The sequence below is a fragment of the Notolabrus celidotus genome, chromosome 3 (genome assembly GCF_009762535.1).
Source record: "Notolabrus celidotus isolate fNotCel1 chromosome 3, fNotCel1.pri, whole genome shotgun sequence".
Taxonomy (NCBI): Eukaryota; Metazoa; Chordata; class Actinopteri; order Labriformes; family Labridae; genus Notolabrus; species Notolabrus celidotus.
The window spans coordinates 18,515,856-18,647,560 of NC_048274.1; the positions used below are offsets into that span (position 1 = coordinate 18,515,856).

A 131,705-nucleotide genomic window follows, 5' to 3' on the forward strand; every position below is an offset into this window, starting at 1 on the left:
AACACTGATTAACATCCAATGGAGGATGCGTCTTTATGAAACACTTTCAGGACATACAAAGACCTTGTATTGTCTGTTAGCAGTTACAGCATGTTCTGCCTCTTAGAGCAATGTAGCTCTGAGATCAGGACTAACAACACTACAGGTTCTCTAATCTGCCAGGTTGATAATTGTGCTCTCCCTGGTGTTAATTAGTCACTGATCAGTCTGCTAGAAGGCAAACACACAAGAGTCTGTATAATGAACACAAGAGGTCCTGATTTATGCAAGATCCATGCCTGGGTGTATTCGGTTTCCTGACACATAAGGGGGATTCTGGGGAAAATCAGAAAGTGGTAAGACCTTGTTGACAAGTATATTATAATGGCCCTGTTTGGGTTACTGACTGTGCCTTGTTTTCCAGGCTTGTTCTGAACCAGAATACTAAGTGGAACATTTTTGTGACACAGGACTAGCACTTCTGGGATCAGCACAAATAAATGACTTAAAGGTACAGCATGTAGAAATGGGAATATTTGGCAGTATCTAGTGGTCTGATGTACATTGAAACACTCCCATACTCATCCCTCCTGTTGGTGAAGCAACGGTGGCTTAGAGGATAAGAAGCTCCTGTGATGCATGATAAGCATGATCCCCCATTTGTCGAGTGTATTCTATGTTAACAAAAACAGACAGATTTTTATATTCAGGTGATTATACACTTATCTAAACATACTTATAAACATGAATTTCCATTCCTGCCAAGTCTGCTAAACGTCCTTAATTACAACACCGTACCTTTGATGGTATTGTAGGTCAAGCTCTAAGTTGTTGTGAACAATGGTGTTTGCTGTGTTGAAGAAAAATCCTTGAGTCCAGTTCAAGATTGTCTGTGTTGGTGGAGATTTTTATTAAAGAATGCCAACAAACTAGGTCAAGTCTAGTTCTGTGAGCTGACCTTGAGCAAATGAAACTCAAGGTTTATATGTGATGAGCAGGTAATGCTAAACAAAAGAGAGACTTGGAAACAAAGGCAGGAGGGGGAGGGGGGGTCATTTGCAATGATGGGACATTTGCACTTAGGGGTAACAGTATCAGGGGGTTAAATAGGAAGGGCCATAGCGGGCAGGAACCAACAATTGGTCATCTCAAGACTAAAGAGGTCATTTGAATTGACAATTGCAAAGTCAAAAGTTCATGGTTCACTGCCTTTTTTCGACGCTGTGCAACTTTTTAAAAACGAGACATTTTGAAGAGGAGAAAAAAGGAGAAATACATTTTTGTACATCACATCCAAGCCATTTCAAATGGGCATATGCTAAAACATAACTGTTTATAAATACAAATGCTGCCAAAGTGAGGCCCCAAGATACGGAAGAGTGTGTCAGGACTAGGGATGAGAAATAATAATGAGAGGTGGAATTTATGTTTTTATCATGCACCTCAAGAAAGCTGAAAGCTGAAATACTGGGGAGAAATTCCAAATACAACTTTGTGAATAAAGTCAGTTTTCCCAGTCTCTGGTCCATTAAATCCAGTTAGGGGAGCGACTGACAGCTAAGTGAGCCTCCAGAGCCTGGACTCATTACCAAGGTAGCTCACTTAAGCTTATGTGTTTTTTTTGTTGTTTTTTTTCAATGGACAGTTTTCTGAACAATATCTTAAAAAGTCTTGATAGTAACAACCACACTGTTAATGAGCTCATAGAGAAAACATTTAATTTGTTGCTGAAGCCAAAACGGAAGTACAGTTTCACTTCTTCATTTTTTTCCTCTATGCATAAAAATTGTATTTCAATTGTACTCAAAAAACTTGGACTTTATCCTCTGCATTTTAATCGTGTTCCTCAAATAATTTAAACAAAAAAAACCTTCTAACTTATTCTTTACACGCCTGGCCCTCATACTTTTCTGTACCAAGACTCCCATGTAAATTAACATAAATTTTAACTATTAGTTCCCATTTTCTCCATGTGTAATAATCCCCAGAAAACAAACAAAAAAATGTCTCATTATTTATAGATAATCCCATGATAAATGCCGTCAATTGATTTACATTTATCATAAGCTGGAGGCACAGAAGGATAACATTTTTCAAATATTACTTTAGAAAAACCAAAACAGTGAATTAATCTTTGTCTTCTGTTTATTGAACAACTAAAAATACAGGAAAGCACACTCCTCCATAGTTTATCAAGCAGCACAACATTGATTTCCTTTTCCAAGCTTTCTGTATATGTAATTTGAATGTTTAAACTAAATAAATTTGACACAAAATTTAAGGAAATTTATTTTTCAGTAATTGGGAAACAAGTAAGAACAGAATTTCAAGGAAGTGAGTTCTGAAATAGCATGTCACAATTGCCCTGGTATTCAAAACAAATAGTAAGTAACAAAAACATCTGGGAACATTTAGCATGGCCTCAGCATTGTCCTGCACCTCTGAGGTACTAAAAACCACACGCACTGAGTTCAGGTGAAAAAAAGGTGAGTCAGGTAAACCCAGGTGCATGTCCAGTGGGGTGATGTGCAGTTGCATGTCCAGAGGGGTGGCCAAGGGTGGCACTGGCACCCCTTGAAATCCAATTGGCCACCTCAGGGGGCTCCCCAAAATCCTAAACTGTGATTGGTTGTTTTGGGATGAGTTAAAAGGCTGAAAGTAGATTTGTTTATTAGTGCCCTCAAATGTGACTTTGAAAAAACATATTTAGTAAGTCGTCAAAGAATTTAGCCTAGAAGATTTATGCCACTTTGTCATGTTTTTTTTTAAGTCAAAAGGAATATAACAACTGTTTAATACTTTAATTAAAGTAGGTTGTGAAGGGACACTGGTGGCCTAGCGGTCTAAGCACCCCACATACAGAGGCTACAGTCCTCGTCGCAGGGGTCGCTGGTTCGATTCCCGGCTGGTCAACCATTTCCTGCTTCCCCCACTCTCTCCCTGGATTTCCCGTCTCTCTTCAGCTGTTCTATCAAATAAAGGCAAAAGCGCCAAAAATATAACTTAAAAAAAAAAAAAAGTATGTTGTGAAGACAGAAAGTGTAATCAGGGTTCCCACTCTTTTCCAGAGTTTATTTTCCAGGACATTTCAAGGACATTTTCAGTGATGATCAAGCTGGTATGACAGTCTAAATTTAGTTCCTAATTTAGTTCCTAAATTGTCTAATATGTTCCTCTCAGTGGAAGTCTACATTGAAAGTATATAGCTATCCATGAAATCATCTCTTACATGCTTAAAAATGATAGCAAATTGATTATAGAATAATGCAACCACAGATGTACAGCACCTTATTAGTGCAACCAAGTAACAATGATGGCCAACTCTCATCTCAGCTTTCTCTTTTCTCAAAAAATATTAAATTAGCTCAGTAAAAAACAAAAGAGCCTGCAGAGGAATCTGGAAGCTGCCTTACTTAAATAAATAAATAATAATAATAAGAGGATCAGTGCATACATTGACCAAAATAGAACTAAATGACAAAAATGGCCACAAATGTTGAATGGGATGTGTTTTTTTAACCTTGTTAGATTGCACACAGTCATATTGGAATAATTTTCCAGGACAATCTGTGATTTTCCAGGACATTTTACTGTTTCTCCCATTTTACAGGTGTTTTCCAGTACTGGAAAACTGCTCAACTATTTTCCAGGTTTTCCAGGACACGTGGGGACCCTGGTAATGTTATTTATTTGTAAATGCACTGGCCACCCCTGCCTATGTGAGAGCCTCAGTTGGGCCACCCCGGCCAAAAAGTTCTGGACACGCCCCTGGTGGTGTGGGCCCCTCAAAGCTCTGTGCGCCTCAAATCCTAAAATTTTGCCACAACAAAGGCGCTAATTATGTGAAAAAAAATACTATTTGGGCTGTGTTTTGCTTTGAATTAACTAAGGACAGTTGTTGTACAGTCCATGGTTTTATTTTTAAGTCCTAAAGAAATAAGCTTGGGTGATCATATGTTGCCACTCTGTTGTTTTTTTATTTTAATGTTTGAAAAATAAAATGAGAATGACAGAGGAATATAATATCTATGAAACTTAGATGTTATTAGTAAAGTATATATGATCACATCAAAAGTCATAAAAGCTCTTCATGTGAGTGTGCACATCGACTACTTCTGCATAAATCAGTGCCCCCGCAGAACCACCCAGGTCACAAAAGTCTGGACACGCCCCTGCATGCACCTTTTCGAAGTGGCACCCATTTACTGAATCCTGGCATTTCTTTAAGTACAGTAAGTTCTGTAAACTGCGTCTCCCGTCGTTCCTTGCGTCATTGTGTCAACATGGCGCCTGTCTGCCGGACAAAAGGCGAATCTGTCTGACGGAGGATAGAAACCCAATTAGAAACAGAGAAGACATTTTGGGAAAACTGTCAGTGTCCGTGTGTCCCGGTGGTCCAAGGCTGAAGATATATGGTCAAATAAACATCAGCGGAGGCTCGTAGACTGGAATAATAAGGTAATTTAAGTCCTGCAGCTGCAACTACTGCTGCCTTGGAAGGGTCCTCCTAGCCCGATCCGTTTCCTTTTCTCTGCGTGGTGATCACTGAAAACTCCTTAAAAATTTCGGCAATGCTGCGACGATGTGCCCGGCGGTGAAGGTTTACAGTAGCTTAACTATTCTAGACGGTCTATTTAGGAAAATACAAAGTCTGCCTACAATTCGGCACACATATCGTCTACTTAGAAACACTTAATCAAAGACAGCATCAACTTTTCTCGGTGTACTATGGTTTGAACCGCGAGGAGCAATGTTTTCACTAGAATGTGGTCATTAGGGTGAACGACAGGAGAAGCACTTGGATATGTTCTGTTTGTTGTTCTCACATGGGTTAGTATTAACAGAAACATATGCGGAATTGACATTTATTTTTACATTATGCAGAAAAACTCATCAAACACTCTCTGCCGTGCGTGTCAGTCTTCAGAGAATCAAAGCAATATTAAAGTCAACTTTTTCCCAATGAGATTTGGTGTGACAGACGATCCCCTGAAGTGCACACTCTTTGGCGGGGTATCTTTACATTTTGGATTGCAACAGTGTAGAGACTTATTTTTTGTGAAGTTTCAGCTTCCGATGGTAGTTACAAAGTCGCCAGCTGTAATTAAAGGACTTTGTCTGTATGCACTCACTGCTGGCTCATGTATGCAGCAGGCAGGCGTCAGTTCATGTGCCACGACGTCTGGTTAGGATCATAGGCAGGTCACTGGGTTCAGGGATGTGAGCACAGTTTATATTTAAACTTTTATTAGAACTGGGCCATCAAGCACAGAAAACAGGAAAGACATATGGTAATAGATAAAGTGACATCAAGGTCCAGTGGTGGGTCGGTGAGGTTTAAGGAGCAAACCTGGAGAGAGATCCAGAGCCTCAGCCAGCCTGCAGATACTTCTTGATGTTTTACTGAGCAATCCTCAGGGGGAGAGGTCAGAGGTCAAGTTCAGATTCACAGCAGCACCTGAAGTATTTATGTGATCAATGTCTGGCTCAATGACTCAAGGATTGTGTGAACTGGAGGGACATATTACTTCAGAGGCAGACAGTATCATCCTGTTTGGGACTGTGTGCAGTCTCGTGTGTACATACTTTGTCTTGCTGCTCTGCAGAGATCCCTTCAGGAGCTGAGCTGTGCCAGTCAGCACTATTTGATTACTAGTTCCTCTATCACTGCTTGCACACATGCTGCATTCCTGCACTGTCACATAATCATACACACTGTAACACACAGAACACACACACCCATCTCATGCTGTTCAAATCCATAACTATCAGAGCTGCTCACATCAGTTAAAAGTGCATGATGTTTTTGTCATAAAATCAAGGCTGTGCATTTGGAGTGCTTCATAAACATTGTCTGCACAGATGATATCGTACGTACAAAGTGTGTGTCTGCTGGAAAGAGAAGTTGAAGGAAAGATGCATTTCATCCTCTCAGATATGGCAATAAAACATCTGATTATTACCTAAGAGCAGAAAATAGAAGTCTATTTCTCTTCCTTTTGAAATGGTGTGATCTCAAAGCGGCAGTGTCTTCTTACAATGATTTTACCTTTCAAATGTTAGTCATCTCCCTGTTTTCCTCCTTATGACTGGTTTTGTCATTTGTTAGAAACTAGTATAAGTGTTTGGTGTTAAGTGACCCTTGCATCTTCTTTGTGCCCTCATAATCCTTCACTCCTTAACCTTAGTTTATAAACTATCTTTATTCAGAGTCAGCAGACTATACCTGCTCCCTTTTGCTTCTCTATTTAAGGCATGTTTTACTCTTCACATGTTGCTGCTAGAGATGTTTGAGATGCTGCAGTTCCAATGTAGTCAACACTTTTTCTGTTTCTCCTCACTTAACTTAAATCAGGCATGGCTCCAGTATATTACCTTGCAAGGCTGCCACTGTGTATCAGTCCAGTTGCAAAAAAAATGAATAGTGCATTGATGTCATCAGAAAAAAAGGTAAAAAAAATCATGCAAAAACATGAGCAGCACTCATTGATCAAATGTCTCCAAAAACCATAAACTGTATAAAATATAGATGTAGTATCCGTGACGTCACCCATCTGTACCTTAGCGCTGTTTTAAAGCCAATAGACAGAGGCAGCCATATTGGAAATGCGGAACTCAACCAGGCAGAGTGTGACATAAAGAGGCGGAGTTTGAGCCTCCTAGCCAACAGCTATGTGTTCCTGTCCAGGAGTTAAGTCAGTCATGTCCTTATTTGGGCAAAAACTCGTAATCTTAATATCATCTGAACCGTGGCATTAGAAAACAATTCACCCCTCGTACAGTGTGTGCCGATAGAGAGATTAGCTACGTAGAGCCAAGCCTATTTTTGAATCAGGCAGTAAACATGTTTATTAATGCTGCAAAGATCATCTTTTTTGAATTGGTGTGTATGTGGTTTCTGGTGTTTCTGCAGCCAGCCTCAAACGAATTTTCGATGTATTGCAGTTTATAACACTTCCGCATGGGCTTCATATTTTGAGACCGGAGGTTGCCCCTTGCCAAAAACCCAGGGACAAGACATTGGGACACTCCTGTGAAAGGTTTCATTTTTGCCCGACCGTGGTATGAGTCACATGAAATGAAATGTGGTGTCAAGGAAGACAGGTTTGATCAAACAAATTTGTTTGGTCGCCCCAGTAATCTTTGGTCAAAGAGGTCAACCATGAATGATCCACAGTTTGTATTTAAATAAGGACCATTGTTGCATGTTGCAAATTAAAACTCTGCATTTGATTGTTATCATTCAGATCAAAAAGGACAGTGTGTGTTTGAACTGCAAACTCATTCCAGTTTGGTCAGCAGCTTCTTGTGTTGTTAAATGAAGCCAATTTGAAGATGCAAAAAACAGCATGGCCACTTGTAGCTGGCTCCAAAAGTCCAGGGATTCCCTTCAGGGCCTCTGTTCCCAGCAGAAATAAACATGTTTACAGCCAGGTACCATAAATTTAGTATGTATCACATATTTGCATAATTAGGGGCACAATGAGTTGACAGACAGGTGGGTCTGCTGTCTCTTGTGTAGTTACAGCATTTACCTTTGTATTGCATCTCTGATGGAATAACAGGAATCATTTTGGGGTATTAGTTTTTATAAACGTGGCGGCTGTGGCTCAGTGGGTAGAGTCGGTCATCTACCAATCGGAAGGTTGGCGGTTCGATCCCAGCTGGCGAAGTGTCCTTGAGCAAGACACTGAGCCCCAAATTGCTCCCGCTGTTCAGAGGTGTGTGAATGTGTACAAATGAGATTAGCTAATACTGATGGTCCCTACTATATAGCAGCCTCTACCATCAGTGAGTGAATGGGTGAATGTGACAAGTAGTGTAATAGAGCTTTGAGTCATCAGGAAGACTAAAAAAGTGCTATATAAGAACAAATCTGTTTACCATTTATAAAGATTGCAATTAAACATCATAAATATGAGTATTTGCAATAAACATGATGCAAAAATCTGAAATCACAACATAAAACGTAAGAAATATTGTTTATTTTCTCACTCAATAGTTTGAATGGAGAACAGACTGTAACAGTCACACTTTTTTTATGCAGTCAGGTGAAGCTCAAACTAACTATCAGCTGTTCTCAGTTGAATTGGTGCCAATCAAATAGTGGAAAAAGTGCTTTTCATATTGTTAAAGGTGCAGTGTACAGAAATGGGAATATTGAGCATTATTTAGTGGGTCAGATTCAAGACTTAAATGCTCCCTTGCTCATCCCTCTCGTCAGTGCAGCTACGGTGGCCTTCAAGGACAAGAGGATCTGTGCTGCATGTTAAGTATGATCCCCATTTGTCAAATTCTTACCTTACACAAAAACAACAACAACCGCTCTCTTCTTCGTTTTCTAATTGTGGATCTTTGTGCAGCCACTCACTAAATATAACAACCGGTATGTTACAAGTGTGTCTGTTCTGTGCTACTGAAGAAACATGGGAATGCAAGATGGCAGCCTCCATGGAAGGGTGCCTGCTCCTTATGTAGATATAAAGGCTAACTGATTCTGATATTCAGGTCATTGTGCACTAATTTAAACACACTTTTGAATATTATATTCCATTTCTACCACGTTTGTTCTGCTAAATGCTGCTAAATACTACACACTGTACCTTTAAGAGAAATCAGTTGAACACTGCAGCTACTGACACGGTTTGTTGTAATCAACATTTAACAAATGATAAGCAGACGGACCTGATCATAAAACAGTTTATTTATTAATGCCTCAGTGCAGCATTTACTGTAAGTCCATAACTGTGATTTAAGAAAAAACACAGGAGTCTCCACCTTGCAGTGACAACAGCTCACATGCTTTAGCGGTCAAAGCCCATTGTCCTGCCAGGATCACACACCTGACTCAGACAGTGAACTTCCTTCTATTTATACCTCAGCCTCAGCAGCACAGCGATCCACTGGGTTGCATAAGAAACTCCACATTTGGCTCTGTCATGTATTCATTTAGGATTCAGGACGGACACGTTGCAAAAACAGTTACTGTGTTGTTGTTTATTGGTTGCATTTGTGTCCTCAAAACTTGACGATGTAAATGCACGCCACATTTCTAAGACTGTGCAGGTTTAGTTTTTTTGTCTTTACAAAAGTTATGTGAAGAAAAAAGCAGCTCTGCAGGGAAACTACACAATACACATACCTTAGAGCTGTTAACTTGTCATCAGCCAGAAACTTTAATCTTGTTAAACAGTATAAAACATTTGATATCTGTATCGATGTCATGTATCCGTCTAACTTTGTACTGCGTGACTCATCCTCTGCAGCAGAAAGTATAGAGCTCGGCTGCTTGTGATGTAAATTTTTCTTGGCATTTTTCCCAAGACGCTTGCACAGACACACTCTTACACTTACACACTTACACTTACACACACACACACACACACACACACACAGTCACCCTCACCCTCCCTCCCTGTTGAAGTGTTGACATGTCTGCTGACTTTGAGTCTCAGCTGTGGCCTGTTTTTCTTCTCGGCATCAGACAGTAAAGCTTCGAGACAGATGTGTTATCTCAATTCTCCGTTTATCTACCTCCCTTGATCCCTCTCTCTCTCTCTCTCTCTCTCTCTCTCTCTCTCTCTCTCTCTCACACACACACACTCTCTTCAATGCAGTGACTATTTTTGTGACTGTATTTTTTTGAAATGGCACACAATCAAGCAAAAGCAAAATACAGGGCCCGTCAAAGGGAAAGAGTCGCGCTGCAGTGAGCGTGTTTCTGGATTGAAAACACACCATACATTACATGTGAATGTATACGCAGTAATACAAGGGTTATTTAATCTGGAGGAATGCACTTCATGTCTGGAGAGCAGCTGCTGAGCTCTGATGTCTTACTGTGTGTGTGTGTGTGTGTGTGTGTGTGTGTGTGTGTGTGTGTGTGTGTGTGTGTGTGTGTGTGTGTGTGTGTGTGTGTGTGTGTGTGTGTGTGTGTGTGTGTGTGTGTGTGTGTGTGCGCGTGCTGTAAATCTGCAGGCAGGAAGCTTACACATGTGGCTGTTCTTCCATTTTGTTCTGTGATTGTCTCATTGTTGTTTTTTTTCTGGGAATGTGAGGCTCAGTATGAAGACAAAGGTCACTAATGAGCTCAAACCGTATCACTTATTCTCCAGAAGATAAAGTAGATCCATATCAGACACCATTTATGACCGTCTCCGCTTTGTTTAATACCCGCTCAATGTATTTGCATTCCATAATTGCCTTTCTCCTGTATGTTTTCTTGAACACTGGCAGTCATATTGCCCATTTATGCTTGAGGGAGTTACAGAAAACACTGCATGCGCATAGTGGACGTGATATGGAAGATAAAAATCAAGTGAATGCCTGCTTTTCATGCAATGCAGAAGAGCACTGTGGAGTGTAAGGGAAGTGTTACTGTGTTGTACGAGAGCTTTTTCAGTCTCCTCTCTGACATTGCCTTTTTGTTATGATAAATATTTTCAGCTTTGTTTCTACCCCAAGTGGTTGATTGATTTTGTGTTTAAAACAGAACTGTAGAACATGTATTTATAAGTGACTTCAAATCAGTCAGGAATGTAAACAGAAGGTGGATGTTGCTGTTGTGATGCCATCAAATGTTTGTTGATGTAGTTTTAGAGCCTTTAAGTTTAGAACTTTGGGGTCACCTTGTTTCTTTTGGAGCCACAGGTGAACAGTAGGGATGTAAGGATACAATCAACCCACGATTTGATTGAAATCCCGATTTTTGGTTCACGATAAGATTCACTCACGATTCTCTAACAATTTTCAAGAAAACTGGATTGAACTCAAAATTTAAATAACTATTATTTCATTTAAATTCTCAGATATGGGATATATATTTTTTCTCTTATATTTATTTGTAAACAAAGAAATCCTTTTTAATTTTTAAGGTGTTGTAACTCAAATAAAACCACTGCACACTTTTTTTCTGCAACTTGCAAAAAAACCGTACAAAAATACCTTGTTGGAATATTTCAGAAAAATTATAGAGAAATGGAAAGTGAAAAAATTCCCAAATGAAAGTATTAAATATTAAATCAAATAAGGTAAATTTCTTTAAATTAAGGATGTAAATTTCAAGTGTTCTACGATCAATTATCGTTTAATCATTAAAAAACGTAAACGTTTTCCATGTCAAAAATAATGCCAAATGCGTTATTTAATGCCAAATGCGTGAATATCAACGTGAGGAGCAGGCTTATAAATAATCTCCGTGGACGCATAGTCATATGTGAAGACTCAGACTACAACATGTGGATTTACTGCAACAGGACAACTGGACAGAATCATATTTTGGACTCAGTGTCCAGTTTTCTCGTTCTTATTGAGAAAAATAAGCATTTAAACGTGGTCAGGTGTCAGTCGGGAGCGCAACCGGGTCATAATCAGTCCGGCGTCGGAGCCCCAGCTGAGCATCTCAGTCAGCTGATTCTGAAACAAGCTTTAAACTTAAAACACCTCCACTCAGCGAGTGACGAGACAGCAGCGCAAGAGACTTAGTAATGTTGAACAAGCGGAGCATAATGCAGATAGCGCCTTCTAGTGTTTAAAAATAATATCAGGATATAAATTTTGTTGAATTGATTTTAATCCACCCTTATTTGTATCGATTTTTTTACCGTCTTGCGATATATCCTTACATCCCTAATGATCAGAGTTGACCTCAAAGGTGGACTTTATCTCACCTGGTCCACAGGTCAACAATATAGCAACTTGTAAATCATATTTAGCCACGTCTGCACAAGCCGCAACATCCAATGTTAAAAAGTGAAGAATGCAGAAGTGCAAAATAAAAAGGAGTTCCTTAAATGTGCTCTTGAGGCTGGCCACAAAAGCCCCACCCATTTTAAAATGCCTATTTTAACAGCAGGAAAAAACATCTTTACATCCTGGTACAAAGAACACTCAGTAGTTTTCAAGATATTAATGCTTCAAGTTTTGCATAATAATAAGAAGCATGGCTGATTTGAACAGGAGGATGCCTCTTCTTCACTTCTGCATCTTGCTAGTATGACCAAAAGTTAGTTTGAGTTAGCATTTTCAATATGGCGGTCGCCATCATGGGGCTTCAAACTCTGCTTCAGAAACCAATGAGTGACATCACTGCAACTACATACATGTTTTATACAGTCTATGTGTCTGCCCTGCCCTGCTTTATCATCTATTTTACTTAGTAATTAACTGATTAATTAGATCAATTTACAAGACTAGCAACCTGCCAATCTATGTCGTCAAACTTGCATTTGAAGCCAAAGAATAAAGCTCCTGTGAGGAACTTTCAGTTTGTGTGGATTTGGATGAGATGATGGCTCTGATCTCTTTGCTGAAACTGTCGTGTGCATTTGTAAGTTGTGTTTTCTGATAAAAAGAAAACAACTGTTGTTAAACATGTCAAATGTTTTCTAACGTAAGTAGCTTGCACCACTAGCTGTCAGTCCCCTTGTGTCAAAGTCCTCATGCCTGTGTTATGTTACAACATTATGTTTTGACTTGAAATACTGGGCAAAATTGTGTAATGATGTGTTGCATCAATTAATTTAAAGGTGACATATTATGCTCTTTTTCATCAAAATATATTGGTCTAAGAGGTCCCCAAAACATGTCTTTAAAGTTTATTGCTCAAAAAAACACTTTGAAATCAGATTTTGGTTTGCCTGTAAACCCCTCTTTTTCAGCCCTGCTCAGAACAGGCTGTTTTCTGTGTCTGTGCCTTTAAAGGCCCTGTGAGGAGTTTTGAACTGGCTGAGAAACAGACTGAAAATTATACTGATGCCTCTTTATGACGTTCAATAGCAAACAAGACCATCAGCAGCAACACTGACACCTTCTCTGTTGTCATTTTTAATGCCTGAAACCGTCATGAGGGGGTAGGTGTCAGACCAGATGATGGACATCTTGCTTCAGAAACACCCTTCATTTGACCGTTTTCATGGAACATAATCACAGTGCCTGATAAAGTTGACTGTTAAAAGACAACAGGATGAGGCTTTTGTTGAAAACACTACTTTTGCATGTTTAGGACAAGAGATAAGAGGCATCACTTTGTCCACAAGGGGGCGCCAGAATCGATACAAAACAAAAGTTCCTCACAGCAGCTTTAAATGAGAATGAGCTCTCTGACCACGCCCCCTCAGGAAGTGGATGTGGCCTTGGCTGTCCAGCACGTTGATCTAATGTTTACATGTTGGCTGAATATACACGGCTGCTCACAGACCTGCGTTACTTCAACCCTCTGAATTTGATCCAGAATCTGATCCTGATAGAGAGGCACCTGCAGCAGGACCTTTCTGAGTGATTGGTCACAGATTTTATGTTCCTTGTTGTTTTATTTGTCAGTATGTCGACTTGTGTCTTGGTACACAGCTACTAACATGTAGCTATGTGGCTATGCTAACTAGCGTTAGCACTTTTCCATGAAAAATAAAAATCATCCACTAGATCTTCAAATCTGCAGACGTGGGGAGTAAAACCGACCTTAACACAGCCTACAACTAGCATGCCTCCCTCCTAAGCTCCTTGTTAGCACACATGTGTGCAGGTAATGAAAAACGGAGGAGGAGTTGAGTTTTATTTTATAGAGTCTATGGGCTGAACAAGCTCCGAGCTCTGACTTCCGTTACAGAACGGATGTCGTTGTGACGTATGAAAAACACTGAAAACTGAAACGGCTCGTTTCAGCAAACATTTACAGAAAGGTGGAGAAATCAGAACAGGATTTTTTTCATTTTTGGGGGGTTTGTAGACATGCCAGGGACACATATTTCAGGTAGAGAACCATTAAAAAGTCAATTTTGCATATGTCACCTTAAGTATTTTTGCATTTCATAAACGGACATTTTATTCACTGACACAAAAAGAACACAATATACGGTGGTAAAATAAGTGTAAAGGGTAAAAAATGGAATTCTTAAAAATTTAAACTGAAAAAACTGAATTTTGAAAAAAATAAAACGGATTTCATAGGGCCCTAGCATTGGTAGGGCAGAGGTTACTAGGTTATGGTAGGTTCAGTGGCTGGAGGTCTTTAGAGTAGAGAAATATAGCATAAGGGCAGTAGCCTTTAACCAGAGCTACAGCCCTTTTTAGTCACAGTTTACTTTGCCACAACCTAGCTACAACATATGACAGCAAATATATACTTTATTTAACCAGCTTGTAAATCTTGAGCCAACGAGTGAGGGTGATGACAGGTAATGTGCACATCCCTAATATTCATAATGCACCTCTTTTTAAGATAAGGAGTAGCTCAGGAGAACATTACTTCAAACACTTCTAGTGGTCAGTGACTCTCGAATATCTTACGCTCAAAAGACTTCTGGTTAGATAAATGTCTTTTACAGAGGAGGCCTATGGTCCATTTCCTTCAGTCTATTTTAATATGAACTGTCTGTGAAGTTGATGATATTGAGAATCATTACAATCTGCATCCATCACCCAGAATAGCCAAAAGGATCGTTCTATTTTCCTCCTGTGTCTGCTGAGTCTGGAAGAAATGTTTTCTATTACTGAACAAACAAGAAAAGCCTACCATGATATTTTTTAAGTATGTGCCAAGATTTTCTTCAAGAAACGGAGTTAGCTTCAGTGTTTAAAAGACAAAAAGTTAAAACCTTTGGCTGTGATGCTGTTTGGATCTCTATGAGAGTTACTGTTATCAACAACATCAGTATGTCAAAAGAAAACAAACCCTGGATTTTTTTTCTCTCTGAAACACATCGGCTTCTCTGAATGAGAGAAAATCAGGTCATATGTGATCATGGTCATGATAAGTATTTAATCAGGTTTGATCAGGTTCACCTGATCCAACTCTGTTTAGTCTACAATAGGCATCATCTGCAATGTGCTGTGTTTTCATGTTCAATCCTTTCTGCACTCGTTGAAAATGAAAACATTTCCCTGTAAAACTTGAAGACTTAAAAGCTAGGAATACTTTAATAAAATGTCTTGTAACTTTTCTCTGTTCTTGTTCTGATCTCCTGCAGGATGTTCCAGCAGAGTGAGGAGCCTCGTTTCACCATCGAGCAGATTGACCTCCTCCAGAGGCTGAGGAGGACTGGGATCACACAGGTGGAGGTCCTCCACGCCCTGGACACGCTGGACCACTTGGACCGGAAACATGGACACAAGTTGACCCACAAATCCTCCTACATGCCTCCCTCGTCTTCCCTATCTTCTTCGAGCGCCGTCGCCGCCTCTTCCTCCATGACGTCCACTGCAACACAGACAAGTTTCCCTGACAACCGACTCTCGCTGTCCCCCAGCAACAACTTTGACAACAGCTCTCCACTTCTTCCCATTCCAGTAGCCTCAACTGTGGCCATGGCAGCGGTAGCTCAGAACGGGTTGGTCGCAGTGACAAACGGGAAGCTGTCACCGCCCCGGTTTCCTCTGGGTGTGGTTAGTGGTGGTGTGACGACGCCGGGCTACGGGTTTGAGACCAGTGAGGAGGACATGGACGTTGATGACAAGGTGGAGGACCTGATGAGGTGAGACCAGGGGGGGTTAAACATCTCAGTATGCTGGCTCCACAAAGTTTAAAGCTCTAGTTAGAAATATCTGGCATCATGAAACTGGTTGTGAACTTTCTCTATTAACTCAACAGTTACTCACATGATTTCAGCAGCAGGCTATAGTCAGTCACAGGGAGGGTAAGTGTACCTCTTTGAGGTATTTGGCCAAACAGAAGTGAGATTAGTTTATGGATTTTTAGGGATGCACCGAAATGAAAATTCTTGGCCGAAACCGAAAACCGAAAATGAGGAAACCAAGGCCGAAAACCGAAACACCGAAAGAAATGATAAAGCCAATTATTAGTACCATTGCATTATGGCTATGACTGTGTTCTAGGGATGTCTACAATTAATCAACTATCGATTAATTGATTGTTAAGAACTTACTCGAACACATTTTTTTGTTTTGATTTTATATCACGTGGAACATGTTGTCTTACATTTAGTTCCTATCAGGGAGGTGTTTTACGTTTAAAGCATGTTTCGATGTAAATCAGGTGACTACAGGTGTTGCGCACAGAAGGGAGACACTCAACTGGGGTCTCCGGCTGAGTGACAGGTCTCCACGAACGCTTTTTTTTCCCTGCCGCCGGACTGATTATGACCCAGTTGCGCTCCCCGCTGACACTTGACATCCTACACATACTTATTTTTCTCAATAAGAACAAGTAGACAGAAATCTGGACACTGTGAGTCTAAAATGTGTTTCTGTCCAGTTCCCTTGTTGCAGTAAATCCACATGTTGAAGTCTGAGCCTTCACTTCACTTTTTATATACACTGTATCGTGAAGGAAAATCTGATTCAGGTAAAAAAAAAACCGAATTTTTCTTTGTTTTTGATATGGAAAACATTTACCTTTTTAAAAATGATTAATCGATGATTGATCATTTCCAAAGATCGATCACGGAAAATACTTGAAATTTACATCCCTAGTCCGAGGTGAAGTGGTTAGCACAAACAAACAAGTTAACATCAACTGTAGCCGACACATTGTTCTGGAAGATACAAGCAACCATTTTGTGAATCAGCTGGAGGTGTTGCGCACAGCGGAGACGCTCAGCTGGAGGCTGCGGCTGAATGACAGGTCTCCATGTGCACTTTTTTTCTCTGCCTGCTGACTGATTATGACCCGGTTGCGCTAAACCAGTCAGCTATCTTCAAACAGGCTGTCCAGGAAGTTTGGAGCAAGCACACAAATGTAATCCAGTTGTCATTTAATGTGTGGGTGATCTGCTGAAATAGTGCTGAATCAAGTAGAATGAGAGGCAGAGTGGAGGGGGGTCAGATCTCCATCATAAACTGAGTGCTTCCCTGTTGTGTTGCATTTGAGTTACTGTAACTGCACAATTTTATTCTGTGGATTTATTCATCTTACTGTTCCAAACCTTTCTGTCTTCACATTACCTCAGTTCAGGATCTATAACATCCATCAGCAGGCATTGATTGATGAAATTACAGCACTTTACACCCGATTTAAAGCTCAATCTCTGAACATAACCTGGTCCAGACAAGCTTAAGAGTGAAGTGTAAGGGCGCACTCACAATAGGTAATCCGTACCGAGCACAACCCTAAGTCCAGTGTGTTTGATACGTGTGTTGTCTGTACCGTGCTCACTCACAGTCCACTTACTTGACCCTGGCATGGTTGGAAGAGATGTGGTACAGTGATGACGTATATACAAGAGGTCACTGGGGTTCAAGCCTGGTTAGGACTAGAGCCATGTGAGTGCAGGCCAGTGAGGGACTGGGAAGTAGGACAATCATGCTTCAGCAAAGGGTAGCTGGCCTTAATGTGAGTGCGCTTTAAGTTACCATGATAGTCCAGCCAGGTTCATGACATGGAAAACGCAGGTTTAGACTCAACAGACCTGGTTGGAGAGGGTGGAGCTGCTGATGAGTTAGGGGTTGGCAAAAAGTTTCACTATTCACCACCATGTAACTATAGGGAGTTTGAATTTTCTCACCTGCTGTCCTGTTCTCACAGCAGCAGCCTGGAGAGTTGTGTGTGTGTTGTTAATGACAGCATTTTAAAGGTGGCTCTTTTTGGGTAATTTTGCCTTTATTTGAGAGGACAGCTCGAGAGAGACAGGAAATGTGGGGAGTGGAGAGGAGGGGTTGACATGCAGTACAGGGCTGAGATTGGGAATTGAATCAGCCACTGTGTTGAGTACTGTAGCGTTGGTATATGGGTTATGCTCTTTAACCACTGTCCGTTTTACAAACCAATCCAAACGCAATGTGTTACCAAGCGGTAACCTCCGGTCTAAAAATATGAGTCCAATGCGGAAGTGCTAAAACTTGTAGTTCATTGAGGATCCGCTTGAGGCTGACTCCGGAATTACCAGAAACCACATACACACCAATTCAAAAAAGACGATCTTAACAGCAGAAATAAACATGTTTACAGCCTGGTACAGAAGACGAGTGTAGTCTGGATAGCTCATTTTTCGATCGGCACACACTGTACTGGGGGTGAATTTTTTTCTAACAAGGCAATTTCTAAGATATTGAGATTATGAGTCTTCCAATGAGAGGCACAGCTGTCTGTTTTCATAACTATCTATTTGATCACTTTTTAATAGTTTATCGTTTATAGTCATGATGGATAATAATGAAAATTGTTATCATCTGACTTCAAACTCTAAAATCTAGATTCTGCTCTCAAAGATGCTGCGTTCATCTGACTCAAGTGTTTACTGTGGTTACCATGAACACTCTTTGAACAAAAAAATTATCAGCCTGGGCTTTTTGGGCACATCTACCACAATAAGTAGTGCTCCTAATTATTATTCTGATCATGAGTTTGTTTTTAGAGTACTGATATATGTAACAGAGACTGTTTAAATACAGACAGACCGATAGCCAACAACTCTACCTCACGCTGAATCTGAACATGATACAAAGGTTAATTTCTTTACACAACCACACAGATTGTTCATGACTATATACACACACACACACACACACACACACACACACACACACACACACACACACACACACACACACACACACACACACACACACACACACACACACACACACACACACACACACACACACTGCAGTCAGATGGCAGCAATCAGAGTGGTATTGATTGGAGGGTTTGTGAAAATGAAATCAAACCAGAAGTAGAGCAGAGAATATTACAGCTCGATCTCTCTTCTGATTCCTGCACATTTTAAACTCCAATCAACAGCTGCTGCTTGGAATATGAATCATTCTCTTTTTCTGCACCGAGTGGTGACAGAAGTTACCTCAGGACAACAAAAAAGCAGGCCTGGACTGTAGTCTTATGACAGAGGTTATATAATTATTCGATTGTTTGATCATTTTCATTACAACATGCTTTAAAACAACACAATCTCCTTTTTGGTTAAATCTAAAAGCTTCAAAGCTTAGGAAAAAAAGTTATATATATATAATGTTTTTTTTCTGGAAGCTGTTGAAGGCAAAAGAAGAAGAGAGCAAGTGAGCAGTGGCGGTCTACATAGAAAGAAAAGGTGTTTTTCGACCAGAGGAACTAGGGACTTTACCCCTGAACTACATGTTTTGACCAGTGGACCCAGGAACTAAATTTAGTTCAGGAGTAGTTAATCTCCCCCCTAAAAAGCCCCTGCTAGGGGGGTAGAACTTTTCAAAGGTCCCAAGGCTTTTGGGGGGCAGGGCCTGCAATGCTAAACGGTCTGATTGGTAGATTAACCGCAGTGTTTTTATTCCGCCCACTGTCCACAATAACATCACACAACCCCGTGAACACTTGATTTCTCTTTCTTTCATTTTTTAAATTTGTTCTATCTTTTTTGTATGTTTGTATACTTTTCAAAAAAAGAAGAAGTGATTCACTTGATTTAGCAGATTGTAACAGTAGTCTTCTCTCAGCCCACCGCTAATGCTTTGCTACCGGTGTTACGGTTTTAAAGTGTAACTGGAGACCTTCAGCTGAACGTAACAGTGTTTGTGGATTTTACACAGCTGTTGAAACACAGAGGGAGTTCCTTGGAATGCAAACTAGTTTTTTTTATTAAGATTTCAAAATATCCTCATCAGATATTTAATGATCGTCTAAAGACGTTTCTGAGGGATGCATCCAGCCGAAAGTCGGCAGTTAACACTGGCCGATCTCTGCCATGGTTTTTCGAGTTAAAACCATTTTAAAGCGGCGTGGAAACGTCAGAGAGTAAAGTAAAAATAAAGAGAGAGAGCACTGGTAAAAAAGTCAAAATGGTGAAACTTAAAAGTAAGATTTTATTTTCTGATGTTTGTCACAGCGGTTAGACTCTTCTGAACTTATAAACACGTCAACAACTCCACACAAAGGCACAGAAAGGTGCCGAATTACCTTTTTTTTCCTCTCCGTCCTCTGTCACAGCCTCTATATATCGCAAACTATCTTCATTCACAGGGCAGCAAATGCTGAGGTTTGTCAGGTCCTTTAGCATCTCAAAAAAAACACTTGCAGTTTAATTCTGTTGCAGACAGACTTTGAGTAGAGTAGAGAGACAGTGATATCACCTGGTCCCTGCATGTTTATCAGTCGAGTGTGTTGGCTGTTGAAAGAGAGCTTAACAGCACTGCACAATGACTGACGGCCATAAAATACAGAAACCCAGATACACGCACCTCCTCTAGATTGTTAACGATAATCCAGAGGAGATGTTTTAGATACTTGCACATTATTTTTAAGAAATATCTTATTTACTACTAACAGTATGTTTAAAGGTTGTGTTCTGTGAGTTTTTCTGTGCCACCGCTGTGTTCAGGTTGGAAATCGGAAATAGAAATGACCATTTGATCATGGGTGCCCAGGAGTGAAATATTTATTGCCACGGTATCAAAATAGACACCTATATCTTGTATTGTCACAAAACTCAGGCTTCTGGTATAAAGGGGCGAGAGGGTTGTACTGTTGGGTCAGAGACCCAGCATCAATCCACTGTGAACTGTTACTTGTCAATATTTGGCAATAGTTGCAAGGAAATACTTTTCTTTAACAGGCAGAAACTTTGAGCAAAACCAGACTCATTGGAGAACAACCATGTGTCACAACTGGATGGGCTGAAGACAATGTGGATTTTTAGTTATCTTTGGTGTTAACTGCAGACTCTTCTATCTGCTTGCAGGAGGGACAGTGCTGTTATCAAAGAGGAGATTAAGTCCTTCCTAGCCAACAGGCGGATCTCCCAGGCTGTGGTCGCTCAGGTAACAGGTGAGTACTAACATCAGTTGACTTCCTGCAGGCCTGAGAAATCCTCACAAGTGCTGACCTGCAGGCAAACTGATCTCACTCTGTTCTCCTCCTCCTCCTTCTCCTTGTCTTCCTCCAGGGATCAGTCAGAGCCGGATCTCACACTGGCTCCTGCAGCAGGGATCCGACCTCAGCGAGCAGAAGAAACGAGCCTTCTTCCGCTGGTATCAGCTGGAGAAAACAAACCCTGGTAACGTCACCCTCCGCTATCAGGCCTACATCTCTTCCAGCACTTCCTGTTCATAACCTACAGTTTTTCTGTCTGCAGTTCTAGTACTTTGTCTCTCTTTTTTCTGCACTGTAAGAGGACTGAATTCAAATGTGCCAGACCTCCTCCTGTGGATTAATATGAAAATAGTTGATCCTCTAGAGCCTGTTGTCAGAGCTGCGTCCTGAGCAATGATCTGTTCATGGTCTGTAATAGACAGATAGCAGACCTCAGGATATTTCTTTCATTAACCAATCGGAATCAGGTATTCAACACAGCTGTTTAAACAGAAGACTGCTATTACTCTTGATGTACTTTATGTGACCTAGAATTCAAAATAACACATTTCACAACACCACCCGCAACTGTTTAATTTCATCTTCATTTTTCTCTATTGTGATGTTGGTTTGAGACTTTATATGACTAAAACAAAGCCATGGTCATGTGGCCATGCATCTTAAAATTTACCTTGGAAAGTCCCTGATTACAGAAAGACTCTGAGCTGTAGCTCTGTAACTTGATCAACTACATTATCCTTAGTTGAGACCTTAATGGTCGAGTGTAAAGAATGACTATCAGTACAGTACAGAAACCAGAGAGACCCTTTGATCGGTCTTCTAACTTTTGATTTGATTTATTGGCTCCATATTCTTAAAAAAATTGAAATCAGTTTGTAAAGGTTCAATTTGTCCCTGCAGTCAGATGATAATCTGTCCACTGACCAAAGGAACAGGATAAATGTCCCACACACTGTGATTCTAGATCATAATGAGACAGGAAACAGTCTTCAACATCAAACCCTTTAAAAAGATTAACTTTTGGGCGTCTGTGACTTCAGGTGCCACGCTGGCCATGCGAGCCGCTCCACTGGCTCTAGATGACATGATAGACTGGCACCAAGCTCCGCCCACATTTGGTCCCGCTCCTGGCGGCTTCCGTCTGCGGCGAGGAAGCCGATTCACCTGGAGGAAGGAGTGTCTGGCTGTGATGGAGAGGTGAGGAGTGTGGAAGCTATCAGGGGAGAAGGTGGGGATTACTGAAAGGTACAGTTCCAAGAAGAAGTATATGTGAACCCTTAGGAATTACCTGGATTTCTGCATAAATTGTTCATAAAATGTGTTCTGATCTTCATCTAAGTCCCAACAATAGACACAGTCTGCTTAAACTAATACTACAGAAAAATATGTGTTCTTATGTTTTTATTGACCACACCATGTAAACACTCACAGTGCAGGGTGAAAAAAGTATGTGAACCCCTAAGCTAAGGACTTCTCTAACAGCTAATTTGAGTCTGAAGTCTGCCTGCCTGGTGTCCAATCAATAAGAAGGGATTGGAGGTATTGGTTAAAGCTGACCTGCACTATAAAAAACACATACCAGTTTGAGTTTGCTATTCTCAAGTAGTATTACCTGATGTGATGTGAACCATGCATCGCACAAAAGAGCTCTCAGAAGACCTACAATTAAGAATTGTTGACTTGCATAAAGCTGGAAAGGGTTACTAAAGTATTTCTAAAAGCCTGGATGTTCATCATCCATGGTAAGACAAGTGATCTATAAATGGAGACAGTTCAGCACTTTTACTACGTTCCCTAGGAGTGGCCGTCCTGTTAAGATGACTGCAAGAGCACAGTGCAGAATGCTCAATGGATATGAAGAAGAATCCTAGAGTATTAGCTAAAGACTTACACAAATCTCTGGCACATGCTAACATCTCTGTTGATGAATCTACATATGTTAAACACTGAACAAGAATGGAATTCATGGGAGGACACCACAGATGAAGTCCAAAAACATGTCCAAAAACATTACTGCTGCATGTTTGAAGTTTTCAAAAGAGCACCTGGATGTTCCACAGCACTACTGGCAAAATATTCTGTGGACAGATGAAACCAAAGTTGAGTTGTTTGGAAGGAACATGCACGTTTTGCGTGGAGAAAAAATGCATAGCGCACCAACATCAAAACCCCCAGCCCAACTGTGAAGGATGGTGGAGAGGGCATCATGGTTTGGGGCTGCTTTGCTGCCTCAGGGCCTGGACAGATCGCTATCATCGACGGAAAAATGAATTCCCAATCAAGACATTTTGCAGGAGAACTTAAGGCCATCAATCCATCAATTGATTTTCAACAGAAGATGGGGGATGCAACAGGACCACAACCCAAAGCAGTGAAGTAAACCAACATCAGAATGGCTTCAACAGATGAAAATACACCTTCTGGAGTGGCTCTGTCAGAGTCTTCACCTCAACCTGGCTGAGATGCTGTGGCATGACCTCAAGAGAGTAATTCACACCAGAAATCCCAAAAATATTCCTTAACTGAAATGGTTTTGTAAAGAGTATGGTCCAAAACTCCTCCTGACCGTTGTGCAGGTCTGATCTGCTTCTACAAGAAATGTTTGGTTGAGGTTTTTGCTGCCAAAGAAGGGTCTACCAGTTATTAAGCCCAAGGGTTGACATACTTTCCCCACCCCGCACTGTGAGTGTTTACATGATGTGGTCTATAAAAACCTGAAAACATCTCTTTTTTTGTGGTATTAGTTTAAGCAGACTGTGTTTGTCTATTGTTGGGACTTAGATGAAGATCAGAACACATTGTATGACCAATTTATACAAAAATCCAGGTAATTGCAAAGGTTTCACATACTTTTTCTTGCAACTGTATCATGTTTAATCTTTGCGTGTGTGTGCGTGTGCAGCTTCTTTAGTGATAACCAGTACCCGGATGAAGCCAAGAGGGAGGAGATTGCCACCGCCTGCAACGCTGTGATTCAAAAACCAGGTAGGTCTGAACAGAAGTAGTTTGATCCATAGCACATACTGTATGTTTAAGCCTTGAATATTGTGGTCTTCATTAGTTGTGTTTGACTTGGCTCACAAAAACGTTTTACTATATCCACGATGACAGAGAAGGCCTTTAGCTCTTACATCAGAAGATGTAAGAGTTTGCTCAAAGGCACAAACAGCAAGGACATCATACAGTTCAACTATAACGACATGGAAATGTCTAAAATTGTCAATGACTTTGAATTCAATTTAGGAGTTACTGCAATAGGGAAAACACTGTGTTGCATTCACATTGAATCTGTTACACACAACCTCAGTGACTAAGACTACTCTGTGTAATGTCTGTGTGTATGGAGCATATTCACATGACACAAGACAAGTCTGTATTTCACTGAAGTTATGAACATTATCCATAGTATACGATTCCAGCTCTGTGTGAAATTTGCATCCAGTGTTATTTGTGAACATCTATCACATCATGATTGTTGAGTCAAAATATTCAAAAGTACCTCTCCACGCCACTTGTGTCGTCTCGCCACCCACCACTAGTCAGGGCTATATCTGGTAGATTTAAGCTTCTTCTTTGTTTAATCTGTCTCCGTGTTGTATAGCAAGATTTTCCAAAGCTTGATCTGTAAGGCAACTGGACTGGTAGAAATTCTTGAAGACGTTTCACCTCTACTCCGAAAGGCTTCTTCAGTTCTGACCAGACCGGGGAAGAGCTCGAAGATATAAGCCACTCACAGTCATGGGTGTGTCCAGGAGTCACAAAGGGTCCTAAGTGGGGTCGTTAGTCTAGTCCATGGCAGTTGTTCAGTACCTCCTGACAATCGTTAACCTAGTTCCTGACAGTCGTTAGGGTGATGGATCAGCTATGAGTCATTAGAGTCACATGGTCTCTGGTTCCCCAGTCTGGTCATAACTGAAGAAGCCTTTCAGAGTAGAGGTGAAACGTCTTCTAGAATTTCTACCAGTCCAGTTGCCTTACGTAGAAGAAATGTTTTCAAGGAATAATCCCATAGCCTGATATCAGGCTGATGAGAATGATATAAGATTGAAGTAAGGACACATATCTATCCTTGCTTACAAAAAAAACATTTATTCAATGATTTTAATGCAAATGAGACTCTAAATTCAGCAACTCTGTTTTTGTAACATCCACTTAGCATTACTTCGAACTGTCACATATGAAGTGGCAAAAACCTTAAGAATCTGGTTCAAAGTTGCTTGAGGTTTTTTTATTGCAAAAATAAAACAATAAATAAATAAAATGAAAACAATCTTTTCTTGTTCAAGTTAATCTTGGGGAATGTCAGTATTTTCTACTCCTGCGGTCAGTGAAGCCGTGATCCGTCCTCTTTCTTCTGTGCCATGCGCGCAAACTTAAATACTAGCACCCTCAGCACCTGTGGAGAGCGCAGAAAGTAGAAAGTAGCAGAAAGTAAAAAGGCAAAATAAAAATGCAGAAAATGAACAAATTATGCAAATAAGAAATAAACTAGAATATGGCACCTACAACATATATTTCTGGGAATGTTTTTGATAACATTACGAGATTTCAGGTTGTATCCTGTGTTTGAATGTGTTACAGGAAAGAAGCTATCAGATCTGGAGAGGGTAACATCTCTCAAGGTCTACAACTGGTTTGCCAACCGCCGCAAGACATCAAGAGGCGCGCCAACATTGGTAATGTCTTCCTCTGTCTGTGATATTATTTGTATTTATGTTAGAACAAGTGAATGTTGTCAGAGTTTGTACACAGTACGTCCAGGTGTGACCACGGAGCTCAACATGGAGCAAATATTTAAAAACTCAGGGGGGAATTCACTAAAATGGATCGCAGACGCTAAAAGCATCGGTTGGTCACGCTATCTGCACTGTCACAAAGCATTGCGCTGATATTTAACCCCAACATGCCCAAAAGATTTTCATCTCATCTCTGCAGTTTGCTCTTGTTTTGTATCTGATTGTGTAGATGAGCTGTAGCATCTCCATTCTCTGCTGTATGGAGCAAGGCTGTGCACTGTGTGCTCTCATCTAGACAAAGATTGTATCTGTCCAAACATAGATGATGAGCTCAATGGGGAGGGGACTCTTTTTAACAGTTAATTAATTGTGAAGTTGATCAATGACAGATGTGATACAGATTTCACCATTTATAACAAAGCTTCCTCCTTGGAGTGAGCCAGCAAGAGCAGAACATCCTGGTGAGAAAAAAACATGTTGACATTTGCATAACACATTCAGACCATCTCCACACAATACATTGGATGGTTGTCATAATCATTATAAAGTTTTAGTGTGATAACACTCATGAATGATGTTGCACAGTTGCCACCATCTATCAGCAGACTGTAAAAAAGGCACTCTGACTGCTCTTGGCTGTTAGCGCTAGTTTTGGTTACTCAGCTGATGTTTACTCAGATGGTTCATTTGTGTATAATAGGGCTAATTTTGTGTAATGGCTAATTGCGATATTTGAAAACCACACTGGTGCACAGAGATGATGGGGGGCAATGAACTGTGACGTGTGCTTTGTGAATTAGCCGGTCTCTTTTTCTGTCATCTGCAGCTTTTACAGGAGCAAAGGCAGAGTGATCCTTTTGTGAATCACGCCCTCAGTGTAGTTCCCCTTCAGACCATCATATCCACTTAACCTCTGCTGTGTTCTCTATATGTCTGAGTTAATGAGTGCACAGTAATCTGCTTTTACTGTTGAGCACACATCTTTATTGTCCAACTGTGTGCCCCCTGTTCTCTGTAGCACCCATTCAACACATAGGTGTCATCATGCTCAGCACAAACACCACTGTAGAATTTCCCACACTTGAGTCTCAGTGAAGAACACATACAGTACCTGTCTGTACTTGTGTGGCTTTCAGTAACAACAGGATGTGGGCCTGTTGTAAATAGTAGCTCTATTCAGCTCCATAATTCTTACTTTGCATGACTGTTTTTTTGCATTGTTGTTGTTGTTGTTGTTGTTGTTGTATGTGGCCGATATGCTATGATAAGGTTTGTGTTTTTGAAGAAGCAGCCATCTTGGAGAGTCATGGCATCGAGGTTCAGAGTCCAGGTGGTCAGTCCAACAGCGATGAGGTGGACGGCAACGACTTCCCTGACCAGGTAAACCAGGTGATGACAGTAACTCTCCTCTACACACAGCGTCTTCATAGGGCTGGACAGAGAAGACAAACTCATACTTTATTTACCTGAGTGAAATGGTATACAAGCATACAAAGATTGAAAAATTACAATCTGCTTTGTTTTGATTTCCTTTCGTGCAACTGGTCAAAGATTTAATTTAGTTCCAGGTCTTAATAAGGATCATGTGGAAATAAGACAAACAGAGCATGAACAAATCAGCTTTCGCAAACTCCTGCCCCTGTTTTTCTTTTTTTTAAAAGCGGTTACAGGCATTATTAATAACTGTATATAAATAATTTGTCTTCTCTCTGATGGTCTTTGAAATAAAAACGGATGCCTCTTTATGAAATACAAAAGTATAAATCTGTTTGATTAACCAGTTAAGTCCTTATGAGAGGGGAAGATAATGAAGTTCACAGAGAAGTCTTCAGATTTTATTTTGGAAAACTGTAGAATTAATTGAAATGTTTGAAAATGTGTAAAATGAACTGCAAAGCAGTCAGTCAGACGATTGTAACACTCCTCCAAATACTGTGATGGTATAAATACTGGATTATTGTGTAACCTACACACTTACTCTTTCCCAGGGCTGTGAGGTGTCTTTATTTGACAAGAGAGCTTCAGCCAGACAATTTGGTTTCAGCCGAGCCGACCTGTCCTCTCCAACCCAGGTACAGCCAAACCACACACACCCTGACTCGTTTCTATCTCTGCATTAACCAAAAAGCGTTGGAATGACTTAAAGGGGTATTTTGTTGTTTTTTGTGTGTTTTAAGAGGCACCTGTCAATAGGAAATGTATTACTCACAGATGATCCTGGATAGGATCCTAAAGATCTTAACGGAAGCACTCACTGACCTGTCACCACCTTATAAAATCATTGTCTGTCCACCTTCTCCTGAGGATATTCCAGACTATATGCGCCTCAATAAGGCCCCAAAAATAACAGAGGACCACACTCATCCAGGATTTAATTTGTTTTATTGTGTAAAATGACAATAAAGGCATTCTTTATGTGAGCTGCCAGTATCCTCTGATTCAGAGGTCCTGAAATACCAAGTCAGACATGTGACTGGGCATGAGCTCACAGCTTACACACCTGTACCACCAGAGGGGTATACAACGAAGCCGGATTTGCAGTTATTGAGGTAACTTCAGGGTTAACTCTGGATTTTCAGTTCTACGAAGGTGGTTCCCGTTTTACCTGGGTAGATCATCATGGTTACTCATGCTGAATTCCTAACCTGCTCCGGGTAGGTTATGATCAGGATCAGAGATCAGTTTGGAGAAAACTCCGCCCACTGACCAATCAGCTCGCTCGATCACAAAGCTCTGTGAGCTGACCTTGAGGGGGGAGAGACGGGCAGGACACTTTGTCTACCTGTATGATTTTACATATAAAATACTGATGACAATTATTTATTTTCTTTCCTGACATCATATTTAAACAGAGTCTAAAATAAGATGGTCAGATGAAGTTGTTGTAGGACTACTGTATTAAATATAAACTGCTGGTTATCACTTTGAATCATGTTCTCATTTTTATTTCCCCACAGTGCTCAGTTTGATACCGTCAGGGCTGCAGCTGAAATATTAGGTCTAACACTGTCACACGCATGACACAAGACTAAATCAGAGAGAGAGATCACTGTCAGGGAATAAACAGAGTTGTTATAGTCAGATCTATCTGCACTAAATGATGAGAAATAAGACGTAATTTGCGCATTCAAACTGTGTTTTTGTCTTATCTCTAAGTTCTTCCTTCATGTTTCAAACTCATCTGTGCTGATCTTCGTCTGGATTATGTGTTTAACTTCTTCATATTTTTCTAATATCAGTGCAGTGTTTGAAATTCATGTTGATGTGCTGACGGCAGACTGTCTGTGTCTGTGATTGGTCACATGTTGCCTTCTCCGCCCGTTCATGTGAACGCGCTCAGGGTAATTCTGGATTGACTCAACATGTTGATAGCCAGCTTTGTGTGACAGTTTAGCGCGATCTCCTTTGTTCGGTTCAGTGAAGCCGGATCAAGAAAATATATCAGGGATATGTTGAACTTGCTTCATAGTATACCCCTCAGGTAACTTGGGATATCTCCTGCTCTCTACCAAGCACAGAAGTTTCTCCTCTCTCTCCTTTGGTCCGCTGAGTCTCTTTCTTCCTCTATAAAATCTGGTTCATGAAGGTGTAAACAGCATGTCATCAACAGCTGATCATTGCAGACAGATGGACACGTATGTAGAAATAGTGCTGGAACAAATGGACTTTCTTATGACAAAGTGCAGCACTGAAAACAATCTAAATATAGTTTACATTTACAATAACCTGGTGTTTTGGTCAGACCTTCTCAAAATGAGTTTAATTACATGCTGGAGTTGGCCCCATCTGCAGTAGTTGATAACTTAGTTTCTGTGCTGCTTCACTGTCTGGTTTCTCAATAAAGAGTCGAGTTGAAGGGTTATACACTTCATACTGATAGGAACCTTATACAACTCAACCCCCTCCCCAAAAAAAACCTGAACTATCCCTTAAAAGAGAATAAAATAAAATCTTAAATAAGAGAAATTCTGCTGAAAATCCTTTTATTTCTCACACAGGTTCCCACTCTGCTCCCCAGCTGGTTCTCTGCTCTTAGTAGAGGAACCTTGTCTGGGCAGAGAGGTGCTTCTCTGATTGGTCGTTCCCTTGTTTCCGGGGCGGGCCCCCAGGCGGAAGGTTCCAGATTGACAGGTGTGTCCTGGTCTCCTCCCTCACCTGCCCTTCAGGAGGAACCCACCATCCACAGCGTGCTGTCCGAGTCCCAGGACCCAATCAGTGTGGAGAAGGCTGCTGTCAATCAGGTGGAAGGAGCAAGGTGCAGTATGGGAAACGACATCAAGACGGAGACGCTGGAGGACGACTAAAAGGCACGGCGGATGTTGTAAATGTTGGGGTAATGAATGGAACAGGATCAGAGGTGTGTTTATATGCAAACAGATTTTATAGGAATGTAATAAGTGAAAAAAAATGACCAAAAGTTGTGTAAACTCCAACCCTGAGATACCTCCCAACCCTACCTCCAACCACCAACCTGCTCTGCTACACTCTTTTAGGCATTACTAGTATATTAAAATAATGCTAATACTGATGATAAACGCTCATTTGTTAAAGTTGTCCTCAGACTGGAAGATTTAAAATGCTCAAGTATCAACAAATCAAAGAAAGAGAACTAAATTATGAATGATTTAATCATGACAATGTGAATGAACACACAAAAGTATAAACACATGTAGCAATGTGTTTTATTTTGACCCTACATCTTTGTTGATGAGTATTTTTTTAGCCTTTTAAATCTTCCATACAGCACTGTCTAACCGGACACGATGCATTGTACAGATTTCTTTGGAAACCTCGTTTTCACAGCAGGACAAAACTGTATATGAGACGGGGTTTAAATAGTTTCAGGGTCTTGCACTGTGATCACAACACAACTGAACAGCCTCAAAAGAGAAATATATGAATTTCAGAGTTAAGTTCATGTTAACTGATGTAGCGCATATCATCACAGTTGATTACATTTTTTAATGTTCGCTGTTAATTCCTTCCAGTGAGAAGAACAGCAGAATAAGCTTGGATTCATTGAGGTCATAGCTCTTTGGTCAAATTTCTTTGGGCCTGAGATGATTTTAAAAAATGTATAACACAAAAAACCTCCTCCATACGCTACGCTGGTGAACTAAGCTCTCGATATGGAAGCAAAAGAAAGACCATAAACCATTTTGTATTTTGTGAACAACTGAATACCTAATTGTGAAATTTAAAAACTGAATTGTGCTGATCTTGAAACACTGCTAGCGTCAGAGAGTTAGATTTGGAAACCATTGTTTGTTCTGTGTCTGGTGTTGTTGAACTCAAAGTTTTGGGAGGATTGTTGTTAAACTGTGCAGGGGCTTAAGTTCCTCTGATTATCATCACAGAACATTTCCTGACAGTCCTGAAGTCTGATCGTGGGGTAATCCCTCACATTTGTATTTTAAATCTTGAATCCTTAAGTTTCCAATTCTGTGGGACACTTGATTTTTATATTTATCAGCATTATTTGACTTATCTGGCCTGGAAATCCAGGCTGTAACCTGATGAATCTAAAAAAGTTGAGAAAGACACATCACTAATAGTTGGATCAGCTGGGGCCATCGCAGCTCCTGATGTTAAAAAAAAGGAATGTATTGTCTAAGTTTTAGTTCCAAAAATGAATGAAAACTTGAAGATTCGATCATCCTTTTGACTGGACAGAGTACTTCACTGCTATTATTCCAAGGTCATTTAAATATAGTTCAATGGCAGGAAGCATGTGACACTGAAGGCACTGAGCAGTAGCATCAGTGTTCATCCTGAATGCTGGGAAGACTAAAAAGTATTTTAAATATAGAGCTGAGAGGTGTACTTCAAAGCAAGATGAAAGGGACAGACTGGGTCTCTTGATCTATAAGTCAGAGTTTTCAGTGTTACAGGCTGGCTCCTTTGGAACATGGAGGGGATCCTCATGCTAACTTACTGGACAAAGGTAATCTGGTCTGGACCAGTACTCATTACATTTGGATCATCAGCTGTTCTGTAGAGAGTTGGGAGTGACATGTAGCACAGGCTGGGAGTCGAACCAGCTACAGCTGTGACAGGGACTGTAGCCTTGGTACATGGAAGGCATGCATACACTGCCTTTCATCCTTTTTGTCGGTATGCTTCGGCTAAATGTAACAGTAAATGAATCACAGCACCTGAGGACATTGAATTAGGGTTACTTTTTATCCTTTATTAATAGCATATCTGAGAAGAGAAAGGAAATGTGGGAAGTAGAGAATGGAGTAAGACATGCAGCAAAGGGTCATGGTGTTTAGAGATATAACAATTATCAAATGTTAAGTCTTGTTGGCTAAATATTGAAGTTCTGTCCGTGTATTTTCCACAGTGAAAGTATCAGGCCTGACCGCTGTTCCTCCCTGCACTGCTGAAATCATGCGTATCATTGTTTTAGTTTAAGAGTTGTGCAGTGAGTAGTTGTCAAATTAGAAATAAACAGGAGCCGACAGCCGTTTATCAGATGGTGAAATCAATATATTAATTATCAAAAAATATACATATATCCTGCAGGATTTACTTTGTTGACCTCCTTGGTTTATAAGATAAATGTAATTCTGAAGAAACCAGACTAGTGTCCACATGTGGATGTCCATGGATCACTGTATGGAGTCTGACTACTGTTAATTCAAGCAGATACTCATCTGTTTTACTCTCATCCAGTGTTCATTGTTTCTGCTACTCAGGGCAGCCATGCTTGCAATGTTTTGTCCCCCAGCTCGATTGAAAGGAAAGTGACATTAGTGCGTACCCTCTGCAGTAGTTAAATGTCAAAATTAGGCATTCAGTTGTGCACCATGAAAATCAAAACAGCGTCTTTTGGCTTCCAATAAAATAAAATAAAATTACTCTCACATTTTAAAGGAATCTGAAAGTGTCAACATATTTGTAAAAGACTTGAAACCTGATATCCAGGTGAATGAGTCTTAATCATTCGTGCCCATTCACCCACTGGGTGATGAGTGGGTCAGAATGGATGATCACTGTGAGATGATCTATAATCAATACAGATCAGTCATGTAGGAGGAGTTCTAACAGTAAACAGCACTGTTATTAGATACTACAGGTGTAAGAGTAAAGTGAATATATACTTAGACCACACATGTATGTATGCATATACACACATACATATACAGTATATTATATAAACTGTGTGGGTATATGTATGTACCCTGATCCATTTCTATCTACAGTATATAGACATATTAGCTTCAGAGGAGAGATACTATGAGTGTTTCTTGTCGGTGTAAGGTGAGTGAAGCATTAGCCAAAGTATTAAGTTTGAATTTGTTGTATTTTCTGAGTGTATGATAGTCATTGTTGGACTCATGTTTTTAGAGATAATATGCTAATCAGAGACACATCAGATGTGTCACATCATTGCAAGCAAAATGCATTTCCTTTTGAGGTATATCAGTTTGTGCTCGATATACCATGTGTTCTAAACACACTGTCCATATTTGAAATGATATTTGAAATGACACTTTATTGGGTCAGTATCGTGGTGCTTTTAGTCCAAACTGTTCAAATATGTAATTGTTCAGGATTAAAACAGAACAGAGAGGCAGGATAAAGATAATTAAAATATATGGGAAGCGTATAGTTCAATATTTAGTGAAAAGCATTGTAAGCTTAAACGTAAATATTTGATTGCACTAGTCCAATCAAAAACATTTGAGTACAGCCCCTTGTAGAAGTCCTTTTCTGCACGTACGTCCATCTCCACCTTCACCATAGTTATGAAAAGTTTTAATCTTTTAAACCTTTTACACAAGGAGTACCTCGCTATAATCTGAAAACGGTTGGGTTAAGACTTGTATTTGACAAATCTTCTTAACCTTTAAAAAAAAACAACATGTTATTAAATTATATTTACAGTGTTTTGTGTAAAATCTCAATGGTATGATGTCTCTAAATATCTTCCAAAGCACTTTGTTGTTTGGAAGAAGTTGAAGTTGTTGAAATTTTAAAGCCACACCTGTACTTTTTTTTTCTGTGATAAGCCATACACACAGCAGGGACATGCTGTAAACTTATAAAGGTTATTACAGCTAACATGTAAACTTATTTACATTAGGCAAAATGTGCCACTTTAGTGAGTTTTATCAGTTATTTTTCTGAAGAAAAAAAAAACTGCTAGCCAAAACTGGAAACAATCTTATACTTTGAGCCTCTTTTAGCTGATTGTTTTTGGTTAAGCATTAAGTACTGCTGCGATGGCCTCTGGTGGATTTATTTGTTATCCCAAAAAAATATTGTGCAGCTTTAATGGATCATTTTGCAATAACAACTTAAAGTTAATACTTTAGATTTTGTAGCTGATCCCTGCTTTTACCCTGAAACATTCAGGCAGTACTGTTAGATACAGATACTGCCCTTTTATGTTTTGTATATTCAGTCATCTTACACTTGATAGTGTGGTGGGACCTTTTTGTCTCAAATTCAGGACTCTAAAGAAACATGGGGTTTCAACTATCTAAAATAATGACATTAAATGAAATGAAATGAAATGTACTGCATGCTTTAAGTTAAAGTGCTCTTTTTTTGTGGACTTCTACAATGGCTGTACACACATCACTGTATAAAACCTAATCCAATAAGCTAAACACATGACAGCCAGCTGTAATGTGGCTTCATTCAGATGGTTTATCGTTTGTCTTCACCAGGTGCTTTACAGGCTAAGCTACTAGTTCAGAGTTTAAACTCAACACAAATACCTCACTTTACTCCCCCCACCCCCAGACATAAGCTACAGCCGCAGAGTCCTCCACAGCTGCTTCAATGTGAATCAAAATTCAGATGTGCTATAGTAAAAAGAACTGTACATTCATTCAGAGGAGACGCAGAGCACACTGTGATGAGGCTGTAAAGATGCTTCACTAGCTCATCTGGCACAAGAGAAACGCCAGTGTTGTTTATCAAAAGGGAAATTCCTTCTCAAAGTCGATAAAAGCCAATAAAGATTAAGATTGAAAGTAAAGGGAAATTCCACTCCGAAAAAGAGTTTATATTCATCCATATGCTCCCGCCTCCACCAGAGTCCGTTAAAGAATTCACTTGTTTTTGTTCTGCCCATCCTGCTCATCTAAAAAACGAACACAACTGCTCAGTGTAGTTTCAGACTGAATGTGTGAGGTTTGAGGGTTTTTGGTGGAATGTCTCTTTAATTGTATGGCAGCAGAGCTGTCTTAAGTGTCTTTGCTTTAAGCATTTATGAAACTCTGAGGTATTATTAGTCCATTATGTTGCTTTTTGTTATCAGTGTGAATTATTTACACCAAAATATCAAAGTATTCTTTCCCACTGAGGGTTAGAAAATGCTTTTTATTATTTGTATTTTTGATGGTTTGAATCTGCCAAGCAGAAGCCTTTCTGAAGTGAATCTCTGGATTCATTAAAGACGATGTGCTGTTTTGAGATTATTTCAGGGTTTTCATTCATTTCAGTCGCTGCCTTCATAGTTCTCTGATAAAATTGTTCTGAAGCAGCAAATTGATTTGAGGTGAAATAAATTAGCTTACAAGTGTGATTTATGTCATTTTAGAGCCAAAACACCTGAAAGAAAAGGGATAAAATGCGTAACCACGAAAGAATGAAAATAAACAAACGAAAACAAAAGTGTATATGGTAAAAACAAGGTTGCTGTTTCAGTTTAATGTGTGAAATGCAAATTTTTAACTGTGTTTGGCCCTGTTGAAACATGAAGCTGACTTACTTCACTAATGAAGGGATGCTTATCATCAAGTCGAGTTGTTAAACTGCAATAATAAGCTTCACTTTCGTGAATTTGTTCATTATTAAAGATTTCTGAATGACCACAAACACCAGAGTTAAAAAAAGGGCAAAAATGCTCTGATGTGAGGGATTGTCAATACAAGAATTAATTCAAAATATTACCATCACATAATGTAACCAGTACAACAGCAATTTTGTGATGTTTCATGTTGTATTTTAAACCAAATATTGTTTTCCAGTTGACTTTGTCTGCCTTTCCTGATTATATTTCATTTTTCTTTCACTTTTGACCTTAATTTGACTCGAGTGCCAGAAAGTGAGAGTTTAATAATCAACTTGAAATGCATATTCAGACTTTGTTCAATAAAATGGCAACATATCAAACAAGTTTCTCTCCCCAACAAAACCTTTGCTCTTCCAGTTCTATTTTGCAGAAGCTCAAAGCAGACATGCATTCATACATTTTATTTACTCTATTTTCCAGTGATGATGAGTCATTTCTGTCGCTGTTCTTCCCATTATAACAGATGGATTTATCAAATAATCTTGTTATAAAAAAGCTTGTTCTCTCATGATAACAGGATCATTTTTATATTAAAAACAAGCATAAGGCTGGTCACTATGATAGGCCAGACCACAACATGCCAGGCTGCCACTGCCGTCATCAATAAGTTGAGTGAAGTCTATTTCTGTTTGTTTTATGCTTTTGTAACTCTGGGTATTGAAGTTTTGACTATCTGATAACTGAATTGAACTCGTAATCACATAAAAGCAGTAAACACAATGTATGGATACATGTCTGCTCAGGTCTTGCGTAGTAACATTCAGACTCCTCATGTAAACAGTGTTTCGGGCAGCATGTTAATGTTTTATTGTTTATAAAGCAGTTTTACCATCTGCCTTCATTCCTCTGTTGCCTTGTTCTGTTTTATTTTGAAAGGATCCTCTGCTGGTCCATCCCAGGAACAAAGCAGACCATTTTTCAGATCAGATTCAATTCTACACTCCTGTAGAGCAAGTGCACCTTTAACTATGACTTAAATCTTTATTATAATTTAATCCCCTGCCATTTCAAACGGACCCTGCGTCTGGTAAACCTCCCATACCTTGTATTTGCTGTTATTATGACAGCATCAGGGTGCACGTTGAGGACTATGTTAACAGGTTTGTAGAGGATTTGATCTGATCTGAGGTCTGCTGTTTGAACAAAGAGAGTACAGGTGAACTGGTGTTAGTGTGGAAATGATGCAGTATGATATTTTAGGAGTTTTATTCCAAAGTTTTGTTTGTATGTACATGAAATTAATCGCCATCCAGTATAAAATGTAAATGCCCCATTCTCCATAATCAGACAATGACTGTAAATACTTCCTAGTTCCAACATTATATCAGTCATGTACCAAACATTTTACTTTTAAAACTTCTATGTGGTTAACATTTCTTTTGGCACCAAGCTCTTTGATAGTTCTTCACAGGACATTTGTTGTATCAGTCTGACATAATTTCTATCCCCCTTGGTCTTCTCTATTTCAAGATTTAGTGCCTTTTTTGGACGGTAGACTGTTCTGTAATTGCTGTGTAGAAACTCTACATATGCCTTTTGTTACTTTTTCATCTGTTGGATAAACCTTATTTGTTATTTTTAAGGTGTGTTTTTATTGATATTCTATTTACAAGGGAATAAAAACTGATCCATGCACTGTGTGTCTAATGTCATTTTGTCTGCATGTCAACCGGACGCGGTGCCAGGATCATAGGTTTCTAAGATGTCATTGTATGGCTGGTAAATGTAAAGGTCCAGTGTTAGGAAAATGTGTCAGTCAGGCAATCTATTAAATATGGATAAGCAAACATACATTTCTACTCTCTGTACGCAGCAAAACAGACGACCATCTCTGATGTGACGGCCTTTTGTACACTGACTGCTATGAGCTTGGAAACACTACGATTAATTGCATTTACAGATTTTATATTATATTATTATATTAAACACGCCAGAAGGCCTTTGTTCCCAAAGATGTTGTGCATGATCACATTGCACTGACAGTGAATGTAGTGGACAATGCTGTTGTAAGTAGCAACATTGAACAAAAAAATCTGAGTGAGACGGGCTCAGCATTAGATCACTCTTATATCGGGCCCACACAGCGGCCTAGCTTTTCCCACAGTGATCATTGCTATGTTGATTTTGAGTCTCCAAGAGCTGGAGCAGGAAGGCATCTGACTTTGTGTTGCTCGAGAAAAGCTGAGGTTGAGAAGCCTGCTGACAAGAAGACTGAGGGCAAAAGTTTCTTCTTTGAAAGACGGGGTTGAAGGGCTTCAGAAGAAACTTCTCATTTTTATTGAATGTGCCTTTTTTCTGAAAACTTTTGCCACTACACTGCACTTCTACTCCCAAGGACCTGTGACTACGTGAGGGAGAAGTTTTTCTTGGCTTTGCCTTATCGACAAACCATCAGGAAGTGGTACAGTAGCATCTCTGCAGATCCTGGATTTACAGTTGCTTCTTTCACAGCTTTGAAAAGTCATGTTGGACAGAAGGGAGGGGACCGGATGCACGGCTATGTTGACATCGGAGCTGGTGAGATTGAAAATGCAGTGGAGTCTTGGAAGATTGACATTGACAGCACAATTGACATCTCCTATCAGAAAGAGTGTCTCAGAGCCTAAAGCAGAAGGACCAGGGGTCTCATTTATAAACATTGCTTACGCACAAAACGAGGCCTGAAATTGGCGTACAGAAGTTTTCACGCTAAGTTTGTGATTTATAAAAAACAAACTTGACGTGAAAATGTGACTACCGGTAAGCAAACTCTGACCCAGGCGTACGTACATTTTAGAGGCAGGGGGAAATTCATTCATTAATTGAATAACAACATTAACAGACCTGCGTCACCATCATCACGAAAATCTGGATACTCTGTGTATGTCTGTCTGATGTGAGTCATTTCCAATAAGCTGTCATCAAAAGATAAAAGCGTGTCTTAAAGTTCATCAAATATTTAATCAGCTTTGTCTCAGCATCACATTCCTCCAAAGTGAAGAGGAAACACACGGGCCGTATCAACGGAGAGGCACCCTACTGCAGGCAAGATGGCGCCGCCACAACATCCACACCGGAAGTCCATACCGGAAGTCCATACCGGAAGTGATTCTTTAACCCCCTCTCTACCCAATGCCGGATGCTTCGAACTGGAAGTTTCTTCTTCGTGTAGCGTATTGATTGCATTAGTCTGTCGCTGCTAAATCAATTAGCAGAAAGCTAATTGTGATAGAGAGAGTGAGTGAGAGAGATCCCGCTGTGTATGAAGAACAGAATAATGTAGAGTGTTAGTGTGTGTGGGGGGAGGGGATGAGAAGGAAAAGACTGTAAGTAAGAGGGAAAATACACTCAAGCTGTACACAGAGATCTATATTCACCACAAAAACAACAGAGGCTCCCCAGAAATGTGTACTGTACATCTATCATCAGTGGCTGACAGTGGTGCCTCAAGTTGAAATATTTTAGTCCTAATATTCTATGTTGATTTGGAGTTTGTAATAGTAAAAGTTCATTGTTCTTTTTCAAGTACAACATTATCAATACAAAAGGGTTAAGACATCATACATATAACATTAAAAGAACATAAAATAAAGTATAATTCTACATTTCAAGTAGGGGTTGGATGGAAAGAAACAGTAGCTATGTATACATTTGCAGTTTTTCTAGTCATTCTAATTGAAGGTTCCAACTTCAATGTTTTCATGGACGCCAAATAAAGTGATCTTGTTAAGACATTGGTGTACATGCATCAAGCATTCAATCTGAATAAAACTGTTTGACAAGCTCAGAGTGTTTACGCCCATCTAATGTCTCAAAATAGAAGGAGAAACCATTCCCTCCGTTTGTTCTTGTGGTTAATGAACACCCCTGTCACTGTGTCATTGTAACGTGTTACAAATTATGTTAAAAAAGAAACAGTCACCACACACCTCTACATTTTCCTCCTCCACTCGCCCCTGCACCATAGATAACATTCTGCTCTTCTCTCGTGACTGTGGATCTACTCTGGATCTGTATTTCATTCATTCATTAATCTATACATGTGATCACATAGGCAGACAGCATGCAAGGTAATTTGGAACAAACACTACAGCAAACTTAGATAATGTGACAAGTCCCCATGGAAAGAGACTCCTGCACGCTGCACAGTTATCATATTGAACCTGTGGGGAACAGCTGTGCAGGAAGGAAGAGGGGTCACTGGGGGAATCAGTCAAAGGCAAGCAGGTGTGCAGGGGCAGGACACACACCACAGGTGAGGTACAGTCAGGCTAACACAACATAAAATAACATATGACCCAGACAAAACAAGAGAGGCATATGCAGATGTCATCATGGCAGCATCATAATCAGCTTTAAGTATTTCAACACACACTCGGAACAAAAGGCTGTGCATGGCTGAGACGTTAACACTATAACTTAGTGATTCGTGCAGGCTTCTAAGTAACTTGAATTCTCAACAGCCTATACACTTTTGGAGTCAATCAACTAGTCAATAATACTGATACGATTAAAATGTAAGTGCAAAAAAGTTCATAGAATTACGCGTAAACCTACGTGTTTTTGAAGGCTTTTATTTTGCGTTCACGTTCCTGTTTTTTGAAGGCTTTTATTTTTGTAACTTCTGGTATGGACTTCCGGTGTGGGTGTTATTGCAACGTTTTTAGCTTTGTAACTTCCGGTATGGACTTCCGGTATGGACTTCCGGTGTGGATGTTGTGGCGGCGCCATCTTGCCTGCAGTAGGGTACCCTTGTATCAACGTGTACATCTGGAGGTAAAACCAAAGTCAAGACGTATATCAGCCGCCGAGCAAAGTGACAGTCATTTTTTCAATGTTTCTGACGCTGTGCAGAGTCAGAGTGTCATTATACTTTCAATAAAGACTGCTGTACACACTGCCCGGCTGCCTAATACACTGATCACATCTTCCTCACCTGCATGTGTTTACTGTGTTATTGAGAAAAGTGTGGAAGTAAAGCCATGCCCGGTTCTCAGTTATTATCTTACATATCAATCATAATCAGTCAAAGCGCAGGCCAAGCTGCCCGTGATGAAACCAGCACATTAAAACTCACATTCACGGATCAAACTTCTGTCAGACAATATCAGAGAGGAGATCTTTGAAGGACGTGAGCTCTCTGTAATTTGAAATAAAAGTGTGTGTCCTGTAAAAATAAAAAAACACTGCAGTCAGACCGTGCGTAATGATGAATGATGGATGCTTGGATACTCACTGCAGCGACGTGGAGTAACTTGACATTTTTCTATTTGTATTTGTATTTCTTTTGTGGCCCACCTGCTGTAAGAAACAAACAATAAGTGCTCTCTGACCTCCGCTTCATTCACGAGGACCACGGTTTGTGTGTCAGTAACTTTATTCTCTCCGTCTTCCTCTCTGTTGTTGCCGTGATTCACTGTGAGAACCTGTGATCCTCCGGCTCATTTGTTTGCATGCTCATTCATAAAGTGCTTTGCATTGACCGTATATGGTTGAATGTGGGAGTGGAAAAAATGAGATCATCATGTGGGTCTGAGAAGTTGGTGTTGGTCTCAGTTTCCTGAGGTGGGTAAGAGGTAACAGTGAGAGCGCCCTCGTCACCTGGCATCACTACATCAGCCTCATGCTGAGGCAGTAAAATGATGTCAGGGAAAAAACAGTGTGTTCAGCACTCTGTGTCTTTAAAGGCTCAGTCTAATGTATATTAAAAAACACTGAGGAGTGAGTCTGCTGCTCTGTGCTCCTGTGTGTAAAAAGCCAAATGTGTGTTGTGAATTTGCCTGTGTATGAACATCTTTTGTATTCACCCTCTAAATAGCAAGAACTTTCTGGGGATACTGGACATGGATCTGAGACTTTGCACCAGGTTTTGATTGGTTTGTAGCACAGTCACTTTCTGCATCCTCAAGACGGCAGCAGGTCGTCTTACCAAAGCTCAAGACACTTTGCACTGAGTATACGATAGGGCCAAGAATGTCCCTCTGTTGCATGTAATACATATGCAAAAGGTAGTGTCTACTTTCTTCCTGACTAATAGTTGGTTAGTTAAGCCAAAAACAACTGCATGCTTACTGTCAGAACAACATCATGGAGTGATACAACAATAATGCAATATTTTAATTGTGGATTAAATGAAACTTGACCTCTGAGTGCCACACTTAGTCTCAGTCTTTCTTAAAACTTGGTGCAGTCTCTCATTCCCCTTTTAATTTGGGTTTACAATAGCATCATAAAAAAGCTCCACTGTCATCACACCTCTATACTTTTATATTGGTCTTGCACAATATTGATGTCGCAATGTGTGATGGGGTAAAACCTTTGGATATGTTATGTTAACAAAAAGGAGCCTGCTGCTGAATTTTTCTCTGACCTATAGCAAGCCAGTTTATTACCTGTACCGGACGATTTGTTGACCTGTATTTCTGAACCTGTGCTTAATCTCTCTTTGTGACTTCCAATTCTGAGTTATGTTTGTGGTTTGGTAGTCTGATAATAACCTTTTAAGTTATATAAGTAGCCCTTTTGTTTGATATAAGGTGGTCGTTAGCATAAAGCGGTATAGCATTAGTGATCATCATGTTAGCTGTAGAAAGTAGCTGTTTGGAATGGAACTGATGTTATGATGGACTCATTATGACAAAACAACTGTAGAATTCCGAGGGGTATAAATAAGACCACCGGTCAGTTAAACATTCACTGCAATACTATTCACTGACCCAGTTAGTTGAAGATCTCCTTGTGGTATATTTGTTTGGAAAACCTTTTAGTTATGTCTCAGAGTTCAGACTCATCCTGCCGTCTGTCGGCAGATACAGACTGTGAGGTGAACGACATCATCATCAACAGCACCAGTTCTTACCTCGTCCAGGACTTCATTGGCAAAGGATGCTTCGGCAAAGTTGCCAAGTCCGTGAATTTATTCACAGGAAAGGACGTAGCTCTTAAGATTGTAACATCTGAGGACAGCAGAGCCTCAAAAAGAGAGGTATAGATCGGTATAGTCTTTTTGAGTGGTCAGACAGGCTAGAAAAGCGCTATATAGGTCAATTTTACAGAATGATGTTTTGAACTTTGTGATATATTTTAAACAGTGTAGTTAACATAGAGTCATTTTATTTTCTGTAACAGCTCAAAATGCTGGAGGCTGTCCGTTGTCTTGACCCAGTCAAGACAAATATCGTTCACTTCTTTGAGACGTTTGAGCACAGAGGTCTGACCTGTCTGGCTTTTGAGAAGCTGGACAGAGACCTGTTCCAGCTTTTGAAGGACAGACATGAGAATCCTCTGTCGCTCAATGAGATAAGACCAATTGCACATCAGGTAAATATTTTGTGGCTAAAGATGAATAAAATAATAAAGTGAAACAGATTTGTACTTCATAAAGAGAACATGCACTTTGCTCCTGTAAAACTCTGCATACTTGTCAGTCGTGTCTGTAAGCCTCTTCATGTCCTCTTTCATCCTGCAGCTGCTGACAGCTTTTGATGCACTCAAAGGAATTGGTGTCATTCATGCTGACCTGAAGTTGGATAACATCATGCTGGTGAACCATCAGAACCAGCCTTTCAGAGTCAAGCTCATTGATTTTGGTCTTTCACTTCACACCAGTGAAGTGAGGCCGGGTCTGATGGCACAGGGTATCGGGTACAGGTAGGGGCATTCTGCAAACTTCATGTTTGTGCAGATGTTTGTTCCAGCTGTGGATGATCAGGCAGAGGTTATTTCAAGCTTTCTGACACATGTATGTGATGATGTACTTTCAAACAGAGCACCTGAAGTCATCCTGGGCCTCCCCTTCACAGAGGCCATTGACATGTGGAGTCTGGGTTGTGTCCTCACAGTCCTGTACCTCTCCTGTCACCTGTTTGGGGTACTCTGTGAGTACCAGCAGGTAAGTGACTCATTACATTGTCAATTGATTGCACAGATGGTGAAATAGTGTTCCATATAAGTCAAAACCCAACCACAGACGTGATGTATCATGGTTATTTATGGTTTATTATCTGTTTTAGATGAGGAACATCGTTGATGTCCTCGGTCAACCAGCTGACCACCTCCTTGATGCCGGCAGCTTCACGAATAAGTTCTTCAAGCTGAACCGGCATTACGACTACCCAAAGTGGTGGCTTAAGGTATTCTGCTTGTCCCTACGCTGTTGCATTATTTCAGCTGTAACTGAACAAGATCTTTTTCTTCAGAATGAGCTTGAAGGACAAAGTATCTGACATGTACTGTATGTTTTGCTCCTGTAGACTCCGATGGAGTACAAGCTGACCACTGGGATTGAGCCAAAAGAATGTGAGAGGGCTCTCAATCATCTGGATGAGATTGTTACAGTAAGTGAGACATTTTAATGAGTGAAGAAAGAGTTAATAATCATTTACTCTGCATAAACTAAGTTTCTGATTTGGTTTCAAATGTAGATCTTTCCAGACATAGAGGAGTTCATAGAGCTAGAGGATAAGAGAGCTTTCCTGAGCCTCTTAAAGTGTCTCCTTCAAACTGACAACGAGCAGAGGATCAGTCCCGACAAGGCCCTGAAGCACCCGTTCATCTCAATGGTGCACCTACAGGAGGAGCTGGACACCAGCGTATAGTAAGTGACTATTGTGCCAGCCAGGTTGCATAGACACTTGCCTTGATGAACACTGACACCCTGAATACTAATCATTACCTGATTTTCATGTTTTTCTCAGTGTTGACGATTCATATGATAAAATGGATCTCAGCCAGAGTAACGACTCTGATGAGGAGCTGAAATTTGACTCTGAACCAGAAGAGCTGAAAGCTGGAGAAACTCCAGCCTGTCTTCCTGCAGATGCTGCAGGATCAGCCTCCCCTGGCACCTGTGACGACACCTCTGATGGTTTTTCAGGAGCTACAGATGCCCCAGCTGAGGACCAATCAGCTGTGAGCTGCTGTGCAGCACAGGTGGACAGTGAGGAGGATAAGGAGGAGCGGAGGTCGGCCACTGATGGGTCAACAGTCAAAGTAGAGACTGCTGAGGTGAAGAGAAGCTCTCTGAGGAGAATCAGGAAGTTCTTCAGCCGGGCCATAAGGACTGTGTTTAGGATCAAAAAGAAAACTTAAACACAACACCTCTGACAGCCTCTGCTTCTGCTACTATTAAAATTGTTGAAATACAGCTTTAACATGTTAAGCTGAAGTCAATAAACAAAAAAATGACATGAATTGTTTGTGACATTTGACTAACTGATGAATTAAAAAACAGATGTTTAAAGTTAAGTGTCACGTGATGAAGAGACATGAAGTGATATTTGTGCTCATTAGTGATGTTCGATATACCGATTTCCTTTCCAATCCGATACTGAGTAAAATTCAGGCTGGTATCAGCGATACCGATCCGATACCGATACTTTGTGCAAATACACCCATTGTGTCTGGTTAATCTAAAAAAAGTAGTGTATTTTGGAGTTATTTATTTATTTATTTATTTATTTATTTATTTAAAACTTGTAAGTATATCGAGGTAGTAGCCTCATTTACAATATAGCCGAGCTAATACAACAACAGAAAAACCAAACAGAGGACACAATCATACAAAATATGTGAAAATGGTGTTTTAATCACAAACAAAAAAGAAAATAAGTAAGACAATAAAACAATTACCATAAATTATTGTTTCATTATGAAGAACTAGTTGTTCCCACCAACCGCGTATCATTTAGACAAGATCTCAATGGTTTAGTCACTTTCACTGTGTTCCTGTTAATTATATACATTGCCTCAAATGATTGAAGTATCAAAAGTATCGATATTTTTTATTTGAGAATCATTTTTAGAGCATAAAGATCTGGTATCGGAAGTATCTAAATTTCAGTATCGATCCGCACATCACTAATGCGCAGTTGTATTGATAAAGAGGAGAGCAGGCACGGCACCTGCAGTTCCGTTACTATGAAAGCGTTTTATGATAAAACCTTTTGGCCTCAATACATATGCCAATGGCTAAAGAACAAGACAGAGTCAAGCGTTGCTTATGCTCTACATGCCACAAGACTGCTGCGTTCTATGATGCTCAACGCAGAGCATCCACCATTCATAATTACGCACAGGTCGCACTGCAGTGTTTCATGTTTGCAGGAACACACTTTTATTTCACATTACAGAGAGCTCACGTCCTTCAAAGATCTCCTCTCTGATATTATCTGACAGAAGTTTGATCCGTGAATATGAGTTTTAATGTGCTGGTTTCATCACGGGCAGCGCCTGCGCTTTGACTGATTATGATGATATGTAAGATAATAACTGAGAACCGGGCATGGCTTTACTCCAAACTTTTCTCATTAACACAGTAAACACATGCAGGTGAGGAAGATGTGATCAGTGTATGAGGCAGCCGGGCAGTGTGTACAGCAGTCTTTATTGAAAGTATAACTACACTCAGTGACTCTGCATAGCGTCAGAAACATTGAAAACGTGACTGTGCTTTACGTCTTCTGGTGTGACTTTGGTTTTACCTCCCTACGAACACGTTGATACGATCCGTTGTGTTTCCTCTACACTTTGGAGAAATGTGACGCTGAGACAAAGCGGATTAAATATTTGATGAACTTTAAATCACGCTTTTATCTTTTAATGACAGCTTATTGGAAACAACTCACCACAGACACACATTCAAATAGAATATGCAGATTTTCGTGATAATGGTGACGTGGGTCTGTTAATGTTATTCAATGAATGAAATGTGTGAAAGACATTCAAATATAATCTGACTTCAGTTCTCCCTCTCACCAACTGCGTCGCCAATTTCCCCCTGCCACTAAAATGTACGCACGCCTGGGTCGGAGTTTGCTTACCGGTAGTTACATTTTCACGTCAAGTTTGTTTTTTGTAAATCACAAACTTGGCTTGAAAACTGGCGTACGCCAATTTCAGGCCCCGTTTTGTGCGTAAGCAACGTTTATAAACGAGACCCCAGGTTTGGCTTGGATGCGACATAAGAGCTGACAGCTCGTGGCACTCAGGTGTGGGTCATACTCAGTGATGGACCTTGACATCCAAACAGCTGATCGGCGTGTATCCGCGCTCATACAGCGGAAGAACACCGGTCTGCGAGGTCCGTCCGAAAATAGTGCCAAAACGAAGGGGGTTTCTGACAGCAAACTGAATAGCTCAATTTAAAAAAAAAAAAAGAAAAAGTCAGTGATGAGTGAAGAAATAAAAGCACATTTAAAAGTGTGTTTTTAAAAGAGATTTAATAAAGGACAAGGATGTGGTTTGCCTGATCTTCTCTGGCAGGTCATTCCAGAGTGATGGGGCCCTGACTGCAAAGGCCTGGTCGCCTCTGGTTTTTAACTTCGCCCATGGGAGTTCCAAGAGGGACCTGCTGAAGGATCTCAGGCAGCAGTTGGGGACATACAGTTTAAGGCATTCACTTAAGTACTCAGGGGCCTGTCCATTTATTGCTTTAAAAGTGAGAGTTAAAATCTTAAAATCAATTCTAAAACCCACAGGCAACCAGTGAAGGGAGGCTAAAATCAGTGTGATGTGTTCCCTTTTATTGGTGTGTGTGTGAGGAGTCTGGCAGCGGCGTTTTGGATTAACTTGGGGTTTTGAGAGGTTGTGTTTGCTTAGGCAGGTGTAGAGTGAGTTGCAATAATCTGATCGGGAAGTGATGACTGTATGGATGACAATTTCTAGGTTATGATGTGAAAGGAAGAGCCTTATCTGAGAGATATTGCGTAGCGGATAGAAACAAGACTGAACTGTGGTTTTGATATGTTGGTTGAAGTGAAGGTCTTTATCAAAGGTGATGCCAAGATTCTTGCAGTGGGGGGAGACAGGGGAACAAAGCTGAAGTGAGGAGAGAATCTGTGAAGAGTGTGGACCTATGAGCTTAATTTCAGATTTGTCTGTGTTGAGTTGGAGGAAATTGTGCGACAGCCATACTTTGACTTCATTCAGACAGGAGTGGAGTGAGGACAGTTGTGAATAGACGGATCAAAGGAGAAGTAGAGCAGAGAGTAAAGAATGGAAATTGATATTGTGACTACAGATTAAATGACCTAGGGCAGTGGTTCTCAAAGTGGGGTCCTGGGACCCCTGAGGGTCCGTGTACCATAGCGCGGGGGTCCGTGAAATAATTAAAATACATTTCTGATAAATTATAAAATTGTGCTGTGTCATTAAAAACAGCATATATACCATTGTTAGGATACCATTTAGTGGCTTGAAGGCTGTTTAATTACTTGAACAGTATAAATGCTGTCATGTTGAATCCATAAGGAATGAAATGACCCTCTGTTTTAAAGTTCACTTATACAAGTGGTATTTACTTGAATTTAAGTCTTTTCTGTGTATCACTATGGAACAGGTCTGAAGTATTTATATTGATAAGTTTTACAATACAAATAGTTCCAAGGGCATCTAAGAGTGCAAATGGTGTAAGCATGTGCTTAATCTATGTTACAATTATGAGGGGGTCCTTGGAAAATGTTCTCACCTGTAAGGGGTCCCTGGCTCCAAAAAGTTTGAGAACAGTAAAAAGCAAAGAACCAAGGATTGACCCCTGAGGAACCCCGTAAAACAATGATTCTGTGGACGATTTGCAATCACTGATACCAACACTAAAAGTCCGATTGTGGAATAAGAATAAAACCAGTCTAAAACAGTGCCAGAGATATAGTCAGCTATCTCTTACCTTACGATCCCCTGAGACACTACATGCTGCATCAGTCTCCAACAACTCTGGTACATCCGTCAGGTATGAACAAAGAACAAATACTCTTTAAATATTCCTCTTTTTTTATTGTTTTCTTACCAGATTACTGTTCAGATGATAAAAAATGAAAATCATAAATGTATCATAATACATGTTTATTCTTTGGATTGCAGCATAGAATTACATAAAATAATTAAATTAATCAAAACCCAAACTTGTGCTCAGATTTGTCTTTTATAAGTCTTAATATGCGCGTATATACACATACATACAAAGAACAACCACTCCAATGGTGCACTCACACGTACAAACAACACATCAAGACAGACCCGCTCCACTCAACAGTAGCAAAAAAGGATGATAATGATTAGTCAGGATGATATAATACTGGTGACCACATTAAACCTTCAGTTCAGTTATTACAAGTTCTTTTCAGCTCAATGTGAGAAAGGTTACAGGGCAGAGGGGGCTTTTATTTTGCAGGAGTAACTTAGCTTATGCCTTAGCAAGCACCAAACCCTCTCCTTTAGCTGCTATTAGCCTTTCATTATTACACAGCCCAGCTCAAATGGCTGCAGGTACCTGTAAAGCAATATTGTATCGACACCAACTGCCCTTAAAATGCACAAAGAAGAGAAACTGTATCTGAATTTTCCCTGGAAAACAGACCCAGAAATGAGCAGTCATCACCTAAAGTTTCAGAAAAAACGTCTGCATTGCTCAACCCAACGGCCTTGTATTGCTAGTGCGTGTGTTTGATTCTGATATTTGAGAACACACAGTTGTGAAGCGGGTTACAGCTCTCTGTCAGCGAAAAGGCCTCAGGGTAGAAGTTGGCAGAACACTCTGGACACACGAGATAGAGAGAGAGGTAGTAAAAGAGGTGAACACTCACTACTGTGGCTGGAAATGTGTAGCCATGCCTTGCAAATGCCAACATTGAGTCAACTGCTTTTCTGAGGGTTACATGTTTCACCCACAAAGATCTGCATGTGGCAGTTTAGTGATCTCACATGTCTTCAGGCATGCTGCTGTAGGTTAACAGAGGGCTGAATTTCCGGTAGTATAAAAGTTCCTGTGTGGATGTTGGACTGACAGCAGCCACCAGGGGGCAACCTTGTCTCCTATTAGTGATGTTCTCATTTAAATTAGATCCCTGTGATGCCTTTCACACCTGATAGCATCTACATCAGATGACCTATTGCTGAGTGGTGTTGATGGAATCAGAGGCAACACTTACCCTGTTATAAAAAGGATCTTTAAGCGGTAAACCTGAACAGATCGTACAGATTTAAAAGCCTCTGCTAAAACCTGTCCTACTCCAGGTTGAAGGCCACGTAAAGGCAGGGGGACATGTTGCTCCAGATTCACATAGGAAATGAAACAGGAGGCAAATGCAACAACGATATGGGAAAATTTCAGAGCAAAATAGAAGCACTTAATGAAAAGAAAGTAAGAGTAATCCTTGGGGGCTAAAGACTAATACAGATAAATATGCAGTCTGAATATGTTTGGACACACATCACACCAATAAACATCAAACTTAGTGTGGTTCTTCTGGTTGATACAGTCACATTAATAACACTGCTGGCTTTGATGAAATGAAGTTACAACACTAAATCCATTCTTAGCACAACAGTAATCACTGACGCTAGTTTTCTATTTGTACACTTTCTTCTTGAAATGGCTCTGAGGATCATGTGCCTCACTCGGCCCATTAGCTACATTTTCTTTTTTTTCTGTCTTATATCACACTTGATATATTAAATACATGTATTTGCTGAGTTTTATAACGGGGCTGTATTAAGAAAGTCCCCAACACACACTGTGTTTGAGCTTTGCTCTGCTGTCTGACAGGGTAACAGCGCCATGTTTAGTAAATGTTCATCTTTTTACCCAAAAGCTAGTTGAGCAATGAGTGAAGGAACATATAGTTCATGAATATTGATCCAAATAATTTTACATAAAAGCAGAAAAAAAAAAACTGTACAGTTTAAACAACAGCAGAGAGCAATGATATAAAGATATATATTAAAAACCGTGTACTTTCTTCCTAAATATACAAGCTATCCAGAATGAAGTCGTCCATTCCCTCTGGAGGCTTTTGTGCAAATGAACTGAAGCGTTGATATGAAAACAGTGTGTGAGGAGGATACATGATCACATGGTTTCTGAGGCACAACAACATAAAGGGACATCCAGAAGCCTGAAGTGATCTCAACCCCCTTTAAACCGTGTCCCGAGCCCAGACTAGGATGGGAAAGTACAGCAGCCACAGACACTGAGAGCTACAAAACATCAGGACAAGGTTTTATTTCCCAGTTTAGAGAATGATAAGGACAGTGGCAGCTGGGGATCGTTTCCCATCTTAGTAGGGACTCACAGACACAACTGAATCAAAATCCACCCAACATTCACACACACACACTAACACACACAAACTCTGTACACTAACACACAGACGAGAAAACATAACTCCCTTCCTTCATTACCACATAACTGTTTTGAAACCTGCAAATCACCTCACAACCTGCCAACCAATCACATAACAGACAGCCACCATAGTAACCAGCTGAACCAACCAGAGGACTCCAGTGTCCCAGCTCGAGTCCAAATAATAAATAAACAGATAAAAACTAGACTATGCTGATGTATTGTTCACCTTATAACTCTCTGTCTTAAAAAAGGAATGCAGGAGGAATTTTCACACAGAAAATAATCCAGTCTTTCCTTCTACATCTTCAAGGCTCCCATAACAAAGTGCCTCTCGTATACGAATTGTACTGCTTCATATTGAAATATATTGGCCACTTAACCAAAGCGCTTACACAACAGATCAATCTGGGATTAAAAAAAAGTCCAATCATTTAGAGAAAAAGAGATAAATCAATCAAGTTATTTTACAGGTTAATTTACAATGCTTATAGCAGCAATTTTCATTGAATCATTTGTGCAATACTTATCAAAATAAAAAGGCTTTTTCAATTTTCATGCGATAAATGCATGTGTACAAGCATTTAAATATAAATAGTTAATTCACGCCTCTGCAATTAAGGTGACGCAAGATGTAAAGAAATAAAGAACATATGATCCATTAGATAAAGGTATTTGGACATACTGAGTGCATCTACATGCACAGTTTTTCACGTTTTAATACGCATACATTTTTAAATCATCTCATCTGAAATCTGGAAAGACTCCTCCTATCTAAGGATACAATGGATACAGAAACAGGCATCAATAACATGTCAACTCAAATAGTCAGGGCTGTCCTCACAAGGATATGAAGATAGCTCAGCTTGTAGATGAGACACTCATGATAACATCCCCAATCAGATCACACCTAAAGCTCACACGATGGGACAACATTAGGACCACACAGACACTTTACACCGACCTCTGTCTGATGAGTTCACACACAAGTTATTGGTCCTAAAAAGCCACCAAATCAGCAAAGAGCCTTTCCCACACAAGTCAGATTTGAATCAGCAGTAGATGAGATGTCATGATTTTTAGCACGCATCATTCTGGGTCAGGCTCCAGAAACACTAAAGCCTTCATCTCCCATAATGCAACTGTTGTTGTTACACCTTTTTAGTGCGATATATTCCCAAGTTTATTATTACTATGGCAAGCTCTTGTAACATCCAATCAGAACACGCTTTTATCAAGTATCATGTTGCCTCTGATTAACGATTCTTACTAGTCAGAATGTTAAGAAATCCACAGCATCATTCTTGTTATCAATAAGAAGGCAGTGGGTCCATCCTTACCACACAACTACCAACGTCACTGAGCTTCAGCTACTGGATACTGTATCTGAAGCTACATACTACTGGAGCTTCACCGCTGCACAGAAACTGCACGTTGTGGGTTTTGCTGAAAGGAACAGAAATCTTCACACAGAAAGAAAGGTTAGAACATTTTCCTTCTGGAGCATCCCCAGAAATCAACTGCTTCTTACATACTGGTGCCACTTTTAAATGACGTATATTCTGGATTTGACAAAGAAGGCCAGTGTAAAGTGTCCCAGCCTCTCTGAAATGATGGAGTTATGTTCAATTAAAACCCCATTTAAAAACAGTCTACCAGATCATCTAGTGTTTTTTCTTCAACATTTATGCCAGGAATCAATTTGATCAATACTTTCAGTGAAATGTTCTCTTCTGTTTGCAGTCATTAAAAAAAAATCTAGAAACTCTTAAAACAGAACAAATGCACAGAAGCATATCAGTTCTTCCCTGAAGCCTGAAATGACCATGGTAACTTCTGCATGTCCTTTTCACTTTCTATTCCTCAACACATACTCATAGCAACCCACCAACACAACTCTGAAGTTCTACTCTAACAGCGCCTCCTGGTGTCTACACGTCCATCAATCAGACATCACAGATATCCCACTTAGCTGGAGGACATACTTTAACCTCACATTACTAGTTAGTCTGTCTTTCTTTCTGTCTTCGTGCACCATGACCACAGACTCATTCTGCTGACATACAGAACCTTCTCCATTGTCCCCTGTGCAAAATCAACTTTTAAAGCCTCCAAATTAAAAAATAAACTTGCTCCCATAGTGGCTTTGTCCAACAAGGGCACAACCTTTCCTGTGTTACACATTTACAATCTTTAACAACAACACGACTACGACAATATGAACTTTTCTGTGCACAAAAGGCATCTCTGTACAACATTTACAAACACACACAGACACAGATACAAACACCAACACACACAACCTCCTTCCTTCCCGCTCTGCAGTCCCTGAGATCACCTCAAACTTTGCACAAGGCTTTCTCTTAAACACAACACAACTCAGAAATTAAATATAAAGAAACACAAATGCAAACCTAGCCATGGCGAAGGCACATTCTGGGAGGAACTCTTCAAGAGAAAGAAAAGAAGTCAGAGAGGAGGGGACGAGTCTTACACAGCGAGTCCAAGTATCAGTCTGTAGATGAGACCAGGAGAGTTGCAGCCAGAGCAGAGGATTCTGGGATGTTGAGTCTCACAGATACAAGGTTAAGAGGTATATCCAGGGATGCAAAGACATCGCAGGTGAAAATCTCTGTATGACCATCATACTTTCAGCTTAAAATGTGTCAAAAAAACCAAACATTATCTTTCTCTTACTTATAAAGAACAGGAAGCACATGTTGATAGCGGTGCTTAACTGGAGGATATAAAAGTAACAAAAAAAAAAAAGACAGTACTGTAATTTTGCTTATTAATCTTGCTGAAAAGTACTAGTCTTTTTTTCTAAGATTAAAAATAAGAAATAATTTATCTTTCCAAAAAAAGGAAAAGACAGAAGTATCAAATAAATCTGTCAGCCAGCAAACTATAGAGAATTATTTTGGCTTTTCACCTTAAAAAATGTCATTCATGAAATGATCACTTCTTGCCTTGGTACGTTTATATGCAGAAAAGGTACAAAAAGCAACTCGTGCTTAAATGTGCCTTTGTTTGCATCCCTGTATATTACCCAAGAAGCACCTCATCTAGTCTTTAGCATCCATCCCAAACCCTCTCAAGAGCTCCGACTCACCATTCATTGGCTTCTGTTCACTCACAGCAGTGTTTCATTGACCGCCATTCATTATCATAATTTTCCCATGATTGAAGTCCTTCCATGGACTCCTAGAAACTGTGCATAGTCCGTCATCCACCAACTTGCATTCTCTCTGAATGGTCTCCTCACTGTCTTTATTTGTATCCATTAACTGTGAATGGATGTAGTGAGTAGTGTAGTTTAGTCTAAAAGAGGGCAGGCAGGCAGGCAGTCTGTCAGTTCGGATGTGTGAGCCTGTTGCATAGCTGGGAGGAAAAGATGAGAGGACAAGAACAAGAACTGTGGGGAGTTCATCTCTCCCTTTCAAGTCCTAGTAATCCTGTCTCAACTGCTCCAGGATTTGCGGTTCTCTGCCCGACGGGCAACAATGGCTTCTCCTCGCAGAACAGGGACATGAGCGGGAGCAGAGAAGTCCCCCGTGCGTCTAGTGGTCCTATCGCGCAAGGTTAGGCGGTCTGGGCGAACCAGGACTCCATAACCCGGTTTACAGTTGAAATATCTGTGAACTCCGACTGAACCGTCATTTTTACCTGAAGGGAGAAAATAGAAAGTCATCACCACCAATCAGAGGTCATCATACTTCACAGCCAAAGGCAGACTGAGAAATAAGATCATAAAACACTTTACTTTGTAACATCAAATCTAATATTTCAGTTGGTTTAAACATTGAAAAAAATGGTAGAGACAGATCCACAGGTAGTTGTTAAATATAATTGATTATTATTGAATAATATCAAATCTAATCAGTTTCACAAGTCAGATTTTCCACTAAATACATAAAACAAAAGCAGAGAGAAAATGCAATAAAACTGAAGTGTAGAGACTAACTAGTTGGATTGTCACAGTTTTTATGGCCTAAAATGTACTGAATGAAAATATTGTAAATGAATGTAACAACATCTTGGTAACCTGTGAGTCAAATGACCACTCATTTTCCAGCTTGACCTTTTGTGGTCTTACGTTAATTATGCTTTCTACTAAAGTCCTGTCCTGTGCTAATATAACAGTACTACATACTATATACTACAGTAAGGACATTTTGTAAATAATCAAGGCCTTTAATAACTTTATAGCTTTATGTATCATCAACATTACAAACCAAGGTTCTTGTGAATCTGCCATGGACCTCCAACTGATACAACTATTACTGTAAAATCATTTTTGTGAGCTGATTGACTCCAACTGCTGTAATTAACGTTATCAGTCCCCCCATATCCTTATTAGAATTAGTAATGTAAATGTTATCAGTGTATTGAATCTGTTTTATCTGTTGCAGATGATGCCCTGTTTGTTTCTCTCTATCCATCTCTATCCTCTTCCTGTATCTCCTGAGCCAATCACAGTTACAGATGACTGTTCAACATGAATCTGGTTCTGTTTGAGGTTTCTGCCTTTTAAAACCATTTTTTTTTCTTGCAACTGTTTCAAAATAAAGAATAATGAACTCCTGTTGGGTGTCTGTCAACATCTTAACAAAAGAGTTCAGTTTAGATCTCTTCTTCTGTGTGTTCTGAGATCACTCTTGCCTGATTCTGTGCTATTCAAGCCAAAATGGGATGGAATGACGGTGGTGTTTCATATAGTGTATGTGATACAGGCGAACTGACTCGACAACTGTGTACCTACCTACAGGAGTGTCCAGCTCCACCCCCACCCACACTCCATCAGCAAACTGTGTCACTCCCACATAGCGCACCGTCCCGGCTTTATTGCTTCCTACTGTAACATACGCCCCGTCCGTCAGCCAATCAGGTAGTGTGCTTTCTTGGCTGCGCTCTTCATCGTCCACAAAGATTTCCAGCCTCTCAAAGCCTTCACCTCCATCTCCTCCATCTCCTCCTCCTGAGTTGACCAGCTTGTGTTCAGAGAAGCTGTTTTCCGCAGTGACGTTGTTGTGGTTGGCAGAGCTGTTAGACGCAGGTGAAGTGATGGCTGCCACCTTGGCACCAAACTGAGAAGAAGAGGTCACAACATCGTTCCTGTCAGCACCCTGCTGCTGGGGATTTGTCGGTAACGTAGTCTCAGTAGAAAGGAGGGAAGAAGAAGAGGACGAGGGTTGGAGGACGTCAGACAGGGTGACCGTAGAAACACTACTGGAGAAGTAGCCGCTTGATGACTGGCTGAGGGGGCTGAGGGGGGTGATGTCATGCGGGTCATGCACAGGAAGAGGAGGGACTTCTGGGAACTCGGACCGTCTGTCTTTGGTCGGGGGCCGTAGAAGAGCGGTCTACAGGAAACCAACAGTTGCCATGGGAACAGACGAACAGGCCAGGGCATGCAGACAAGGCAAAACAACAAAAGAATAATCAGCAATAATAATCAACTTTCTGACACAGTCACCCTCTGATCAAAGAAGGGCTGTAAAGTGGAAAAATAACCTTTTGACTAAACTCAATTCTGATGGGTTAATGTGCACCAGGAATAAACTGTGTTGGACCATTTCATCACAAAGTCTCCCTTTAATGTAATTTTACTCATCATAGCCTTGTACTGTGTATTATGTTTGATGATCAGCTGCTCATTGTTTGCTGTAAACCCTGTTGACTGTGCTGTTGTCTGCCTCAGCCAGGACACTCTTAAAAATAGATTATTGATCTCACTGAGTTTCTGCTGGATAAAAAAAGATTAATGAAAATAAAAGATATAACATACAACCGGCTGGTACATTTATCTTACCACAAACTGCATTGGACAATCAACTGGGACCAGATTGACAAAAACAATGACACTAGCACTTAAATAGGGCACTGTGCCAACAACAATATGTTCCCTCATCATGTTGAGTTCTAGTCCGCGCATTTATGCTTCAGGGAAGCTGAAAAACCACCAGAGATGCAATTATGATGTCATCAGGGCAATCTGTGCTTAACTTTGTAGACTTGACATGTCATCAACTCAGTAATTTAATATGATGGGCTGCATTGCCGTAAATATAGCTTCTTATCTTCCTGCAGTGGTCAGACTCTATACCCAATAATAATTACATCACCAAAACGGACTTAAGTGCAATATTTCCCCAATCCAGTTCATCCTTCTCTTCTTACATGTGCAATACGTCTTTCTTGACAATGCACTCTTCGAGCCCTGTGATTGGTCCGCTGGGTAGCATTGTATCCCCTGCATTTACATCTTTTCCAGCACCTCTGCCTGAACTGATTCAACAGCAGTACATTCAATCTCCATTTTCTCCTTTCTTTTTGTCTTTGCATTAACTGCAGTGTGATAAACTGCTGCTCAACATTTATCAGCTCCAACTCCAACATATTACCATTGGATTCATTCCCCTTGCTCACCTGTGCACAAAAAATCTGAGAATGTGGCGAGACCAGAAACTGGCGATATGATGAGCATAAAAATTACACTGCTAACTGGCATTACGATAGATTGTTGCAGAGCGACGCTAACACTCAAAAGGCAAAGTGTGTAATGCTCACACCTGGGTTGGCCACTACGCCATAGCTGCAGTGTAGAGTCAACACAGAAGTATAAAGCAGGCTTTAGAAAGTTATATGCTGGGAGTAACTTCAAAGTGGAGTTTGGGCTGATGTTGCACACCTTAAACGTGAAACCTTCCTTTAAGATTAAAAAAATTGAGGTGGTTTCACAATATTCAAGAGTTTCATGGGTGTGACAAAGTGGAAAGCCATTTTGGTTAAATCCAATGTATGACAACTGAAAAGGAAAGGTGGACAGGGGCTCAAATCTCACCGTTTCAGTCTTGCCTTTGTTGTCCTCTCCTCCTGATGTCATGATGCGAGGGACATGCTGGTGAGGGATCACAGACATGGTGAGGACAAGGAAACAAGACCATTCATGAATCTGAGTTCACTTGGTTTGCTTTTAGTTCCAACAACATTAACTGTGTAGAAGATGGATGACATGAACAAAACATCAGGAGCTCCCCCCACTGGCTGGCTTCAGTAGTGCTACTAAGGTGTGCCTCCAACCTTGTTAATAGATGGGACTTGAGTAAAACTACAGAATTAAAATAAACATCAAATAAAATAGTTAGTTTTGTTTAGGCGTTCATTTGTCAAAGTTTAGTTTGGATTGGATTGGATTTGTAAATTGATACTAAAAAGAAGGGTGTTAAGAGCAAATGTGACAAACAAGAGTCACTGAACTTTCCATAACTGAAAGTGTCTGCTTCAAATCAACACAAGAGTCTTCTGTTTAGGCTGAACCCACCTGATGGATCTTTGCTGTTAGATCAGTGTTTTGGTTAGAAGGAGAGGTGTGATGTGAAACTGTGTGCGTTGTCCATCTTTAAATACAGTCAATGTGAAACACTTCTTTAATCCTTGAGCTTGGCTGACTGAATCCCTCCTTACTTACCGTACACACAGTTTAAGTACTTAAAAGAGTGATCAAGGGGCTTCACCAACAGTCTTTGCTCACCTGCTGGTTGTGCGGTGAAGGTCTCAGCTCCTTCTTCTCGTCTCGTGCTGGAAACAGTGACTTTAGCAGTTTGGGCATCGGGGGGACCAGTGCTTTAACTGAAAGATAAGAGGCAGCAAGTCCTGAACGACCTGGGGGAGGGAGATGAGGAAAAAGAAAGAGGAGGCAGGAGAAAGGAAGGAAGCAAGGAAGGAGGAGCAGGTTTGGGAGGTAGAGGAGTTGCGAAAGATTAAGACAGGAAGTTGAAAGCGAGTCCAGAAAATGGCCTAAAAAACCCCAACACAGAGACAGACTGACAGTGGAAGATATCAGCTGGCCTAAGACCACAGAGACACAGATGTTTGCTTCAGCTATGACATCATGATAACTAAACACTCTAATCACTGGAGTGTGGAACAGAAATATAAAACATCATTAATTCTGTTCATCAAACAGAATTAATCTAAAAGCACATTACATTAAAATGAGCGAGAAGTCACACCACAGATTGATCAGATCAGATCAATTCACCAGACACTGAAAAAGGTTTGCTGATGAAGATGAGGAGAGATGACAGAGAAGGTCACGTGGCGTTTAAGTAGGCAGGTTACAGAAATGGATTTAGAAAACACTGACAGCAAACAATATGATCGGAGACGTTCCCTCTGCAGGGAAGGACGGGAACAAAGTGGAGACCCAGCATTTAAAAATGCAAACAATGACGCGTGGGATGGTGTAGTAAACTACTGTATTCTGACAACATCAAACACAAGGACAAACGATGGAAGAGGAGGGGGAAGCAAGGAAAGAAGGACAGAGTTGCATGATTAAAGATTATGAGATAGGAGAACAGCAGAAATGTATCAAATGGTTCTGCAAGAAAAAGACAAGCGAATGTAAGAACTGGTGGGGGGGAGTAAGAGGTGGGTGCTAGAAGGAGAAGTGATGTTATAGAAGAGTGGAGAAGAGAGTGAAGGTGAAAGAGAGGATGAAGTTGTGAGGTTTACCTTGCTCAGGTTCCTGGTTCTGGGGAGGCGTCATGCCAAAGGGAGTTGGGGACTGAGAAGGGGAGGTGGAGTAGGTGGAAGGGGAGGAGGCGGGCCGGGGGAGGGTGCGTTGAAATTGAGAGGGCATAAAGATGTCTTGCTGACTTTCCCATCGACCCTGAGGAACAGGGAAAGAGAAAAAACGGCTAAGAAATCGAGAAATATGTTATAATAGTAAAAATATGTGCACTTTGGTTCATGAACATGTAGATAAGAAGAGTAAAACCTGCTTTACCTTGTCATCCAGCAGGCAGGTTGTAGACAGGTCTTGTCTACTTCCAGACAGCTGAGGAAGGACAGTGAGGGAATTCATGAGAGATTGTTTGTTGTGATAAATTGCACAGTATAGATGCGTTGTAGTTGTATTTTACCCTGTGGACTGAAGGAGAACTTATGCTTCTTCTGTTTCCCCTCCCTCTGCTTGTCAGTTGCTCCTTTACTGCCACTTCCTGAAACACAAACATGTTTCCAAGATTTAAGAAAAAACACAAAGAACTAGGTCAAAGACGAAAAACAAAGGAAGCTTGGAGAAATTTTGTGATTTATCCTCTAGGCTGAGGTTTTAATGTCACATATTTTACTGATCATTAATCTTTTTTTTTCTTTCTTGGTCTACCTGTCTGAGTCTATCCAGGGTCAGGATGTTCTCCAGACTGAGAACACTGCGGAGGTATTTCTCAATAGCAGCCTCGTCATCACCGGTCTGACTGTTGTGTGCGCTGGCAGCAAGACGGGCCAGCATCTCCCTGTCCTCAGATCCAGGGGCATCCTAACATAACAGAGCAACAAGATTTCTATTAAATGATCCATCCCGCTGAGCTGTTTTTGATAGGAATGTCAGATATTTTCTCCGTTCTTACCCCGGGGATGTTCGAGACAACCTCAAAGGTGACTCCACAGCCAGGGATGGTGCTGCGTGTGGACATCCTCCTCAGGAAGTTGTGTGCGAAACCTTGGCGGCCTGGGTTAACGTTGACACAGATCCTTTTTCGCAAGACCAGCTGCATGTCTGCAGGATGACTGAGCTGAACCACTACCCGAATCGTCAGGTACACACGCTGCTCCGGCCATGCCCCACCACGACTGAGCTGTGGACATTCGTGGACGGTGGAGTCCCATGATGCCTCTGCTTTCACCTGCAGGGTCAAAAATCCCAGTAAGTTAATGAAAAGGTTCTCTAAATGGGGCAGCAAAAAAAAAAGTTCATGCTAGTCCTACGTCACCTCTCCATCGTAGTGTTTGACGATCTGCAGGTCAAAGAAGTCATCCTCATCCTCCCCGCTCAGGGTGGCGTCCCAGCCTCCAGCTTCAGGAACCTCAAACTGATCTTGAGAGCTGAGGTCATCAGCTAGGAAAATAAAATACAGAACACTAAAAGTTAGTTTACAGGGGGAAAAAAGGGAACAAGAAATATGTTATCTTGCGAATAACTGACATACGTTTGAGGTTCAGGAAGAGGACGGGAGTATGATTCTCCATGCCTGGCAGAGGAACCCTGAGAACAAATGTGCAATAAACATCGTTATCAAAATGTATAGGTGATATAACAAAAGCAGAGAAAATCACAAGGAAATATGAAAAGTAAAGGAGACAAACACATCCTTTCATGTGAATTACCATTCAGCTGGTGCTCCAGGAATACCACTGCCAGCAGAGGGCACCATGACAGCATTTCTCTCCTCCGTCAGAGTCAAGCGCCACTCCAACAGCTGAGCCTCCCTCTCCACATCATCCTCTGTCTTTTCTGTGTATACCACAACAATAAAAAAACAAGTTGAGGACAACTCTAGGATAACAAAAACACTGTGCGGTCCTTCACATTTGTTTGTGTTTGTATTTTTATTCTGGATTGTTTTTGTGCTTTACCTGCTTTGCTGACCAGGCTCTGCAGGTGCTGGTCCAAGTATTCTTGTCTCTTGGTGAGAGCAGATAACCACTGCCGCCGCAATCGTTCCAGGTCTCTTTCCTTTACGACAAAGCAGTGAATTGATCAGTTATGGCTTAGGGTTCCCTCCAGGTACTGTTTAAGTCTACAATGAAGAAGCTGGATCTACACGGTTTACCTGATAACTATCCATCTCATCTACTTCCTGGTTCGCTGTCGTGTTCCTGATCTCGACACACCCCACTGACACGGCAAGCAATATTTCTGCTATCAGAGGCATAGTGCCAGAGTCCTGAACTGAACGCACATCCACCTGGATCCGCCTCGACTGACCCTGAAGACGAAAAAGGAAAGGAGGAAGGAGGTGGAGAAAGGCATAGGAGTTAAAGAGACAGGGCATTAGTTTGAAAACATTTAGTGTGTTTTACAGAACTTGACTTCTGAGGAGCCAGCTCCACCTTCTGGCAGACTAGGGTTGTGTTCATTGCTTATCCCTACCTGTCGAAGCTGAAAGATACCCCCAGTCCGCACATCTCTAGCAGGAACCACTTCCACAGGGACAAAGTCTCCGTTCTCGTTTATTTCCAGGATTTGAATCCACAGCTCCAGGCGTCGTGTTACCTCACTCCACCTACACAAACATCATTATCAAAACATTTTGGCAATATGTGTGCATTGTTTCAATTAGGTACTGGTAAGCTAGTCTTGCAAACTAGACTTAGTAAAATATTTGGCTTTTGTGTCTACCTGTCTCTTAATGTGCGTGTCTTGGCCTGGATGATGCTGAGGTCCCAGAGCGCAGGGTTTCTTCCTGCATCAGCCTGTCTGTGGCCAAATACCTCGATGGCAACTGCCCCTTCAGTCAGGTATTCAATAAAATCCTCTGATACAGACACTGCCAGCTCCTACAGATCAAGAACAGCATCAGTCTCACAATCATTATGCTATTAAGTAACCAAATCCCTCTCCATCTTTGATGTAAATATTTATTTATATTAAATTTGACTTGTTGTCCATATCTTTTACCTTGCAGCTGTCAAACACCACCATGCAGTGTGGGTCCTTGGTGCTTGGTGAAGAGGATGATGGGTCTACCTCAGGAGCCACGATGATTGGCTCAGGTTGATCCCAGAATGCATACTGACAGAAGACGAAGTTGGACAGGTACTGAGGAAGACCCGTGGCCTGTAGGATCTTAATCTGTGGAGAAAAACACAGGCCAAAGTTATCAAAACAGTTGAATACATAAAATTTCTTTGTGGCACACCAAGCGACCTTGCTAAAAGTTAGAAAACAAACAAACATTTTTTGTTTCTTCAACTTTGAGAACACTTCAGACTTGAACCAGGTTCAAGTAGCGGAGAGATTGTACTCCTCATAAACTTCCTGTCTTACCATGCAGACCAGTTTGCGGTCCTGGACTTCACCATCTTGGTTGTTGTCGCATTCATCTCCTCCAGCCATGTTGTCCTCCAACCCCCCTCCAACCCTTACCACCTCTACGTGTAGACGCCCGGCCACCTGACCACAAGATGAGAAACACCTTTACCTCAGCATTATCAACAAAGTGCGTGTCAGTAAACTCCACAACTACTGGCCCAGAATTTGGAGTTGGTTTGTGAATATTTAGCTACTTCACAAATACAAATGCTCGATAGAGAGATCTGCAGTAATGTTTAAATCACACTTGTAGTACACCAAGCCCAGCGACTGACATCCTAACTTTGGGAGAGGGATATAGGAATTACACTGTTATCACCTAGACTGTGACTACTCACCTCCCCCTTCTGGTTGATGATGGGAACAGCATACTGCAGCTTGACATCATAGAAAAGACAGGAGAGGAAGACATTGGCAACGCCGATCAGACTGTGGTTCTCCTGTTCGTCAAAGAAGGGGTCTGCACGCCGGAAATATGAGCGCATCATCTGGTCAAGGAGAAAATAAAAGAGCATGAATTAAACTCAGGATAACTCAATTTTTTAACAGAAATGCAGGCTTTAGTGTTTAGCAGGAGGCTGGGCAGAATTATTGTAAGAATTCATGTGGCTACATTGTCAAGCTAACTCACAGGGTTTTCTTGGTTATTGTGGTTGTAGTCCTGCCACTCCTGGTACAGCTCTCTCATGTCAACCAGACGGTTCTCCATTTTCTCCAGGCTCCAGATCTGCTTCCCTCGACAGCGACGTCGGACCTGAATTGCTGGCTCACTGAGCACTGCATCCCTCTTTACGTAGGAAGAAAGACACAAAGGTGTATTCAGAAAACGTCAGTGCTAAAACCAAAATCATGAAAAAGATGTGCGTTATTATTGATGTTGCTGTGTGGGAGACCTTGCGGTTTGCGTTGAGGTTGTCTGATGGGATCTGCAGAGTGACTCTGTACTCTGTGTGTCGCTCCAGCTCCTCAGAAATGTAACAGGCTTCCTGCACCAGGAGGTTAGCCCTCACTATCTGCTCCCTCAGTCGCCGTAGACTCCTCACCAACACTGCCTCCCTGATGTAGAAGAGTAGAAGGTATTTAGTTTTAGAATTTTATTTGGTGAATATTAATTTAGGTACATACACAGGCTCTCCCACCTGTCCTCATTCCACTGCCTGAGTCTGCTCTGGGCGCTGGTCGAATGGCTCATCCCTCCCATACTGAGTCTCTCCAGGCTGCGGTAGTGAGACTGCTGTCCTGGAGCTTGCTGGCCAGACATCGTCCCAGAGCTGCCCGTGGACAGACGATCTGGGTTCAGTTTCTTGCGGAGCTGCTGGAGTTCCTGTTCATACATCTGCCTCTGTCGCTCCAGAGCAGAGCGCTTCTCCTCCTCATGCTGTCTCTCTAAAGACTGGAGGACAGCTTGCATGGGATCTATTAGGACCAAAAACCACAGAAGTGAAGAGTCAAGTAAAGGACTATCTTATCTTATCTTATCTTATCAAACCAACTGATGTTCTGTTAATGCAGGAGACAGACTTTACTTCCCCAACACTGCTTACCGTTACTACCGAGGGCCTTCATCATGACCTCTGTTTGGGCAAACTCATAGGAGAAGCTGACTTCACTGGAAACTTCGCTGGCTGTGTCACCATCTGCATCCAGTTGCTCACTGCTGCCACTGTTCTTCATCATCCCACCCTCTCCCTCTTCGTCCTCAGCTCCTCGATTGCGCCGTTTAGGCAGGTTGATCCTGCAGGTACAATGTCTAGTGAATGACTGTGAGCTTTTGGTATGGTTGGATTTAAATAATACATTCTGCTAAAACGCAATAGAGGAGTCTTTGTTGTATCCTTAGCATTCCCATTTTACTAGAAAAGAAATCAGCTGTATTCAATGATGCACTCAACACTTCAAAGATTCCAGAAATTTTCAGGGTGGGCTGCACGTGTGAATGCACCACTTTACCACAAACAGTTCTTACTAGTCTCCTCGTAAAACCTTTGTGAGAGGTCTGGGTGAGCTGATGCTAGTATTCAGGAAAATGTACCATGAGCAAGAGAGCAGGGGTGATGATGTTTATATCCTGCAAACAGTGCAGGACTGGTAATGGGGTTGTTAAAAATGAACCGAGTTCTAGTTTGAGACGAGTTAGAAGGGTGTATTCAAATAAAAAAGATCTGCAAATTTAGAAAAAGCATTCAAAAAATGTTTAGAGTAGGGATGTACACTTTAAGTATTTTCCGTGATCCATTTTTGGAAATGTTAACAATCAGTTATCGATTAATCAATACAAAAAAACACATTATTATTCGTATGTCAAAAACACATTGCCAAATATGTTTTAACCCCAAAATTGTATTTTCTACAGCAACAAAATGCATATAACTGACGGGATTGAATAAGGGTACAACATGTTTAACACTGATTATCAACGATCAGGCTCATAAAAGTATTCTTCGTGGACATGCTCTTATAATATGAAGGCTCACACTACTAACAGAAAAGTTCTTCAGACTCACAGTGTCCAGTTTTCTGTCTACTCGTTCTTCTTGAGAAAAATTAAACATGTGTGTTCGATCAGGTGTCAGCCGGAGCGCAACCGAGTCATGATCAGTCCAGGGGCAGAAAGCCCAGACGGCTCTGATGTTGCTACTAGCGATTCCAACCAGTCTGTTGGCTTTGTATCTAAAGGTGGAGAAATATCCTGTTTAAAGTTTTTAACCTTTGTGTCCATGTTGTTTTCGGCAGCAGTTGCGTATTGATCCTCTTTAAAAAGTGCACGTGGAGACCTGGCGCACAGCGGCAGCCGCCAGCTGAGCGTCTCCGCTGTGCGCAACACCTTTAACAGCTGATTCACATCGAAACATGCTTTAAACTTAAAACACCTCCCTGATATCTGAGTGTAATATGAGACCACATGTTTGTTCCACGTGACGGAAAATTGAAAACAAAAATGTGTGTTTCGAGTAATTTCTTAACAATCAATTAACCGATAATCAATTAATTGTGTACATCCCTAGTTTAGATCCTTCATGGGTTATGTTAATTTAACTGTTATAGGACATATCTAATAATATTTTCTGCCATAAAAAATGTACTAAACACTTAAGTACTTCTTGAAAACCTTAGAAGTCAAAAGCCTATAATGTGGATCTGAATAATAAAATAATAAATAATAAAACTACCTAAAGAAGTGGTTGTTTCCCCAGAGGATTCTGTCCCCGTGATGAAGCTGAAGGGCTGCGGTAACCGGGGAACCATTTACACAGTTCCTATAACACAACAAGGAAAATGGTTATGAATGAATGTTTCAATGTCTCAGGAGGTTAGAGAAAAACTTTAACTCTAAAAATGCAGGTGTCGAAGCGACTACACTCTGCTACACTTGAAGGATGTGATGTTGGTGGTACCTACCGAGCATTCCTGTACGGGGTGAGAATGACGGCAAAATCCGCTGCTATGTCGATGACGCAGTGCTCTGCCTGAATACCCATCCCACACAGCTGGATGTCCTGAGAGTCTGCTGAACCCACCTTTGTGTGTTCCTGTAACATTCAATGTCAAGATATTACCAAACAGGAAACATGTGACAAAGTCATGTGAATAAAAGAAGGACCCTAAAACTGTTGATAATGTGCTTAAATCTTGGTTAGAGATGCTATTACAACTGGCATTAACTTTTTTTTCACACTCTAATGACTGTTTTGATTTATCCTTAACACTGAATAGAATATCTGTATTTGAAAGTTGTTTAGTGCTTTAGGTGTGGTTCTCATTCTTTCTATCATTCAGAAAAAACTATCCCTAGTCAGCTGGTTGGTTATAGAATTTTAAAAAATAATGTCTACTGTTATCCAAATGGTAGGCTTGAAAAATGTTCACACCTGAGTTGAGATGTCATGTTTACAAGGCAATTAGATACAAAACACATGTTAAACCTAGAGTAATGCTGTGTGTTTGTGTGTGTGTATACCTTTAAATAGTACACTAGCAGTTCATTGAGGGCAGGATCTGCATTCAGGTTAACAAGAAAACTCTTATCATCTCCAACTTTAATCCCTGAAGACTGGAGAGAAATACCCAGGCTCTCTAACTGCTTCTGACGCTCCTGCAAACACAGACAATGAGTACAGAGTTCACACTTTTAATACAAGATAATATAAAATGTATGAAAAACTAATGGGAACTGGGTTGTGTCTTACTTGTGCAACCTCCTCAGTTTTACGCAGCTTCTCCTCCCAGGTGATAGTCATCTCTTGAATCAACTTTTCTGACTCCTCTAAGCGGTCTTTCAGCTCCGGAGCCTTCAAAGACTGGAGGAAAAAAAAACCAACCGATGATAAGAGTAGAGTAAAAGCAGAGATTTCCTAATGCTGGTTTCAAAGACTAAAAGGACATCTCACCTCTGCCTGAGTCAGTTGTACTCGTAGTTTCTCCACTTCCTCCCTGAGCTCCCTGATGATGCGTGCGTTGGGGTCTTCATTTACAACTGCATGGTTAACAATGCTCTTTGCTCGGTCTGCATAGCGAAGCGTTGATAGTGTTTCCTCATAGTTGTCTGCTGCTGGACTCACAGTTGCAACCATTGCTGTGCGACTGTTGCCACCCAGACAGTCCTGGAGTTAGGTATCACATGGAGGTAGAAAGAAAGAGGAATAGAGAGAGAAAAGGGGAGAAATTGATGGAAACAGAAAAAGTATTGTCTAATGAAAATCAAAAACATGCAACAGATTTGAATTAAGGAAAATATACAATAATATGCATTGATATACCTTTAGCAGCCATGTCAGAACAGAGTCTCTGTAAGGAACAAACTTATTTTTGTTCTTTGCTGTCCCCTGTTCAGCTAGTGCTGAGATCACCAACCCCAGTGTAGTGAGAGACCTGAAAAACACATAGTGGTAAACTTTGCAGTTCATTTCATTTATCTGCTTTGATAATGGGATCACCACGTGCCTTTTCTTTTAGTGTATTTGTGTTTCTTTCTACGATTTGTGTTAAAATATCATGCTTGTTTTGATTTTTTTTCCCTCCAGATGCACCCACATGGTGTCATACTATGCTTTAGTACTATATCTTTTCGTAAAAATGACAAAAGTTAGTCTGTGGAATCAAAGAAAATGCTCTGTGGCTTGAAATAAACAGCTTGGTGAGAGTAAATTAGCTAACACTTCCAGGAAAGACAAGACGAAAAACAAGTTTCTGAATAAGGAAAGCACCCAATCATGGGTTTGATTGTGTGTGTGTTAAATGTGCATCTGTCATAAACTGCTTGCGCATACTTGTTGATGTTGCTTCCTTCCTTGAGCCGCTCTCCTGCTGCTCCGGTCTTTGCTGCTCTCTCACTTCCAGCGAGATCTACCAGACTCAACCGACTCACCTTCTCTCCACTCGTCTGCAGAGAAAGACAGACAGAAAGAAAGTCTTGTTCATGTTTCCATATTTAGCCCGTTTACATGGCAACTTACATACTCTTAATTTAAACATTGGAATAACCTTATTTTTGCTGATAAATAAGAAATAAAAAGCAGTCAATAAAACAACCAAACTTGTTTGATAAAGAAAAGACATTAAGATAAAAGTAATGACAAAGAAAGGTTAAGCCCAGTTAAAGGCAAAGTTTAAAAGATGGCTCATCAGCTTCCCTTCAAAGATATCAGGAGAGTTTGCTGTTCTAAGATCAAGGGGACTAGATGGTTTAGTTTTCGAAGTTTATGATGCTTTCAAATCTGCCCTTATCTGGCAGCATATAATGTAGTTATAGGGCCCAGAAAGAATAACATCATCAAACTTAAGACCATCATATGGCATGCAAAGACCACAGCAATAAAGGCAGTTGTAAATGCCACTGTGGCCGGGAATCTTCTGTTTGTTTTGTAACAAAATGCATCATAAAGTTTCAGAGCATGGGCTTATTTATTTCTGTCTGCTGCAAAATGTGAGCAGCTTTTGTTCACCCTCTTACTGTCCTCTTTCTGATGGTCGATTTGTTCGCTGAGATTCTTGAAAGGAGAAGCATATATCCACAGGAGAGTTGAGGAGAGTCAGCAGAGAGGCACTTAACATCAACCACATCAAAAAGCAATCTGTGCTGGATTTTCAGCACCTTGTAATAAGCACTACCTTGGTTTTCAATCATGGCAGCAACGGAGGTTAACAAGATGTTTTAATTTGCTTCATCAGGAACATCTGTTGGGCTGGACACCTTAACCTACCTCAGTCCAGAGGAACTTCTCTTTGCTGTCTTTGATTCTTGTGATTTTACCTACATGTGAGGGTCAATTACTCTGTAAGACTGGTTCCTCATCTTTCATTATTTTGATTGACAGGCTCCTTCTGTTTAAAATCCTGCTGATTGTTCATAAAGCACTGAATGGTTTAGGCCTAAAAAATATATTGCTGATCTTCTGCTACTGTATGAACCATCTTGACCTCTGCGGTCATCAAGTACTGGTCTGTTTTCAGTCCCGAGAGTCAGAACGAAACATGGTGAAGCAGCGTTTAGTCGTTATGCACCACATATCTGGAACAAACTCCCTGAAAGCTGCAGGTCCGCTCCAACTCTTACCTCTTTTAAATCAAAGACTGAGACTTTTTTTATTGCCACTGCCTTCCTATCTTAGCTTATTTTAACTCACTTTAAATGCAAATTTTAAATTTACTTTTAATATGTTTCTAATTTTCCTTTTCTATTCTCTGTTTTATTATATTTGTCATTTTAATTGTGCTCTTTTATGCTTGTCTGAATGTTTCCAATGCTTTTAATGTTTTAATGTAAAGCACATTGAGTTGCTCTCGTGTATGAAATGCGCTATACAAATAAAGCTGCCTTGCCTTGCCTAACTTCAGAGGCTGTCGAGGCGATGATATCCCACAGCCATCTTTACTGACCAAGCGTAATGGCTCTGAAGCTGAGGAGGCTGAATGTAACACCTGAGCACATCAGCAGCTCAACATCAGCAGATGAGGTCCCCTGCCTGAAGTCAACAATATATTAGACCGTTAACTAGACATGGGGGGGTAAAAAATGTATAATGTAAAAGCTTGATCCATTGTGGTCTTTACATAAGACCCCCAAACGTTTCCTGGTAACACAGGGCAAACAGGGACGTGCCTGACACTGCCCAGACCCTGTGATACTGCCCTTCTTGTTGTTTACTTGAAACCTTCAGGCCGCCATGAATCAGTCTACATTTTACACTGCTGTCTCCTTCAGTGGTGTGACCTTTGACCCCCAGATCCTCAAGGTTAAAAGTCAACTATTTGACAACACATCTTCTTGATGTCTCTTATTACATGATGCTGCTACTCTGCATCTCTAGTTTCTACTTATTTATGAAGACAAGACCTTCTGAAACTCAACCTACTTACAGCGATCTGTTTGAGGTGCTGAAGAAATTAGAGCCAAGAATAAAAAAACTAACATGACAATGAGACAAGAGCCTATAAGATGTAAACACCTTACATGTTGCTGGCAGAGCGGAAAGGTATGTTTTACTGTGAAAAGGAATTATCTTGGGAAACTGAAGACTTTAATCTCATATCAGTCGAGGCATATGGCTGACTCACATGAGTCTGGTTCTGCTCGAGGTTTCTGCCTGTTAAAAGGACGTTTTTCCCCGCTGCTGTAACGAGCTAAATACTTTAAGGTTCAATGCTCATGGTGGATTAAGGTGGGGTAAGATTGAGTCTTACCCATAGACTGTATAAAATATGGACGTAGTATCCGTCACGTCACCCATCTGTTCCTGAGAGCTGTTTTGAAGCAAATCGACGGCAGCAGCCATATTGGTAATGCGGAACTCAACCAGGCAGAGTGTGACGTAGTGTGAGCCTCTTAGCCAATGGCTGTGTGTTCCCGACCGGGAGTCACGTCAGTCATGTCCTTATTTGGGTAAAACTCGTAATCCTAATATCTTCTGAACCGTCACGTTAGAAAAAAAATTCACTCCCCGTACAGTGTGTGCCATTAGAGAGATTAGCTTCATAGGGCCAAGCCGTTTTTTGAACCAGGCTGTAAACATGTTTATTAATGCTGCAAAGATTGTCTTTTTCCCATTCATATCTATGTAGTTTCCGGTGTTTCTGCAGCCAGCCTCAAGCGGATTCTCGATGTACTGCAGTTTATAGCACTTCCGCATTGGCTTCATCGTTTGAGACCGGAGTTTGCCGCTTGGTCTTACCCTGTCTTGGTGTTGGGTCTTTGTTATTAATTTCACAGAGTGGTGTTGAGATAACATTTGTTGTGATTTGGTGTTATATAAATAAAGATTGATTGATTTAATTAAAAGCTCAGCAAAAAAAAACTCAAAACCTGAATACTAGAAAGACTAATTCATTATATTTAGTGATAAAAATCCACCTCAGCTCCACTGATACAGAGCAGTCTCAGACAAAATCCCCTCGAGTGAAGCAAATTGTAAAACAAACAAGAGATTTTTATCAAGAACACTGAGCAAATAAGACCCAAAAATAAACCAAAACCTTTCCTCAAATAGAGCCTAGAGTGGTGATTACAGAAAGGAGAGCAAGATAGAGCTGGTGACTGCAAGCACAAATAATAGACACAATGGCAAACTGAGTGAAACTGAGGAATTAGAGCTCCTGATTGAAGTTATCACTGGCTGGAATCTGACACAGTGCCTGCTCCTGTTACCAGGTCGTGTCAGACTGTGAAAGACACATCAACCAACACTTTTGTTTTCTTTTTCGCTGTGATTTTTATCATTGTGTACAATACGCAGGAAGCAATACTCGCCACAGCGGCACTATCCTTGATTAATAAAACCAGGACACATAATACCTGGGACAGTAACCGGATCTTTTCAGACTACTTGGCAGCAACTTTAAAGTTCCAGGAGAGATCAAGAGTCACGGCATCAACAAGAGCTTCAAGTAGTAAATAATCATGCTGAGTTTAATAAATTCAAATCCTTATAGATTTTTCTTTTTTTAATTCTGCAAACTACTTCACTTGTACATGAAAGCTAGACTGTGTTTAGATCTGCAGAGAACAAATGAGCAAACAACTCAGTCGGTTACAACGAGGGGCTGAAGTTCATTTGACTGAACTTTGAGTTTGGTGTCTGGTTGACATGTCAGAGCAGAGCATGTGCATGTTAATCAGAGGAAATCCTGCAATGAGCTGTGGGAGCGTCAGAATGACTCACCCATCACCCACTGACTCAACACTGTTCCTCTACTCACAGCACCACCAGAGCCGTCAGGGGGCACAGAAGAGCTTGAAAGCTGTTACCTACTGTCCGTCTTCCTCTAGTTATCTGGACAAGTTCTTTAACACTAGCAACTTTATTTGTTCTTTTATGAACAACAAGCAACAAAAAAGTTGTGTAGTAAACCTAAGTATTGTGGGGGTGAAGTAAGGGGTACTAGCAAAGGCTTAGGTTCAATTTAAAATCATTGCGGCATTGCAGAGATGAATGTCATTTAACATTACAAACACTTGCACAGCCAGTTGAAGGCTGTAACATAATCATTTTAAGGCAGCAGAATAAAGTTTAATCACCAACCATCTCTGGCAAAGTTGTTTCTCTTGATTTGACTCGTACTTTTAGTCTTAAAAAAGCGACATCATTGTGTTTTAAATTGGATTTACCAAACTTGTGAACTCTTCCTTTTTCTCCCTACAACCTATGAAACAGATTAAATTGACCTAATAACTGCCTAGTACCACTAAGCAATATAAAGTGAAACATAAAAACATGCATCACTCAACACTGCACTGTAGCTTTTATGCATATATTTTAAAACTGTCTTATTTTATTTGAACATTCTTTTTTTCCCCAGTTTTTATTTTCTTTGATTTTAACAGCTTCTTTTAATGCCAAATGTTTCTTATAATGTGTTTTTTCTGACCTTTGTAATGATTCTTTTAATGTCTTGCGTGACGCATTTTGAATTGCTTTAATGTTTAGGCAAGGCATAACTTGCCTTGTCTAAACAATAAAACAATTCTGAATGGTGCTGAGATCTGGTCTAGTGGAGCTTTTAGTGGTCAAAGGAGTTCCCGGTCAGAGTGCAGAGTAAGGTAAACATTTAACTTCAATTAAATTTGTTTATCCAATAAGGAGATAATGAATTAAAGCAACAAACTGACTCATCCAGACTGTGAACATGTCAGTCGAGTGATTCATTCATCTGCTTGACAGTCTGTGCGGTCTGTGCTGTGTGCTCAATGAGCCTACTGACTGACTGACTGACCAACCTGGTGACTGATAGTGGGTGTGCCTTGAAAACAGAGCGCGCCGTATCAGCTGACAAACTGAAAGTCATGCCTGTGAATTATTAACAAGATTTACTGATGGTGAGTTTGTCTGGAAACAAGAGCAAGGAGCAGGAGAGGCTAAGTGGGTCAGCGAGGAAGGAGCATGAGCTTTTTCCTTGCTGTGTGGGGTCACACAACTGAGCTGACATCATCTCATTTTGTTCCTAACTTTTCACCCGGCGACTGATCGATCTAAAAGCTGGCAGACAGTGATTGCTTAGTCATCCATGAGCGATGACACAGACACTTCTGTTCTGGAACAGACTAAAATGTCTGGATAGAAACAGAACCATGACATCACAGAGAGAGAGAGAGAGCAAAGATGACAGATGAGGAGACCAGGATAACCTTGCAGTGCACAGGGGCTGAATGGGACACAATTAAATATGGGTTGACTCCTTCTAAATGCCAAACAACTTCTGCTCTAAAATAGTATGCCAGAGAGGCTGCTGGGACCTGGCCCGGCTCCCAGTAGCCTCTCTGGCACCGCCCGCTTCCATGTGGACACAAATTATCTGGTGGACATGTTCAGTTCAGAGCACCACACATCTATAGCTATCTGCACCACCCAGCTCTATGTGTTTTGTCTTACCCCAGATTGCAGGTCTTTGAGTGTGTGTGTGAGGATGATGTTGAAGACAGCATGTGATCGACTGCTCTCCTCATTCATGTTGGTCGCTGCAACAGTCCGAGACTTATTCCCCTCTGACATCAGAGACTCAATGTCCTGTCAGAAATTAAAACACAAGATTAATAAGGTATAGTAATATTTTTCCATTCAGATTGTTGTTGAATGGCAACACTTTGAAGAAAACAAGTTCTATGATTTGATAAGATTCTGTGCACGTTTCTATATGTAGTGAAGGTTTAGTAAACATTTTTAGAATTAGCTCTAATGTTAATAGGGGGGTATATATAAATATACTACATCAGTGAGAAAAAGCAGTACATATCCTCAAAGTTTAGAAATAAAACCAGAGGGAAAGGAGTACGATGGTCCTCTCACATCTGTTTAATTGCCATTTGATGTGGCAGCCAGAATTCAACACAGCATCCGTTTAAAGAGGATGATTGTGAAAATAAACCTAATTTAAAAGCATAGCACCAAACTAAAATCACCATCTAAGAAAACTAGTTTTACCTTGTAGCTGGCCACAGCTAGTCGAGACAAGCCATCCACGTAGGGCCCCAAAACCTTATGTTCCCTCACCCTCAGAGCTTGTCTCCCCCTGGACAGAAACAAATGCATGGTTAAAAAAAAGAAGACATAAACATAGTCACTGTTAGGGATAGGGAGTTTTCTATTCCTCTGATGTATAAGAAATGGCGGTGTAGGCTCAGCTGTGTTTGTCCACCGCTGTAACGTTTCATATAGACTTTGTGAGCACTTGGCTTCCTGACCCTGATTCAAACTTTCTCCAGGTCAGAGAACTTCATCATTCTCAGGGGCTCAGTGAAGCCCATATGGCTGTCAGATGGTCTGCTTCTCTTTGACTCCTTTAACTGAGGTCAAAGGTTAGAAAGTGAGGAGAGGTCAGAGGTTATGCTGTCTGGGGCAGCAGACCCAAGCCTGTGCTCCTGATTTACTGCTGACCTGCTGGACATGAACTGGACTCCATCAGTGACTGCAGGGAATGATCTTTTTATCCACTGACCACAGCAGCTGGAGTCACCAGAGTCCATCAGCCACTGTCTCTGTTCGACCTGCTTTAACTTGGGTTTCAAGCAGAAAATTACTTCAGACACTGGTTGCTTGTCTATAAAGTAGACTACGTTACTGCAGACCAAAAAACAGCTGTACTAGTACAACAAGTTGACCCCATTCCATGACTATTGTTTCTAAATATCAGAGTCCTTGTGGTCTGCATCTATAACCTCCTCTGGTTCATGACCAGTGACTGTATCTCAACACTTCCTGCTAAGTCTTCACAATAAAAGTCACAATTTTATTTTTTCAGTAGGCACATTTATAGCTTTAAAATGTGTATTTTTGTGCCCTATAACATTTCTATAACAATTTTACTTTTCTGGTGAACAAACAAGAGATGTTCAGACCTACACAGGAGAAAGAAAACGATGGGTCTTTGTAAAAAATGGGGTGAGGTCATACCCTTTGGGGTCGAGCAGATCTCGGACCTTCTCGTTGTAGATCTCCATGTAGGACACTTCAACAGTGAAGCTCTCCTGCTCGCGCCCTTCTTTCTTAGTTCGTTCAAACAAAGCACTGCACAGCCGGGGGATCAGACCTGGCTGGTCCCCTGAACCCATCATGGTGTACGACTTTCCTGAACCTGAAACAACATAAAGGGGACAAAGTCAACTCAGGGAAACAAGTCTGACATCAGGTTTCAGGAACACAATTAAACGAGTCATCCCTTTTTATCGAGCCATTAACTCTATAAATGTAATGATCAATTGAAGTTAACTGCATTAAGTACAACTACAGTTCAATACAAAAGCTACACAACTAATGCTGCCTTTACTAAGTTTAAAGTCTTAAAGCTAGGGTTGATAGTCAAGGAAAACTAGCATGAATTTGAATGTAGCATTTCCTCAGGACTCCGTCTAACCTCCCCCCCCCCTCCCCTCGGAGCTCCTCCAAAACGACGCCCCTGCTCACATGAACAAGCGCCGCTGATTCTTGACCATATGATCGTGGCTGATTAAAAACCGGTCTTCAGCACATCGTTTGTGTTTTGCACTACGTAAACTCATGTCTCACTCAGCGGTAAGAAAACACCAAAACATCATCATAGTGAAAGTTAAAAACACAAACAGAAATGAAATGTACGCGCAGGAGGCGGGCAAAGCGGCAGGATGGGAGGACAGGACTTGATTGGTTTCATAATTTGGCTCCTGATGGCAGGGATTGAATGGTGTTTTCTCAGGTTTACTCCGGCTGCAGATAGCGGCTTTTTTTCGCTCTTTTTTAAGAACATATTATGTATTGATTGTCATCGGGACATAAAGATCATTTTAACCAGTATAACAAAAAGTGTATCTAAATCTGACTACCAACCCCAGCTTTAAGTAACTCTTGGTGTTGTTGAGGTTTATAAAAGTTATCACATCTCAAGTTGGATTTTCCCTTGACTGCATCATATATCACTTGTGTTTGGCATAACATATAAAAGCAGGAGACACCTCCACCAATGATATTTAGAGGACCAATCAATGTAATTTGAAATGTGCCATATCCACATTTCATGTGTTTATGGCACCTGTTCACATCGTTTTGACATATTTGAACACTTCAGAACTTCTACAACTGAGACTGTGATTTATGTGTTTTGTGAAACATATTGTCAAGCAGCACAGCGCATGCACTTTTATGCAGCTTTAACAGAAACTTTTGAAAAAAAATGGGTGGTCAAGAGAAAGTGTCTCTAACAGTCACATGGCAAATCCGCTACCATAGCTACCATCCATAGCAAGCCACTCGCACCTGTCTCCATGTGAGAGTTATTGAGAAAGAGAGAGAGAGCGAGTGAGTGAGACGCTGTGCTGATGCTGATCACCTAAAGCAGCATGCATGGAAAGAACTCACAGCGTAACTTCGTAACACTTAAATAGCGCACATTTTCTACTAAGTTCTATAACTCCATGCCATCAAAGCTGGTTACAGCCTTTGTTACAAAGACACAAAAAAAAGCACTAATCGAAACCACATGATACTTTACTATCGTTACTAGCATATTTAGCTGTGCTGTCAGCTGGTGGCAGGCAGAGTGCAGTTCTTTGAAGTCGATTCACAGGCTGCAAATAACACAAACGGCAAACATGGCTCACTGCTGTCGCTTTTAAAACAGCTTGAGATTAGTCTTGATTAAAACATTAGCACAGACACTCTGAAACCTAAAGTATCATCACCTGTTTCAACCTGCAGATATCCCAGATTCTTTCAAAATGAGTTTTAATAGAAATCTATGATTCATGCGGGTCAGGTTGTAGAAACACCCCTGAATATGTTGCAGTTCAGCAAAACACCTTCATTTGTTATGACCCCAAATCAAAACATTGTATTTAATGAACACCTGTGACATAAGAAGTTGACTTTTCTTAAAACACATTCTGACTTTTGTGTAGATGCTCCATAGTTTAATCAGCTCTGGCATGTTTGTTGAAAGATCTGTAGCATTGTTTTTTGAGTAAACAGAGAGATTCTCTTAATGGTGATACTACAGAGGACATGTTTGACCCCTTTTTTGGCACACTGCAGTCTGATGTTGGTCTGAAAAGTTTACAGTTTAACCAGTGTAGATATATAAACTGTCTTTACAGCATCCCTTTGTTGGTTTATGTTTCGACAACACTGGGAAGGGAAATCATGCCTCTAAGGTATGAATGCTGAAGATGCAATCATGCCACAACACATCCACACTGACACTCCTCTCTTCATTGTTAAATCAAAAGCTTGAGGGCACTGACAACACCAATTTTTTTTTACAAAAACTGTTTTCAAAATTAGTTCTGTTAAACAGCCAGCCAGGTGAAATACATATGCCTGATACTGACCATATGACAGTGAAGTGTCTAAAGGTACATTACCTGTTTGTCCATAGGCAAATATACAGGCATTATAGCCCTGGAAGGCATTATGAAGAAGACTTTCCCCAAGGCACTGGAAGACCACCTCTTGACCTGAACACACAAACATACATACATTCAATTTGACTCTAGTAAGCTGTTAGATGTCTTAAACGTATTTGAATGGCACATCAGTAGGTTACTATTAAATCTTTGAATAATGTGAACTTGTCTTAAATTGGCCTTACCGGCAAATTTCTCCTTATCGGCCTCATCCATGGACCAAAAACAGTAATCATAGGCAAAGACCTGGAATCAAAAAGCAGCAGCATAAGAAATACAGATAAAAGCGGTCTGTATGTCTCAGCTATAACACAGCAATGTCCCTTTTATTTAACTTTTTCAATGTCTTGCTTTATGATGGGACAGCTGAAGAGAAAGGAAATGTGGGGGAGAGAGAGCAAGGATAACATGGTTGCAGGTTGAGAGTTGAACCAACAACCACTGAGTTCTGAACGTTCACATTCAATGACAAGCTTCAGCTTCTCCTTTCATTGGAAATGAAGGAAATTAAATGTATATGAATTCTATAGGCTAATAATAACTGTTATTGTTTAGGTGTTACACTTGAGTTGTGTCACTGAACAGTAGTGTTATTCACAGTGTACTGAGGGCTCATGTGGTCTATGCTCTACTTTTCAAATGTCATTAAAGAGCTTCCTAGGAAACACAAGTACAGTAAAGTGAGAAGCACACGCAAACATGTTTTCCAGCAACGAGTATGCATTCATATTTTAACACATTAAACACAACTCAAAATCAGCTCTACATCACTTTGTGCAGTTTCACATAGTTCCCAAACTGAGTCGAGGAAACACAGCAGCTTCTTTGTTTAACACACAGATGATTCACAAGCATGGAATTAGCTCAGTGTCCAACATGGCTGTGTGTGTGTGTGTGTGTGTGTGTGTGTGTGTGTGTGTGTGTGTGTGTGTGTGTGTGTGTGTGTGTGTGTGTGTGTGACTGTGTTGTTACCTTGGACTGATTCCTGATGATGTTGGGATGGTCAAGGTTCACAGCAGCATGTGGAGAGATATGAAGATGACAGTTAATGCACACATTAGAGAGGACATGGTGTGTAAAGAACATTTGAACATGAAGCATCCCACACTTTTTTACTATTTTTTCATAAGTATACAAGGGAGTAAGGGCGGTAAAGTAAAAAGTGACAGACAGAAGGACACAGGCAGAAAACAAGGACAGCCTGGAACCTGGCCTTTGGCTTTCAGTGTTTTCACACATCGCTCAGCAACACGTTTAGATCAAAATCAGCCTCGTCTGTGTGGCCTGTTCACAGCTTGTTTACTTGTCACATGTCAAACCAACTTCTCCAGGGATGGAGTAAGGGTGTGTGAAGACGCTATATTCATATCTAAGGGCCTGGGGAGACAGAAAAAAATCTGTGTCTAGTGTGTGTGTGTGTGTGTGTGTGTGTGTGTGTGTGTGTGTGCGTGCGTGCGTGCGTGCATGCGTGCGTGTGTGTGTGTGTGTGTGAGAGAGAGAGAGAGAGATGGAGGGGGTTGAGGCTGAAGTTGGCAGAGGGTTGAAGCAGAGTGTGGCTGTGTAGCGGGGTTACTGGGTTATGGTCATACTCAGAAATTGATGGGGACATGTGGGGGAAGATGGCTCATCCAATGAAATAAAACTGACTGACAATAAAGGATGGTATTAGTCTCAATATCTGCATAATCTGCACAGAGAAACAAGGTGAAACATGTAAGATATACTGTATGTTTCCATATTTGTCAGTTTTTTTTAACAGGTAGCTATTTCTGGCATGTCATGTTTGTTGCAAGCTTTTCTAAAGAAGCTGAAAAATATTTAAAAAATCACAAAAGCATTGTTCTTCTGTGGATTTACAATACATTGTCTTTATCGTTGATGCGTAATTAAGGGTCCAACAATTCAGTAGTGTGCTTTAAAAGGCTGACCAAACAGCTTTATTCAAGTGAAATTAAAATTTCAAAGTGTGCCAAATGGTTTGAAATTATTTCAAAAGTGACACATTATAATCATAACTCTTTATTTTAAGTCATTCTGTGGATCCAGGTCATATGTAGTTTTATGCAATGTCATCATTACCCCTGCATGTCTGCTCTACGTAATATATGAAACAGCTCAAGCGTTCCAGCAGAACTGAAGCTAGGGGCAAGTGTGGAAGGGAGGGAGTGTTAGAGGTACACAATGTATATACTGTTAGAACACAGCAAAGTTGACTCGTGTGTAAGAACGTTTGAGTTCTTGCATTTCAGCCTTTCCACGAAATCAGACTCAGTCTTTGCTTGTATCTGTAGCTGAGAGAACATATCACACTGATATGATCGAAAATCATTCTTCTGTGCACTTAAAGATCATGAGTTGGAAAGCTTTACAAACATTAGTGTTTCTTTTTCTTAATATATTCTATTTGAAGTTGTTTTTATGTACAGCACTTTGTGTTACAATGTCATATTGTTATATATAAAGTCTGATTGATTGATTTATAAAGCTGTCAACTTTATCTGCTGCCAGGATCAACACTTATCTGACTTTAAACACAGAATCATTTTTAATGTAGTGGACATATAAGATGGGGGATAACATAAAGATAAATAACAGGGTGATATTAGCATAAAGCAAAAAAAAGTCAGTAGAATAAAACACCAGCTTTTTGTCAATAATGTTACTTAAAAGTGGTACAAATAAACACTTGCAATTATGGGACATTTAATGGGAGATTATACCATAAGCAAGATCTTCATTATGTTATTTATCTGTCAATAAAATGTGTAAGCAGGAGCGCTTTTGTTAAAATGCAAATTGCCACTAAAAAATGTTGCAGCTCTAATTGATGTGCATATTCCCAGTTATGGGATTACTTTAGGGCATGAAAGCAGCCATTTGGTGGGCACCCAATCAAATAGGCTTACTGCAACATGGCAACATTAGGACTGGCATTCCCTGAGGAAAGAGAATCAGAATTATAATCCGGCCTGTTCATCCCATTATCTCAACAAAATCTGCAGCGCTCTAATAAATTCCTCTGATTGATTAAATCATCTCCCGTCAGGTGTTTAAAAGAATGAACTTCTCTTTTTCATCACTGCAGGTGACCCTACCTCGTCTCCCTACTCCTACATGAGTTGCTGACTCCACCCATGGGGGGTGGGGCAGCTGTCAAGTCATATTATGAGCCTGGAGGAGGTTTAAACACCAAAACAATTACACTTCTATCATTATGAAGACCCTCCATTGCATTCATTAGTAGTCCCCACCACCATGCTCATTTCTGGCCCAACCCTAATCAAAGCCAGAACCACAAACCACATCACAAAAAAAACACTGGACAGAAATATTGAAAACTAAACGTGGTGAAATGAAACACACATTCACATACACATTCACATACACACACACCCACACACATTCCATCAATCACACACACGTTTCCCTTTACCCATGCACATTCCTTACAAACCGCCAAAACCACATTGCAGCCAGTATACAGTCCAATCTGTAACACTTCATATTTCACTGACGTTCCTTTGCTGACGTGCTGCATTCAGACGGTAAAAGCATGCAGAGTAATTCCTGTCTGAAGGCTTATTGATTCCAGTAGCTCTTCAAACCAGGATACAATCAGGACCTCCTGGATACAGTGTTTGTGCAGAGTCACATCTATCAGTGAGGGATGATTGTACGGGTGGTTGACACGGCTTTCAAAGTGTAACGTTGAAGAAAATAAACATGTTGTCTAAAAGTTTGAGATGGGCCAAATAATCGGTCTGCAGATTTATTGAGCCATTAAAGGCATTTTGAAATAATCTGCATCAGCCGATACCGGCATTGTAATTTCTAAATTGTACATTTTTATATTGTTTCTAACATAAATATCAGTTGTGTTCTAACGCGTGATCCAATACATTTCCTATTTTAAAGATGGACTTGATAAAACACATCTGAAATGTGTTGTTGGCTTAGATAACCAAGTCTTTTGGATCGTAAAGAGCATATAATATTGGAATAATAATTGTATTATTATTTTTTTTTTCATCTAAATATTTACCCTGATTTTTTTTATATTGTAATGACTACAGATGATTAAACAGAAATCCAAAACTCCCCTGTGGAAATATTTGACTGAGTCATATATTTTTCTGTCTGTTTTTATTAGATTAAATGTTCATTCAGTTCAGTAATGTTGTTCTTCATTTCTCTTTGTTTTAATGTTTTATTTGATCGAATGCAAAAATCAAACAAACAAACTAGACCGCAATATTGGCTCTCTGAAAATCACCATTGGCTGTTGAAAAACCAATAATGGTAGAACTAAAAATACAAAAAAATGAGGAAACTATCAAAAAAATCCGTGGCTTGCTGAAATTTAAATCCTTAAAGATCTGAGTTTTATTATTTATCAATTAGTTCTGAGGTTTTAATGTTTGAAATGTTGTTGCTCCTCCTTCTCCTCCTCCTCCTCCTCCTCCTCCTAGAGCATTCTTCATGCCCACTATCTCCCATCAGTCATATCTCCAAACACACAATAGTAGTGGAAATGGCGTAGCAGGTTTTGACATACACAGTGATGACAGCTGTCATAGTTGCTTCAGAGGCCGCAGACGAGAAGGGTCACCCATGTCTTGCGCTCAGGCGCCCATTAACGAAGCTAGGGGCCCCCCTGACCAATGAGAGGGGAGAATGAGGCAGTCAGGAGAGCTGTGAACCCGCCTCTCTCGGCCCTCGTACACTTCTATTCGTCCCTCCTCCCTTCTGCCTGCTCCTCTGCTCTGATCACCGTCATTTAAAAAATAACTTAATGCATGGCTGCCTCCCCCCCCTCCCTTCCATCTTTCTCTACTGTTCTTGCATTCCCTTTTTTCTCTCTGGGACAGTACCATCCACGGCTGTGCAGGGAGGAATGAGGAGTGGAGGATGGAAAGGAGGCTGAAGGTAGCCAGGGGGGTTAGAAAGTAAAGAGGCTGGGCCTGAGACTGGAATGTTAAGCTGAAGCAGAAACAGCATCAGTGTAACACGGCACATACTGATGGCACAGAACAACAGGACATATAACAGGCTAATACTTGAGTTCAGCACATTCTGAATAATGTTGACACATGCTCCACACATACTCTGGAAATCATTACATGGTATACTGCTCAGGCTAACCATGCTTAAGTAGATCATACCAGTCACTGTTCACTTAACTCAGCTTTCTCCATGTTTATAATGCACTCATTCTAAACCAACACCCTTCATGTTTCATGCCATGCTTGCACCACCCTGTCTGAGGCTGGTTCTATTCACACTGCCTGAGGAGACGTGCTTAATTAATGCCATTTATTTTGAAAATAGGGTGTGTGCAGCTGCTGCCTTCACGCTGCCTTTTGGTATCAAAACGATGTTTCATTTTTCCACAAATAAATAATGCAAAAAATATCAAGACAGTTGAAGTCAAGCTGTTTCAAAATCTAACATAATAAAAGGTAGTAATAGAGTCTAATATTTTCCTACTGATACCACTTCTCTTTGCTCCCTAGTGTCAAAGAGGAAACCTTAAGCACTTAAATAACTGTAAAACAAAATATAACATTAAATTGACTACTACAAACTTCAAGGGCTCACTTATCCATCTGAAATTTCACTTCAGTAAAAAAGGGACATTTATAGCATAGAAAGCTTGGGAATTAATAATCACAGCACAAGCTGATTTTAAATCATAGACTGTATAAATAATGGACATAGTATCCACGAGGTCACCCATCTGTTCCTGAGCGCTGTTTTGAAGCCAATAGACGGAGGCAGCCATATTGGAAATGCGGAACTCAACCAGGCAAAGTGTGACGTAAAGAGGCGTAGTTTGAGCCTCCTAGCCAACAGCTATGTTTTCCCGTCCGGGAGTCACGTCAGTCATGCCCTTATTTGGGCAAAAACTCGTAATCTTAATATCTTCTGAACCGTCACGTTAGAAAAAAATTCACACCCGTACAGTGTGTGCCGATAGAGAGATTAGCTACGTAGAGCCTAGACGTTTTTGAACCAGGATGTAAACATGTTTGTTAATGCTGCAAATATCGTCTTTTTTGAATTGGTGTCTATGTGGTTTCCGGCGTTTCTGCAGCCAGCCTCAAGCGGATTCTTGATGAATTGCAGTTTATAACACTTCCGCATGGGCTTCATATTTTGAGACCGGAGGTTGCAGGCGGCTTGTTTGAAACACACCTGCTACAGCAAGAGGAACATACACAAACCATTGAAATCAATGACTGTGACACATGAAGCCCTTGCATCAAATATAAACTATGCTAAAAAAAATATATACATTTTTCATCTCAAATAGTTTTCTTATTTAATGACAAGCTTTCATTTCATAAAATCCCCACATCACTCCTGTAATACATTTTCTTTCTTGTGTGTTGCCCCTCATCTCAAAGCACAAATCTTAAAGCTAGAGAGGTGCTGGAAAAAAGCAAGGCCAAATGCAAGATGTGCAAATATTGTGGAAATACTACAAATCTCTGAAACAGTATAAGAGTCATCACCCAGATATACTATCAGCAAAAACATACAATCCCAAACTAACCCCACTGGAGAGGGCATAACGTTTCAGTTAATCTGTCAGAATGCCCAGACAATAACTGAGGCTGTCACAACTTTCATATGCTAGGATATATGTCCATACAGCGTAGTTGATAGTACTGGCTTCCAAGCCTCATTAATATATTGAACCATGTTAAGCAACAACACACAAGCATTTGAGAGAAGTTGCATTCCCAAAACACAGAATCGCAAAGTCATATTATCCCTTCCCTATATACTGTATGTCTATGTTTTACTACTCTATTGCACAGTATAGTCTCTTAAATAAACAGATGGATAAAACACCATCAACATCTGGCTAGTGAACAACACAGTAAATGCAGGGATGCATGTGCATAGCTCAAAGTCCGGCCCAATAGTTGGTGTTGTGTTTTAGAGGAGACATTAGATGCAGCCTAAAGCAGCCTCATCAAATAAGTGTTCCCAGTTTTATAGAACAGTTTGCATGAGATTGTTTGAAAAATAGATTCATTGTAAATACTGTTGTGTGTTGGTCATCATGTGTAATGCAAAGTACATTTGTGCAGCTGCTTTCAAGCCAATTCTAAATGTTTATGCACCTGGTTTGAAGTTTCTTTCCCTGTTAAAACTAAATTGGCATTGTTGCTGAAATATCCTGAAACCATTCAATATGGAATCAAATCAAATCAAATCGAATCAAATCAAATCAGGACCTTGTGGAATCGAACCAGGTTTAATGAGTTTGGCTGGGTGGCCTAGACTGTGTCCTCTGGCCCAAACTCTGGATGTTGAGGTCCCAGCCATACAGAACATGATTTGTTGAGCATGACACTAATTATATTCAATAATACAACCCAACACAGTCAGAGTTCAGCCCCAGTAGAAGGTCAATGTGCATAATCGGTAAGAAATAGGACAATCTAGAAAGGCCCACATCTTCTGCAGTGGTCGCGTATAATATAACATACTTGTGAGACTGACCAGTGCACGTTGCGATCCTATTTCTCTCTGCAGATAACACATCGCTTAAGAATAGTGGATTTATTGTTTCCTCTCCCTCTAAATCTTTAAGCTTAATGCTATGTTGATTGCTTTCTTTATATTCCTTGGTTTATAGCCAGGGACCACATTGATGTGTTTTCATTTTGGCTCAGTATCTCCTCCCTGCAGCCAAAACAAACTCATTTCAACCATAAAGAGAATATTTTTTTATGATTCATTCTATTATCCGATGGGTTGCAACATGCTGTCTAAAGGGACAATTTTGTCAACCCAGTGATGTTTTCTGCTCAAATTCTACCAGGGCCAACTGAAAACTGTAAAAACTTGGACTTAACCCTGAATGGGTCAAGTGCAGACTGCTTAAGGGGGTTTGTGGTTTCCCTTTGAAAAAAACTTCCAAACAGAGCCAGAGAAGCCTGAGGGTGAATGACACTCTGTTCCTCTGATGTCTAAGCCCTTCATCATGTTAGTGGACTGTTAGAGAACCTGACCTCCACATGGTTGATTTAAACTGGACTGTTTCAGCACTTTGCTTTGCTCAGCATTCAAATACCTCTGTGCTATAATGGCAAATACACTGCAGATGCCTTACTGTTAACAACAAAACCACTTGGAATACAATAACAAAAAAAATAAGCACAGACACATTGTCATGCAACAAAAAGCGTCCAACATTATTCCGAGATAGAGGACGGACCACACAGTTTCTTTTGTTAATCGTCTTGGAAACCGAGCCGCTTGCGTTTGCCTCACTGGTATCTGAAGGCAGACAGATCGTTGTCAGAGTGTGTCAACATCCAGATCACCAGTCCAATGCAAACAGCCTCGGGTCAGCATGCAAACTGTGGTGTCTGACCACACGGCTGCAGGGAGGTCTGCTGTCTGCTTATCAGACAGACCAAACTGCAGTTCAAACTCTGGAGGTTAGGACATCCAGGGGGCTGGAAAGAGATTCAGGGAGAGGGAGGGCAGGTGACAAAAGCAGAGAGGACACAAAATGTTCTGTGTGTAGACGTAACAATAGATCAACTGCGTTACGCCGCTAATTTAATCTATGTAAAGCTTAGTAGTCCGTTAACATAGAGCTTAGTATAGAATATCATTAATATAGTATTAATGTCTATGGGGATCCTCTAAAAGCAGAGCTCAGAGCAGCAGAATATCCAAACTTAAAAAAAGAAAAGGCACCACAGCACTGAGTCAGTAAGACCGGCAGTGTGGGGAACTTAATGATGGCTGCTCAGTGAGTTCTGCTGGTGGAAAAACTGAATCAGACACACAAGTAGAACACACAGCTACAAATGTGTGAGTGAGAAATGTAAAAGGAAGTGACCTTAAAGTAAGATCCCTTTAAATGATGGTGAAGAGCTCAGAAACAGACCAGGCTGATGCTTTGTTACGATAGGCACAAAATGTAACTTCAATCCTATCTTCAAAGTTATTATGAGAGTTTGAACCTGTCATAATAACAATATGTTCAAAGCTATTATAAGATATTAAAACTCCTTTTAGAATCACTTTCTTATCATGTAGCCTTTGACAATCTGATAGTTTAAGTCTAAGTTAACAAATTTGATCTACTGATGAAGTCTTGTCCTGCAGCTCAGGCTTTATTTCAGTGTGAGAGCAAGTGGCTGAGGCAATGAGTGTGTCTGCACACCGGTAGACGAGGTCTATTGTGTGCCAGGTTGTTCACGGCTCTCAGTGTATAACCAATGCTGAATATGACCTTCCTTGTTTCTGTGATTGGTTGCCTTTTCTGTCCACCCATGCCTGAGTGGACAGGACGGTCATTTTCTAAGTATAGTGAGGGGATGTGAGGTTAAATGGACAGACACAGCAGATATAACACTTTTGTACTATTTCTGCTGACCCCTGTGCATTGCATCACATCACTAATTTGCCAAAGATCATAATCCATCAAAATCTGGTCACTATAATAACATATTTTTCTTAGTCTGGAAAGAATCCACTTGACAGAAATGGCTATTGCATGTCCTACACTAAAAAAAAACAGCACATATTGGCAGTAATGTATAATCTGTAGGGCACCAAGCCAGAGTCATAATCTAGCAGGAACTCAGTTTGACTGAAAGCACTTACTGTACTTGCTGGGAGTAAGGCCTAACACCTGACAGTTGTTCTTCCCAGCTGTAGGGAACCGTTTACAGGAATTTGAGGGAGAATTTTAATCCATTCAATATCCACTAATCACAAGCCCCCTACTCCTGTAGATGCTGCTGTTCAGCAGAGTAGACTGGCTCCAAAAGCATGCAGTGAGCAGAGAGAGAGAGAGGGCAGCGTTCACTCAGACGTGAAGCTTAGAGAGGTGAGCGGCCCCTCCTGTAAACAGAGAGGTGAAATTCAGGGACGATTTGTTAATATCTAATTGTTCCAAGTTTTTATAAACTTAAGAACTACTGCAGCTCAGCACAAACCTGAAACACACATTCCACTCATCAGCAAAACCACACCATGATGAGTCCCTTTGGCATCTCATTGAGATAATGTACTCAAGTTACATTTGCATGTTTTGCAGATCAACAGAAGAGAGATGGCGATGTCACCCTGGTGTCTGTCCTGCTACCTGCTACTAAAAAGTAAGAAGCTTCCCAGGTTTGGGTGCTCATGACTCGCATTTTTGTTGCTGCTTTATATATACTTTACATCTTTAATCTAACCTTTTAGTCCTGTATGCGTGTTTCTCAAAAGCAAACAGGTGCTTGTGACCAATGAAAAGGAATGCACCCTGACAAGCGAGTAGACCAAGGAGGTGACTTTGACCTGTAGCTGATTTAGAAACAGAGGTGTCATGTGCTGCTGATGACATACTTTGATGTATTGAATTTGACCTTTCGCTAGTTGAAGGTTAAATCAAAAGTTAAAAACGTCATCTCCATCTGAAGACTTGTACATGTTTCCTTAGACTCTTCAAACAGTATTAAGAGAGCTGTTAACTAACAGTCTAAGTCTATGCCTTGCTATCTTTGACCCGACCGTAATCAACCATGATACTATCGTAAACCGCATAAAATTCCAGTTTCTGTTTCTTGGTGCCGTTATTGCATATCAGAAGAAAACATCTCCCTCTACTAACTCATATCCTACCAATGTCTCAAATTCTGGTGTTGTGACAAATCTTATGCTCGAACAAGTAAGGGCAATTTAAAGTAAATCGTTTTGACTCTGATGCACAGAAAGTTTTTCTTCTTGTCTCCATTTTAAAATCTTAAGTAAGTTATGTTGAGTGGTTTAAAGTATTGCAATGCGGATCATAATGAGTGGTCCTTTGCCAATACCCCACCTCTACCATCACAAGGCTAGAAAGTTGTTCCTGGCTGTCTGACAGAGGGAGAAAATCCTTGCCTTTATATTTCAACAAGACTAATCCTTTGCTTCGGAAACAACCCCTGCAGAAACACCCAGAGCAGACATTCAAAACCTCGTCACACTGCAACGAGCAAGGGTCTACTATTAGTTAGTGACTCACACCAGCCTTCCTCCACATTACCTTACTTGTGCCAAAGCTTTTTCCTTACTGACCTATAAATCTGTCACTGTCAAAAGAGCCCATACCCTGCCTTTCATGCTGGGTTCTGTATAACACTGTTTTTTCCATCTTTAAAACAGCAGCTGCTGAGCCGTTCTGTAATTATGTCAAAACTGCAAAGTGTGCCGATTTATCACAACAGTGCATATCATTTACAGGCTTGTGCTCAGGTTAGTGTATCAGAGCTTACTCAGGAACTGAAGGATATAATCTTTGAAGGTATATGATATCTAATGAATACACAAGAAACCTAGTGTATTTAAGACACTAGAGGATACCATCAAATGACTTTCAGCAACATAACCTTTACTTGACATCTTAATATAATACCTTTCCTCGTCATCTGTGTGCAAACATCAGATTTCCAAGCAGAACAAAATGATGCATTCATCTTACTGTGTGGTTGCAAAGTGTTCAGCCTGTACTGCTATTGCTCCTGCATTACATTGCTTGAAATGGCTTTAGCAACTACTGACAGAGCTCAGACACACATACACTGTAAATCATGGTCTTGGATTATAGTATTAGGTTATATCTATTATACTGTGTGTTGTTCTATTTGGGTCAGTTGTTCCGACACACAGACTGCTGCCTTGGAGCTAAGAGGAAAATGAATACTTTTTCACATCCTTCCTTAAAAAGTCTGTTCAGACCTTTTGCTTACTTGAGCATGACCAAAATAAATGGTAATTGTTAAATGCAGTTCACCTCTTCTGCAGTGTTTGTAGTTGAGTTTTCACAGATGCGCAGTAGATGCCCAGACAGAGGTTGGATTCAGCCAATAAGCTGCAATCTCTTTTTTTTGCATTCACTGCAGAGAAGTTGCCCCAGTTTTAAGCATGGAACATCTTCGAAACACATCCTGGAATCACTGCATACTTCCCTGTTACCCGCTTTAGTCTCTATGATCTATTAACACCGCAGTGTATGCTGAGTTAAAGATAATTCTTATGTTAACAGTATGTTAATAAGGAAAAGACACAAAACAAAAATAAAACAGCATCTGCACGCTGAGGGCAGCAGTCAGTCAGCCCACCCTCCTGCTGCTTCCTCACTCTTTTGTCACTGAGAGGCAGAGAGAGAAACTACAGCTCCGCTCTTGTTTGCTGCTCCATCAAAGTCAGCAGAGAAAGTTTATGGGCGACAGATGCTCAAGGAAAATAAGGGTTTTTCCCCTCTTATAATGACTCCTCACTCAAGGAAGGGGCTTCACGGTCACTGGCAGCGACCCGGAGTTAACCTCCCCCTGTGTTGCCAAGGAAACGGAAGAGCTGAGAAAAAGGGAGGAAGCCAGCCGGTGGGGAGTTACGACCTGACGGAGTGAAGGAAGAGAGGAGCGGAGCGGAGTCTGTCTTTTTCATGTTAAATTGTCTCTGTCTGCCTCTGTCTCTTTCTCTAGTGCTCTTCTTCCAGACACAGACACACACACACACAGACACACACAGACACAATCACACACAGACACACACACACACACACACACACACACACACAGACACACACACACACACACACACACACACACCACACACCACACACACCACACACACACACCACACACACACACACACACACACACACACACACACACACACACAGACACAGACACAGACACAACACGCTGCCTCTGTTGTCTGCTGCACCTCAGTCAGAGGCCAGCGTTGTTCACTACTTCTGATCTGCAGTCAGCTCCACCAGTCACAAGGAGATCTTTCTTCCGACACAGCTGGCTTCCTCCAAGATGGCGGATCGGATTTCAAGCACGGCCTGCTTGATGATTACACATGATTACTTAAATTAATAGAAGACAAACTGTTTCAGCTTTTATCTTTAATTTGACGTGATTTACTTCACAGTTCTTCCTTCAAATTTTAGATTTGCAAAAGCCTGCTTGGTCGGATCCCTCATACAAAAATTCCTTCAGTTAGACACCGACCAGATTACATGCTGTCACACACACACACCACACTCACACTCACACCACACACACACACACCACACACACACACACACACACACACACACACACACACACTCTGGTCTGCTCATTGCAACCAAGAGTAACTCGTCCTAATGTCTCCTACAGCGCTGGGATTGAGAAACATAGGAATGGAGGCACAGCTCAGGGCTATTCAACAATAACAGCTGGCTACTATGATGAAAGTAAAGAAAAAGCACGAGTATGGACACAGATAACAAGTGATAAAAGTCGAAATACACCTGTCTCCATGAGGCCCAACAGCTGAATGTCAGCTTCTTGCCAAAAACATTATCAGGATGATGAAGCAACATTCCCAACAAATCTGGGGAAAGCTTTTTAAAACCCTCCTATTATCCTCGGGGTCGTTGGACCCCATTCAATGTTTAACGTCTCTAAATTAATGACCAACATCTTTTTTTGGCTTCATATTTCACGACTTTTCCTAATTTAATGTTGACAATGGGGGAAACGTCAAATTAAAGTGTTGATATGTTCCAATTTCCTGAAAAAAAGTTGTACACATCAGTGTTCCTTTGGGTAAATTTGACCCCCAGGCTGTTTTAGCTGTATAGAACATAGACATATCAACATTTACACACATTTGTTTAGGTTGTTTTGGATGATATTGAGGTCACTATAACCAAGGTCACATGTGACTGCAGGCGCTGGGATCGAACCGCCAACCTTTAGATTGAGATATAATATTTCCAGCCACCATGTCTCTAAAGACATTCAATGATGTGTCCTGTGTCATACGTTTTGATAACATAGAAACAAGGCAGGGCCGACGAGAGCATGACAAACTCACAGCAGTTTGATGTTCTGTTTTACAAATAAAGTCCTTCTAAATGCTTTAAATTGTGTTTATGCTTAAAAAATATTTTATTTAAAGAGCTATTTAGGTAGTCAACAAAGAACATAAAGTACTTGACACATAAACCTGGGTAACAAACTGTTTCTGGAGTTTAAGTTGCTGGGGTCAAATTGACCCAAGGGTTAAAAGATGTTGGTACATTTGAGGGTAACAGGAGGGTTAAAGCAGCAATCAGGGAGAGGATACTGAAAGACTTTCGAAACACCAAAATACAGTTAGAGCAGTCAGGAGAATAAAAAGATGGCTTCTGTGTAACAGCAAAGTGTCTGTGAACAACTGCTGTTGAGGCTGAATACAACATATAATAAGCTACGTTCATGATCATCATAGTTCATGATGTGCTGTGTTAGCCAACACAAGCTACTGCTAACAGTTTGCTTTTGATGTACAATTATTGCAGCATATTTTTAACACTTAAAGAACCCTAACACATGATGTTTCTCCAACAAGCAGAGTATGAAGGGTGTGCTTTTCTAGATTTCAAAGCAGATATACGGATGATTTACTGCAAAGAATGCAGGAGATAACTTATGTATCACATGTGTAGGATGGGCAATGTTGGGGATTTGAATGAGTACTAACTCACACATGGAGTCAGGTCTTGAAAGAAATTGCTTGAACAGGAATATAAGGGTTTCACATGAACAGTGTGTGTTGAACAGTGTGAATCCTTGTCATGGCAACAGAAGGTATGGAGGCAACAGACAAACATACCTGGAATCTCCTTTGCCCAGGTTAGCTCCACCAGGATGGAGGATCGTCTGGTTCTTCGCCATCTCCACAACACATTTAGTGTTTAATTCCTTTTCTGTGGATCAGAGAGCACACAGTGTTACAGAGAAAGCACCAAAACTGCACATCTCAACATGTCTGTGTTTCTACTGTTGTCTTTGATTGTTACTATTGTTACATAAGGTCAGTCGTTCGTTCCTGACGTCTTTTAAAAGGGTTATTTCAGTTTTTTTGAAGTGGGGTCGTATGAGTTGCATTACGCTAGTGCACCTCCTGATCCGGTGTGCCAGTGAGCTCTTCCCCTTTAATGAGAAAATTCCTAGATGACTGGCAGGCAAGCTAGGCTACAATTCTCCTCGACGGGGACACCTATTTTGAGCAGTTTCGCTAAAGTTGAGAAAATATGGTCCAGGCACTCATCACAGTACAAATGCATGCACCAGTAGAAAAAAATGGAGCTATTCAGTTTGCCAGAAACCCCCTTGTTTTGGTACTATTTTTGGACGCACCTCGCAGATCAGTGTTCTTCCGCTGCATGAGCACGGATACACGCCGAGCACTAGTGCAATGTAACTCCTACGACCCCACTTCAAAAAAACTGAAATATCCCTTTAATCCCTATTTTACAAAATAAAAGGGCAGACTAGGAAAGATTTCACAATGTTGACTTGTGACCATCCCAATGGTTAAGAACAGCATGCATCTTTTTCCTACACTCTGCATGGTGCTAAGGATACTGCACAAACTTACAACTATCTTGACCCCATTAAGAGACAGACAGTGATATCATTTCCAGTGGAACATCAAGTTTAAACAGTTATGTGAACATCTACTCTGAAAATGCCCTTTTACCTTGGAGTAAGTATAAATCAATAAAGCAGAATTTCTTTAGACAAACAGTCTCCCTCTCTCTCTCTGTCTCCCTCTCTCTTACACACACGCACACGGATGAGATCCTCCCATACCGACGCTGGCCTGTTTGTCATGGTGCAACACGTGGCCTCCCCAACACCAACTGGCCATTTCCATTCAGCATAAGGAGTGGTTGTAATGCTTGTCCAATGTTGACAGATGCACACTTCAGCACAGAATGTTACCAACTACAGAACTATTTCATCAAGAAAACTTTCAAAAAAGGAAGAAAAGCTGCTGCTACTTCTCCTCAAAATAAAAGGAATGCATTAAGACAAACACGGAAAAGTCTTACAATAAGTGTGTGATCTCTCTTATGAACATAGTAAACCGATGACTGTAAAGTGCTACATGTTTGCTTTCGTAGCTGGGTCAGTCAAAGAGGCTGCTAATAGATGCCCCGCTGTGACAGTTTTGGAAAATAACAACATGAACCGCACTGGAAACTCGTGAGGCTGCTAAGTTTCTCCATTCATCTGTCTTGCCAGTGAGACCCACTGATGGTTGTCTAAGCGCAGGCTAGGGGCTGCCAGCATGTCCTGGGCATCCAGTTTTGGCAGAGGTGGTTGTGCATTTAAAAAAAAAAGAAAAAAAAAGAAAAAAAGCATTTTACAATAGATTAGTTACAGGCGTGACTAAATTGTCGGAAGCACAATACCAGTCTTTCACTGGAGGGGGAGGCTTGTGCCACGGTAACAGAAATGCTTCACATTTTAATGGCTGATTGCAGCAATTCATTTAAATGCTATAACACTTATACTTACTGTATAAGTAACACAAAAGGAACACATCATTGTATCTACATTAAGGGAACATCTTAATAAAAGCAGGCAACAACACTCAATCATTAAACATCATGATCTATCATGGTTGATAAGATAAGGGTAGGACTCTGCTTTTTTGCCCCCCATGTGTTGCTTCTAGCAAGGATATCCTCTTCTCTTCCTCCCCACTGCTACAGGGAGGTCAGAGGTCAGGGCTTGGGTAATACTCCTTTAAATGTGAATCATCTACTGGTAATAAATATTGTCCTTCACCTCTAAGGCCTGCTTCAAGCATCACATGTAAACAAACATTCCCCTTCAGACTGAATCAGTACTTTTCCAGAGCTGAATCTCTGCTGCCCAGGATTTACTGGGCTTCTTTTCACCCAATTAACCGTCAAACTCCAGCCCAGTGTTCACACTTACACTGCTGGGTTTGAAATACACAATTACGCTACAGATGACTGTCAATAATGGTTTTCTTTTTTGTACAGCCAGCATGTAACAGCATGCAGGGATTATTAACTTCAGCATATGTGTCAGCACAGGAAGAAAATGCTGTGGTTTCAATTCCTTTCTTCTTCAAGAACTAAAGCAGAAGTGCAGAGTCATTTGGGGATATCAATCCTCCAGTTGCATTTTTTGGACCTGTTTATGAAATGTCTGTAGCAGGGAGGAGCACGTACAGTATGATGAACAAGTCGTCAGTGAAGCATGTGACATTTCTTCGTGATATACCTCGCCTCACTCACAAGGGTTCATTTTGGTACATAAGGACTGGAGCTACTTTGAATAAACCTTGCATTAAGTTAAAAAAAAAAAAACACACATGGCCATGCCTGACCATTTGGCTGGTGCGCAGCGAGCACACATGCAAATTACCGCTGTATCTGCCTGCAATGCACGGGCAAAACACAGAGGACAGAAGCCACTTGCATGTTCCCATTTTGAAAATGAGAAAGTTGAAAAAGAAGATGTGTGAATGTTGCTTAGACAGGATCCCCAGCTCTTGTAGGCTGCACAGATCCCTATTATTGGACATTTTCTATCTCATGATTAACAGGTGCAAAATTTGATCTTCAAATGTGCATATATATATGTTTGTTTTTTCCTATACATTTATTCTAAATTCAGCAACACCAATATTTCTCATGGAACACAATGTATAATGCTTCCAGTTTGACGAGTATCCTGATTTGACGAAAGCATCAAGTACACAGATAACTCTGGTCGAAAAAAGGGGGAAGCCACGGGGGCTGTCTTCGGGCACATCGGCTGGAGTCGAGAAATAGGTTAAAAAGCCTTTAATTCATACAGAGCTTCATGTATTACAAGTAGTATACAAAAAAAAAGGAAATGCCAACCGGTTTCGACCCTCACTGGGTCTTCATCAGGTTGACAAGGATGTGGTCAACCGATTTCCGTTTATGCATACTAGTTTTAATACATTATGCCCTGTGTGAATTAAAGGCGTTTCACCTATTCCTCTACTCAAGCTGGTGTGCCTGAAGACAGCCCCGTGGCTTCCTCCCTTTTTTTGCGTTATTCTTCAAGAGCACCTGGCTTCTGAGGTTTATGACAGTACCTCCCTCAGCACACGGTAGCTTTGTTTCTTGCTTGTGTGACACAGATAATTCTGTTAGACAAATAAAAAATACAGCGAACTAAAATGCATTAGAGTTATCAGTTATAATCATATATAATGGAAGTAGTATCTGTGACGTCACCCATCTGTTCCTGAGTGCTGTTTTGAAGCCAACCGACAGCGGCAGCCATATTGGAAATGCAGAACTCAACCAGGCAGAGTGTGACGTAAAGAGGCAGAGTTTGAGCCTCCTAGCCAACAGCTATGTGTTCCTGTGCGGGAGTCAAACTCGTAATCTTAATATCTTCTGAACCGTGAACTGTTAGAAATAAATTCACCCCCCGTACAGTGTGTGCCGATAGAGAAATTAGCTACGTAGAGCCAAGTCGTTTTTTGAACCAGGCTGTAAACATGTTTATTTCTGCTGTAAAGATTGTCTTTTTTCCATTCATGTCTATGTGGTTTCCGGTCTTTCTGCAGCCAGTCTCAAGCGGTTTCTCGATAAATTGCAGTTTATAACACTTCCGTATGGGCTTCATATTTTGATACCTGAGGTTGCCGCTTGGATCCAAGCCAAGCTCCTGCTAACTTTGGCTCAGCCTGGCCCTCTGAAAACCAAACTGATGCAAACTGTATCTATATTCAAAGACTAAAACAGTTATAATTAATGAATTTAACATGACTAAGATCTTTCACATCCTCAGAAACAAAAGGGAATCCCAACCTCAGCAGGTCTACGTGTGAGGAGAGTCTAGCTGTGTTGGTGCAAACAAGAAAAATAAGGATTTGAGGCTCAACTGTTCGTTTAAAAAACCATAAACAAAACCCTCAACTCTGCTGGTCCTAGCAGGAACACAGAGGAAGAGCCAGGGAAACTTGGGGTCAAAGGTCAGAGGACCTGAATTACACTGCAATTCTGCTGCTGTCAAGGCCCTCACAAAGCAAAAAGAAGCAGGGTGAGCCCACAGACACTGAGCAACAAAAAGACAGTGAGAGCTAAAGAAAAGGCAAAGTTAAACGGGGGAAGTGACACAGACATAGAGTGGTTGAGTCTGGCTACTCATCTTTTCCTGCTGCCTGCCTGCCTGCCAGCCTACATTACCCATGTGCCCATGTTCCAACTGTACTTCCTGAAGGGAAAGTTTGATGCAGCGTAGTTGCATGGATAAATGTTCCCATTGTTTTCTACTTCTCCAGCTCTCTCTTTCCACTGGCCCTGTCTCCGGTCCTCCTCTGGTCTACCGGTGCGGAGGTTTGGCACCACGGGGCTCACATAAGCCGGGAAGCTGATTGGCCGTGGTGTTGCTGTTGCTACGCCTGGGGTTGCTGTGTTCTTCGAAGGCCACAGCCATGGGAACATGGAGCATTACGCAACTTTAGCAAATATTCATTCAGCCTCACTCCCTTCCTGCCTTTGTCCTGCTAGGCAGCTACACCACCTCTCCTCCTCAACCTGGGATACACAGAGAGAGTGACCGCAGGCTTAGGAAGCCAGCTCATTACTTCAGTGTCATTTTAGTGTTCAGAGTCCCTCCCTGAGCCACTGCCTAGCAGCAGAGTCCCAAAGAAACTTTCTGACACCAGGACACGGGAGGAGCCTGAACCGGGCAGCACAAAAGGTGTGGATGTTTTGAGGTCTGCACTGCAAATGAAGAGGTGCTGGAAAGAGCACGGACACCAATCATAAGATGACATTTTAATGTGATTGTAAAATGATGTGTGTGCTCAAAGCTGCTCTGGTCTTTTGGGGTGGAAACGTGGCACGTGTGATTCAAAAACCTCTCTAACTGCTCTTAGTACGCCATTAGTTTGCCATCTTATTTCAGTTCACGGATGCCTTTTCTTGCTGAGGGACTGTAACAAACACAGGCATCTGTTGCAATATGGTCTGAATAAGACTTGTTATAAAGTTATAAAACGTGCAATAGTGGAGTGAAACATGCAGCTTTTAGAATATGCTCAACTTAAGAAAATTGCATAACATGAGGTGTCGTGATTTAGACTCAAAATAACATGAAATGTTTGAAAATTTGGATCTCTATAATCAAATCAGGAGCTGGGGTTCTCTCACCAACTGAACCCTTGAAGACAACCTATTGTAGTTTTGTTTGTTTACATCGCAAAGCCTTGTTTTGTTTACAACCCATAGAGCTGACTGTAAACAGCCGGGGATCATGTGTTGAAAACCCAAGTAAATACTTTCTGATGTGTTATATACAGATCCAAAGCATGCTCCTGAAATCTTAGCATCAGCGTAACCTACATGTCATAACTGGAAAAAGACACATTTATACGGTCCAACTCAGGGTATCTCACCTGCGGACACTGCTACATGCTCTGCATTACTTCTGTTCATGTCTGTTTACTGCTTGATGTTTATTACAGGCTTTAAATCACAGTTTGTTTAACATAAAAGATAAAAAATTGCACAATTCCTGTACATGACAGGACTATGGACTTCGATGCAGGTTCCCATCTACGTCTGAAAGTGTCTTTCTGGTGATTGAATCTTGAATATTTCTGAGAATATATGGCAGAAAAATTGGTGTTTCCTATATTAAGAGGTTTTTGAGTAAAAGGCAGACACAGAAAAGAGGGCAGAGGCATAGCAACCATGGCATGTGTTCAGATTCATGACCGAGAAGCATCTCCTAACTTCACCCTCACAGCAGGAAGTGGCCATTGGCCTGTCTGGAACTGAACAGGACCACTAACCATAAACATAACTCTTATGGATCTGTGATAAATGTCTGACCTTTTAGAAATATCACTGAAACTGTCCGCCTGGCAGCTGAGTGTCAGTACATTAGTCCATGATACTGTAAATCCCTGCCTGCCTATGGGAACAGTGCAGAAATCCACCGCCTTGGTCTTGTGACCGACTTCTCCAGCTCAGAGTGGAGTGAGAGAGAAAGTAATACACGTGATTGATTCTGCCACTTGTCGGTCAACCGCTCTGCCTCAGCAGCTTTCCTCCTCCTCCTCCTCCTCCTCCTTTCATGGGACACATGGCCTCTCACGGCAAAAACACCACTTGGCAATCGACCAGGAAATGTCATCTACGCCTCCCTGCATGTGGCACTGAAAATCTGCAATATAATTGACCAGAGTGTTTGCACGCACATTTTTCTAACACTATGCCATTGTTAGCCTCCTTTAGTTAAAATTAGAGAGGTGGATGTAACATTATGCAGACAAGCTGCAGCCAAGGAAGACTGTCACACTATAAATACATCACTGTACAACTTCATCTGTAGTGCATGGGTCTTTTAAACACTGATGGCTCTGAAAGGAGGTTTTCTAACATACTGCTGTCAAAGGCTTTACTGGTCGGGACTGACATACTCCTTCCTTACAGCAAGTGGCAGCTGAAGTCAAGAAGCTATTGGCATCTGTATCAGCCTGTGAAGGAGACAGTGTTTAGCCTTTCTAACAGTGGATCTCACACAGCAGCAGTTCAGCTTTAAATCTAGCTGGATGGCAGGCAGCCATGAGGGAAGCCCTATGGCAGCGCTGTACAAACATGTGCCATCCAGACCAGCCTTCCTTTAAAGCTGGGGTTGGTAATCAGATTTAGATACACTTTTTGTTATACTGGTTAAAATAATCTTTATGTCCTGATGGCAATCATTACATGATGTGTTCCTAAAAAAGAGTGAAAAAAACTGCTATCCACAGCCGGAGTAAACCTGGGAAAACACTAACCAATCACCGTTTTTTGGCTCCCCAAATTTTAAACCAATCAAATCCCGTCCAGCCGTTCTGCCCTCCTCCTGCGCGTACATTTCCCCGGCGTGCACTCCTCCGAGTCCCCGTCTCCTGCCTCTGAGTCCCCGTCTCCTGCCTCTACTTCCCCTGACTCTATTTACTGCCCCTCTCGCTCGTCCTCGGGCCTGTCCCCTCTGACCTGATGAGGTGCTTTGCTCAGGACTATAGTCTGGATCAGAGTCTAAAAAGCTCTCACCAACAAGCAGAATAATTAATGACGTTCAGTAAGTCCTACAGAAAAAATGTATTTATTGTAGCGTCCGTCTGGACGCTGTAGTGATGACGAGCCGATTCGTGAACACGTTGAGTTTTAATAACCGGTCACTGTCGGCCGTGATCACGCCAACCAACAAAGCAACAATCAATGTTTGAATGAATGAAAAACTTCTCACATTCAAATTCATGCTGGTTTACCGAGACTACCAACCCTAGCTTTAATCTGCAGAAGCTCATTTCACTAATGGGTGTTGATTTCTCACTGGCACCCAGTTCCCAGGATATTAAACAGGGAGTCTTTGGTGAAGCCGTTCTCTAGTGATAGTGTGACCTGCTGTTTATTTTAGGCCCAATCCCCATCACCACACAAAGTGACTTGTGAATTTTGATCCCACTAAGTGCATGTCAGGTCATCAAGTTCATGAGGGTTCTGATGCTGACTATTAAACAGGAAACTGCACTCTTTCTGTGAGCCCATATATCTGCAGACTGTCCTGTGGTCTCCGGTCTCCGGTTCAATGCAACATTGTCAATGTGAATTCAGCCTCTCATTACATTTAAACAAAGCAACTGTGGACATTAGAGGGAAGAACACCCAAAATAAGTGTATAATCTGTAATTCACGTTATCTCAAAAATCTGGAAGGGATCCAAAATAGATGTCTTCCATGACTCTTGGTTTGCTATGTACAATGCAATGTCACATTCATTAAGACGTCCCAGAAGTGAAGCTTTTTTCTTACTCTGTTGCAGGGATGGGAATTGCAGAATAACTCACAATACAATACCTGTAAATGGCTTGCAATAATAATATCATAATGCAGTGGCCCTGTAATAACTGTAGGACAATTTCAGACTTCACAATATTGGTATAACTGAAGAATAAAAAATGCCTCCTAAAAGGTGCCACCGCAAGGTGTTATGAAGAACTACTGGGGTGAATAGATGGAAGGGAAATCTGTTTAAGGCAGCATACGGTTTCTAAATAGAATACCAATGTTTGGGGCCAGAGATACGATATCTGTACCGTACTGATGCACTGCTGTATGAATATTTTGTCCAACCCCTATATTCAATTGTGATGCTCATCAACAGGTTATGTGTGATGTGACCAGTGTTGCCAACTTAGCGACTTTGTCGCTATATTTAGCGAGTTTTCAGACCCCTCTAGCAACTCTTTTTTTAAAAAGCGACTAGCGACAAATCTAGCGACTTTTTCTGGTGTTGATGGAGACTGATGTGAAATCATGTATCGTTCTTACTCTTCTCAACGAGCAGGGGATGCTGCTGTGAGTCCCTCCTAGGCTGCATTCAGAGCAGGAGGCGTTCATCCCTCAGCATCTAGACTGCAAATGTATCACGCATGTACAAAGACACCGCTGGCTGATCCCACCTACTGTCTCTTTTTGGTCCATTTAGATAGTTAATGTAGATTGTATACAATAAACATATTGAAAATGTTATAGTTAAAAAATGTAATGTTCGACTTTGATTTGTTGTAGGCTCCCAAGTGTAGTTCTAAACATATTTAGGTTGTTTTTAACCTCTTTTTGTCTTTCCCTCAACATTACATGTCTCTCCTGCAGCATCCATTACATTTCCAATTATGCAAATTAAATAATGACATCATTTAGTGACTTCTAGCGACTTTTAGGACAGCCAATAGCTACATTCCTAACTGAGGAGTTGGCAACACTGGATGTGACAATAGTGTGTACCATTCCTCACTGGAAGTCTGTGAAGGACATGGACTCACACACTTGTGCACTCCATGCCTGACATTGGTTAAGTCTCTGAGGGTTTAGTGCTCAGGGTTTAAGGAGGGAATTGGAATTGGGCCATAGTAAACCTGAGGTAGTCCCTGTATCACATACTGCCAACAACCTGATTTTAACGTGTTCACATCCATAATCCAGCCTTTAGTAAAAGCATGATTATGGAAACATTATTTTAACATTGCATCACACATGTAGATTATGCAGTCTTTGTGGACACTTAAACCAGACAATAGGTGTTGTTATAACAATCCAGATCTGACCCATGCCCTCTCACCTCTCCTGTTCATGGGCCGTACACGAACAGCCACCTTGACGTTGGCGTCATCCAAGCTGGGCTCCCCCATGCTGACTCCTTGCACAGGAAGAGAGGAGGTCGCGCTGATCCAAAACAAATCAGCTCTTCAGCTAAACAATCATCCAAAAGCTTGGAAATGTAGCACTAGCTGGACCGTCGGCCAGCTAGCTCCATAGACCAGGCATGTCCAAGGGAAAACAAAAAGCCAGGGCGAAATCCTGCAGGAAGCCAGCCGCTGCTTATCTCTCCCTCCTGCTCATAGTCCAGGGAAATTTAAATCCACTGAGGTGTGGAAGCTGGAAGGGAAAGCAGAAATGTAAATTAAGTCGGATAGTACAGCAGCTGGTGAATGTGACTGAGCAAACATATGCTATCTGCAAGTGAAAAAAGGGGCTAGCCAGCTAATTTGTCTGGCAAACTGGGGGCAGCGGCAGGAAAGGACCGAGTTTGTGTCATTTTCCTGACATTTTGCCACATAACACCTCCACACAAGAAGCAATACACGAACGACATACCTTAGTGGATTCATCCTAGAAGTGACACCGTTAACTAACAGGTTAAACCGAGTTAGATCCACAAAGAGCCGCCAGGCGATGATCTACCGTCTCCCGACTGGATCCTCTGTTCTCCTGAGTCAAGCTAAATGCAGCGAGCAACGTCCTCATTTCCGCCTAATGACACAGCTACAAATTAAAAGCACCCACTGACTCTCCAAAACCACAAGATGATAGTCATTGTGGGGCATGTTTTATGATTAGCCAAATGTACATTATTGTGACTATTACATAGATACTTTAAGTTGCTTTTATTGTACCACGCTGCAAACGTTAGCTAAACCAAACTAAAGAAACTGGTGTTATGTCAAGTTCTGCTGCATTGTCAAAAATACTTCCATAACACAAACTATCAATTTGCCCTATTTGTTTATGAGTTGGAGCAAAGCTGATATGTGTACTGGGGAAAATAAGACGAGCATGTTTTGGTATTCTATTATTAAACTTGAATTCAATATTTTAGGACAGGCTTGTCTTAATCTGTGGCCGAGGGTGGCACTGGCACCCCAGGGGCCACCCCAAAATCATAAACTATGATTGGCTGTTTGCCTTGTCAGAGGTGGGGTTTCTGTTAAAATCTATAATTTGGGATGAGTTAAAATGCTAACAGTAGATTTCTTTATTAGTGCCCTCAAATGTGACTTTGAAAAACCATCTTTTGTAAGTCCTTAAAGAATTAAGCTAAGAAGATTATGCCACTTTGTCATTGTTGTTTTTTTTAAGTCAAAAGGAATATAACAACTGTTTAATGCTTTAATGAAAGTAGGTTGTGAAGACAGAAAGGGTAAATGTTATTTATTTGTAAATGCACTGGCCACCCCTGCCTATGTGAGAGCCTCAGTTTGGCCACCCCGGTCAAAAAGTTCTGGACATGCCCCTGGTCTTTATAGATTATTATCACCTATCAAATACTGTTCTCAGGACATAGGCATGTCACCACTACTCAATCCGTTTGCACTGTGAAAAAGGGAAACACGTTTAGCTACTCTACTGATAATCCTTACTTAAAATATCAGGATAGTCGTATCTCGGTAGCAGGGCCGGCCCGAGGCATAGGCAGACTAGGCAAATGCTAGGGGTGGCGTCCTTCCAAACGGGGGCGCCACTTGCACCCTAAATGAGTGAGGAGGAAAGTTTGAAGCCAACAGGAAAAATAATATTGTTTTATTTCATATAATTTGGGGTCAAATGCAGAGTGATGCCAGTATACATTAAAAATCAAGTGATTCACTTTTGATTTTTTTTTAAAAATTGGTTTGCGGACCAGTTTTTGAAGGTTATAAGTGTTCATGATTTACTGTCTTTGTTTTGTTTTGTTATGTTTATTTACACTTTGGTAGCTGTTAGCTTAATTTGATAGAAAATGCAGACGAGGGTTTTATATAATATATATTTAATAGAATTATTTCCTGCTAAATATCAGTGTTATTACCATTTCATTAATGTTCTTTTAGAAGTAATTTTTATTTTAAAATGAAGGAAACCTGTAAAACATAAAGCTGTATGTCCGTTTTCTTTCAGTGTATATGTGATTGTTGCTGGAGTTGATTATAATACAAGGGGCACCAATCAAGTCTGTTAGGGCCGGCTCTGTTCGGTAGACTGACCTGTTCTCCTTAAAAATGCTTTCAGAGGTGACAATCGCCCAGGATTTCGGCTCCACGCCTGCGCAGAGCTGCTCAGCAGCCCTTCTCGGCAGGAAGCACTATTCGACACAACACCGGTAACGGTTGGGATTTACCGATGACTACTAAACGTCTACTGACAGCAAAACGCCTTCAGACATTAAACTCTGTTTAAACTTATTTCAAACTAAGATATTAGTCTGAAACTCTGCAGTTATAAAGATTACCTGATTTATTTTTACAAAACAAAATAATCTCACATAACGATAACGTAACAAACAGCAACGTATTATGTGAAACAAAACCCACATTCAACTTACAGATCCGTGTTATCTGCATTTTCCTCTGTTTTTGGTCTAACTTTACCACAAAAATTCTTAACATTTAAAAAATGTCACTAATTAATTTAAGTTAAAAACTTTGGAGGTCTCACTTTACGGCTACTACACCCTGTTTCTACAGGGGGACATCCCAACCGGGGACCGTTCACGATAAGAGAAAGATAACGATTTAAAGAAGCAGTGAAAGTCGGTAACACAGAAGTCCACTCATTCTTAAACACACTGACAAGGGGAAAGAGATAAACACCTGACTTTTCACTAAATCTGGATATATGGAGGAAAGGTGGTCGTTACCAGATGTGTTCAAGACGCCAGTCAGTCACGCGACACTTCCGCTGTTCACTGCCAGACCACACACAACAAACTTTGTACTTCCCACTTTACTTTTCAAAATAAATCTTCATAATACTCTTCAAATGAGTCTCATTACATCACATCATACTCATCATACTCAGTTCAGCTCAGTCACACCATATCAGCTCAGTTTAGTTTCGTTGTACTCCACCTCACGCAAGTACACGGCCCAAAACACATTTTAAGACAGTCCCTTTAACACTGCAGTGGGCTACAGCACATCCCTTACCCAGGCACAGCAGTACAGTTAAATGCAGTAAAGATACAGAATTAAGTGTAGGGAATACAGAGTTGTACCTCTGGCATTATACTTTAACTGGTGAGTTTGAAGTGTATTAGTCCTGTTTGTTTTGCAAATACCTCCGCATATGTATGCTGTAAAATCACCAATGCTTCAAAGGTCCTAAATAATATTTATTTTCTCACTACATGCCGAATTTTCAAGACGTACTTATTGAGCCTTGCAAAATAATATGCCTTATAAATAAAATTAGTAATTTCTCCAAAACAAACGTGTGGTTCGGTTTGTATAAACTCTTTGAGATATATTAATTGTAAATGAAGCTTGTGGACAATATAATATATATATATGTGTATATATATATATACATATATATATATTAGGCTATCTGTATTTATTTATCCGTATAATCCTCAAATAAAACAGGACTGTCAGTCCTGATAGTCCACGTCTTGGACCTGTAAAATTGGCAGCTTTCTGACATCTGCTGTACAAAAATGGAACCGCAGGACAGTATCGTAAGCTTGAACAGGACAGTCAATACGCAATTTGAGTTGATTGTATTTGAGTTAAGGTTAAAATATGTTTATTATCTATACAGTGAACTATTTACATACAGATTTACTAAAGTTATTATTTGTGTATTTATAATACTAGGAGCAAAGGACCAAGTTTTATTAAGTCTGAAAAATTAGAACCCAATGGAGAATCTGAATGAAGGACCTGCTGTATCTCAGCATTAAAAAAAAATCAGTGATATGTACTGCATGCAGACAAACGCGCCAACTAACATTTTCGTCTTCACAGGTGTTATAGTTAAGTGTGAATCATTCATTTTTGAGGGTCAGGGAGATGGACAATCAGAATTCACAAAACAGGAGTCCACCAACCAATTAGAAAACTCCCACTCATCATTTTATTATGCCTGATGATTAAATTTATTTTACTTTTTTATTTTCAAAACAACAAAGTTACTATGTCAAGAAACTTTGAAGAATTATTGTCAAATGATGTTTCTGATTAGTTTCAAGGTAATTACAATGTTATGGTAAAATTAGTTAGTGTGTCCATTAAGCTAAGAAAGCCACAATATTTATAGAACCTCAATTCCACCAAAGTTGTGATACTGGGTAAAATACTTATTAAAACAGATCTTGATGGTTTGCAAATCATTAAAAACTGATGTTTTATTGAAAACAGTGTGAAGATAATGTGAAAGTTGTTGATGAACAATAAAACAATAATATTCCTCAGGTTCAACATTTGACATGTTGATTTATCTTTGCACTGTTCACATATAAATATAGGGTTTAAATGTTTAATGATTGCCAACATTTACACAGCGTCTCACCTTGTTCAGAACTGAGGTTGTAATTTTAGAATCATAGTGTGAAATCCAGGTTAACATAAGTTTAATTCAATCAAGCAAAACCATCATATTTGCTCCTTGTCTTACAGAGTGCTTTACAACTGGAGGGTCAAAGTTCAGCTAATCACCAAAACACCAAGTTTTCCAGCAAGCAGCACCGGCTTTTGCTGGAATCTGATGAATAGAGCATCAGGGAGCACTAGAGGGCACTCTGCGGCAAGATATATCAGTGTCATATGTAGATACAATGAACAAATGGCTGCTCAGAAAAAAATCCCTAGCAGAGAAGTATTACTATTTGTCAACTACATCTGTCTGTCATTCTAAATAGTAGAAATATAAGTGGTAAAGAGAATGAAATGATATGAGAGTAAGGGGGGAAATGTCTTAAGACAGGATGATCTTTGTTACTGTTGCTGAGGATTCAATATATGAAAATTGAGAGGATGTGCTAACTTACACTTACAATTTTACCCCTTACATCACGTAAGTTTACTAACTCTGTCCGTCTTTACCCGAGGTGAACTGCAAATATCTGCAGTGGGATCAGAAAGTCAAAGCACACTCAACTCATGTCGTCACAATGTCGTGAGCGTAGGCAAGAGGAGAAAAACGCAAGCAGTGATGGTACCCTGCCTCTCTTTCCAGAAGCAACGTAAATCAGTTTGTGTTGTCACTGCTTACGTCTGAAGGATTTTAAGCTTTTTTTTCGACCCAGTGGCTTATAGTGTGAATTTGCCCATAAATTAAATGAGAGCTGTGGAAAATTACAGAAAGTATACATATATACTGTATGTAAAAATATAATATTGGAGGCTTACAGTCAGACTCTTATAGAAGTAAATTTAGACAACCAAATTCACAACAGGTTAAGTGTCTGCAGTGGAGAAAAGCAGTTTCAGACAAGTAAAAATAATATTCTAAATGGGCGTAAAGCAACACAGATGATGATCAGACAACTGGCAGGGGTGAACTGGGAGTATGTATAAAGCCTGAATGTATAAGATAAAGCATTTATAATTCTGTGGCTAATCCACCAAAATAATTAAATATTGGCTACAATGTGAGGGATTGACAAAAAGACATCACCAACAAGACAATTTCAAGCCCTTGGCTGTTTCTCAATCAACATGGTTTATCATTTAAAAAGACAACATTTAAAATGTTGGAATGTAAAAAGTTTAAACTTAACAATATTATCATTTTCATAAAGTCATTTGCATCCCCACAGTCTAAATAGGTCCTAAATACAGAAGAGCATTTAAAAATACAAGAGTTTAAAAACATTTCGTATTCTGTTGCACAGTTAAAAGCGACAAACCCTACAAACCCTGGACAGTAACATTCACAGAGTAGGGTGGGTGAGAGTCTATGGTTTTCTCAATGTATGAATTCAAGAATTCAAATAAGCTTTGGACACATTTATTTTCAATCAACGTTTTGGGTGGCTAATTGCAGTCTGAAGCACCAACCCGATGGGAGATGTTCAAATTTAGTGTACAGTGGATGGGATGGGTCACTTGATGTTTCACAAGCTGTTTTTTTCTAGTGTTCATTACAAGCCTGTCACCTCGTGGCATCTGTGGTTTCCTGTGACTTTACATATGACATCCGAGTGCTAGTACCATGCAACCATTTTGAAAGACATGTATGTTCCACTAACTCTGTTGAGGCTTTAAAAGAACAGATACAAACACAGCTTATGATACATTTTCCTCACCTTTTTTTCTTTCTCTCTGTTTAATGTATTGGTCACTTGTGTTTGTATTATATATATTTGTATCGTAGGACCCCTCAAAAATGAGATGACACATGTCAAGCGGTTACTCCTAATAAGAATTTCAATCATCACCTTGCCTGTTACTATGATTGCTCTATGTGTTTTTATTGTGCCTTTTACTGTATCTGTGTTTTCTTGTTGGTGTAAAACACTTTGTGACAGTTGTATGTGACAGATGCAATATTAATAAAATGTACTTAATTACTTATCCCCATGCTATAATTGATTTGATATTTGATTAAATTGGCTGCAGTTAGACCTACTCATCAATAAAAAAGTGACTTAAGTTGATACAAACCAGAGCCCAACTGATCAGGGGTGTGTCCAAAGAGGTGGCCAGGGATGGAAATGACCCCTTGAAATCTGCTTGGTTGTCCCAGGTGCCACCTTAAAAATCCCATACTATGGTTTAACTTATGTTAAATCAAACTATTTATGCTGTGTTTTAACAGGCTGGCAGTAGCTTTCTTGTTTTTTAAATGAAGCACATTTTAAAGTTAGTAACATTAATCATGACTTTGGAAAAAACATCTCCTTAAAGAATTAGGCTTAGACAATTTATATGTTGCCACTCTTTGTTTCCTTTTTTAAAGTAAAAACAAATATATATAAATACAGGAATATAACGACTGATGCTTTAATGATCGTTGAAGCAGATACTGAGGGTAAATGCCACTAATCTGTGTGCGTGTGTGTTTGTGTGTGCCCCCATCCCTCGGCCAGCCCTGCCTATGTCAAATACCCCAGTGGGGCCACCTAAGTCAAAAGAGTCTGGACAGGCCCTTGCAACTGATCTCAGATTTTTTAAGGTCTTTCTTTCTTTCTTTCTTTCTTTCTTTCTTTCTTTCTTTCTTTCTTTCTTTCTTTCTTTCTTTCTTTCTTTCTTTCTTTCTTTCTTTCTTTCTTTCTTTCTTTCTTCCTTCCATCCTTCCTTCCTTCCTTAGGATCCCCATTACAAACAGCATAAGCATTGGCTTTTGTTCCCCTCAAATAATTTACAAAGTAGAGAGAAGAATAGAGACGAGAAACAAAATGGCCATTTATGAAACAGACATCATTTAAAAAAACACAAAAATATTATCACAAGTCTTCAAATTATTTTCATACTTCACTTTCATTCTACCTAACATGATATACATGCACATATTTAAACACATATGTGCAAAAATACATTTTTAATAAACATAAATCATTGTCTGAATGATCTCTTATTAACATATCTCCAGGAGTCCTGTGATTAGACACACTAAATCCAAGAAAAATGATAAAAATACTTTTTCATACTCAGGGTTAATTTTTACTTTAACTCAGATTATTTAATTCTCAGCTTTCTAGTTCACTTACTCAGATGATTCTTGATAATGGTTGATAAAATACTCGGAGATACTGTTTTAATAAAATTTTGAAGCAATCTTTATCTCACTGTTTGAACATTTATTCTGTTTCACATCTTGTTTGATTTTTATGTGGAGCAAAGTGAGGGAAAGATCTCTAATATAATAACATTGGTAATAGAAAACACCTTGTTACTCTCTTTACAAATATAATTCCTTGATTCACCTTTGAGCTGAAATCAAATCTGACTGTTTTAACATGGATTGTTGGTTCCTATGAACAAATATTAATTATAAACATACAAGAATATTTAACATACAGTTAACCTGTGGTGTGTTTTATCGTCTACTCAGCTGTGTGGTTGTACATGTGCTAAAGACAGTGCTGAGAGTATTACAATCTAAAGACGTAGAGAAAGCTCTGCTGGTAAAACTTTGTGTTGCCTCATTTACCCAGAATCAAAATAAAGTTTTAATATTGACACCGATCAGAAAACATAAATGCAGAATTTGAAATTAGCTATGATTGGCCTGCATCATCCTATAGTATTTGCTTCTAATATCTCAATCCCCATAATGCATTGGAATCTTCTGTAAGATGTCTCATGGAACAGAAGGTGAAATACAACGATATACAGAATATTTAATGCAGAAGGACTCTTGTATATAAGTCTTCCATCTGCTGTTTTATTATTCTGAATCCAAATAAGGCCTGCTTAAGGGCAAGTGCAATTTATTTTTAATCCTCTGCTCTTCTCCCCCTCCCTCCCCACGTGGTCACTTGCATGACGTACAGTACTGCGTGTGTGCTTAGAAGAAGTCAATAGAGGGATGTCAAACAATTACTGTAACACACTCCTCCTCTCGTGTAGGAGAGCTGGAAGTAGGAGGTTTTAGAAGATGGAGTATGGGGCAAAGTAGATAGATGTCACAGCTTTCACCACGTCACATTGAAAGCCATTGCATATTAAACATTACGTTTAATTATTCTTCAAGCTTGTTAATTTAAAGTAAATGTTTGCACGCCACATCCCGGAAAGACCAGGAGGGCTGAGAGTGATTAAAACTCCAGAGGGGTTTTCCTTAGCAAAGGGCAGGGGCTTTGAAGACTCTAGGAACACTGCTCATGTTTACATTATTCAGTTTCAATCTGCATCTTTCTCTTAGGGTAATGAGGACTTAGCCTCTTGTTATCTCCCTCACACAGGTAGACATAGTAAATACTGGTCAAATGAGAGGTCAGAGATCAACAGGGAGCAGCACCCATGAGAGAAACAGTTATAAGGTCACTAACTCCTCAAATCACCTTAAAAAGCCTTCCTCCCACCTAGTTTTAAGAATGGAAAACAAGAGTGATGGAGCTGCGGCATTGTGGCTGCGCTGAGTGACGTAGAGGATCAGGAGAGAATAACTGAGCTAATCAGAAAACCTACGTCATAGACCCGCCGCAGAGTCTTCCTTGTTTCTTTCAGAAGAGAAGAGATTTATAATCCAAACTTTTAAAGCTCAAAGAAACACAAAGGCTAACATTTAGCAGATAATTATTACTCACTAATAGTTGCTAATATCTATGAACTCAAACCATAAAATTCATTTTGTTATTACAGTTCATGCATCATAAAATTGTATGACTTGTTTTATTATTTTTAATGCAAAACTAGCCGTGAACACTAGAAGCATGGAGCTTTCTCTTTCCCTTGTTCTGTTTCCTTTACTATGTTGTGTGTGTGTGTGTGTGTGTGTGTGTGTGTGTGTGTGTGTGTGTGTGTGTGTGTATTTATGTGATTGTGTGTTTGTATGTGTGGGCTGATGTGAGAGATAAGAGTAAAGGGGTGGAGGGGTGAAGGAGGAGGTCTGCCTCCTTATCTGCTCCTTCGTTGAGATGACACGATTACAGTAATTGTTCCGGCCACTAATCAGAGCAAAGCAGGAGATAGTGTGTGTGTGTGTGTGTGTGTGTGTGTGTGTGTGTGTGTGTGTGTGTGTGTGTGCCTTTTTAAACATAGCTGCTGTATCTGTAATGTTTAGCTAAAAAGTGTGTGATGGGGATTCTCAGCATTATCTTAGCCTGAATACACAGCATGTATTTGTATGTATTTGTGATTTGTGTTAGTGTGTTTTTCGGTGTACGAAAACTGAAGTTGGCAATAAGTTTGTTTCAGATGTGTAATATTAACCCACTTCTCTTTCTTAAATTACTGAAGGTAGATTTAGATGTTATTGTTTTAGTATTAATATGTGATGATTTTTTTTTTTAATGTTGTCCATCTTCCTTCAGTAACTGAGGTAGGATGAGGTCAGTTATAGAGTGGTGTTGTGTCTTTGTTGTGCAGGTAGTGATAATGACATCAATAAAATGTTCCATGTACTGCAGACACTGTCCAGCTTTTCTTTTTTCCTGGTCTGTCTGCAGCACACAGACTGCAGTCGCAACAGGTTATAGGAGCAAGCTGCTGATTGGAGCGCTGCACAGAAGAACCCCCAGAAGGCCTGGTGAAGTCCAGGTGGGATGAAGAATAATGGAGTGATGTTTCCCTGCAGCAGTGTACTGTTCACACTCTAACACACAGTTTAAGAGCTTTTTTTGATAATGATGTCTGCTACAGAAAAGTGTCGTACTTTTTAGCCCTCAGGTCATTCCTTGTCTCTGAGTTTCCTTAGTCGAACGTAATTTAAAAAAAAGTCTGTGTGAGGCGACAGCACTTGAGGAAGGTAATACTGTTGATCAGACACAATTGTTTATCCCAAAAACAAGACCTATTCCTTAAAAGGGGTGGGAAACATTTCCAAATGTAGAATAGGAAGATTCTGTCCGCAAATTTAGATTGTATCAACATGAGACAGAGTATTGTATGAAGCAGGATTATGCAGTAATATTATACATTCAATATTCGGTATTAAATTAATAGCAATTCACTTTCTGAAGAGGCTGTAATTTTTTGTATGAAGTGCATGTTCAACAACTTTTATAACAAGACTCTATGTTAGCTGTCGCCACTCTGTCTGCTTGACACTTCTATTTTGCTGCAATAAAAAAGACAACGAATAAATGTCTTTAAAATGTAATCTAATACGATTAATGTAATATTAACATAGATTTTCAGTATTTCATTCTCTACCCCAGGTTTTGGTTAGCAAATGAATTATTTTCAGTCAACCAGCCTTACATACAGACATGGACATGTCCACATAAGCAGAGAGCGACCCATACATTTTATTTAGTCAGTTTTCCCTTGATACCGTGTTATTTTCTGTTGATATTTTATTGTTACCTCAGGATAACGATTCTGGTTCTCCCATTATAACAGATGAATATATCTCTGTACTCCGAGATAACAAAGCTTGTTTTCTTACAATAACAGGATCTTTTCTGTCGCTATAGCAAAAAAACTATAAGCTGGCCCATGTGAGGCAAGACCACGATGTCATGTTATAACAATAATCATATAGCTCTTTTCTTAACAAGGTTACAAAGTGCTTCACAACAAAAAAGCAGATAATTACAAAGCATAAAAAACAGCGCAAACAGGGGAAAGAAAAAAGACTGAAGCAAAACAAGACATCTGAATGCAGAGCAAATTCAAGAATCAGGGGTAGAAAAATGTCTTCTATATAAAAATGTCTTTAGTGAGGATTTAAAAGCAGTTAAGGTTGTGGATTGTCTAATCATCAGTGGCAGGGAGTTCCACAAACTTGGAGCTCTGATTGAAAAGGCCCGGTCACCTTTGTTTTAAGGCGGGATCTTGGGGTTAAAAGGTTGCTTAAATAGTTTGGAGCCTGTCCATTTAAAAATTTAAAAGTAATCAATTAAATCTTAAAATCGATAAAATAAAAACTGTTGCCATTGCTCACACTAATGAGGTAAGTTAAGCCCATCTGTATGCTTCTGTGGTGCTTTTTCTGCTCTGCGGCTACAAGTCACAATAAAGTGATGTAAAGTTGAGATCATAAGAAAACAACTGAAGCAAACCCATTGTCACAGGTAAACAGAGTAAACAAAATGTATGGATGCGTGACTGTTTAGGCCTCCTGTACCAATACTGGAGAACATCATCGTTTTCAGACGTTTTAAAATCTGAAATGATCTGTGAGTCAGTCCACATGAGGACAGAGTCGTGACCTGAGCGCTGTGATGTCACCCTGTCCATTACAAGAGAAGAAGCAATGCATCAAACCTCTCTCATCTCCCAAACCTGAAGCTCCAGTGAACCGAACCCTAATGGGATCTCAAATGGTTGCTTAATATAATTGTCTTTATTGCCTATTGCCTCTTTGCAGGGCATGCTTGGGGTGAGGGCTGCAGTGAGAGTTGGGTGTATGCAGGAGGGGGTGGAGGTATGAGGCTAAAAGCAGAGCCCTGGTCAGGAGACAGTGGAGATTGCTCTTTATGGCCTTGGTGGCTGAGATCTATGCCAGAATATGGTGGTCCATTATAGCAGGCTCCATAAGGTTAATGACTTTAGCAGCTTTATAGCCATGAGCTCATTACTTAGATGAGCCAATCTAATCAGCAGCTGCACCGGTGACCACTGACAATGCAAACTACTTTGTGGGTAAAAACAGGCCAAAGGGTTTTCCCTGCACAGCCGGGGAGACACTAATGATTTCTATCTTGCGTAGACAGAGAGTACTTAAGAGCAGCAAAACTTTTCATTTCCATACAATTTGACGAACATTTGACGTCACATGCACGTAAGAAACAGGCTGCCATGATTCTTTTTATGTCCTGAATTAAAAAGGTTGTCATAGTTTTTGGTGTAATGCGTGTCAAGTTGTATGTGTGTGTATATTTATAGGATGCTAGCTGGTGTGTGCTTTTTGTTGACACAGGATCTTTAGGCCTCCTCAGAGCAGACAGACAGTTCTGAAAAACAGCAGCAGCATCATTGACTGTTCCTGCATCGACTCATCAGCCTGGTGCTTCCTAGGTGTGTGAGGTTCGATACAGGGCTGCAGGAGTTTATTGGGTTCATCTCACATTAAACACAGAGGGTTATTTCTAATCCTAAATTTGATTGTACACACCAGTTTTAACCTCAAGAAAAAGGGTCAAATTTAATTCCAGGTGTGTTTAATCTCCAGTTCTCGTATGCCACTTTCCACCGTTGCTAGCTTAATTGATAATTTCCTTCTGACCATATGCAACAGCTGTGTTTAGCCATGGGGTTGTATTCACCAGCGTGTGGTCAGGGATGCTCTCATGTGTAATATAGATTCCAGGGGCTAGTTTTCTCTTGTTTACATTAAAATCAACCCCTGAATTCAGAACCAGATTCCAAAACATGTATGAACTGAGAGAGGGATACAGGAATGGAGGAACAAGGATATCATACACCAAGATATATTTCCCATACATTGATAGTATTTCATATCTAACTAGCAACCCACATCGTTTTTGACAATTTATTTTCCCCATAAGTTCAGCCAAGACTCAAATAAACAATCTTGCAAGTGACTAATTTTACTAAACAACTTTCCTGAATAAAACTTGAAATTAAAAGCATGTGTGAAGATGAGGGTTGTCTCTCCACAGAAAAAAACATATTGGGCCTTTACTTTAAAAAGCATACTGGAAGTATCACAACACTTTTTAATGCCTTGATACAAATCTTGCTGATACCAAGCCTCAACTTGTATTTTGTCTGTCTACTTGGGCCAATTCAAATGAAGCTACTCCTCTACCGACCTCCTGGCCACCTGGCTTCTGTATGCTGCTTGTTGCGATGGCTTATTGTGCTATGCAGACCAGAAAGGTCTTCTTTCTCAACCTGATGGCTTCCTGCACAACTGGTGTCCACCAACAGGTTTTTATGCTGCCATTAAAACAGGCATCAACAGCCATCTTGGATGTGACTCCCAACAGCTGCCTCTGCAATAGAGTCTTTAAACAGTCCCCAGCCTCCCCCCAGATGGAAAAGAAATGATTTTGGATCAGAGTTAGAAAATGGACGGGGGCTCTAGCCAAGCAATCCCAAACTCAGGCAGCCCACCTTGCCACCTGATCCTTCTCACTCTGGCTGGCAATCTGGTGGTATCCCAAGACATACCGCCAAAGATCTGATGATTTATCAACAAAGTCTAATGAAGATCCTTTGTCAAGAGTGTACCAGGTACACCGTTTGGTTTTGGGCTTTCACCGCTCTTTTTCACCACGCAGATATAAATTTAAAACAATGTTTCTATGTTACCCTGCTTTTTCTTTACTTATCATCCAGTTGTGTTATACTTGATTGGCCAAAACCCATCAGTAATTACTTCTCAAGATACCTAAGACAACTCTAGAGACAATCTGTATAAAGGAGTCTGGCACATCTCACCTCTGCCTGTTGACACTGTGGCAAAAACGTTTCATTTAGCATTATAAATCATAAGGCAAAACAACATGGAGGATATCCAGGCAATGGCAGCAGAGCTGCTGAGTATGTCTCCTAGCTGCTACACAGTAACTTACTGGTGCAGTGTGCATCAATTAGCAGAACAGACTTGGTAGAAAGCAAGCGGCAACCCCCGGTCTCAAACTATGAAGCCCATGCGGAAGTGTTATGAACTGCAATTCATCAAGAATCCGCTTGAGACTGGTTGCAGAAACACCGGAAACCACATAGACATGAATGGGAAAAAGGCGATCTTTGCAGCATTAATAAACATGTTTACAGCCTGGTTCAAAAAATGGCTTGGCTCTACAAAGCTAATTTCTCTATCGGCACACAGTGTACGGGTGAATGTTTTTTCAAACGCGACGGTTCATAAGATATTAAGATTACGAGTTTTTGCCCAAATAAGGACATGATTTGACTCCCGGTCGGGAACACATAGTTGTTGGCTGAGGCTCAAACTCCGCCCCTATACGTCACACTCTGCCTGGTTGAGTTCCGCATTTCCAATATGGCTGCTGCCGTCGATTGGCCACATTTGTATTTAAGGTGTTTCAACTGTATTTACCAGAAGAAGGAGAGCTGAATCAGGACAGAAGTCAACATAACATAAATGCAAAAATGTGTTGACATGCAGCGCTACCATCTGTGGCATCAGAGGGACTTTATAGAGAAGCTGTATACGGGAATCATTTTAACATCAATAAAATCATCTATAAATCAATTTTCTTCAATGTTTCTTCAGGGACAAGACCTCTTCCCAGGGTCCAATGATACATGTCTGACTTTAAAAGAGGATATTTAGGAAGTTTTTCCTTATGTAAGTCATGGTTTTTTTAACAGGCCACTTTCAACATAAAATGTCAAAACACATTGTCTTTTTGTTGTTATCTCTGCCCTCTGCTTTTTTCAAGGCACTTGAATCCAGCACTCTAATATTTTGAACTGTTGTCACACTTTCAAAAGGATTTAACCTGAAATTAAATGCTCAGCTCTCACCACAATCCTTCTTACACTTCTGCATTGTGGGTGTATGTGTGCTTGCATTTGAAAGAGAGTAGGAGCTGAGCATGATTGTAAGCTATTGAGTGTTTAGTGCGTTTGTGTGTGTGTGTGTGTGTGTGCTAGACAGACATGGTGGCAGAAGTGAAGCATCGTGGGAACACTGGTAGATAACAGTGTTTCTGTTCTCTGCTCTGCTGAACACCAATCACCTCCTCTTTCAGATAAAGCCCAGAGTAATGAAAATAGACCAGCAAGTGTGTGTATGTGTGTGACAATGAACTATTTACTGTTTTAAAAGTCCAGTATTAAATATTTCTGCAGTTCTGCTGATCCAGCTGTCCTTGAGTCACTTTTTCATCGTGACTGACCCTCAGGTACTAAAAAATACCACAAACCACTGGGTTGGGTTTTTCTCTCTCCCTGATGCTTTGCCCTGCTGTCCACATCCAGGTTTCTTAGCTAATGGTTCTGACCTCTATTAGTGCCCCTTTCCATCAAAGTCTCACCAGCTGCATCCTCCTCCAAATATCTACCCCTGTTTTGCTCACGATTCCACCTATTTTTTCAAATGCACTCTTTCTCTCAACAATCCTCTGTCTTCCAGGTCCAGCAAGGATTTTGCTCACTCTCACACCGGTGAAATAATTATGGCTGGGTTCAGACATAAATTACTGCACTTATATAATGACAATAATAACAACTTTGTTTACAGATTACAGACAAACAATGGTGGAAACTTAGAGGGAAGACAAAATAAACCTTTTACAGACAGAAAGAAGTTTAGAAAATGCAAACAATGCAAAAACAACGTATAATGCAAAAGGTTAACAGGGAATTCATTGTTAGCATAGAGATAATAAAAAGAAGTTGACAACATGACACTCGTGAAAAAAGGAAAAGATAAAAGAATGTGGAGCAATGAGATAATAACAAATTTATCAATATGAATTACTGAATTTAATAGATTAAAAATAATTCAATTAAAAAAACAACATTAATAGATAAAGTCAGACCAATAAAGGGGATCAGAAGAGGTCATGGGAACAAACAAATAAATTAATTAAGAGCATTAAAACAATAAATTAAAATATCTAAAAAGATAACAATATATTTTCTAATACAAATAAAAGTTAAATAAAATTAAATGAAATCAACCATTAACCATTAACATGACTCAAATAATATAAAGGTCAGAGAACACTAGCTGGAACATGAAGCACTACAAATGCCAATAAATCATGACTTGAATCCTTAATGTTAATTTTAAGTGAAAGGAGTCTGCTGCTGTATCTGTTTTCAACACAAACATGAACACAAACATGTAAAAGGTTTCCTGATTACCAATAAGTAAGTGATAATGTATAATGAACAGGTGGTTATGCAAATTAGGTTTGCACCAAAATTCTTTTTTAACTGACTACTAACCAAAGAAATAAACAAGTTGACACAAAGTATTGACTCTAAGATGATTTTCTTTTACAGCTAAATAAAATTGTCCCTCTGATTCCACGGTTAGTGAAGCTTCTAGGGCAACATTCTTACTAGCCTATGTGTGGAAATAATAAACTGAACAATTTAATACAAGGTCAACTTAAAACACTATCCTGCCTAATGGTAACAAATTACATTTAACTGAACCTTTTTCATGAAGGTAATGTCAGACAAAGTGTACAGGACTTCTGTGGGAATATTTATGTTGTCGTCCATCCTCATTTAGCTCTCCTTTTTCTCTGGGCTTTGCATCGAACACACGTTTAAAAATAAATGAGGCAAATGGTACCAATCATTAAAACCCCTCATTTAATCATTGAGCCTGGCAGGGTTTAAAACTCCAGAATTGTATTTCTGTGACCTGGATGGTCTGGATAAAATAAACTCTCCCACTCTTGCTCTGGGCCCCATGATACAGGAGCTATCCTGAAAGACTCCGGTAACATTGACAAGTGTTCCTGTCTTTGGTCCCATACATAATTGAGCAGCTTTGCTCATGTACGTTTTTACTCTTTCTCAGTCTTCAGTCAAAGTTGTCTTGATTCAACTTTAACTTTTCTTTTAGGCGATTCAATAAATATAATTTTTTTATTCAGTTTTTCAGATGATAACTTTCGGCTGTTTCATTACAGCCTCAGTTTGTGACCTCAGATGTCATGTCTCGCCTAGGTTCAGAATTCTCTCCACTGTCTCCACAGCGCTCATCCCCACACCTCCACCTCTGCCTTATCTCTGATCAGTCTCAGTCCAGATAAGGAGCTCTGTGGGCTGTGGAAAGAATCACATCAATTGACATGATGTAGAAATCCCAGATGTGTCACTGGGGCACGTTGCATGTTTTGAATTCCTTTCCCTTCGCTGTCTGATCCTCCTCCATCTTTTATTCATCTTGTCTTCCAATTCTCTTCTACACCATTGGATTGAACCAAGTAAGCTGCGGCTTGGTTATTGGCGCTCTCACTATTGAGCAGCTGATGACTCCCTGCAATGAATTATGGGTATTGCATTGGGTTTACGGCACCGTGCTGGCTTTCTGTCATCATTAAACTCCTTGGTTGCAACAGGCCATCACGAGACAGTGATAGAGAAATATATATTCATTCGATTTTGCCCATGGGTTCTGGCTCATGAGCACAGGCTTTTATTGGCTGATAAATCAGTCAGGGTGGTGGAGGTGCCTGATTGGCTCCACCCTGAAAGTCTACTGTAAAGTAAAGCAGGTGTTGGCGTAAAGAGCAAAAGAAACAAATAAGTAATCCTCATGTTGTCCCCATCCATAAGCTTTAGTCATAAGGCACAGAGGACCGGCCTGACGTCACTGATTGATCAGCTAAACTGATCAGAGACTCAAAAGAAATTCATTTCGTTTGTTTTTTTAATGAGGAAGAAAGAAACTGGGAAAAACATGAAACAAGAACTACCTATCATTTGAAATATATTTTTAAAATATTTTATTTGGCACATATCATGTACCAGACCGCTTCTGCACATCCATTCTTCCACACCAGTGCTTTAAGTGGAAAAAAAAGCCCCAGTACTCCCTTTGTTCTATTGTTGGCCCTTGTATCGTGCACACACTGTACGGGGGGTGAATTTTTTTTCTAACACAGCAATTTCGAAGATATTGAGATTATAAGTCTTCCAATGAGAGGTACAGCTGACCTGACTGACAGGCGGGAATACTGTAGCTGTTGGCTAGGAGGCTCAAAGCCCGCCTGTTTACGTCACAATCGCTCGACAGCAGCAATATGGCTGCCGCCGCCAATTGGCCTCAAAACAGAGCTTCAGAAACAGATGGGTGGCGTCACGGATACTACGTCCATATTTTATACAGTCTATGATATTACGTTTTACATTTCTACAGTAAATAAAAGATTATGCGGATTTTCACAACATGCATTTATAAAAAAAACTAAAAACTACTTCAGTGTGCCACATAAAGAAAGAAACTCAGATCTCTGCATCACCTTGTCTTATGCATTTTACCATCATGCTGTATAAACTATGTACATTAACTGTGTTGCGGTGCAAAGACGTCATCAGGCCCTCACTGAGAGTGATGAAAACAAGTAGACTGCATTTCCATTACACAACAGAGACAGACACGAATAGGAGAGGGCGGTAACTCTAAAAGAAAGAAAAATCAATGAAGAGAAAGAACTAGTTATAAATAGGGAGACAAATTCAGTGAGGAAATCACAGAAAAAGTTAAATACATTCATTCAGAACTGTGTCATCATCCAACTCCTCTTTGGTTCATGTCTTCTTTGTGCTGTCGTCTACTCAGATTATACACCACTGTAGAGACTAGTTTGATGTTACTTTCCGACAAAAACAGACCAGAGCACCATGTTATGCTTGCAAAAGGATGGAAGCCTCTTGTAGTTAACCGTGGGTAATTTGCTATTGTAAATCCCCAAGAGAAACCCTAATATTAATAAGAGAGGGAGGGGTACTGGCTGCAAGTAAGCTGAAAAATGTCTTTGGTATGCCAAAGGTGTTAAAGTGGCGTAACTGTGTACTGGAGTGTTCTGGCCTATTTAAAGCACTGGTACAAACTTTGTTTAGCTATTGAAGGACAATAAGTCAAGCTCTACATTATCCTTGTTGACAGTCAAAGTTGGCTTCTTCTTTTTTGTGCCTTTTTAAGCTATACTGAAATAGTTAAACTCTCATAGTGATGTCTCTTCATGAGCTACACAGTAAAATTTGATTGTCAGTTTCAGAATTGGTTATTTCTTTACACTGAATTTTAGTGTCTATGTCAGGCTGGACTTTCCTTGAAGGAAGTTGAGTCGATATTCTGCACTCACCCTGAAGTGTCTATGTATAGAGCTCTGCTGGTAAAGATTGGGGGTGAGAAAAAAAACAAGCAGGCAGGGGAGTTTTTTCTTCTTTGATAATTTTCTCTCTAAAAATGTTTTCTAAAGCAATTTTCTGTTGAAGTATTGTTTTAGATGGAGAACCTCTACAACCAGGGCTTTGCTGGCGAAAAGAGAGAAATGTCTATGAACAGGACTTCATTTTCATGTCGATGTGTAAATGCTTCACTGCTCTTTGAGGATTAAAGAGTTAAACCCTGTGCATATATACATTTATTGGGACATTAATTTGGACCCTGCAGCACACATCATGATTTTTTTTTTTTTTTACCAAATCCTCTCAAACTATGGACAAATTATTTTAATAAGTGCTATGATCTTTATTGCTTTTTCAAAACCCTGCATGTGTTGAGCAAGAAATTATACTTCTACAGGCTTAGCATCAGTAATTTAGCATAAAGTCAATTACATCCATTCCTCCTGATTGTCCACCAACATAAACATAAAGCTCAGTGTAAGTTCATCAGAAGGTTTTGATTTTCCTCATAATCAAATTTTTTCCTCACTGAATTGAAACCAAACCACAAACATGAAATATTATAGACCACATGAGTAGAGGTTGTACATGCAGCAGTAGATTTTATTAATTTTCACTAAAGATAAAAAAGTGGACACACTATTGTGGCTACATTTTTTTCCTAGTAATGACAGATGTTCAAAATAAGGTTAAGAGGAGATGCTATAGTGCCTCTGCAGAGAACAAACACTCGCACATCATCATCATCAGACATGACGATGGTTCTGGCGGGAGGATCAGGCCATTAGGCCTAATAGACAGCAGCACAATTATAAGGAAAGAATGGCAGCCGTCTGCAGGGAGAGGAAGGGGGCAGTCACAGTAACCTTTTTGGGATCTTGGTGGGTAAGAAAATGACAAGGTCTGACACTTTATGAATGAATCACATCTGTGACATTTGGTCTGTAGAGTTTTCACACATGGTCTGGTGGCTAGTAACACCCCCACAATGGCAACTAAACAACAAGAACAAGAACAAGGTTCAGGAGTAAAAGTTCAAAATGGTGGATTATGACAAAGATACACACTTTCTAGAAGAGTCTGAGACATGATTGTCAGAGTGCTGAACTTTCCTTGTTTGATGCGATATTTGAGTCAGAAAGCAACGTCATAATTAGAATTATGAGTTTTGAATGGGCTCAGTTCTTTAAGGAAATGGCTCAAGTCGACTTGTCATGTATTTTATTCTAAAAACATGTTGTTTTTGTCTGAATTTGGAGGGTCTGATTCTCTTTCAAACTCTTAAAACTTTGTTCAATTTATGGTAATGCCCTATCCCTACCAAAGCAAACTCTTCTTCTCAAATCACTGCAATGCTCCTTCAAGATGACATGGAATTTGACAAAATCAACTCCATCAACGTCTTTGTTTTTCCCCGAACCTTCTTCTCATTGAGGCTTGGGTGTAAAAGTCGATGAATTCTCTTAACCAGGTCTCGATTGGATCAGGCCTCTTAGCGTCTGGCTGGGAAAAGATAAGACCTGTTATCTCTATTCAACAAACCTGCAACCTCTCTCTGTCCTCTCAACAATGGGACCAGAGGAGGGGCAGAGTAAAAGAGAGAAAAGACTAAAACACATCAGCATCTAAGTATGACCTAAGGGATATTTGTTAAAGGCTAAAGAATTCATTTTTAGAAAAATTACCAAGAAAAAAAGGAAAATTCCAGCATACAAAAGAGCAGGTGTTTGATCCTTAGAGTTTCCTTAACATGTGTTGTGTATTGTTCTTTTGAGGGAAGAAGAAACAATATTACCCCTGTGACCAGATCCAAGCATGGACAATACTTCAGATTTCTTCCTGCTGAGGCTAAATACAGTGGGATGGTAATGATAAATAGAAATAGAAAAGAAAGATTCATGACTTTTGCACACTGCAATATGTAACAATGTTGTAGTACTCAAGTCTATTTTGACTAAAAGATTGACTCTGGTACTTGTGGCTCAACTTGGGCTTGAGCACTGATATACTCATATTTCAGACTCTAAGCATAGGGCTAAAATCTATGTATTTATTGACAAAGAGTATTTTATTGTCTTTGACAGATTTCTAAGGCCCTGATTATTTAGCTTGGAACAAGGGCTGGCACATATGTGCGTTCATGTTCCTGCCAGGATGCCTGAAGAGGTGAATCAAATTTGTGTTTGCTTTAAATTATTTTTCAGCAAATTGAAGAACCATGTCAAATAACCATCAAGAGAAAACAGGATAAACTTTTTAGTTTTTGTTCACTATGCACCAAGAGAAGTGATACTCTGAAGTGACCTTGACTGTTGATAATGTTACTGTTAGCAAGCTGCCAGCTAATGTTAGTCTCTCAAGTGACTAAACCACTGGGTCCAAGATCTAAAATTTTGATAGATATAGGATTGGTTGCATGTATTTTTGAGTTTATAAGACACCTGCAGTGATCCCACCAAAGCAGAAGCAATGAGTATGTCTCCCCTCATGAGGATGTACGTTTACACATGACATGACGCTTCAATGATTACTTAAACCTCTCGACACTCCAACAGGATCAGTAACAATCTATTGTTAATGAATGCAATTCATTTTCTACACATCCACAAGTCCCAGTCAGTCAAGTGTCATACAGTGAATACTCTGGAGTGAGACAAGGTGACACAGGTAAAGAGGCCGTGAAAGCACAATAAAAGCACAGTTACAAACCAGGAGTCACAGACTCCACACTTCAAACCAAACCCAGGTTGCTTTGAGTGGCTAAACCTTAGCAAATTGCTACCTTTTACAAAGTGAATCACCTTTAAACATGCTGTTTGCATTGTCATTGTTACATGGTGCTGGCAGATGCTCCAAAGTCAACACACTACATCATAAAGGCCGAAGAGGCTGGGGAGTTTTGCTAACTACTGGCTTTTCTTTCTTTTTAAACGAAAATCTATGTAATGAAAAAATTTTGTATTTATAATCAGGGCTTTCCAATGTACATTAAAAAAAGTTTTAACATTAATTTTAATGAAAAACCAGTGAGTCATCCTCATTGAACCATAATCTGTGAGAATTAAAGAATACCAATGCACTAAATCTTGATTTAAATGATTAGTAATGGAATTATAAATTAGATTTAAAAAAGTCTGATTGGGATTTTTTGGGGTTCTGACACTTTTGGATAATTGAATATGCCCCAGGTCAAAATGACCCAGGAACATTATTGATGTTCCAGAGAAACGAACATAACAGGAGGGTTAATGCAGAAATGAGCAAGACTATATCAAAACAGGGAAAGATATTTCAAACTATAGCTCAAAGCAGGTCTGAGTGAAGTGCGTTAGCTGGTTTTACTTTCTACAGCTTGGCAAGGAATTAGCAGCACTGGAAAAGCAAATGTCATGCTATATGCCCAAATATCATGGCAATTAAATACTTTCACAAGCAGAAGCTAGTGGATGTTGAACGCTAACTAACTAGACAATGCTTGGACTTGCATGACAGTCTTGTCAGCTTAAAATCACAACAGTGCTTTAAAAAAAGTGTTTATGTCTTCTGGTTGTTTTGAAGCAGGCTAATATTAGCATCGGATTTGGTTCTGTCTAATTGACTGTTAAGCTATCAGCTATTTCCCACAGGAAAAGTCCTAACGAGTGTTTAATTAATGACATTGATTCATTTGGTGGAGGAAAATCTGTATCATGGATCAGACCGTCAGAAAAAGGGGCGTCTGTCATTGTCTCTCAGTCTTCACCTCAGTCACTCTCTGTTTAACTTACAGTCTCTTTTGTTTTTTTAATTTCTCCATTGTGGTACACTGCTTTATGATGGTCTTGTGAGTTACTTTTGCAGACACCCATAGTTTCCCAGGTTTTTTTTTTTGGCTCAATTAGCAATCAACTAGCTGCAGTCGGCTTCACAATACAAACTAATTGCTCATTTAGCATCTTGTGTCTCTTTTCAAACTGCCAAAACACCAGAATGTGCAATCAGGGGTGGGTACTCGATGAGGCGAGGAGAATAAGTCAGCAGCTCAGACCATCATCACTGTTGTCTGTTGTTTCTCAAGGTTTGTGTTTCTTCATTTGTCTGGTCTCAGAGGATGGAGGAGAGTGTAACTTTGAACTGAAGGAGATATTCATCTGATGACTGTCTCTGTGCTCATTATTACGCACTATCTGCTTTTCTTAATTTAATTTGTGTGTGAGTTGGTTCCTTTTTATCTGATCTGAGTTTGGCTGAGATGAGTCAAGTCATATTATGTAATTCTTCCTGCCCATTTCTGAAAATCAAGACACCACCACTGCCCATCAGTGTTAATTACAACACTGTTTTTCATCTTTTTTTGGAACAGCTAAGGAGATTTTGTCATTTAGTTTTTTATTGCTTAAAAAACAGTTATGCAAGCACTGATAAGGCATCAAAAGCAAGTCTTTGCAGCTACTTCTCCTTAAACCACAGCAGACTTCAGGCAATCATCCTTTAATGAGGATACTCTGCATAAACATTTACATTTCCAATCAGCTGTATATGGTTGTAACTTTTTAAGTTCTGATATTTCTAACCCTGAACTTATGTTCAGAATTTCCTTTGAGGTGCAACATGGTGTGACTTGTTGTAGTAGTACTTTGTTGAGGTACTTCTTGTGGCATTTCTACTTAATGAGTTTCTATATTTCTGTAAATTTCTCAGCTTAATCAATAACATACCTATTTTTACTCCCACACATATTCTCTAAGTATATTTGTTACTCTAAATTAAATTGACAGAAATCTTGTGTGATTTCTTTCTTCCTAATATGGCTTCTGCTGTATATATTGAAGACGATTGGCTTGAAGCAATACGCTGTGCCAAAAGTACCATTATCTGCAATCGCATGAGAGAAACCCAATATAAGATACGCCACAGAGCCCACATAACTCCTCTTATACTCAGTAAAATGAACAATCAGATCTCACCTCTGTGCATTAAATGTAAATAAAGTGTTGGGGGACACTTCCATTACTTTTGGGAATGCCCCAAGATTTCTAGATTTTGGAGTAACATAGCAAAGGAATTGAGTGATATTTTCTCAGTGAAGGTTTCCAAAAACCCAGGCATTTTTATACTGAGCTCACCTTCCAGAACACTGTCCCTGAGTTGAACAATTTTAAGCTGTGTGACAAACTCATGTTTCTTGCTAGGAAGTGTATTCTAAAAAGGTGGTTAAGTGACAAACCTCCCACAGTTACACAATGGCACCATGAAATATACAAATTTTTCCCATTTCAAAGTTTAACTGCACGAATGAGGGGAGACGATTACTTGTTTGAAAAAATATGGTCAGCTTACATAAAATATCTGCTCCAATCCCTCCAGGAAATTGTAAAAGAAAGGGGAATTGTGTCTTCGACTGGAGTCACCCTCTGACGCATAGGAAATAGATTCAGGGTGGGGTTTTTTTTTCGTTTTTTTTTGTTATGGTTTTTTTTTGCTAATAGTGTGGCTATTGCTGATATTGCTGTCATATATACATTCTTAGTTACTATTATTATTCTGTTACTGATATAATAACTATTATCAATATTACATATTGATATTGGATGGTGGAATATTTATTTATTCTATTTTTTATTTTTTATCTTTCTACTGTCAAGAGCACTGTTATTGTTTGGTTTCTTTTGTTAAAATGTGAAAAACCAATAAAAATCTTGAAAAAAAAACCCAATAATAATAATATGGCTTCAAAGTTAGAGAATCCCAAAGGTTCAAAACTGATGGTAGCAGTACTGCAGCATTGTGGATGCCAACTGAGCTGAAAACCTTGCAGGAAAAGGAAACAAAGCAAAGTAAAAGTGCCAACGAGTAACAAGGGATGTCAAAGCAGTGGTAATGAATTTTAAGTCAAGTCGCAGGTTCAAGTGAGCCGAGACATCCTGAGCAGAACTCCACTTTACAGTGAGACTGGATGCATAGTGAAGGTGGCAAGGGGGTTGGAACCAGATACTTGTAGTTTTACTTTAATAAGACTGCATAGTTTGGTTTATTTTCAACTGATTATTGATAACTGGTAACAACCTGCTCCTGATGAGTGATACAAATAAATATGTATAAAGGACAGAGATGTGTCTAGAAAGCATCGTCAACTCAGGATACTGCTCCAAATACGCCATTTTCTGGAAAAAACATTGTTTTTTTAGAACAGAAAAAGATGCATGGGTCATCAGCTTTCCACAGTTCACATTTCTGTTGCGATGACAACTTTTCAGGACTTTTTCTTTCACTTGAGGTAAATGTTTTGCAGCCTGAAATCATGTTATCCTCCTGTGAAAGAGTGTCAACCATCCGCATGGGGCACACCATTTTTCAGTTTTTCATCAGCTCATTGCGGCTGCAATTGTTTTTCTTTGCATGTATTGGCAGGTCACATACCGCCACCCGCCACTATAGTGTAGGCCTGCCAATAAGTTTTATTACTGTAGTACAATTAATATCAGAAAAAATGTGTTGCTATAAGGACAACATTACATTAGCTTTCACTTCTACTGAAGTTATTTTTCAAGTATGACTGTTAGGTCATGTAGTACGGCTTTTTTTCTTCATTCATGTCTACCACTGCTGGACATGAATGAAGAGGAATAGTCTCTGAACCTATGACGTTTTGATTACGGGACAGTCTTTTGGATTACTGGACAAAGCTGCTGTCTCTCCTCTGATGGCTATCTGCTAATGAACCACTGACCAGAAGAGACAAACACAATAATGGCCTATTGACCTCTGGAGTTCTGTCTCCACTGCTTATTAACAAGTCTGTTTGAACACTGGTTCGTTTAGTGTTAGGAGGATTATTGTACATTTTTGAAAATGCTCAAGCTCAAACTTAAAGAATGATATGTTTTTTCCAAGTTATATGAAAAGTTGCTTTCAAGAAGAACTACTAACCTCTCAGATTTTTTTTAGAGCCGCAACAGTGTGCTTTTGTTAAACATGAAGCTGGAGCCAAGAGACAAAGTCGCTTGAGCTCAAAGACAACTGGTATGGCAGTTCTGAACTGTACATCCAGGATTCACAGACATTGGGGACACAACAAACCACACCCTCAAAACATGTGATGTTGATACAGCAAAACAGACCTGATGGGATCAATATTTTGAATATTGCAATATAGCCTTTGTGCAACAGACACTAACAAAGTGCCTTTTATATTCATCTTTGACAGTTTCATAGTGAGTGCTAAGTTAGCCAGAGAAAAGAAGTAGGATCACTCCTGCCATCCTCTCCACTCTGACAAACTGCCTCACTGATCTAAAAAACTGGAAGAGCAACAACTTCCTCAAACTCAACTGCAATAAATCTGAACTCATCCTCATCTGCCCCAAATCCCTCCTCCCCTCCACCCAGAACTTCTCACTGAGCATCAACAACCACACAGTCACACCCTCCCCAGTAGTCTGTAACCTTGGCATTATCCTCGACCCCACTCTTTTCCTCAAACCACACATCAGAGACATCACCAAAACATCCTTCTTCCACCTCCGCAACATTGCACGCCACAGATCCTCCCTCTCCGCCTCTGCTGCCGAAACACTCATACAGTACATGCCTTTATAACCTCCAGACTGGACAAGTGCAACAGCATCCTATATGGCCTTCCCTCCACTGACCTCCATAAACTCCAATATGTCCAAAACTCAGCTGCCCGGTTACTCACCCACTCCCACTCCAGAGCTCACATTACACCCATCCTTCAGCACCTCCACTGGCTCCCCATACAGCACTGAATTCACTTCAAGATCCTGCTTGTCACCAACAAAGCCCTCAATAAACTCGCCCCCTCATACCTGAACGACCTCCTCAAACGCCACTCCCCATCTTGCCGCCTCAGATCATCAGATGCCAATCTCCTGACCCCCATCACCAAGTCCGAGCACCGCACCTTGGGGGACAGAGCCTTTGCCATCTCAGCCCCAACTCTCTGTAACTAGTGTTGTAGTACTCAAGACCAGTCTTGGTCTCGAGACCAGTCTTGATGCCGCTTATTTCAGGTCTCGGTCTCATCTCGGAATCAAAAGCATTTTTACTCGGTCTTGTCTCGATCTTGGTTGGGCGGACTCCGTATTTTAAATCAAGACCGGTCGAGACCACCACTGATGCAATCTGTGTCCCTGTCATTACTGTGATAAGAGAAAAAACAAAACTTAAGGAGTCAAAAGCAAGGCAACGAAGACAAAACCAAACCTTGTTTGTTGCTGCCAATAGTATTCAAAGCAAACTTCAATAAAATGAACAGAAGTCTTTTATTTTGTTAACTCTCATAATGATTTTTCATTGATATATATGGTCTTGGTCTTGTCTCGGTCTCGATCCATAAATTTCTTGGTCTTGTTTTGGTCTCGGTGCACTCTGGTCTCGGACATGTCTTGGTCTCGGTTAATGTGGTCTTGACTACAACACTATCTGGAACTCACTCCCTCTCTTCCCACATGCGCAACTCTGACTCTCTACTCTTATTTAAGAAAACCCTCAAGACCTTCCTGTTCAAAAAAGCATACAATCCATAACCTCTACTCCCTCCCCACCTCTGTCTTTGTTCTGTTTAATTTATTTGCTTTTATTTTTTCTCTGTAAAGCGACTGTGAGTACCAAGAAAAGCACTAAACAAATCCAATCAATTATTATTATTATTATTATTATTATTAACACTCTACTCACGTGTACAGAGCAGGATCAGCAAATACATCACTCATTAGTCAAAGTAATGGTCACTAAGAGCTGTTTAATGAGGCGCCATGATATTATTTGTATTTTCAGATAGAGCTAAGGTAGCTGTTTCTGTTCACACCATTCTGCTGAGCTTTTGGCTCCAACTTCTTCTTTAACACACATACATGAGAGGGGTAATGATCTCACTCTCAGTGAGGAAGTAAAGAAGCACCTGGGTCTAATGTCAAACTTTCTGTCTCAAACAACCAACGTCAGTGGGCCTGTCTGATAAAGGAGCACAGCTTGTTTGTTGATGAGAGTGAATGTGTTTGTAGATGGAAAAGACGACCCTCCTGCAGATTTTAGATCCCATCTCAGAGAACCTCTGTTGACTTTGAGAAACCAAACATGATGCTCTCTAACTGAGACAGGAAATACTCCGGAAATAGTAAAGCATCCCACCAGCTCAACATGAATCCTCATGATGAATGACCACTTCACAAAACCTATTTTAGGTCGTCTCAGCTTCCCCAAAATGATTCCTTGTGCCGAAATACAGCATGTCATATTTTTTATCAGAGAACATACAGTACACAACTGCATAGTATGATATCTTCATAGATTTTTTTTGGCTGTCAAATGCAGAATGATAAAGGTTCAAAGTAAGCACATCATTTTTTTAAAATCTCATGCTATTTTGTGCCTTTCAGAGCACCATTGTCCTGCTTCTTACTCTCACCATGATTGAAAATAACACCACTGTGCTTCTGACTGGCACAGTTCACTTTAAAAAACTACCAGACAGCTCAGTTGACAGCTCAAAAGTAACATAAACGTGTGCCACACAGAATGAAAATGTAACAAAAGTACTTTGAGTTTGAGCTATCAACTGCTAGCTTAGCATACAGGTGCAGCTAATCAGACTGATGTCAGCAGGCAGCCACATCACGAAGGGCGGTGCACAATTTTGGAGTGTGGAAGACTTAATTGCATTAATTTATTTCCCAACTCAAGACAGTGATAAGATTTACTTTTCATATGGACTTAAAAACTATCCTGAAATGCGAAGTAATGGGATTTGAAAAATGCTATTAAAACTGTGATTAATCACAACTAACTAAGGGAATTCAATGATTATAAAAATGAATGTCTGACAGCCATAGTATTACCTTTTTGTCATAAACCCACTTGTTTGAATTTTGATCCACCAGATGTTGTCAGAGAATGTGTGGGTTAAGTCCTTGTTGCAAAACATCTTGTTCCCTGAAAATTTACAACTTTAATCCTGAAAATTTGCACTTTTCACTCAGAATATTTCCTCTCTTCATTTTCTTTGTTGAGTTATTTGTGTTATGTTGTCATTGCTTAACAATCACCCCAATTACTGTTCTTTTATCTTCATGGAATGCTTCTGCAGTTATGGAGAGACAAAATGCAAGAAAACTACACAGCTTATCTTACTTCAATCAACATAATAATCAGACACAAATAAACATTACATCATTAATGGTTATAATGAACTATTAAGACTTCTGCCACTCAGACAGGGCTGTTTTGGGAAAATGTAAACTAATAATATTCAGACCTCATGAATAAAATGTTGACTTCCAAACAGTAATATATATCTCTTCCTCCATCTTCTTAACATTTAAGATGAATCATACCATATGTGAATATACAGTTAGAACCATTCATTTTGTATAAACTGTCAGATTTGTTTCATTACATTTTCCCTCCAAAGCTCTGTGATCCAGTATGGGCGGTCAAATAAAAAATATTGAAACTGATCAATTCATTACATTACAGCCACACGTGTATGGAAGTCCCTGCGTCCTAAGTATATCCTGTTTCCTTAAAGTTTGTCTTAAATTTTTTTTTCAAAACTGGTGTGTTTATTTTGAGTTTTATCACACAGCAAACCAATGCATGGCAAAAGTGAAGTAACCCTAATCAGAGTAAAACAGAAGGCATCCTCTCGATAATGAAGGCCGGACGGAGATGCATAATAAGGAGCTCTGGAGCTCGTCGTGATTCTTTTGTTTTGTGCAATGATTTATTTATTTATTTGTTTATTTATGAGCAGAGTGACAGTAATACAGTCCTGCCAATGCCTGAAGAGAGGTTGGAGGACATGTGACTGTCACTCCCACAACACCGTGGAGGAGTGACAGTCAGATGTCCTCCAGCCTCTCCTCAAAAAACACCCTGAACACAGAGATGACATTCTGCTTTTAACAAGGAGGTATGTGTAACATTAGTGATGAGGGAATTAATACAGTGATGTGTTTAGTGTTAATTATACAGACTAAAAAAGACTTTAACTGTGACAAATAGGTACATATTAACGCCAAGACCCCCCCCCCCCCCACCCCTGAGTCATGCTTTAACGAATGAAATAACTGCACTTAAGATATAAGAAACTTTTCAGTTCCCTGTGAAAACACAGTAAATTCTGCCTCTTCAGGACCTACAAAGTATTGTCAGTGACAAGATTGGTTTCTTCTTTATACTGAATTTTAGTGCCTGTGTTGGAGGTTGGATTTTCTGTGAAAAAAGCTGAGTCAGCATTCAGCACTCGCCCTGATGTGTGTCTGTTTAG

General features: G+C 40.3%; 3 protein-coding genes across 5 annotated transcripts; 2 read left to right on the forward strand and 1 right to left on the reverse strand.

Annotated features, from left to right (window-relative positions):
* Positions 1 to 4,234: 4,234 nt before the first annotated feature.
* Positions 4,235 to 36,913, forward strand: LOC117810769 (homeobox-containing protein 1-like). The gene is given in 11 exon segments (XM_034680725.1): positions 4,235 to 4,437; positions 14,946 to 15,449; positions 20,598 to 20,683; positions 20,802 to 20,912; positions 21,769 to 21,925; positions 23,631 to 23,713; positions 25,310 to 25,378; positions 25,381 to 25,404; positions 26,750 to 26,844; positions 27,453 to 27,536; positions 29,463 to 36,913. Coding segments are annotated over 10 exon segments (1,518 nt in total). The 5' UTR covers positions 4,235 to 4,437; position 14,946; the 3' UTR covers positions 29,769 to 36,913.
* Positions 36,914 to 41,957: 5,044 nt separating this feature from the next.
* On the forward strand, positions 41,958 to 44,445 carry LOC117810686 (homeodomain-interacting protein kinase 1-like). Its single transcript, XM_034680606.1, has 8 exons — positions 41,958 to 42,242; positions 42,386 to 42,577; positions 42,726 to 42,907; positions 43,025 to 43,148; positions 43,270 to 43,389; positions 43,510 to 43,593; positions 43,681 to 43,853; positions 43,954 to 44,445. Exons 1-8 carry the CDS (start codon positions 42,027 to 42,029, stop codon positions 44,345 to 44,347), a joined length of 1,485 nt encoding a protein of 494 aa, XP_034536497.1. The 5' UTR covers positions 41,958 to 42,026; the 3' UTR covers positions 44,348 to 44,445.
* A 3,562-nt stretch (positions 44,446 to 48,007) lies between these two features.
* Positions 48,008 to 103,966, reverse strand: kif13ba (kinesin family member 13Ba). 3 transcript variants are annotated; one of them, XM_034680189.1, is made up of 39 exons: positions 103,924 to 103,966; positions 101,089 to 101,405; positions 91,775 to 91,868; positions 78,092 to 78,104; positions 77,305 to 77,365; positions 77,078 to 77,170; positions 74,640 to 74,820; positions 73,671 to 73,758; positions 73,122 to 73,256; positions 67,527 to 67,639; positions 67,017 to 67,128; positions 66,648 to 66,860; positions 66,447 to 66,557; positions 66,218 to 66,352; positions 65,659 to 65,789; positions 65,430 to 65,516; positions 63,804 to 63,994; positions 63,399 to 63,675; positions 63,153 to 63,315; positions 62,891 to 63,046; positions 62,598 to 62,747; positions 62,215 to 62,340; positions 61,846 to 62,019; positions 61,567 to 61,724; positions 61,318 to 61,450; positions 60,998 to 61,153; positions 60,801 to 60,900; positions 60,552 to 60,678; positions 60,374 to 60,429; positions 60,158 to 60,282; positions 59,795 to 60,070; positions 59,551 to 59,703; positions 59,306 to 59,383; positions 59,170 to 59,220; positions 58,896 to 59,052; positions 57,910 to 58,040; positions 57,220 to 57,276; positions 55,138 to 55,738; positions 48,008 to 54,041 (listed from the first exon to the last, which is right to left on the reverse strand). In XM_034680189.1, the coding sequence occupies exons 2-39, from the start codon at positions 101,156 to 101,158 to the stop codon at positions 53,836 to 53,838; spliced, it is 5,439 nt and encodes a 1,812-aa protein (XP_034536080.1). In that variant the 5' UTR covers positions 101,159 to 101,405; positions 103,924 to 103,966; the 3' UTR covers positions 48,008 to 53,835. The 3 variants fall into 3 exon arrangements, with proteins under 3 accessions (XP_034536080.1, XP_034536081.1, XP_034536079.1); XM_034680190.1 differs by lacking the exon at positions 103,924 to 103,966 and adding an exon at positions 101,625 to 101,732 and having other exon boundaries at positions 57,910 to 58,007; XM_034680188.1 differs by lacking the exon at positions 103,924 to 103,966 and adding an exon at positions 101,625 to 101,732.
* Positions 103,967 to 131,705: the final 27,739 nt, after the last annotated feature.

What these genes read in the sequence shown, in the direction of transcription:
- LOC117810686 (XM_034680606.1), top strand. Translation starts at nt 42,027, where the DNA reads ATGTCTCAGAGTTCAGACTCATCCTGCCGTCTGTCGGCAGATACAGAC. An exon ending in ACCCAAAGTGGTGGCTTAAG is followed by an intron (nt 43,390 to 43,509) that starts GTATTCTGCTTG and finishes TTGCTCCTGTAG; the next exon opens with ACTCCGATGGAGTACAAGCT. An exon ending in ATCTGGATGAGATTGTTACA is followed by an intron (nt 43,594 to 43,680) that starts GTAAGTGAGACA and finishes TTTCAAATGTAG; the next exon opens with ATCTTTCCAGACATAGAGGA.
- kif13ba (XM_034680189.1), bottom strand. Translation starts at nt 101,158, where the DNA reads ATGGGGGAGCCCAGCTTGGATGACGCCAACGTCAAGGTGGCTGTTCGT. An exon ending in GAAGGAAGCAACATCAACAA is followed by an intron (nt 67,129 to 67,526) that starts GTATGCGCAAGC and finishes TGTGTTTTTCAG; the next exon opens with GTCTCTCACTACACTGGGGT. An exon ending in GTATCTTTCAGCTTCGACAG is followed by an intron (nt 61,154 to 61,317) that starts GTAGGGATAAGC and finishes TTTCGTCTTCAG; the next exon opens with GGTCAGTCGAGGCGGATCCA.